The sequence below is a fragment of the Molothrus ater genome, chromosome 1 (assembly GCF_012460135.2).
Source record: "Molothrus ater isolate BHLD 08-10-18 breed brown headed cowbird chromosome 1, BPBGC_Mater_1.1, whole genome shotgun sequence".
NCBI classification, from domain to species: domain Eukaryota; kingdom Metazoa; phylum Chordata; class Aves; order Passeriformes; family Icteridae; genus Molothrus; species Molothrus ater.
Window position 1 is genome coordinate 108,269,213 of NC_050478.2, and position 144,179 is coordinate 108,413,391.

Sequence of the window (144,179 nt, forward strand, 5' to 3'; positions counted from 1 at the left end):
CCACATAACTTCACTGAGGAGATAGGGTCTGGATGTGCAGTAGTAGTTAATGGCAGGAAGTTGAATTGGCAGCAGTCTGAGGTTCCTGGGAATCTGACCTTGGTGTTGATCCTGTTCATCATCTTCATTAAAAGCCTGGGTGATGGGCTGGCATGCATGAGTCCTCTGCAAGTTATGGATGGTACAAGTCTGGGGGATGCAGCTGGCATGCTGCAGGGCAGGGCTTGCCAGGGAGGAACCTCTACAAGCTGGCTGAGTGGGTAGTAAGGAACATTGTGAGGTTCAACAAAGCAAAGGTAAAATCCTGCGCCTGGGATGGAATAAACCCATGAATGGACATCAGCTGGTGTTTACTGGTGTACCAGCAGCTCTCCAGAAATGGACCTGGTAGTCCTGGTAGTGTTAAATGTGCCAACACTGTGTCTTTAAAGGGGAAGAAAGCTAAACATATGCTGGGCTACATTAGCAAGAATATATTCAGCAGGCTAAATAAAGTGATGTTCCCTTCTGTTCAGTACTGACAAACCACACTTGGAGTGCTGGGTCCAGTTTAGGGGCACCTCAAAAGATTTGTTGACAAAATAGAAAGAGTCAGAGGAGGGCTGCTAAGACACTGAGGAGATTGGAGGATGTGACATACTGGGAAAAATCTACATTTTTGTTTGTGTATCTAATTTCAGTCTTTCATTACCTGAGGAAGCATTAGAGGCAGCATGGAGCCCGGTTCTTCTTCATGCACAAAAAAGGGATGAGAGATGACAGCAATGAGTTGCAGAAAGGGAAATTCTGACTAAAATATTCTCAACATGAAGTGCATTAAGACAGGTTCACATGCATGGAGGTGCATTGAGACAGGCTCACTTGCAAGGTCCATCCATAGCTGATGGTGTGCAGAGTAATTTCTAGGGAAAAAGAAGAGGGTGAGAGAAGGAGAAACAGACAGAAAGAAGGTGGTGGGTAAACTGCTCATGGGCGAGCTGGGAAGAGAAGTGATGAGGGTCCCCAGAGGACCACCTTCCTGCCTCCTGTGCAGCAGGATTCCCTTATGGCAATTTTTCCACAGTAACTCTGTAGTTTCCTCCAGCCCTTGCTTGAACTCCTGGCTGGTGGCTCCTGCTGAGGAACATTAGCACTGCCTGGGGAGTGCTTTGATGATTGGCAGGCGCAATGCCCTGCTTGGTAGCTGAGCTTTGTGGATGTACATTGTTGGTTCTCTAATGCAATCCAAATGCTGGAGGGAAAAGGGGAGAAGGGGAGGAAAAAGAGGTGACTGTCACACGAGCAGAAACCTCCTCCCTGCCACAACAACACTCTCACTGTTTGCAGGTGCTTGAGAGAAAGAGCATGAAGCAGCTTGTGAGCAACAAAAGAAAGGCACCATGGCAGAGGCTCTGGAAAGCACTGCCCTAGCAGCTGGTATGAAGAGGATTGAAGCTAGGCATGAAAAATGAGAAAAGGAGATCTACATCATTGCAAGCAGAAGGCCTTTTGCAAGCCAGCAGGCTAAGACATCTATGGCACCATGCAGCAAGGCTTAAAGGGAGAATCCTTCACTGAGAGAGTCGTGTGGCACTGGGACAGGATCCCAGAGTGGCTGTGAAATCTCACTCCCCATGGACACCCAAAGCTTGGCTGGACAAGGTCCTGAGCAACCCCACCCAAAAGTAACCTTGTTCTGAGTGTGGGTTTGGATTAGGTCATGCCCAGAGCCCTCTTCCAAATTCCCTATAATCCTCTGTAATTAGTGTTGTGTACCATAAACAGTGTACATATATTTCAATTAGTGACTAAAGGCTTAAAAATTTGTCTAAAAATTCCTGTAAGGGTAGAAGAGAGAGCTTATGCTCACATTGGATATATTTTGATCTTCATAGAAAGATGATTAAAAAAAGATTACTTTAATTGACATAATTTTTATGGGGACTTAATCTTTTTTTCACTTTCTTCGGATTGAGACTTATGAAAAATGTAAAAGATGATTCAAGCATAAGTACCAAAGACACTGAAGATTTTGCAGCTATATTTGACTCAATAGTGAATTCAAGGAAAGCTACAATAATGAAGCTTTTTTAATATCATGAAATCTCCTTAATAATACTATTCATAAAAATATAAGTGTTTACTGCTTGAACTAAATGCCTCCCAAACATTAAAAAATCATCTACACATATCAATTCTATTTTCTTTCCCAAGATTTCCAATAGATATTCTTGGAAAGATTGTCTTTTCCTAGGTTTATGAAAAAGAACAAGAACAGGCAAGTAAATTTATGTAGAATATGCATCTTCAGGGAATTATGGAAATGAAACCTGAAATTTTCTATTTACTATAAATCAGAGTTCAGATAAATGAGGCCCTGGAATTCAGTCAATTCATGTTAGGTTCAAATTTAAAAACAGCTTCGAGTACAGTGACCAGACACTGTGCAACCTAGCCAGCTGCATTACAAAAGAAATCATTAGAGTTACAAGTCCTAACTAGCACTTGAAAACTGCAGGAATTATTTTTATATGCTCTAGAAGGGAAAGTGAAAGAGTTATGGAACTGGCGTCATTTCTGGCGTACAAGTGCGTGGACTAAAAGATCTTCGTGAGCAGGAATTTGGGATGATGTTCTAGTCTATATCAGGTGAAGGGAAAATTCCTACTCAGTTCTAGATCCACTTGATGAGAAAACGAAATGCATATTTTGCTTATTTAGTGCAATATTTCCATCTTGGCAGCATTTTAGAAAACGTGGGGATTTGGTTGGGGTTTTTCCCCACTTTATCTAATTAACTACATGAATATGACTGATGGATACAGACCACTATAAAAATGATCAGAACTGTATTTTGCAGGAGGGAATTATTCTGTCCAATTATTTATTTACATGATACAGGGAGGCCATGGTGGTCCCTACAAATAAACACAAGAAATCAAGAGCAAACCATGGGATATCAGGGTTATGCTTTCTCCATGTTTAAAGCTAGCCAAGGGTACAGTGTCATTTACTCTGATAGAAATCCAGCTGCATGCCATTGCCTGGGAGGAAGAAGGAAGCCTCTAAAAGTGCTATTGGATATGTGCAGGCTCATCCTTAGCCTATATATACAAGAGTTAACATATCTACTTTTTTCTGAGATAACTGAGAAGAATATTTTTTTTCCCTTTACATTTTGGTTATACTTATTATATTTTGGAACCACTAATGCTTTATGGAGAGATAAACCAGAACAGGACCCTTTGGATGTTTAATCCTATATGTAGAGATGGGAATAAGGTAGTAAGGATATCCAAGGTTGTTTTGCTTTGCCATTTCGTCTCCTGGTCCTTTGTAAATTAAATTAGTATGAATGAGACTGTTTGGCCACCACTTGCTCAGATAATGGAAGAGAAGGTTGGAGGGAATCTGAAAAGACCAGCTGGTTTTAGCCCATCTCCTTGATCTGAATCTTATTCTTATATTGAATATTAGAAATCTGTCCTGACTGACCAATTTTTACTGTCAAATGATGCAAAACTTGAGGTGCTGTACTTACCACTGAGTGATCTCTTGCTTTCTGCTCAGTCTGCTATCAACCATGCATTGCAGCATCTGCTGAAGTAAGTTTGATGGAAGAACTGAAAATGCAGGAACAATCAAACACATATAGTTACCTTTTCCTTGTTTTCTTCTTCATTGCAGAGATCAAGAGAGGACTAACTAATGCATTCTATTGTTAATTTGCCTTTGTAAGATATTACTCCCTGAGCCTTAAGATAGAAGGGTATATCTTCTGCTAATCCAACCCTCTCGAGGCATTTTAGCAGCTAATCTGGTTGAATCAAATCAGTCCCGCTGCATATGATTAATTTTGGGCCAATTTAATTTTTATTAGTCATGGGTTTCCATCACCTACAGTTGCGTGACTATAATTGCCCTTGAGCACACAGAATTCCTTTGTAAATTTGATTTGAAAATACATTGGGGTAGCCCCTCCTCCTCTTCATCTATTTGTGCACTGGTAATCTTATCATGCCTAGATCGTGCCCTCTTAAATATAGGTTGGCAAAATAGGACCTTTACAGGCGAAATTGGTGAGTCAGTTTGCCTTCTAATTGTGGGATTTCTCAAGTGAATTTAGTGCTTTAGAATGTGGTGCCTATGGCACCCATGAAAGGATTAGTTTATGAGGGCCAGCTCTTAGAAACAGCCCAACAATAGTGCCTTATCCTCAGGATCACTTATCAGTCAATGGGAGTTTGTTCTCAGGAGGGCCAGAGCCAATGGGTAAACTCCTGTTTATGCTAGCCGAGGAACTCTGTCTTCAATGTTTGGATAAATTATCACTTTGTATCCTGTCGAGGTAGAGTAGTATGGGGAGCTTAGAGGAGTCTTCAGCTTTTGCTCAGGGAGCTTTGAGTCGCTTCACTCCTGTCTGTGCAACAGAATAAATTTATTTTCACAGGGAGATATGTTGCCTCATCTTATGCTTCCCCTTTCCCACCCATAAATCCCCTCCAGTTGAACCAATGAAGCTGGAGCATTCCCAGAGTTGCATGGGTCTTATGGGATCTGGACAACCTGGGACTTCATAACAAGGAAGGTAACAATGCCTCTAATGAGTGCCAGAAAAAATAATGATTTTTCTGCCATGGTTAGTGAAGAGGAAGTGCCAACTCACTTAGTAACAACAGAGTTGGTTTTGAGAGCTGGTTTGGAACTAATGTTCCTGGTACCATTACACCAGTCCCAGGCACCCATCTGGCTTTGTGTGGACTGGATTTCTGCATCTGACAGTGAAAATTAGGTCCTAGATATTTGTGTTTGATTGGTGTGACTTGAAAAACTGCTTCTGCTTTAACAAATATAGGGTAAGAACAAATGAAGGGAAAGCCACACTATCTCTTCTAATAGCATTCTCTCTTCACTAAAATCCCATACAGATGTAGCAGACATCAGTGGCATTAATATTATGGGACTTAGCTGATGCTAAGAAGCATTTGGGAAAACCTTGACTGACTGGCTCAGGCAGTTGCTAATGAGGATATATCACTTACAGGGATATGGCAGAGCAAAGAGGTTTATTTCTCAGTGTGCTACTGCCCCATCTGAGAGATGAGAAAAATATTCAAGCAAATGGGAAAACGAGGAGTTGTAAACCTATGCCCTTCCCCAGCCCTGATGACATGAAGCAGCTAAGAATGGTTTCCTCCCTACCTTATCACAGCATAGAGACACTATGATGCTGTGAGCTGCAGGAGGAACCTTTTTGCATGGAGATCAACAGCCAGGGGCAACAGCCTGGAGAGAATACAGCCAAGAGCTGCTGTCCTTGGCAGAGCCTGATGAGAAGTGGCTTGAGGCACCCAGGGGGCTTCTCTGTGCAAAACACTCCCCCCGGATGAAAGAACAGGAATGTTGCTGATTTCAGACACACCAAAAGTTTCAGGATGTAGCTCTGCCTGCCTCTGCGGAAGCAACTCATCATCCCTGTTACCCTTGAGACTTCTGGCTGATGTATCCTTCTTCCATTAGCCACCTAATTCTCTGAGGCTTCGCTGGGAAGGAATCATTCTGCTTTTCTCAAAGAACAGGAAAAGAGATTTATTTATTTGTTTAGATGTTTTTCTGGGCTGCACTTTTCCCTTCTGACAGTGGAGGTGGTTGGAATGTGTGAATAATGTGGACAGATTGATCTGCACTGAATGAATCTCAAGACAGTTTCTGTGAGAAACCTATGAAATGTCTTATTATTTTAAAAGAGAAAACTTCAGCCACAAGATTTTACCAAGGATACAGTGACTTATTGTGTTATGGACTCCAATAAACCTTGGATTCCAAAATAGATACAGTCACTATGAAATCATATGCATGAAATTTTCAGATTTATTCCCAACCTTGGAGTGTATTTGCAAGTATACGATTCTTAATAGTATGTTTCACCTAATACAACTGAATTCTCGTGTTGTCATTGTGGGAAGTAATGTGGCACTAGGTTTAGTACCACTGAAGCTAATGAAGTTCTCTGGGGACTACTCAACGTAGCCAAAATTGTTTTAACCCTAGTGTAATGCTGAACAACAATAATTGTTCAGGATATACGCTTTTCACCATACAACTCCCTCAAATGTTTCAAAAACACAGTGTTAAATACAGTCTTTAAGTATCTATATTTTTCCGTCCAGAGGGAGAAAACCCAATAATCAAAACCTCAGCTGTAAACTTCAGGGTTAAAATATTTCTGCATTTCTGCTCATGCCCTTCATGGTATCTTTCAGAAGGAGGATAAGCATAACTGGAAACCCGTAAGCACAATTTATATGCATTTTAAATGGGCTGAGCTAACGTTCAGTTTAATTGGAAAGAGTCCTGAGTGCAAAGCAAAGCCGTCCCACACTGTAGAAATCCATATGTTAAAATGCTTCTTTTTTTTTTTTTTCAGAATTTCACAGCTCTGTAGCCAAGAGTTGCTAGAACAAAGACCCTGTGCCGTCCTGTTTTGAAAATAAACAAATTGACAAATCTGTTCTTTGTGCCACAGCCACCAGTTCCTCAGTACATTTACAAATGCAGAAACATAAAACTGAATAATCTGCTTCTCTCAAGACTGCACATTAGGCAATTAAGGGGGTATGTTTGCAGGCAGGCACACTGGGCATTAGGCACACAACTATTAACAATAATAAGAATTGGGCATTTAATTCCCTTCATAGGGATGAAAATGTATCTCTGGTGTTTAATGCAAGCCAGTGTAGTATTATGTGATAAACATGGATCAATAGCAAAGGATTTTTAAATTTAGAATGCTGTTCCTCTACCACAGAATTGGCAACAGAGAGTGTTTCCCAGTAATAGAACCAGTCTACCTTTGCTGAGACAGGAGCAAAGTTATCTGAGGAAGTAGCAATACTGTCATTTATTTTAATGAGGCTCCAACAAATGCTGTTTCTGCACTCTCGGGAAGGTTCCAGTAATGCTATAAAAAATGAAAAACCCTAACAAATGCTTGAGCGTGTCTGTGTTTATATAACCTCAGATCATGGCATATAACAGGGGCCTATGTTCATGCAGTAGCAGAGTTATTTAACCATGTGTGCCTGCCCTTGTTGAATATTCATCTTTTTAGTCCAGCTGATAAACTGATTGTCACGTATCCTTAGGTGATTCATCTCTTTGTTGAGCACTAAAACCCCAGATTCAAACTTCCCCAGATGGATATTGAAAAACCTGTTGCTTTTAGGACATTACGGATTCATTATCCTCATTTCTTTCTATGGCATTTTTATACAAACTTTTGGTTTGCCAGTCCCATCCCATTCAGGTGGATGAAAAAATCCCCTGACAATTCAATTTTGTTGTGGGGTTTGCCAGTGTGAGAGAGGAGAAAACCATGCCAAAAGTAATGCACAGGCTCCATTTACTCTAAGTTTGTATCTCATCAGTCTAGCAAAGCCAAAGGCAAACCTAATTTCTTATCATGAACATTATTGAATTACAGAAGCTGTATTTAGATCAATCGGTTCATACCAAAATTATTAGACTTCACTAGGAAAAAATAAGTTTTTGACTAAAAATATCAACAGACATATCAGCACTACTTGTGCTAAATGTAATGACTTTAATGCATTTTTACCTGATGCTGAACCACTCTTGCCTGATGCTAGACCCCGTGTCTATTTCTGACATTTTGAAAAATCTGAGATGTTTGTTTACAAATATTTTCTTTATCAGGTAATCACACAGTCTGGGTTGGACAGATATTTCGGTTAGGGGAGTGCACTTGACCATTTTTTTCCCCTGCCCATGCCTCTTCTTTCTTCATGCTAGAGCAAATTTATGGTTAGGAAGAGCTTGTTCAAGAAGCCAGTCTGGGAAAATAAAGATCTAGAAAAGAAGGAGGCATATTTAGAGAATATAAACAGAAGAAGCAGCAAAAGAAAAATTATGCAATGGTATAGAACCAGTATAAGCATGTGGTGAAAATCTAATGTTCTTTTAGCAGGCATGTGTTTTTGAACGTGCTAGTTCAGAGTTTCTTTACAGCAATGAGCTGTCATGCCTTGTCACATACAAAGCTGTGGGTTTATTATAGATTAACTTGTGACATTTTTACTTTCCTGAAGCAATTTTGAAATGGAAGTTAGACTAAAAGCTTAGAAAATGTTTATTCCACGAAGCAGTAATTGATGAAAAAATGTTTGATGAGTAAAAGTTATGGACCTCTCGTTGGCAATTAAACCTTATTCATGGAGAAACGTCATGCTAGGAAACTGGGGTTGTCGTGCTTTATGATTCAGAAAGAGTGGGCAATGCTTGTAGCAGTGTGAAATGGAGCTTGAGCTCAGCAACAAAATAATTTCTTCTCATACACCAGCAACAACTTATTCCTGATGCCCCTAAGGAAAAACCAACTACTGGAAAAGAAAAATCAGAAAAGCACAGACTTTTTCTGCGAAGTATAGTAAATGACACTTGTTAACACTTGCATTTAAGGTAGCAGTCTGTTTACTGTAGTCCACAGTAAGGTTCATAATCTGCATGGTAGTTTTTGATACTTCTCTTTTACAAGAAACCACCAAAGATAAAGCATGATTGAAGAATTCTGTAGTAAAGATGGTTATCAGTTGCCCTTTCACCTTGTCATTTCTCTATTGTGAGCTTCAAGAGAAGGTAATAAAATATCTTGCTGGCAAAAATGCTACATTGTGTGGGATTTTTTCACTGTTAAACTCCATTTCATAAATAAAAGCCAAATTCCACATGTGATGAAGCCTTTTTATTCTGTTGTAGTATAGGCTTGTAAAAGGTTAAGCTAAAGTGGTCTGATTCTATTTTCAATGTATACTCTACAGACAAAAAGCATAAAAAGGATTTAATAACATTTTTATTAAAATCATGTCTTTGTTTGGCAATTTCAGCCTGTAAAATTGTATAAATTGGAATATCATCCAAGGTTAATCCAAGGTTATCCATGAAATAGTGGCAGATTTATGCTGTGCTACCCTTCCCTGTGCTTCTTAGATAAACACAGTGTGTATGCAATGCACGACTTTAAATATGTAGAAAAAAATACCAATCCCTTTGAAGCCAGCAGAAGGTTTACCGGCAAAACACCCAGGCAGTAAAGATGCTACAAGGGATAAGCAAGACCCACTTGATTGTTTAGATGTTTATTAGGGGTCAATGGCTTAATGCAGAAACTACTCCTATTTGCCACAGCAGCAGAAGAGAGTTGTTTTCTGTCAGAGACAATGCCAACCAGGTGAGGTGTCTGGCCAGGTGTATCAGGAGATACAGTGTAAAACATGGATCCATGCTTTACAAATACCTCTGTCTCACTACTGGCCATGCATCTACTGCTGTGACATTATTCAGAGGAATTAAGGAGCCCAGACTGCTGTCCTGAGCAGACACTTATCTTTCACGCTGAGGAACCGATTGGTGTAAGCTAGTTAATGCTACAAAATGAAGGGAATTATCCTTCAGAAATAAAGTAGCGATCAGATTCTTCAAATGCTGCAAGTCTAAAAATGAATGACTTACCCAATCCTAGAAATAGTCCTGCCTAATTTTATAATTCCTCTAAATTAGACTAGCCACATGCTTACTGCTAAGCCCAAATCTGTCTGCAGGATCTAACATATGTTAAATCATGTGTCTGATTCCCTGCAACCTATTCTGTAACTCAAAAATGCACCAAAAAGCTGTCCTGTAATTTGCATGATCTACCAGCGACTGAAAACACATTGTGACTGTGTTACTGAAATTTTCTTGACCAGGAACATCTCGTGATAAATGTGTATGTGCAAAAACCCATCAAACCCAAAAAGGAGGAGAAATCTGTGTTTCCAGGGAATATTTTACTTTCTTGCAAAAAGCAAAAGCTGCAATGGAAATCACTTTTCTCACCACAGAAATACAGTCACCTCCAAATAACTATTTTTGGAAGTTTCTTGTTATAGCGATAATTGACAGACTGTGAAGAGTTACTTCTTTTGAATATGTTGAACATTAGTAATTCCTTTTCTGATTTTGTGAAAATGCAAAATTAAGTGTGATTTTTTAAGTATGTACTCTATTTGGAAGGGAAGTGTTTTATGGCATATTGAAGCTAAGAAATTAAATTCAGGTCACACTTGTGAAGGACTGCCCTGATTTCTTTACAGGCAACTGATTTCAGTATTTAATATTAGCATTTGGATAAATTGCAACCTGAATTTTTACTCATGGCTTCTTGACTTAAGCAGCTTTGTTTCTCCTGGATACAGTTGCACAATGCTTGGTTTCTATACAAGTGAGTGGGGAAAGCTCTTTTACAATGCTGGTGCAAAACCCAGTTGAGATTACTTGTAAACTATATGGCTTGGGCTGGCCAACCAGTTCCTTCTTTCTTTCCTAAGAATTACTGTCTACATCAGGCTAAAGTGACTGGTAGCTCAGGAAAACCTCAGACCCTGATTGATTTCAAGGTTAGTCATCGCACAGCCCTTGGCTTGGTGAGTGTTACTTCCGACACTGCCCTCTAATTGACCTGGACACTGGGCTTGTGGAGGGAGCACTGATAAGGGGTGAATGCCAGTTCAGCTGCATGCAAGCTCAGAGCCAGGTGACTGAGTCCCCCAGACCTTGTGTATCACCTTCTCTACGTGGGTGATGCTGTGGCCTGTGGCCTTTATGCCGAGGGTGCTGAGCTGAAAGGCACCAAACCTGTCCCCTTCAGTGCCTGGTTTGCTTCCAAATGTCACTGGTTTTATAAGGTAGCAGAATCACTCTTTTGACAGATCTGGAAGGAAAAAGAGTAAAAAAAATAACCCAAGCAAATGAACAAAAAAAAAACCCCAAAAAACAAACAACAAAAAAACCCAAACAAAACAAAACAAAAAACCCAAACCAAAAAAACCCAAGCCTGGAAAAAAAAGCTTCTGCTTTTTAAAACAGAGAAAAGTCCCACCTAGAGTACTCCACTGCAGAGTCACGCCGTGTCAATGCTTACCCTCCCATAATCAGTTGTTAGCTATCATCTCCCCACTTTGATAGTTACCTCTCACCTTCTTAATCAAATTGTCATAAATAGGTCAGGAATTCTTGCTACTGGTTTTATTCAATAACACCTCTTTATCTCTTACTTGTCCTAAGTCCCATCCAATTTTCTCCTACTTTTCCATGTGCTCTGTTCTCATGGCAATCACTTCTGTTTGATTGCTGCTACAAGGCCCTGATTGCAATTCTTCACTGATGAAAGAGTGCCGGGAACTGGGGATTAGGGTTGTATTCCGTATTCTGCCAAAAGCATCCTGACTTCAGGCAGCGCATTCTGGATACATGTTTGGTTATACAGAATTTTTTTTTACTACAGAAGAAAAGAATAAACAAGAATCAGAAAAATGAATCCCAAAATGATTTTTTATATTTCCTGGCAGCATTCACGGGCTATAGCTTCCAATTATTTTAAATCCATTTTACCTCTGATAAGGTAGTGCTTCTCTTGTGGGAGGCTGGAGGTGTATCCCTGTTAATGATTGTGAGATTGTCCCTAACAAGCTTTCCCAGAACAGGGCTGCTGTCTGACACCAGCCCGGTAAGTGTGAATAAACCATTAACAACATTAGTTCATTAACAATGGACCAGGTTGGTTTGGCTTCCTTATTTCATTGTGGCTTCATTTTTGCAGATTGCGTGTATTACAATAGGATTTATCTTAGTAAAAGTATTGGCTTTTAATTGTAGGATTCTACTGAGTAATTCCCAGCTCCCCCATGGGAATTCAGCTGGTTTTCCCCACTGACTAAAAGGAGATGAGTTATCTACTCGTTATTGCACAAGCCTGGGAACTGGCAAGTCCAGCTTTTATTCCCAGTTGTGTCTGTGATTTACTCTGGGATTTCCCAGCGCCTCAGTTTTACCCGAATAATGGCGTTACTTACCTTTTGATAGGAGTGCCAGGAAAATCCCTGGGTTGTTTGCTGCTTCACTGAACATGAAGTTGCTCTGCACTTACCGAGGGCAGATCAGTCATTCAACTAATTCAAGCAATAGCTGGAGACACTGTGGAGACACTTCTACAGAAGGTTACAGCCTGTGTCTTGGTGTGTAATGTTGTGCATAAACTGAGAGTCACTGCTGTCCCAGCTCTATTGGGTGCTCCCTCCATGGTTTAAATGGGAGCATTGGAGGATGCTGTGGCAATCTGAGCAACTGAATCTTATGAGGCTCTCTGCAGCATCTGAACTTCTTTGAATCTTTCCTAATTAAATGTTCAATCTGTTTAAAGTATTCCCATTGTTTTTGTCTACCCCTCCACCCCACCTACATGAGCCAATATACAAACATACATTCACACACACTCTTTAGACTGTCAACTTCTCTGCCTTCTTTGTCCAGGCTGACAAAAATACATACCAAAAATACAATTGCCAAAAATCCCAACAATTGAGAAAAAAAGGAAGATTTTAAATAGCTGTTCCTTTCAGATAAATTGTTCTAAGGGATTCAAAATGAAAAGACACCTTTGTTTTTATTCAGGAGTGATATTGTGAAGATAATTAGTTATTAATTTTTTTCCCAACACCCTCCTGTATATTATCATTATGCCAAGAGTAGGTGTACAATGCTTCCTCCTCTATAGTGAAATTGCTTAGTTATATAATCATATTAAGATGACTAAGGAGAGAAGACAATATTTGGAAAATGCTTTTAGATTTCAGGAGCTTTTAGTCCCACATATATATATATGAATATACATGCATAATGTCCATGCATACATATAATCTCTCATACATATATATACACACACACACATGCATATAGCTATAACTCCTTTGCCTCTCCACTGTGCACCAAAAAGACTTTCATAATGTTCCTTTCACAAGCTATTTTATGTCACAAAACTTTCTTCTCTCCAATTGACCAGTTTTAATTACTGTTACCTAAAAAGGTACAATAAGTATCGGAGACCAATTACTTAATCAAGCCAATAACAGGTTATACCAACACTGCTCCACTGTGTGTATTCAGAGCACCAGCAGAAGCTTTTGCTGTTCCATCTTTGTTATTTTATTTTTTGCTTTCTACCCTGCAGCAGAAGCAGCAGCAGCAGCAGCTCTGATTGCGACAACCAATAGACATGGTTGGCAGGATGAAATGTAAAATAACAAAACCTACAGTCTGCCTTGCTTTGTGGATAATATGCTGCAACAACCAGCCATTTCCTGCCTGTGGCTGTGTCAGCTGAGCCATCCACAGTCCATTTTTTCATTGGTATTATTTTTTTCAGTGTCTATGAAATCTGGAATGGGACACAGCATGCTTGGAATGCGGCCAGTATCCTGTAGAGTTAGTAGAATGGAAAGAAAATAAAAAGTACTCTGACCCAATTTCTTTGACTAAATATACTGGGCCATAATAGCAAAAGCTAGGAATGTGTTTATTCTTTCAGATGAAGTGGTTTAGGACAATAGCTTACAAACAGAGATGGAGATCAGGTAGTGAAACCTACTCATCAGCCTATCCATTGGCTTCAAACATCTCTTTACATCCCAGGTCTCAAAGATTTAAAAGTAGGTTTCATTTTTCTTTTTTGTTGTTTTTCTACCTAATTTAATTTACCTGAAAGTTTCTGTCCACCTTTTCTTTTTTTTTCCTTTTCCTTTCCTTACCTGTTTCAATTAAAGCAGTTAAGCAAAAAACAAACAAACAAAAAATAAGTCAGTGTATTTTTCCTTTCTGTGACAAGTACCAACACTTAGGATTTGTGGAGATTGTGTTCCTTACTCTTTGGTGTGAGCAGAAATGCAGCTGGATGCATCTGGAAGTGAGGAGAAACATAATAGCACAATCAGTTAGTTTTTCAAATGCAAAGTGGAGGGTGCACTTAAAAGCTGATGATAATCTAAACTGAACAGCTTGTGCCTACCTTTGGCTCCCCCACACCTGTGCCATTCATGCTGCCATCCCAGGCAACAGTGCTGTTCCAGCAAGGAGCGTGCCAAGGGGTCGGCTGCTCTGTTCCAGGAGCTCTGTCCCAAGAAGGACCTAGCAAACCCCGTGACCTCTTTCTCAGTTTCCTCATTCATAAAATGGGGACAATGATCTGCCTCCACCTTTTCAGAACACCTGGGTATATCTGATTGCAAAGTGGCAGGACACAATGGGAGCCAAACAGAACTGTTCTCCAATGCCATATGGCCAGACAGGTTGCCAGCATTCAGAGATAAAAAAGCCAGATTAAATTATAAAAAGGCCAAACCCAACAAAAACAACAAGAAAGCCAAAAGCCCCAAGAACAAACAGCAATTAAAGGCTTAATTTAGCACTAATAATCAAAATGGATTTCAGAAATGCCTGGCCAAATAGACATTCCCTTGCAGCACCCCACCTGCTGGTACTGGCAGAATAATAATAGTACCTGCAGTACTACTCCAGTACGTCCCTGCTTTTGTTGTCTTCTTCAGATCTACAACATAAGGTGCCTATCTTACTGCTCTCCTGCTTTTCAGCTCTCCCTTCCAGAGATCCCTCCCAGAATGCTTAAAAACTCTTTAAAGAATTATGCACTAGGCACGAATGAGAGAAAAATATCACCAGCCATGTGAATTTGGATTTGACTTGATCCTGAGCTCTTGCCTCATTCAGAGATCATTCAAGGTGAATCCTGAGTGTTTTTGGCAGCCTCTGTCCTCAGCATTGAACTCCTTTGTCATGGGACAGAGAGGCCAAGATCTGAAGAGAGAGAGAAGGGAGGGATCAAACAGCTGAGTGAAGGCAAAAAGGACATTTTGATGAAACTTGTAGATGTTTCTGTCCAGGAGAGTTTTCCTTTCCCTTATGACCACAGAGGAAGATGAGCCAAGGTGCTTTAAGGTATCCTACTTGACTTGGCAGAGGAGTGAAGAGTGGTCTGTCCAAAGTGATGGCTTGGAGAGTTCTGAAGACAAAAGCCCGGCTAAACCATGCACTAGTATTACTCCAAACAGCCCCAAAACACAAAATCAGGAATCCCAGGGTCCCAGCAATTCATGCGTTGGACTCTAGCTGTTTTTCAGGGCAAGGACTTTCCATGCAGGAGTTTCAGAGGCAACAGCTGTTTTATAGAACATTCCTGTTAGCAGGGCTGGGTGAGGAGAGCTAGAAGTGTGGTCATACAAGCTCTGGGCAACAATTTCAGGGAAACACTATTATTTGGTCCGTTTTTATTTCAAACAAGAGGTTTCTTTGCATGTGAATCCCCAACCAAAGTCTATTCATTATAAGAACTGACAGAAGTGAAACTAAGTGAAGGAAAGCAGATGGCTGAAACATGTTGAAAAGAATCAATAGCCCCAGTTCTGATTCATCGATATTTTGGTGTGGACACATTCAAAATTGATGTTTAAATGTCAGCTGGGCCCAATTTGCAGCATTTCAAAGCTGCCTTTGTGTTTTGAGTTCAGCAGGACTGAAGGTCAGAAGTTTTGCTAAGGATTTGAATCCAATGGTACATTTTGCAAACACTCATTTTTATTTGAAAATATATTCTTTAATCTTGTTCCACTGGTAGAGCCAAGGTGGAAGAACATAGAGCAGGCATAAGTTCAAAGCCTGGTCAAAGGATGACAGTTGCTTATGCTATCTTGACTCTAACACTACCATTATTGCTCCTGAAAAACTAGATAGCTTCAAGTCTGATTTTTTCCAGTGTAGAATTATATTGTATTAATAAGTTCCTTTCTGTCCAAATGCATAAAGATACTGTGGCAAATAAAGCTCTTCACTTAGTTGGTTGGTTTTGATGTGTGCATCTTTTGTAGTAGAAAGAAGACTGTGTGGTTATTTAATAGGAAATGTTGATAGTGCAGAAAAGAAGAACATAAAAGATATGTACTTCCTTTTTAATGCTATATATTTAAATTACCAGATTTTCAATTAGTGCAATGTAGCGAAGTCTCTTTAGAACTAACAGAAATGTGAATTTAAACCATCTGAAGAGTTAGTTATGAACCTTAAGATGCAATAGAAACAAGAGCTACATGAAATTATATTAAAAATATTCAGTATATCAACATTCAGTAGAATAGCTTGTTTTCAAAACTGATTTGAAGATGTTTTTTAGCCTTGTCACGATTACAAAACAATATTTTGGACCTGGAGAAATAATAGTTCCGTTGTCCATTTCACAAATCTGAGGAAAGTCCTCCCGTCTTTAAACACAGTAGGGATTTCAGGAAGTAGTAATTGAAATTTAGGCAAAAAATATATGAACAGGGTTTTGCTAAGTAAATTCAAAAGGACAGTTTTAAACCCACTCTAAGTGAAGCACATGTCACTCAGTGTGTGCCACTGTGGTGGCATTGAATATGGGCTTTGCAGGGGAGCAAAGGACTGCATGAACAAAACTAGTCTTCAGAGCTGTTAATAGGCTACAGTTCCCTTGGAATTAGTAGGACTGGAGGGTGTTCATGGTTTTCCAATAGAGCTGCATTTATTTTCATCTCAGCTACCTTACATTCTATAAGTGACAGATGTGTGGCAAAATAGAGTACTGAAATTTTACTTTCAGTTCTGAACTGTGAAGAGAGAACAATGCTGTCACATTTCAAAAAGACTACAAAGGAATATCCTAAATAGTTAACAGAGACACTAGAAGGAAACAAAATAGAAGAGCTTTACCAAAAAAAAAAAAAAAGAGAGAAATCCACCTATATTTATATCTGTAAAACAAGGAATCTTCAGAACTTTCTGAGTAACAGAGGAAAAGAATTATCTCAAAACCCCAGGCAGAAAAATGAATTTGAAACTGTGTTTTATTTTGAAGAAAATCTTGGCTGTACTTCTGTTGAGCAGAAGATTCTGTTTGTGAGGAGGGGGCTAGGAGATGCACAAGAGGAAAACATTCCTAGCTTGCATGAAAAAGTCAGGATGCATTGTCTGAAGGATCAGAATGGGATGCAATTATGAAATCATCCAGCCAAGAAAGTCAGCTTGTCCAAAAGTCATGTTAGCAGGATTATGGTTAGGAATCAAGCAGGCAGGCAGTTAAAAAGACCACCAAAACCAAACCCAACCCCAAAATCAGCTTTTAATCCTCTTGTAACAGAAAAATAAAAGGGAAAAAAAAAGACAAAGGCAGAATTTAAAAGTTAATGTAAGACTTGGTAGCTTGATATCTGGTTATTACAGTAAAATTTGGAGATTCAGCATGCTCTGAATAATATCTAATTGAATCAAAGGTGCAGGAATAGAAACATACCATGAGATACCCTCTCTGGAAGAAAGCTGGGTCCTTCAAAGAGGTCTTTCAGTGCTACTGTGAATCCTTCACTGTGGAATATGTACTTTATTTAGGAGCCTTTAAGAGTTGGAAGAAATTACATGCCATGTTTTCTCTGTCTATCTTACAGTTACTTAGAAAACAAAGAGGTGTTTTTTTGTCCTCATTTATTCTGTGAAAGAGGAAAGAATAATTAAGTAGAGCTCTGAAAATCCACAACAAAAGAAAACAGGATCAACTTCATTGCCATGTGCCCCATTCAGACCTTAGAGGCATGTTATGTCTTTAATATTGTGAAAGAAAACTTCATTCACAAAGACCCTTTCGACTTTCTTGGAATGACATTTTACTTGCGGTGATTTTTAGCAGGCTGGTTTGTTGGCTTGTTTGTTTGTTTTCATTAGAGGAGTCTGCTAAAGCATATTGACTTAACACAAAGTCACCTTGGTATCAGTTGCAATAGCCCCCAAAGCAGTGCTTGGATTTGCAGCCCTAACTGGCATTGTGTTCTGATGCTTTTTGAAGATTTTTGAAAGTTAAAGTTGAATCAGTCCTTAACACCACTAACCATGCCCCTGCTTTTTGACCCTAACTATTTGAAACATAACATTCTCTATCACTGCTCCCCAAGTCTTAAAAAAAAAAAGTCTTACTCCCTATGCTCATATTCCTGTTAGATTTTGTGATTAACAGTTCACAGCTTTGAGTTTATGACTGTAGAGGTCCCCCCATAGCATGGGAGTCTCAAAAATTCCACTTACTCTATGTGTGCTCTCTGCACTGTGAGCAAAGGGGAGATTTCATCCCTCAGGGTTATCTCAGCAGTATCTTCCACAAACACATCCCTTCTCTAAAAGAAGAAAGGATCTACCTTTTCATCCAGCTTAACTTTGTCTAGACAACAAATGTAGCCAGGTTTTGTACAGCTGATTTATCTTCCCCAGCTGACTAAGCTAGAGTGAATGTGATTCACAAAGATTTTCTTTTTATCCCATGTTTGTCTTTCGAACTTCTCTGTCTGCTTATCTATGCTTGTACCTGGGAAACCTGGGAAACTCTAAGCAGCTATCCCACTCCACAGGCTGAATGTCAGTCACCTCAGCAGGGATACACTAGTGGTAAAATGAGACTTTGGAGAGTTTTATGAGTAACATGCAGTGCAGATGATGCAGATTTTTTTATTTTCCATTTCAGAAGTTCTTAGTGTTTCTTCATGCAGTACAATTTTATCTGTAGTTCTCTTATACAACATAAGTGTCTACAGCTCAGGATAGGTGTTTTGCTGCATTCTTATTAATTTAAAGAAATAAATATCTTGATGAGAATGACCTTCATTATACTTCAGACCTGATCATTGCTCCCTGTGGGCTCCATTACCTCAGTGAAAGCCGAAGACAAAGTTCACTCAATAATTAGAGGGACTGGAGTTGCTCTGGTCTGAGAACCTGACACCCCTGCTGCGCTGAATGGCAGTGTACAGATGAGAGACTTGAGAGCTAAGAGACCAAACTAAATTAAGGCTGCCTAAGGTCTGCTGTGTGCATTAACTTGCAAATAAGGTGGGGGCACAACAAAAAGTTAGTGATCCTTCTCCTAAGTAGCTTTAAATCATTCCTGTTTAGGATACTCTGGAACAGGCTGATGTTAGCTTTTGTTTGTGATTCAAACCTACAGCAAGATAAGATGAATGTATAATAAAAAATATTGTTGTGTGTCAACTGATAGGTCTAGTACTTATCCAACAAACTTGTTGCATCTTTCTGTGTAACCATCTGTTTAGAAAAGACATCATACATAAGAAATTGTTATAGTATAAAATGTGTATAAATGTATATTTGCATAGACACGTATGTGTGCACATATCTGAACTAATCAGTGCAGAGCAGGAATACTTATTACAAAGAGCAGATCTATTCCTCTTAAATTCATGGACAAAATTTGTGTGTTAAATGGCATTTCCCTTCTATGTTACCATCTACACCTGCCCTGGAGGACTATCTGGAAGCGTGACCCACAGACAGCCTGTCCTATAACTGTTCCATGCACCAGGCCAGGGCCCAGGACAGCTCTCATGATACAGAGTGGACACAGGGTTTGTCTGAGTACCTCTCAGAAAGGCTGCATCCAGCTTGGATTTTTGGTAAAACCTGAAGTCATATATAGATATAACTGAGATTTGGGGACCAACAATGAATGAAGGTGCTTCTTTGCTGGACTTTGTGCAATGTAGAACTGCTAGTGGGTTGTCTAGCTGTGATGGGGCTGTCCTAGTTCCATTTCAGGTGGGATAGAGTTCATTTTCTTCCTAGGAGATGGTACAATGCTGTGTTTTGGGTTCTGTATGAGAATAAAGTGGATTACATGCTGATGTTTTACTTGCGGCTAAGCAGAGCTTACTCTATGTCCTAGATGTTTTGTTTTCCCCTGTTCTGCCAGAAAGCAGGTGCACAAGAAGCTGTGAGGGAGCATGGCCAGGACTGCTGCCCTGAACTGGCCCAAGGATATGCCACACTGTGAAACTGTGAAATGTCATGCCCAGTATATAAATTTGGGACGTTGGCTGGAATGGACTGATCCCTTTTCAGGGATGGGCTGGACATCTCTCAGCAGGCAGTGAGCATTGTATTGTGCATGGCTTTTTTTGTGTCTTCTTCCTGTCTCTCCTTTTAATGGCTATTTTTATTATAGCCATTAGGTTTTGTTTATTATTATTATTATTATTATTATTATTATTACTGTTGTTGTATTTTATTTTATTTCAATTTTTAAACTGTTCCTATCACAACCCACAAAGTTTACCTTTTCTCCACCAGGGGATGGGGTGGGAGTAAGTGAGTGGCTGTGTGGTACTTAGTTGTCAGCTGGGGTTAAGCCATGATGTGTGCTGGGAAATAGGGGTGAACTTTGTGGCTTCTGTGGTCTTTCTCAATGTGTTATTTCTCTGGAATAAGTTTGCTTGCTTTTAAACTTCCAGCATCCGCTTTTGTAGGCATCCAGTTAAGGAATATTTCCCACCTGCAATTCCAAAACCAGGAATAGCTACTGCATTCTATTTAAAAGTGCTCTTGATGCACAACAATCTGTATCAGCTGTAGAGGGCACTTTCCAAAATGTGAATCAGGCCATTTCATTTTTAATGTGCATTTTTAAGGACCCCAATTTCCCAAAGAGTATATTAACAACCAACCCCTTGGTTAGGTGCCCCTGGGGAGGGAAGCAGGAAAGTGAGGCTGCCTTTCCTCTCTGCTTTTGAAGCTGTGTGTCTGTGCAGAGGGGAATATCAGGCTATTCCATCGACTTTTCCAGCCTGTCCTTTTGAATCAGGTTTCTGACTGAGGGGAAGCAAGAAGCAGAGCTGGTCTCAGATGCCTGAATGGTAGGTGTTTGTCTCTCTGGGCTTCCTGAGGAGCCCAGCCTGCCCTCATTTGAGGGTACAGGGGTGACTCATTTGATTATACCCTTCTATTTCATCTTTTCAAGGGATCAGAGCAGAGCATAGCAGTATTGGGGAAAGAAGTGTAACTGCGAAGGCACACAGGACAGAATGGCAAAGTTCACATTCTAATAGTGCTGTCTTGAGCAATCATCACCTCTTCATTTATTTCTTTCCACAACAGCTTTTCTTTTCACTGTCATTTATGCTAGTTAAGTTTTCAAGTGGGAGCAACTCTATTCAGGGTTCAAGAAGCAACAGTGCCCGGAAAAGTAAGGGTGTGGTGTGGAAAAATAGCAGTAGGAAAGGAAGGTACATGGGAATTCTCAAAATCATTTTAAACCTCACTGTTGCTGAGCAAAAAGCTATTAGCAGAGTAATATTAGCAGAGTGTGCCATTAATTGTTGACATCATGACAGCAAATCTCTTCTTGATTCTCCACCTAGTTTTTTGCCATCTTTCTTGGATGCAGCTCCTTGGCTTTTTTCCCTTCTTTGTCATTTTGCCAGACTTTTTTGGATCCTCTGCTCACAGATGTGTTTCATGCTATGGTCACCAAGACCGTGGGATTATTCCTGCTGTTCTCTGACACCTTGATGTGTTATAGTAGCTGAAGGAGTCTTCTCCTGCATTTGTTTCCCTTCTGTTGTGGGCTCTCTGACACATTCCATGCTGTTGGGTGTGCAAGAGCCACCTGTTGGCCCTGCCTGGGGACCAAGCTGTCACCAGCCTCCACCCACTCCTGTTTGCATGGCCGTGGGTGAGGCAAGAGGAGCAGAATGTACAATGTGTTAATGAGAAATTTATACCATATTTGACAGCATTACTCTATTGATGGCTGCCAAGAATATGACTGGCATGACTTTCTTGGGTCTTTCTCTGATCTCAGATATAAATTTGATATGTGTTCAGGCAAACACATATTTCAGAAGAATTTTAAAGAAAAATTTATTCCATATATAGCTGTATTACAACTATTTACTCTATTGAATTTTAGCCATCTTCACAATTTCTCTCTGTTTAATGTGAGTAATCACCTATAACTGTGCAACTAATTTTTGGAATCAGACATTTTAAAATGCCAACTGTGAACTTCCAAGAAATTTATTCTTGTTCTTGTTTTGTTTCTTTGTTGTTTGTTTGGTGTTTGGGGATTTTTCTTTGCCTTTTTTTTTTTTTTTTTTTTTGCTTAACACTTGGCACTGAGATCCTATTGCAATGGACAATTTGAACCAACATCTGCCCAGCCCTCTTTTATAAAGAACATTGTGCCTTCTTCATGTCAAATTTTAGAAATGTTGCCTTACAGGAGTGTTACATCACCACTGCAGATAATTCCTAAATGTAGTGTGTTTTAATACTCTTGGATAGTGCTTTCACTTTTGAAAGAGGAAATTTTTGAGGGAAACAAAGGCAGCTAAGTAGGTTGACATGAATTGCATATCTCTATTTGCTTTTATAAATACCTTACTCTAACATATTGTGGCATCAAATGCGCACACATTCTCTATTTGCAATTTTTCATATTTGATATATGCTTTGTCTAGGCAAATTTCTATACTCCCTCTTGATGGAGGACAGAGGTAGTGACGTAGTTTAAGCAAATATGTAATTTATTATTGTCCATCATTGCTCTTACGACTGAAGAACATGCAAACTGCCTCACTTCTATGCATTCTACAGGAAACATGAAAACTTAAAAAAAGTTCTTAGATAGCAGAGATGGAAAGTCACAAAAATAATAAGTTTGGATTCTAAAAAAGACATATTAGAAAATTTCTTCTTTGCGCAGGATGAGTGAAAATTAAAAAGAGGAAGCAGTGAAATGGAGAAGCCAAGGTGAAATGGAGTCCTGAGCCCCTTTGCTACCATGTGTCCAGGTAAAAGACTGCTTTATTTTCTGAGATGAGGTCAGCTTCAATATGCGTTTGCTCTGAGTCAGAGATGAGCAGTAGAAATACTGGTGTGCCTGGCAGAAAGGAGTCAAAGGAGCACAAAGCAGCAGGGTGACAAAGTGGCCTACTGGCTCCTGGACTGAGTTAATGTCACACAGGGCTGCATGACAACGTGTGAAAAGGAAAAGCAGGAACTGCAGGGAGCAGGGAACTCTTCAGAGGACTAAGGGTCCAGTGCTTCTGAGCTTTCCTTAAAAAAAATGAAACAATGAAAAAAAGGTACAGTAGCAGATAGCACTGAAAGTTGAAGGATTGCTTAACTCCAAAGCTGTATCATTAGAAAACAGGTTGAGAGAAAGGAAAAACATCAAGGGCTAGAAAAGGAAGGCGGAGGAAGGGGGAGAGGGAAGACAGGCTATTGTGGATGACATCTTGCAGCCTGAGAAGAAATAAAAAAATTATTGTTGCTTTCCAGTCAGTCACCAGGACAACAGCAGATTGAATTTGGAGCTGCCTGTAATAATTTATAACTACTTTGTCTTGGTTGGATTATTGTGTTGCTTTTCCTGCTTTTGTTGGATTCATTAGCTTGGCAGAGCTTCAACCAGAAAGGCAAGGTAAGAGAAGAAAGGGGAAATTTTGGAAAAATTCATTATCTACAAAACTATGCTATAAAAATACTGGTGAACTCAGCACTCTTGTTGCTTTGAACACCTTTTGTGCTCTGATCTGTTCCCAGGGCTATGAGAGGTGCACACAAAGAGAAGTGACAATGAGATCCTTCCCTACTGTACAAGGACCTTCTGCTCCCTGTGTCCACTGCCAATCTTAAGCATCCAAAAATAAAGTTCAAGAATGTGCTGGGATCTGGTAGAACCCCTTGGTCCTGGCAGCTCGCTGGAAGGAAAATCATGGTATTTGCACCACTGGAAAGCAGGGTGGCAGGCCCAGAGCCTGTGGAGGTAGGAGGTGTTAATGGAGCTGAAGCATGGTCCTGCAGAAGTTGTGTCTGGTACGTTTTGAAGGCAGGAATGACAGGGATAATGGGGAAGCTGCAAACAACTGTCTGAAAAGACCAGGTCAAAAAGTAACGTAGCAATGGCACAGAAGAGATGGACAAGCATCAGGCAACATGCTGCACTTAGCCATTCAGCTGTCTGGAGGACAGAGTGATGGAGACTGGTAGCGAGGGAGGGTGCCCTTCGACAGCAGGCAAACAGCTGAGTGACAAAAATCCCATTAGTCCATTCCTGCTGCGATATCCACACCTGTTAGGGGCAAAGTTGGTAAACTCCACACATGGACAAATTGCTCACCATATGGTCTAATTTCTTTTGGAACCAGTGTGTGGTGAAATGCAGAAGAAGCCACCCTACAGCATGCAAATAAAATGCAGTGCTATGGCACTGGACCTTTTAGGCTTGCTTTTTCAAAAGCCAAAGGTTTTACTAGGAATTGGCTGTCCTGCTGGCTTAATTTCTGGGACGTGTCAGAGGCATATTTAAACTTTCAAGCAACAATAGTAAGAGGGTACTAATGATTGCAGGGAAAACTCTTTTACAGCTCTGAATTCTATCCTAACATCCAACTCTTGAATAACCTAAAAGGGTGGAGATCTGTCTGTTCTGCTCCACCTATAAACAGATCCAGCCTCATGACAAAATAGCCACATTCCACCCAAGTATTTTAAAAAAACCCAAACACCACTGATTCCTCCATCCTCACTGCATGCCCAAGTTTTACGGCTTCATTAAAGTGACAAATGTGAGGAAGAAGCAGTTTGGTATGTGTCATGCTTTGCACATTGCACTGATTTTATTACCTCTAACATTTTAAGGTGTCAGGATAGAATACATCCTGTCCCTATGCATACAAAGCACTTGTTCAATATGGCGGTTTTGAACAGCTGGAATTAGGGCACATCCCACACAAATGAATTTGTGTAAATTATTCAGTCTGGTAGCCTGTTTGGGTTGAAGCACCCATTTATTTGCCTGCATTTTTCTTGACTTGTAGCTTTCCCTTCCAAAGATATTATGGCACACCTCCCTTTCCCCCTGAGCCTAGGATCAGCTTATTGTGCTGTTTTAGGATTACAGTAAATAAACTTACAGAAAACATAAACAAGAAAAAGAAATGTCAACTCTGAGCCACACATCATTTTTCCTTCACTTTTTCTTTCACCCTACAGCTATTACTTTAGTCCTTTATGAACCCCAAAGACTCCTTGCTCTACTGTGGCAAGAACTTTGTGAATTGTTTATTAGCTTGGAAAACTGTTTCTGTCTCTCAGGACAGGTGCCAGTAGAAGATATCTGGGACAAATACTCTGTGAAGAAAGTACCTTTTTGCCTTAGGAATCAATGAACTATTCCAAAAGATCCAGTGCTCTGAACCACGCTGAACTGAAGACCAGCAAATGTTACCTTCCATCTTTTCCAGTGACTTTAGTGCTGTCTTCATTATCATCTTCTGTTCTCCCTTGCCAATTCACTCAGCAGTTTGCCTCCTGTGCTACACACCAGCTGACAGATGTATCCTTTTCATTTCACATACTCTTAAAGCCTTGGGCACTGCTTTCTGGAGATATTTATACAGCTCTGGGACCCAGTTGCTGGAAAAGTAGTTTGTACTGAATATTTGTTACATGTTCTACAAGATCCCACACATTATTACTTTGCATAGAGTAAAACAACAACAAAAAAAAATGCTGATGCCTTTGCATTTATTTTGGATGAAACTTAAACAGTGCACCTCATACTCACAGTCTTTCAAAGTTAACCTCCGTAACAACCTGAATTACATGACTAAAAAATTTCCTATATGCTACAGTGCCTTCAGAACCTACCTACCACCAAGTTTCTTCATCTCTCACAAGCAAATAGAGTAGGAGAATATCTTCCTTCTGCTCACCACAAGACATTTCTTGTGTCCTTAATTCAAACAGTGGTAGAGGAAAGACGTGTGCAACAAAATGCACCACTGACTGTGTCCCCCCGTGTTAGTCAGGAAGAGCAATCAGTTTTATGCTGATTCTGCTGTTGTAATTTCTTCCCCTTATTTTAGTCAACAGTGGGCAAAGTGTGGAACTGATACACGAATCAGTTGGTTTTATGTTGAAATTCTCTTTATGTGTGTTTCACTTTCAGCATACCTTATAGATATGTTAGCTGTCTATTGAATAACCATTTCATGGCTCTGCCAGAGGAAGGTGTCAGAATCTGAAGGTTTTTTTGCCAAGTGTTTTACCGCGGTTTTCTCATTTAGATGGTCTGCTAGAAAAAGCGATAAACACAGAATATTTGAAAAATGCCACAGCAGAACCCTTAAGGTAAACCAGCTGGCCTTTGCTTCAGTTTCTAGGGCAGCATTTTAATAAACATTAGTCATGGTGATCATGGAACATTTTTATCGAGGATACATCATTTCCAGCATTATCCCATTTCTGAGTCTATATTAGCATAATAACTTGCATTATTAGTATAATTTGAGACATTTTAAGGACATGGCTGGAGAATAAGAAGCTCAGTCTGGAAAGCCTCTGATTGCCAATTGCTTGTCTTGCTTGCCAGGGCCAATTAACATATTTCTTCCATTTTTGCCTTTGTTTGACTTATCAAAACACGAATGTGCAGCAGACTTTCAGAATCACTTAGGCTCCTTGTTCAGGCTTTAGAAGCACATAGCAACACGAAGCACATTCATGCAGATTAAGTGCTCTTCGGAGTATTAGAAACCACTTAATCTGTATAAATATGCTTCAGGTTGTTCAGCTTTTACAACACCTTGAGAAGGAACTGCAGTGGTTCAGAAAAGTGTGTTATGCATTATTTAAAAGAAGATATATAATCCACAATAAGTTTATCTTCCAAGTGACTGTTGTCAGAATCATAGTTTATATTTTATATTTTGGACTTCATTTCACTGTGTTAATGCAAGTGACAAAGGGAATTTCCTATTATATACTCCATTACTTTCAAAAATCTGGTTTTATCACTCTTGATTTAGAAGATAAGCATGAGAGATGTATAAGTACTGAGCAATTTTACTTTACAAATTTGTGCAGCAGGAAGAATTTACATTTTTAAACAGAAAAAGGTAAACAGTATTTATTTTCTCACTGAGTTGATATGTTATTCCATGCATAAAATACCTTTTTAGCTTCCATTGACTCTAATTTTCATTTGCAGTAGAGCTGAAAAGAATGAGGTATGAGACAGGACTAAGAACATCATATTGTGATGTAAGATATTTTGCTTTTGGGGTTTACAGTGTCATTTAGTCTAATAATTCTTCATGGTACAGTTTAATTATTGCCAAAAATAGAAAGCATGGTTGCATTGTGCAGCTTTCCCAGAGGATGTCTTATGTGTCCTGAGATAAATTTAAACTCTATATTTTAACATATGTGCAACTGTAACTGTGTCACATTCTGAAATCCCTTGTTAGACAATGCTTGCAGCAGCCATTCATAATTGGAAAGTAATACGGACAAGAAAGTGTTCATCTTAAAATACCAACTCCAAAAAAGTAAATAATACTTTTCCAGACTGGATGGCCTCATGAAGAGCTGATTTCAATATATTGAATTCCATTCTTTTTGTGAAAAACGCGGGACTTTTAGCATCAATAGACAACTATTATAGGAAAAAGCCTACACTCTGTGGTTGATCTCAAAGGAGGACTTAGTAACTGCCTCTCTTCCCTACTTGTACCTCTGGGGCTGTTTGTCCCCTGTGTTGCTGGGCAGCATCCTTCCCAGCTGTGGCAAATAAATGCCAGCTGCTGGAGGCGATTGCCAAGTGCTCTACCCTTCACCAGAGAACTTCTTCATTTGCTGTGGAGACCAAGCATGCAAGCCAAGCATGCAGGTTCACCGCTCCTGGAGAGTATCCTAGATGGGCCAGAATATCTACAGTGGTTTATATTCAGGTCCCAGAGGAGCACTTCCCTTGGCAATATGATCTTAACCTCACTGTAGCTGTCAGAGCAGCTGCCAGGGCTGATGTTTCTGGCCCCGATACCTGTGTGGAGATGGGGGGAGCAGGGGAATTCTCGTTTGCATACAAGAGCAGGCTGAAGACTCCTTTGAAAGATGTTTAGTAACACAAATGGGACTTGCAAAGGGCAGAAGGACTGTTTGTGGAGACATTTGGATTTTAACCTTCCTTTTCTCCTTTTACATAAAATAACCAAGGACATGACTTTAGCTGTGAAAGAAACTGTTGTATGTTTGCTCTGGTAATTTCATTCAGAGGTTTGCATTTTTTTCTTTTGGTTAGAATTCCAAATATTCTCTTTCGTAAAAAAAAAATCTAAAGAAATTATAAAGAAGCTTTGGAAATTCTAGTATTTTGCTATGATATTAGCATCCAACTGCAGTAAACTAAACTGGGTGAAAAAGATTTCTCAAATTCAAAATGGATTAAAAAATTCAATTAATTAATTAAATTCATTGGATTCAAAAAGAAGACTGGGTAATTAAGGAAAATTTCCTAAATTTAATCCAATTTAAGGTGCAGGTTGCATTTTTTATGAAGCACACAAAAGTACCAAGATTTTTTCCACTGTAAGCTTGGAATTAATTCCCTGGGTTATATCCAGTGCAAACACTGAAATGTTATATGACCTCTATTGCACAGAGGTCCTTTGCCAAAAGCTCATTGCAGTAATGGGCTTTAATATTTTTTGCATCGGATTTTACTCTACTGTTGGTTTTATCATTCTTGATCTCAGCAAATGTGCTTTATTGTCTGGATCATTTAATTTTGTTAGGCAAACGTGCTTCATTTTTTGATGATAAAATGTTAGCATACTCTTCAATAATAACTGTTTTTCCTTTCAGAGCTACTCTTGCATAAAGTCTAATCTTTTGTAGTTGAAGGAAGATGTTCTTTAAGAACTGATTTAGGGTCTGCCTTTGTTTTACTAATTTTTAATTACATGCAGTCAGACCTGATTAATCTGAATTAGCATGCAAAGCCCCTTTTGAGAACTAAATAAAATCAGATTAACAAGTAAAGGATACATACAAGGATGTGTTCTAAGGTTGGTTAAAAGTTAAATCCTTCTTATTCTTAAACATACAGACATTTCTGTCTGAACAATTTATATATTCTAATTGGGTACACAGTTTTGCTGTGTAACAGATCTTTAATTCCTTTTGACTTTTGAGCAAAGCATCTAGGCATCATAATAATATTATGCAAGGAAATGCCTTTACAGGGTTTTATAACTGGAACTGGACTTAACAAGATCAGTTCATCCAATGCCCTTATGAACACAAATGCATTTAAAGAGGTGGCATTATGTTGCAATTTCAGAAGTCACATTACTTTTTTAAAGACTACCTAATGCAACCTGATATGAACTAAAGTCAGCTGCCATGAGGATGAAGACCCTGCCTTTCCTCCAAGCTCTCCTCTGCTCTTGCCCCTGGTTACCCACGTTGTACTGGTTTGGTGATGGAGCTCAGCACAGCACCTCAAAGAAATAAAATGGCAGAACATAATCTGGGAAAAAAGCGTATATGGAATTTTTTTGTTTGTAAAGCAAACTGAAGGAATTTTCCTTGGGGTCAGCCAATCACTGAATCTGATGAGATGGAGGGCAGAGGGTAAATATTTAGTGAAGCAGCATGAAGGGGAATAGAAGGAAGAAAGAAAAAGAAAAGATAGGGCAAAATCTGTCTTTCAGACATTGTGGACCATTTGTCACTTCAGTGACAATGACCTCCCCTAAGGAGGCCAAAGTCTTCAGCTCAGCTGTGCTTGAGCACCCTGTTTACCTCACAGGAGCAGTGTCAGTAAATTCAGCTGGATTTAAGTATGTGCTTTAAGCAGAGGTAGATTTGGCAATCCATTGTGGGCATCCAATTAAAATGTTTTCTGGCTGTGGTTCACAAACGTGCCCCTGCCTTGGTGTGAGCACACAACTCTCCTGATGTGTTGCTAATAGGAGCAAACCTGCTCTTCTCTGGGCAGAGGCCACAGGTATGCAGAAACCTCCTTGGAGACAATTGCCTTTTTAATTGATTGCAGACTATTATACTACTACTGAACAATTACTTCTAGTTGTAAGAGCTGCACAGTATAGTAACTCTAGGTCTCTACATTTCTAAGCCAAAACGTGGCAAATTGCACTCTTAGGATTTTGATGGGGAAAAAAAATATTAAAAAGCTTTTCAAACATAATGGAAAAGGTTACTGTAGCAGGATGTTGGTTATTTTAATTTGAAATGATAAGTATGCATCTAGTAGAGGACAAAAAAAGCCTTTATACTTGACTAACCCGTGCCCTATTTATACTACATTTTGCCCTGATGTATTTCCGTACTGTGTACAATAAAATACAAATAACTCAAATTCATCAAGAGGGAATTAATTGGCATATAATAGGGGATCTGGCTACTATACTGGCAAGCTGCCAAAAGGAAAGATGAAAGAAGCTTGTGGAGAAGGGGGCATAAAAATGCATGTGAGTGCAAAAAGCCAGCAACTATAGGAATAAGTTTTTGTGCAAGCTAAGTCCAACTATGTGACCTGGCTTATATCAAAGAACAGTAGTGACATTATGAGATTCCCAACATGGAATTATTTCTATGAGTCATTCATATATTTAATTTTATTTAGGCTGAAAGTGAATTGCTTGAGCAGACAAGTGGAGTTTTGATATGGCTGTTTGGAAGCTGTAGGAACCCAGATGAGCAGAAACCACAACCATGCTAGCATGCTGATCACATCTTTTCAAGCTGAGAGGCCAAACACTGCAAATCCTTAGCTCTCTGATTAGACATTTTGCTTAGCTGGGGCCTAAGTCAGGAAAACTCATTACTCTTTTCTTCTTTCTTTACTTTTCTGTTTTCCTTTTTCTTAAGACTAAATTCTCCATTCATTTCTTGTACTGCTGTAGATTTTCAACAATGATCACATTATTGGTCAAATCCAGACCCTCTTTCCCATCCCCCATCTGGAAAGAACGAACAGTTTCTTACAGTTTCTTAAAAATCTGCTGTTGCACTTATGAACTTTAGCTGTCAGGCATTTAGATGCAATGTTTTTCAGGAGGGAATACAAATCTGTCCATTTCAGTGCTATTCCGCTTACCCTTAATTCTCTTCCTTCATTCTGGATAAATAAAAAGATTAATTCCCACACATTCTTGAAGCTCTGCTTGGCTCTAAATTAGATCAAGTTGGGAGTTTTGCTCATTACAGCTCTTCTTCCCTGCTGGCAGAGAGACTCTTGTATTTGTCACTTGTATTCTTCCTGTCCTCCTGTCCTTACAATTCGATTGTAAATCCCGCATGACCATCATTCAAGCAAAGAACAGACTGCCGGGGCTTTCGAACATGTTTCTGTCTGTAAAAAGTGTACAAATAAACACACGTTACTCCCAGACAAACCCTTACACTGCTAATAAAGTTTTAGATGCACAGAAAATAATGCAGTTGAAAATACAGTGGAACACAAATTTTAAATGCTGCTTATCTCATTAGAATGGCATTTCGGCATTTCAGAGTGCCAGTGTGTCACTTCTGTTCTGTGGGTTCTCCCCTTCCAGAAGAATTACTGTCTCTCTTCAGGCAGGCATATTCTGTGACAACAGTTCCCACCATGTTTTTAATGCATATGCATATATATCTCAGGCACAGAAAAAGCTATACATAGGATGAATCATCTGTTTCATAAACTCAACTGTGCTGTTGTCAGAACCTATAAAAATAATGTGACAGGCAGGCCTCAGCAGAGTGTCTATCCACCAGCTATTGTGAAGACAATCAACCACCTTCAATCTTCATCATCTTGGCTGGAAACCTGCCCCTGGAAGCCTGGGGGAATACAGACATGTAGGAAGCCAAAAGTTTGACAGATCTGATTTTTCAATAACCAGGAATATGTGTTTCCTAGCAGAGGGTTTTGAAAACACCTTGTCAGTCCCACCTTCCTGTTTACGCTTAAAGAGCTCCAGGCTGAGCAATTTTGTTGATTACAGCACCAGAGTGACTGGCCAATATGATACCATCTAGAAGCATCTCTGCTTTATAAAGCTTGCAACCTTTTTATGCTGAAAGTTCATGCAGACCCGTGAGGTATGTTATGCTCCTATACATGAGCACACACACAGGAGGCATCTTTCCTGCTTGTCATTCTAGATGGCCACTGAAAAGATTTTTCAATAGCTGAATATGTTTGTATTGTACTTAGCAAGGTCAGGTTGAGATTGCTAATGTTTGCTTTTTTCTCACAAAGCCAAATGACAAAGTGTAGTGGCAAAAGATGGCAGTAGGTTCCGGTCTTCTTTCACCAGAAAAAAAACAACCAATGCTCTTCAATCCTAATGTACAGGATTTTTTCTTAGAAAGGTGCTAAAATACCAGGACTGATGAACACAAAGTGGCCAAATCACACAGCAAATTGGCTTAAAAACTATTAGTTCTGTGGACAAGGAGCCAAGGAAATTATCTTAGCAATTTTATCCCCCTGTAATCTCTAAGACGATTTGAGTGGCTGGTGTGGGCATGGGGATTTTGATTATCACTAGATCAGTGAGACTATATTAATTTTATCATCATCCAAAACTGTAGGAAAAATGGAAAAATAAAAACCCCCAAAACAACTTTGGAAATTCATGCAAACCCCATTTTAAAATTACAAAAAAGCCAAAATAATGTTGAGTTCTGCTATCAGAAAGTAAGACTTGTGTCTACTATGCAATTATGTGAAATTCTATGTGATTTTGTTTGATGAAGTTTATGATTATGTGCTTCTTAATAAATCCTTCTATATTTGCACAGTTGAGCTGAATTCCAAAGAAGAAATTTGGATTTAGAGGAAATTAGTAGGTTTTTATATTGAAAAGCACTTATGAATGAGAACAAGAAATTGTACATATCATTCTATTTTTCTTGAACTCTCATGTTCCTTTAGGACATTTAACAACAGTTTAATACATGCTTGACCTTGAGCCCTTATTTGGGCTTGACTTTAATAATATGCAATTTCTCATTTGCTCTAGAGCATAAGTTGAAGCCTCTTCAAAAGTGAAGATAAATTTCTATAATGCAGATTTGTCTGAAATTCAGATAAGACACAGACAGGTGAAATGTTACATCATGTTGATATGTTGTACATGGCTTTTTCTTCAAAGTTTTCACCTGTCAACCCCTACACCCTGATTACCATATTCAGAGACATGGAAAAGTTCAGAAAGAAATAATTTTCTTTTCCTAAATTTCAATAACCTCAATTCTGCCTAAATATGAGACACAAAGCTGTCTTAAAGAGAATGAATTTTTAATTTAAATTAAGATGGAATTGTAATGAACATTTGGCTAGTACAGAGTCATTTCTGAAAGTGAAAAATCTGAATTTAATAATAAAACTTGTAAAGGTAGAGAGCATATAAAGGGTGACTGTCTGGTGAGAGGAACTCAGCCACATTTCTGTTTCCCTGGTTCAGCACTGAAGTCCCCTTGCTTCTTTGAGAAACAGCTTGAACAAAACACTAATGAATATACATAGATGATGCAACAAATCCTGTGCTGGCAGAGGGACAGATTTTATGACCTAATAGGTCTTTTCTCTCTCCAAAGGCTATAATTCTCTGAAAAATGAATCCCTTTCCATGGAAATGTGGGTATCTACTGCACAAAACAATATTATTTTACAGAGTGATGTGACTTGGTTATACTATGTGGAGATCACCTGCACCTGGAGAAAGGTAGAAAATTAAGAGATAACCAGTCTGTTAACAATAAAGGCCCCAGGAGTGTAAATGACTTCTTTTTTTAACTACTTTAAACAATTACTCATTTCTAGGCAACCCAGCCTGCTGCCTGAATAGTTTTGTGTTTTCCATAATCCCACTAAAGTCTTACAGAGTCTTGCTGAATTTAATTTCTTCAGTTTCCTACTTGTATCCCAGTACTTTCTCAAATCAGCCATTATTCTAGTGATGTTGAATTATGCAGAACCTTTTGATTATAGTGCTACAAAACACAAGGAACCTTCAATATAATTGAGGCTTCTACAGCGGTCAAACCAGCCTCATATACTTCTTTATGCAGAATTACAGAAACCGTGTGATGTGGCACACATTCCTCACCACTTTGGCAATCCAAAACATTGTTTAAACAAGGAGGTACTCTGGCACTGCACATAATTCCCAGAAATACAAAGAAGAAAATTTCAGAAGAGTATGACTCAACAAACAGACTTAAAAGAAAGATCTGCTTTCATTTCCTGCTGGAATCAGTAACAAAATAAATTTCAGGTTCCCTCCCTTCCCCCCCACCACCATCCTTCTTATTTTTTGACCAGCACTAACATCAGCTCTTTCCAATGTGGGCCAAACTCTGCTGCTGTTCATTTGGTACTGCTTTCCTTTGTGCTCTAGGCTAGACTATGCAATTAATTTTTACCAAGGTCTGTTGTGTAATTTTACTGAAGATCACTAATTTTTACCAAAGTCCTCTGGATAATTTTATTCAGGTCTGCTCAGCAGGAAGCTGCTCTGGCTTCTGCTCTGATGGTTTAGCCAAATGCAGGATGCTGGCCTCATATCTGGAACAGGAGCAGCGCACTGCAAGGGCTTCTGAAAAGAGCAGGGCATGTTACAGATACAGTGGCAGGAATGTGCCTGCAATCTGGGCGAGATCTGCTCAAAAGTGCTTTTATTCCTAATCCATCTGGAAGCTCTTGTTTGATCTGATGCAGTGTGCGTTTTATTAATCTGATGTTTTCTTATCCCACATTGGTGTAATTCCATGACTTTCAGAATTATTTTTATTTATAGTATCGTTAGGAGGGAAAAAACAGATCTTTTACTCAGGAGTTTTTCCTCAAACTTAGAGCTCACTGCCTGCTGTTTGTGACAGTTTATCTGACAACCTCTTTTTGATGTGATGATTATATTATTTGTGAATGCATTTTGTCCTCCTTTTCCATAACAGGTTAAACTGTAAATATTTCAGTGCCTTGACTTAATGAGGTCTTTCCTAACCTAGTAAGCATTGCTTCCTACTTTCTATGTATGAAATAAAAGGTGAACAGACAAAAAAAGATTTTTTCCTTTTCATGTGAATAACGTTTTAATAAAATTGTTGGTAAGTTGTGTATGTGTGTGGAGAATAAAGACAATGGAGTCATGTGTCTAAAAGACATTTTGAAATCCACAGGGGCTGGAAGTACTTCAGGGAGAGATCAATTCTTCCTAAAGTGTGAAAACTTCAGAAAACATTTCTATTGTCCATCTACTTCAATTATAACATCTACTTTTGCTTCAAACCATTGCCTGACATATTGATGTGTGTATTTTCCATATGCTTCCTTGAATGAACTGAGGAATCAGACAATGAAGGCTTTGCTTCTGAAAGCACACATCTCGTTTTGAAAATCAGGAGAAATTGTTTCAAAAACCCAACTACATTACCTAGGAGATATAACCCTAGTGCTATGGATACCAGAAATCTCAGCATGGGAAGGTTTTCCTCTTGTCCTCTTGATATTTTACAGATTCTGCAATCAATGTTGTTTTCCACCTGTAATAAGGAGTCTAGAAGAAGTAGAAACTTTTGTAATTTACATACCAGCTGAATCCACAAAGCCATTTAAACTCTTTTACTCATTGATTTTTATTGAGCAATGGCTCCTAAATGCTTTTGTGGATCTAGCAAGTCATATTTTCATCTCTTTATTGAGAAAAAGGTAATTTTATGGCCAAATTCCTTCAAAAACCAAGAATATTCATGTCATTGAAATGCATGATTTTGAAAACTTGTCAGTGTATTTTACTGCCATGCTCAGAAACATAATTGCATATTTTATTAAGTATAATCCATATTAGCAGGCTAAGGTAGAGAACAACCTAAATATCTTATTTTTGCGTGGTTTCCATATCACTACATTTTGCAATATGTTTGGCAACATTAGCAATTAAGTACTACCATGACTTTGAGAGGGAATTAGAAATAGCCTGGGTCCGGTCTTCCAGCTCCTCTGTGCTTCTTTAGAAATATGGAACAATCTCAAATGGTGTTTGTCTGACCTATCAGACTAGTTTTATATCTTCTTTCTATAGCTGGGGCAGTGCAGAACAGCCAGAGCATGCTGATGACTTTGGCTCATTAATTTTAGTGAGGCACTGGGTCTGAGGGTTGTTTAATACTTCTGGACTGAAGCTTTCTCTGCCTCTTTGGAGGCCTGATGAATGCAGTTGGCAGTGCCATGTCTAGAGCACCAGTCTTCTGACTAACACTTCTTGGAGCCACACTGAAACACAGTAATGAATGCAGCTATCCAACAATCAAAAAATACATCCTGTCACCCTTTTATTTCCTTGTTGCACTTTATGGCCAGCTTGTTTCCACAGAAAATCGCTCCATTTTTAGGAGGCAAAAGGGAAATCAGACCCTGTGGGCAATGGTGGAGGAGCAAGTCTGGTCTGCTCTGCCAATTTACAGTGGTCCCATGGAGCAGTTACCACCCATTTCAATCACTGAAGGAAGTTGCTCTATTTACCTCGTTCTTACTATACAAGACCAGTGCATCAAAGAACTCGTGTGGAAATCCTCAGCTGCTGTTACAAGGCTTTTTAAAGTATCTTGCAATGTCAAGAGTCAGTTTGGCCCTAGTATACCTTAACTTCATACTTAAGATCAATGGGGCAACCCTAACATAAAAATGAAGAATGAATAACACTATTAATCTGAAAAGGTACTACATTTAATGACACATTACCTAAAATATATTGTCTACTGGTTTCAAAGTTAGCACAAAAATATAACACGCAGGTGGCTCAGTCTATGAAATAAGGTTTATGTCTAGAGGTTGTCCTGGTTGTTACTGGAACACCATCAAACTCTCTTCTGCCCATAAATATCAGACTTTGGAATGCTCCAGAGCAGAGCTAGCTATAAAAAATGTTGTTTGCTATTAAGGAACTCAGTGCACTATCCAAACAAGATTATGGAATTCTAGGAGTTGGCCATAAATACATAATTACACAAACTAACAATTCTATGATTCTATGATTTCAGCAGAAACACTGTAAGGTCTAATATTGAGAAAGCAGCATGGTATTAACAAACTATTATGAAGGCATCATGGTATTTAAATAACCTCTTAACAACCTCAGAAAGAAAATCAGATTTCAAACATATTAGACTTACTGAAATTAGCTGGTACCACTAATCATTAATCTGTGTTACTGAGATATAAGCCAAACCCATATATTTGTTAGTCCAGGAAAAATCTTGAGTTACTTAAAAAAACCCCAAAAACAAACCCAAACAAGCAAAGAAACCAAACCAAATCATTTTTTGCCAATGTTGAACCCTCATGGGATGCCATAGGGAGTATGATCTCTGACCCTGAACCAAGCCCAGCCATCTCAAAATTGTACAAGTATATGATTACTCAAATCCTTCCTTCTGACTACAACTCCACATTTATTTTTCAAAATGGATATTTTGTGCTCCTTCCCATTATCTGCTCTTACTACCTGAAAATTACCAGAAGTACCAACCAGTCCACAGACGAGATGAGACAAAACTCTAACACTTCAAGGTTCAAGTGCCTCTGAGGCAGCAGCAGCCCCCAGCAGCCTCCCAAAAGAGCCATGGGAGACATCCCCACCAGTCAATAGTCACCTGTAGCCCACTCCTCCCAACCTCACCCCTTCCTACCTGCCAGCTAATGAGGGAGCTCATTGCAGGGAGGCAGGGTTGCTATGCCCAGAGGCAGCTGCTTCGAATAATGTCCATTTACATTGGTATTCTAGTCCTGCTTTCCCTTAAAGCTGAAAATGTAGGGGCTTAAGCAGTTAACTGTCCTTATGCATCCTTATGAGGATGTGAAGTTCAGCCTATAGGGTTTCCCTTTATGGGTGCTCTTCAAGGAAAGAAAAGGGGAAAATAGATGAGTACAGAAACTAGCATAAAATTAAATCTTGTGAAACACACAATCCTACATTTATTTATGCTTATTTAACATGTTAAATGGGCTATTAGGAGGCCATAACTTTTCCAAGTGTCTCTGCATAATCCAGGCCTTACACTGCTACATCTTTAACACTTCTTGAAGAAGTGAGACAGCAAAGAGATTTAAAGTTCATTTGTAACTGGTTTCTGTGAGTAGCAGTGCGCTGGCTGCATGTTTATCAATGTGCCTTCCAGTCTTGAAAGCAGAAAAATGGGTGTTTTCCTCTTAGCACTTGCACCCTGTTAACAGAGTAGTGCACAGTTGTCAGCTCCTCTGAACTGCTTCAGCAGCTAGGGCCGAAAATTGGACAGAAGAGAAAAACACAATCCAAACAAAATTGACAGCTGTGAAGCAACACAAATCTGTCCGTTCACTTTGGAGACCCTGCACATTGTTACCTTTCTGTCGTGATAGGATATGATGAAAAATGAGGGAGACATCTGGAAGAACACTTAGAAATGCAGAGGAAAGAGAAGTAAGGGAGCCAGCAGCAGACAAAGTGGCTTACTAAGCAGTTACATCTTGGAGGGACTCTCCGAGGCTGCTTCACTTGGTGTTTGTACAAACTTGAATTCCCTTCCTGAGCCATAGTGCCATTTCTCTCTCTAGATGTTTGTATCTCTGTTGTCCTTATATACCCCAGCTTATCAGTTTTGTCTAGTTTTCTTACAAAAAAGTGAAATAAAATTTAAAGCAAAAGAAAGGAGACTATCAGTACATAAAATGCTTCAGGCAGATTTTCATCTGGAAAAATATTAAGGAATGAAAAGGAATGTATAAGTGAGCTACTGTGAACAACAATAAAATATAGTGATAAAAAGTACATGTAAAATAGAGCTGAGCCATCGGCAGAAAGCCCACAGGTTGCTCCTGCAGCACACAAATGTCCAGCCTGACATTTGAATGCCCAAAAGGTCTGTATCATTTGCTTCCTTGGTGCACTGTGAACAGTGTTCTTCAACAGTTACTCTAATAAATTGTTTGAGGGAAACACCCTCATATTTTCCATTGATATGCAAAATGTCTCCTTAGAGAAAATAAATAAACCAGTCATGAATAAATTTAGGCTGTTAGATTGTGACATTCTTTACAAGTGAAAATCTGGGCCAAGAGTCAGCTAAATGCAACAAATATATCTCCTGAAAAAAAAGCAGCCCAACCAAAACCTAACAACTCTGAAAGAATAGGTATGATAGAGAAAACAGTTATAGAAATTGTTATTATTATTATTTCGTTGTATAACTGGCTCCAAAAGGGACCCATCAACATCAGAGCTGAACCTTCACTTTATCAATCTATTAGTGGCTGCTCAAACTATCTCTCCAGGTTAGTGTTGCTGATTCTGTTCCACAAATGGTATTTGAGAAGAACATAAGATGTATAAAAGAACATAAGGAGTGCCTTCCTCCTTTGTATTGCTTATCTGCATCAGCAATCCATTTAAAGTATGAGCAAGGAGAGAAAAAAAAGAAAGAAACAGAAAGAGTAGGTTGCTCTAAAACCTCTAACTCCTTTCGAAGTTGAGAAACAGGTCAGGAGGCAATAGGGACCAGGGTAAAAAGGAAGTCTTGCTGTGATTACTTTCTTCATGGAGATAAAAAAGGACCAATGTGGGGCATTTGTGCCTCTTCATTGCTTTGGGCAAAGAATTTGCTCAGCAGTTGTGTTAGGTTGCAGGGCTAAGCCAGGCTCAGTCCTCTTGGCCATGGCTTCCTGCCTGTGGCGAAGCTGCAAGCAAGTTTGTATTTATTTGCTTTGAACTTGGTAGCCTACACATGTGGTTTCACTGCAAATGAAGGCTCTCTCTGTGATTGCTGATGTGGTGTTTCCCTTCCTCCTTCTGTGGCCCTTCTTTTGTGGAGGGATTTGGGCAGAACAGCCCTCACTTGGCAGTAGTTGCTGCAGGACCCCACCCTGTGCATGGGACACACCTTCTGCCCTAAAAAAAGGGTTACATTACAGAGGAGTAATGTGTCCCTCTGTGGGATCACCTGCAGTCTGCTGAGTCCTTGCTCTCTGGTGCTGTGGTGTTGAGAACCCTTCTGTAGGGTATGGGTGGGCTTGTGGAGTTTGGCCTCTGATTTCTTGGGGACCAAGTATCAGCTACAGGGCAGCCAGTGAGGGGCACTGGACTCAGTAATGCCAATGTACTCCTTGATGCTACCCTTGAAGAAATGTGGAAAATCATATCCTTTACATATCAACAATCAATCTTACTTATATCAAGGTTAATGGCAAATTTACAGTTTATTTAAGTGGAAAAAAAGATCAGGTCACTGGTTGCTAGAATTAGAGCTTGGAGCAGGAAAAGACATTGAAAGTTAAGAAGGTGGTTGTGGTTACATGGACATTTTTCCATTGTTGTGCTGACTGAAACAGCCCTGCAGTCACTTGTTCTTGCCCTATTTGTTACACTGACCCTGGAGTTTGTACATGGAGCTAAATTACTTTTCTGGGTAGAAAACAAGGAGTTTTGGCGGGGGTTAATTTGCAAATGCATGTAATCCCTTATGTTGTTCATTCTGTGCTCCCACTTATGCTTTGCAGTCACAACAACTGAGGGTGACAGGGAACAAGGACAAGTGGCCAGAGAAGCTGGGAGTTGCTTAAACTGCTTTTAACACCACCTCACTTCACCTTTTTGCTATTTCCATTTTCAGACATGAAATGCAAAAAGAAAATGATATTTCAACTCATCTCATCATTTCCATTGCTGCCTGTGTGCCCCTCTTGTCTTGTGTCTTTCAGAGATGGTTCTGGGTGGAAGTGCTGAGGGCAAGTCCATGTCGATGAGGTCCAGCTTCTTACCCTAGCTGGAAGACAGAAGGTTGGCCAACAGCCTCACAAGACTGTGTTCACTGGATACTAACAGTGTGTGAGTTAACAGCCCACAGCTTATCAACTGGAGTACAATAGCTGCAAATGTGTGTGTCCTCAAGCAAAAATAAAGTGAGCTGCCTTACTTAAGTCTCTCTTGTAGAACCCTGAACTAGGGCAAATTGCCTCAAATTTCCTGGGGCAGACCACTGTGCTGATGCATGGTGACCTGCATCTGAGTCCTTAGTCCAATAGGAAGTACATGAATATTTTAAAGGACCAACTCCTAAATATTAAGGCATTAGTCTATATATCATCAAGCAACTATAGTATGGCATTCCCTTCTGGGAAATGATACACTGTAACTTACCCTGCCTTACAGTTTATTTGCCTTCCAGTTTTGCACCTTTTGCCCAGGAACATTCTTGTTTCTTAATCTTCTTTTAGAAATGCCACTAATGCCATGGGCCTGTGTCCAGCTGCCGCTGCTGCTGTTGGTCCCTCCTCCAGCTCCTCTGACTCAGCATTTTGTGAAACCACACTTGGCAGGAAACACACTTTTAGAGGGACCAACTGTAATTTAGACAAAAAAGACCATTAGCTGCACTCAGCAGCAATGGCAAGGCTGCTATTTTGCTGCTGTGTTAAAGCAGACCAAGGCCAGGAAGAAATATGTTATTTATGTTCACTAAGTTTTGGATAAACATCTTTTCAAAATTTACCCTGCTTCTTTTGCACTATTTTGTTCAAATAGATGACAGGCTCTGGTGAGAGGTCCTGCTCTGTGGCATAAAGTAGTTAACATTTTACAAGGATCAACCCACAAATCCCCAGATGTTTCTGTGAGTGCTTCAAAGGAATGTGGAATTTTCTAAAATGGGAAGACCATAACATGTGGCAACCAACAACAGCATGGTCTTTGAATTTGATTCCTTCTCCTCGTAGACTGGACTCCCTGCAGAATTACCTGTTATCTCATTAGGACAGAATTACCATTTCTTCCATGGCCAACCAGCCACACACTCTGGATCTCCCTTTGGATGTCAAATACAGGAGAAAAGCATAAGTAGCTTTAGGTGATCTATTTACTTCTTGTCAAGGCTAGAGGATATTTCTTTTAAAAGAGCAGAACTCTTTGCTGATGCAGCCAAGGTCTCTTGGAATTGTTAAGGTAGACATTTTAAAAAACTATATGGCTTCTGACAGGAAAAGCAGAAGTTTTCTGTGGGAACAGGGCAGTCAAAAGGTCTATTCAGCCCTTACTACATCATTAAGGACAGGTCAAGGATTATGAGCTGTGATTGTAAGAGTCATGTGTAAGACAAAGATGGAGCAATGTGTCATTTTAATCACGGGAGAGTGAGTCGGAAGGGTATTTGTCTTGTGCCTTCTCAGGGAGAAATCTGTTTCCTCCTGCAGCACCGTCATCGCCTCGCAGCAGTTATTGGTCTGAACTGGCAGGTTCTGCTCTTGTTCTGGACCTCTGGAGAAGGGTAAGAGCCCACTGTAGCTTTTGATATGTTGCAATGCCTGGCTGCAAGACAGCAGACTGGGTATTGCAATGCAGTGAAAAAAGCCATCAGCAATTAAGCAGAATATTCATGACAGTGATTGAGGATGACTTTATTTCCTGCTGCCTTTGTTTAAAGAATGTCCTTTCCATATACTCATAATGTACACGACAAATGACTCCATAGCTGTGGGGGAAATACATAACGCTCTCTGTCTCTACTCCAAGGTTGACCACCAAATGATTAAAGCAGTGTTGTTTAAGGTTATTCCCAGGAAGGACTTGCTAACTTCTTTGTTATTGATGCTTATTTGGGCAATTTTGCCAATGTATCTTATGTCTGCAATTGAAAAACTTTTTAACCTCATATCTGAACTCACGTGTGTCTGCATATGTAAACATATCTATGTATATGTATAAGTCATTTAAAATATTAATTTTATTTAATGTCTTTCTGACAAAGAAATGACTGTGGAAACAAGCATGAGCAAAGGTAAGTAAATGAACATTTGTTTTAGCATGAAATCCATTCTATTTCATTGGAAAATTTGAACCTTTTGGCTAAATAAATTCTGAGAAAAGTTAGGGTATTTTTTTTTTTTTGTTTGCCTGGGAAGGAAGGAAGGAAGCACCAGCAGGAGTGATTTGTCAGTGCAAATGGAAAACAAACAAACCAAACAAAAACCCAACCAAAACATTCCCGATTGCAACAGGTTGGAAGACATTGATCTCAATGGGAAAGAAATGATCACTGGTTGAAACCTCTCCCAATAATGTTTTGACATGGATTTTGTAATGGAATAATTTGAATAGAAATTTTTAAGAAATTATCTGACAATCTGAGAATTTATCTTTTTCAAGCAGCTCTCCAGGACTGGTAGCCTGTTTGTGGTATATGTTCTCTTTTGAAATAGAATTCCAGTTATTTTAAAACAGAGCAGAACGAAAAGCACTACAGACAATCAACAGATCTGATTACAAATTTAATGGCCTGATTCACCCCTGCTCTCCTTCAATTTTGGAGCAGTGTGAATCCAGTGCTTTTTATCTTCTCACCCCAGACACAATCTGGACTAGCACAGCAAGAAGCAAGTTTCTGGGAGCTTAAGCTTGTTCCGCTTTATTTGGTTTTTTTTCTGTTTTTTTTTTGAGAGCAGCTGTCTTTGAGATTTGTGATCTTTTCTAAAAGCATGACCATAGTGATCATAAGGGCTTGGTGAATATATTAACTCTACTTGACTAAATCCTCCTTTGACTCCATTTTGACAGAATTAGTTCCGGAACACAGATTTAGATCTCCTCTACCGTGTATTTGCCAGATGTAGGATGAACTTTATAAGCACTTCCATTGCTTTGGACCCAAACAAGAAATATCACAATATGTAGTGTAAGCCACTAAACTCAGAAGTTAATGATCATTAAGATTTCTTATTCCAGGCCCTGAACTCTGGATATGGATTATCCAATGGTACCCACCTTCCCTTGCAGTCCAGGAACAAATGTGTGACCCTGGCTTGACAGGTAAGTGGTATTTTGTGGGATCCATAAGTGGTTATGTGCTATCCCTGAACAGTGTTTTTCTGACTAAAAGACCTTTGTTGAAGGAGGTTGTATTTTAATCATAGCATCAGGTATTTCTGAAAAGAGATGAAGCTTATTAGATCTCCAATGCAAAGACATGTAAAGGTTGAACATTTGGCTCAGGAAAAAAACAACCTGAACATCTAAGTTGTGGAAATTATATTTTCATCACATCTACTTAGCTATTAGCAATGATTTCTTTTGTTTAAATATGTTGAGAACTCTCCTTTCCTTCTCTTTCCTTTTATGAAGACTTTTTTACCACAGAAACCATTAAGTTAATCCTTGATAATCCAAGAGAAAAAAAAATAGAGGCAGTAGTTCAAGCTGTTCTGTGTGTGTGTTCAGCAAAATGTGATACAACTCCACCATTAAAACTCTTGGGTTTCTATCCAAATTCTAATAAATACTATATGATGTATAAACTCATAAATGTTCACAGCACATGAATGGGCTGCCCCTAGAAATTACATGGCTTGAGCACAGCATGATTAGATGCAAAGGAAAGGAGATAATTTGTTATGACACTTCAAAGCTTCTTATAGCACAGTACCCTCACCTACATTTGCCAGCCTGTTACCACAGGGCTGTGGATTGTTATTTAAAAGGCTTATAAAGGTTTTTCTTTCCTAAAAATAATGATGAAATTGAACATTGTCATTTAAAAATCTTTTTAAAATGGGGTTCTTATCTTCTCCCATTCAGTAGCAGTGCCTGACTTAGGGAAGGGAGGAGGATGTGCATGATTAGCTAATGTCAGATGATACCCTAAATGACACTGTGTAGTGATTAAGGCACTTGGATTTTTCTTAACTTATATTTTAGTGCTATATAGAGGTGTTAAAATGATAGCTCTGGAGGCTGAAGTCTCCTCTTTGCTCAGCAGTGGACAGAAGACAGGATAATCCTGCCTTTGCTTCATTCAGGTTGGTTTTCCTCTGTCTTCTACAGCTGCCGTTTGTTTTCCAGTGAACCAAAGCTTGCAATAAGGATTTCTCAGGATAATTTGAAAATTAGATTAAAAGTGGAAGACCACTGGTATCTTTTTACCTAGGAATCCATTGTCTGTATCTTTTCTTTCTTGAATTCATGGGCGAGTGATCTAGAGGCAAAGATTATTTTCTAATAATCTTTGACTTCTTTACCTGCTTTCTAGCTAAAAATGTACCTTGTAACATGCAAAGCCTTGCAGACAGGTTTTGGTGTGAAAGTGTATTTGAGAAGAGACTGGAAACTGTTTCCACAAGTGAAAAAGCTGATTTACACTTAAACAGAGAGTTTATTCAGAAAGGAAGTTTACCTAGGGTAAATGCTGGGTGGGAATGTTCTTTGAAAGGATGTTAATTGTACCTTCGTTCAAAGAACTCCTTGAAATTCCTGTAATGCAATTATGCTAAGTTAGAGGAAGTTAAAGGATTGTGTATTGGCAAAAATGCAGTTAAAATCCCAGCTGAAGTCATGTGTCAGAAGTGCTATTGATGATAACATTGACACCTGCCTCAGATAACTTCAAAGCCTGTGCTCTCTGTATGAACCTAAGTTCACTGAGCTCAGCTAGCAAAAGGACAAACCCAGACAGAGAAACGGGTACAGACGTCCAAGAAGTGCAAATGGAGCTGTGCCACTTAACAACAGCACATCAAACCCCAGCTCAGCACCTTTTAACACAGAGAACACAATGGTGAGCTCTACCAAATGAAACCCAACATCTGTGGACCTGCAGCTGTTCATCACAGACAGAAAGGGATCTCTGTGACTATCTGCTTTCTCCATGCTGGTGGGAATAATGAGATTGCTCTGTGTGAGTTTCTGAAGAAAGGCAGAGTGCAAAAGACAAGTTCCACACTGGTTTCTGAAAGCACTGAGGTTCTAAGGTTTCTGATGTCTTCTGGGTGTGAGTTCCACCCTTGTAGGGGGCCTTCTTCAGACAGAATGGTGGCAGGCTTTTTTTCTGTCCCACAAAGTACTTAGGAAATAATGAAGTCTGAACTGATGAATGCACCCAGAACTTCACCTTTGGCAGTAAAACTCATTGCTCTGTGTATGACCCAGGGTTTTGTAAACTGCTGTTTAACAAAAATGTTTGTGCATTTTGAGTCTGCCTTGATTATTTCTTTCCTTTCAAACATAAATCCCATATTTTATTAATTGCTCCTCTGTTTGCCCAGTTCTGTGAAATTACAAGCTAGAGATGAGAAGCCTTAAGATTACACATCCTGTTGGGACTTGGCTATGTACTTGAAATAAGAGTGTCTTAGCAGAAGTCCAAATAATGGAAATATTAGTAAATACATTATTAACCTTTTTAAGTTAATAATCCCTTTTTAGAGGATTTCAGATTTTAAAAATAAGGTGGGAAAGGGCTAGATTTTTCTGCCCAAAGCAATTCTAATTATTTGGTTCAATGTCTGCCCTGTCACAGAGGCTCTACTTTTGGGTTCTCGTCCTTTGATTTCCCCCTCTGCACACAAACTGAAACATTCAGTAGTTCCCACCTCAGTCACAACCATATTTTCCTTTTTTGAGGAAGTCAGGAGTGGGAAAGTTGCAGAGCAGTCTGGGTATTGCCCAGTTTGGAGGTCCCCTGCAGGTGAGGAACATAACAAGATCTAGGACTACAGAGCTCTCCCAGCTTCTTTAGCAGAGATGCATCCAGCCCAGACCCTCAAATGCTAAGGGACCCAGGTCCTCACTCTCTATATTCAGTCTCTTTTTGCTACCCTCCTCAGCACTGAGTTCTGTCCATAGCATAACTTAAAGAGTGATAGCCATGGACTTCATGTGAGGAAATAATGGAGGATTTCAGAATTTAGAATTTTGCAAGGGATAGTACTCCTTCTTGCTCATACTGTCTTGTGTGTGTACACGCGCCAGAGGTGCTTCTGATCTGTTACTGAAATGAATTCTCAGTGAAAAATCATGTATGTGTAGTGAAGAGGAGAAAAAATATCACAAATGCTCCCATAGTGGAACTGAAATACATGGAATCATAGAATCCAGATGACAAAAATAGCTTAATATTTTATGTAGTGCACTGTGGTTAATCCTTGTGCTCACAGTATACTTTATTTAGAATCACTGCAGAATTCCTCCTCTGATTTTTCTCCCTGAAATTAGACTGTAATGATATGCTTCAGCATTCACAGGAGCCTAAAGGTATTTGATTTAATTTATATCTATGAGTTTTGTTCTTTGTTCAATTATTTTAATCACTGTTGGTTTTCCTTCCCTTTGACTATCCTAGATTTTTGGTCTGATACATGATTGGTTATTCTGATCTAAACAGTTCTCTGCTGAATTCAGGCTCCCCAAAATTTCGAAGTACAGGAATCTCATTTGAGAATGAGTATCATTAAAAGGCAATGTGGGATTAAACTATCTCAGAAGCAGAATGTGCAGTTATAATGTTCCTATAATGTTTATAGTGGTAAATCCAATCCCCATGCTAGCACCTGAGTTTTTAATGAGATTTTGAACTTAGTATTTTTAGATACAATTATTGTTTTAAAAATATGTAAATATTTACCAATATTACAATGTGTTAGGATGCTGGCTTGTTTGTTTTTTTTTTTTGCTGTTGTTGTGGTTAAGTATTCAGATGCATTATTTCATAAGGTATTCAAAGTTAAGCCGAAATATTTTACTGTTGTATGAAAAAATGTTTGGATACTGAATCTTAAAAAATTAAAGTGATTGATGCCAATTGCAAGAAAAAATAGAATAGCATATTTCACAATTTGAAGCTGACATCCATTTGTATTTACTTACTCAGTTATCACTTTTCAGCATGCAATTACATTAATATTTTTAGATGTTGGATGGTTTGACATTTTGTTCCAACCCTAGACAGCCAACTATGCCTTCAGATGGGACTCTGCCAGCTATAAATACAGTCCTAGACAAGAACATACAACTTCCACATTAATATTAGTGACACTCAGAAACAGATTGCTGAGCTGAAATAATTAACTCCAAAGGATTCAGTGGCTTGTCCATTACTATGCTAGGTCCTAGCTTGAATATATGCAAGAGTAGAGAGCTGAACAGCATGCATATCTGAGGGGTTAATGGCTGCTTTCATTGGAGAACTGTGGTCTGGTAAATCCCTGCAGCTCCCAGCAATTTAGGAGCATGGGATACAGGGGAAAAAGGAGTGTCTGGGTCATGGAAACAGATTCTCACACCATGGTGCTTTCCACAGACATTGCCATAAATCAATACCTTTATTTACTGTTTGCAACTGTCCATTTGCTTGGAGTTTACACTGTCAGAAGGCTGCTCCAGACTGTGACTTGTACAAAGTGAAAAAACTTTTCATTTAAAAATTAATTTATCATCAGTGAGCCACAGCTTTGTCTTAAACTCTGTGCTGATGTGTCTAGCATGGCAATGCAAGTTGATTCACCAAAGAAACACAGGGAGGCTTCCCTAGCAGATGGACAAAAATCTTAGTCTTGCTAGAATACAGTGAATACAAAAACTTCTGGTCACTGCCAGATAATCTCTGTAATCCAAGTTTTGAATCTCACTCTGCATGAGACGAATCAGTTCTTTGATGACAAACAAAAGCCTTTTCTGCAGTGGTGGATTTATGATTTCCTTTTCAATAAGCAGAGCGATGTTTTATTCTTTTGCATACCAAACTCTGAACATGAGACAGTGTTCTAGATGGTTTACTGCTTGAGAGTTTAAAGACTGTAGGAGACATTGCTGCCTTGCAGAAACGAGATTTAGAAAAAGAAAGGTTAAGATTTTACGTATTTTTCTCTCTGTTTTGCTCCTTATATTACATATGCCATGTCCACATACATAAGTAAAAAAATTTCAGGAGTGTATTTTAGCCACAACAGATAGCTTGCTGTAGGTTTTTCTATCTCCCTCTGTCTGTGCCGAAGCCATTACTCCTGAGATTGGTGAACCTGTATTTGTTGTGCCAATATTGGTGAACCAGTAGTGCCAATATTTTTGTACTCTGCACACAGAGAGTAAAGTCCTGTGAGCAGAAGATGCATTTAGGAATACTTCAGCCCTGGCAGTCAAAGGTTTCACCAACATTGCTTCACTGAGGACAGAAAATTCAACAGTAGCTGAATTGCAGAGTTCCCAGAAGACCATTTTATTCTAAATCTAGAGTGTGAGAACTTTTGCTTTTAAATCACTGTGCCATGCAGTTAGAGCAAAAGATGTCATAAAAGCAGCATTTACTTGTCTGGATTCCTTGAATTTCTCTTCCACTGTTTATAATGGACTTATCTTGTGCTCAGAAAAATGTGAAAAAGCCTTTTACAGAAAGGAGTAGAAAGACATTTTATGTTCCTTTTTACTGATTACTTTTCCTTGATGCTAGGAAACAATTATTTTAAGTGGATTACTTCCAAAGAATAACTTAATTTGATAATAAAACAAATACTACTTTCCCATTTATTGATGAATCAAGCAAGGTAATTGGATTTATTACTTCTGAACCTATGAGTAATCCTGTTTCCAAATCACATATGTGTTTCCTCCTCTGCTTTTATGTTTTTCAGGAGATGACAATTATTTGTTCATTCTCTTTCAGGCAGAATTTTTTTTTTTATGGACAACAACAGACTTATGCACAGTTTCTGAGCTCAAAATAGAGCTAATTTATACTTAACACAATATACTTCCTTGGTGGAGAAAAGCTGAGTTTCAGTCATTCTGAGTAGGTAAAAATACTAGTTAATTAAAACATATCTTGCACTAATATCTACAGTATGCACACAAATTGGGGAATAGATATAGCATTGTTATGATGCTGTTTTATACTATTGAATGTCAGGGTCCTGGAGGCTGAGAGGCCCTTGGGACATATATCCCAGGATGTATTACTTCTATCCAGGCTGTATGTAGGATATGCCTTTTCTAGGCATATGCAGCTAATTTGGGGAGTGGCCATGCTGAGTGTTATTGACATTTCTCCTTCCTCTGCTTTTCAGCTTTGTACTACGAATCCAGCATGCTTTAGAAGATGATGGATTATTTTAGACATAATAAAATAATGGAAGATTTTTCAAATAGCTGAATTAGTCAAATGTTCTTTTATTAGTAGTTAATCTGGCAGCATTTAAGAATTCCTTTCACTTGGAGATCTCACAGCAATTTGCAAACATTAGGTAAACTTCTTAGAATCTGTACTTAAATTCTTAATTTGTTTCATAGGGATTGTTTACATCTAAAATGGTCTACCAGTAGAGCTATACCCATTGACACCAGCATGTTTCTGAAGTGGAAATGCAACTTCCATTAGTAAAACCGTTCCTCTTTCAGTAGAGAATAAAATCTGTTTTTTGAGGAACTAAGTCTCCATATTCTGGTTTTAAGTGTGATTTATTTTCATACTCCTCTTCTGCTCAGTAATACTCGCAAAACTTTTAAGAGTAGATCAAATCATGGGCTGAAAGTGCTAAAGAAGCTCATTCAAGCTCAGATTATTTTCTTCTGTAAAGGACAAATGACCCTTGTGTTTGAAATACATTACTGTATTGATGGGATTCATTGATCAGCATAGGCCTTTGGTCACTTGACAAAGAGGGAAATCTGTTACATTCCCCAGCTCCATCACCTTTTCTCTCTGCATCAGTATTGTACTCTTGCCTGATAAAGTGTTGCTTAAAAAGGGACTTCCAGAGCTGAACGAACCCATCTGTAGAGCTTGCATTGAAGAGCCAGCTTCTGTCATGTGGAACCATAACAAAATTGCATCTGCTGCAAAGCACACTCTTCTGTTAGCTATCATGGTTTCACTATGCATCTGATAATATTTAGACATTTCTCCCGGTCATGTTCTGTAATGGTGGTCAGCAGTGAAGGATAATAATTCACTTGGGAGTTTCCAGGGTTTCCAGGCTACCAAGCCCCATTGTGGTTTTCAGTTAAAACATTTCAATCCAGCTTTTCCATTTGTAGATGTCATTTGAAGCCAGTGCTGCACTTTCATTTTTTTTTTTTTTCAAATGAGAACAGAATGTGGTGTTTGAACTGAAATACATTATTGGGTGGAATAGAAGAAGGGAGAAGGAAAGACATGTTATTTGCTATGAAAAACATGCTATGGCCTTTGTGGTGCCGTGGCAAAGTTTGCTCCTGCTGAGTCTACTAAAAGACCCAAAGCCCTTATCCACATTTCCCTGATTCCTACCACATTTTTCTCTGTGCCTCCTTCTATGAAGTGACAGAAGAAGCCAGGTCTTTTGGACTAATGTAATATACTCTTTCCTCCTCAGTTGCTTCTGTCTCCCCTCATTGCTCCCAGAAAGGGAGGGACTGTTACAGACCATTTCAGGGCATCCTAGGGCTTTCTCACATCACTTCCAAGGCATTCCTTGCCTCCGGTCACCCAGGAAGAATTGGCTGTGTTTGATTTCTGTCTCAGGTCACTTGTCTCACAGCTACGTGCCAGGTCAGTGCCAGTGAATTGTCCTGCATGGCAGAGCTTTGGTATACAGGCTGGGGGGTCAAGTTTCACACGCTCAAAAGGAGTTGGTGTAAAGACAAAGAGGCACAGCGTGTGTTTCAGTGCCAGTAATGAATAAACTACTACATCAACTACACAGCATGAACATCTTTATCCAGCTGCGTTTATAAATTATTTTCATTAATTATGGTTGTTCCTATCACTTGACACAAACAAGGACTTTTTTTTAAGTGGCTGTTTTATTAATCCATTATTCTTCTGAAGAATAATATCTGCCCTCCCCTCCCTGCCTTTAACTGGCCAGAGATACATACTTTCGAAAATAAATCTCAAAATGCAGCCCTGCAAACTACTCCTCTTTGAATCATCACTTATGAAAGAAGATACCTTTTTCTTCTGTCCACCATGAATTAAAATAAAATTGCTTATAATCTATCTTTTAAAAGCCTGTGGTCAAATTTATGCCTGGCATCACAGTGCAGGAAACAGCATAATTTCACAGTGGATGAACTCAGTCTCAAGAGTTTAGTTGTGCTTTGAAAGCTTTTTGATGTATAGTTGTACTTTATTTATATTTTAAAATTTTTTTTATTTTGTTTTACTTTTTTAATACTAAGGGTGTTTAGGAGCTGAGTCAGTAACCTGAACTTTGTAAAACTGACTCTAACAGGAGCAGAGCCCTAATAAAGCTAAAAGAATTTTTGCCTTTGTGTCAAAGATTACAGTGCAAAACCAGCAAAAAATAGTTGTTTTCCAGATATGCATTTTGAGAGAATGGAAATACTTCTGCATTTTTTGACTACAGAGAAGCTTTTTGAATTCAGACAAATGCATTTCACACAATTCATTTCAGGGCTGATTCATTTTATCTGTGTGTCTCCTGTGCCAAGTGGAAACATTAGGCCTCTTTAAAAAATGATGGGGGATAATAAATGCTCCAGGCATTTGTTTTGCTGAAATGAAGTAATGGCAGGGAAGCATATGGTGAAATATATTTTTAATTACTTTTCAACAATGTTAAATGTTTTCTTCTTATTTTCATATTTAATGTTGTTGATCAAGCTTGCTAAATAGGCAGCTCTTATGGAACACACTACTTTGTGCAGTAACACATGGCTAATTTTATGGGCAGTACTGTATATGCAGGGGCATATCAGCACTATATTAGCTGTAGAACTTTGTTTATGATGTTTTGTGCCATCCAAGGAAGCTGGGATTGTGAGGGGGGCTGTTTTGTTCCTGTTTAATTTTTTACCCACTAATCCCACAACTCTCAATACCTTTGTTCAGAGGTTTTGTTTTCTTATATTTTTGTTAGTGCATGCAGAGCAGGAAATATGATTCTCTTCTGTTAGACTAAACAAAAGGAAATCCACCTGAGACTGAGAGGAGACACCAGTCTCCCTTTTAACAGCTTCACTTCTAAATCAACCTTCCATCCCCTTCCTTCATCTCCCTCCCTGCAGCACAGGTTCCACACTAAAGCAAAGTGAACAAAGGACACCTGTTCCCAGCCCTACTAAAGAGAGAAAAGCTGCTAGTGCCTAAAGGCTAAAGCTGAGCTGAAAGTATTATGGCTACAGGTGGTGTCCATGCTGTGGATATACCTGCACAAGGGAAACACGAGCCTATTGCTCAATTCCAGTAAATAACAACTGAAAAGTAAATGACATCACAGGAGGGTGGCAGGGGGAACCCAAGGCACAACAGTCACCACTTGTCTGCACATATATGTCACGTTTTTAGGATGCTCACAAAGGTTCTTTCAATACAACATATAAAGACAAAGTAAGAAAACCTGGCAATTTGCTGTCAACACTTACAGCAGGCGACCGCATTCTCCCCTCACTTGTTACAGACCTGGCACAAATTCTTTTTCTGAAGATGTCATAGTCATCACTAGTATGAGCAGAGGAATGCTTCTTGTAGCACGCTGTGGAGATCCACAGTGCCAGGCTATTTCAGACCACTGAGTCCTTTCCAGAGATAAGAACTCCTCACAGAGACTTCTCTGTAGCCACCACCCTCTTTTTCAGCTTGAGTAGCTTTTCTTCCTGCAGCCATGGCAGTGTGGCAGAAAGGAGTTGGGATGTCTCTCTCACATGTCCAGCACTTCCTGTCTTACTGCTAGTGATTCAGGGGATTAAAGCAGCAGGATATAAAGCAACAGATGGGGATTTCATTCATTCTCTGTGCTTTGAAAACTGACCCTGAGGAATACATCCATTGTTATTATTGTGCCCTTCAGTATGCTGCATGCAGATTTCATTTTGAGGTGGGAAGGGGATGTCTATGGGTCTGAGGCATTGGCCACCACTGAGGAGAGGAACACTGTGCTGATAGCTTATCCACATTATTCAAGCAAAAAAACAGCTTGTAGCAAAGGTCAGAGCACTGAACATGTAACAGATACTCCTTTTTCTCCATGCCTTCCCCTTCTCACTGGGAACCAGGGCAGAGTAGCAGAAGCAGCCAGGGTGGGAGTAGGAGAAGTGAAGCCGATATTTGTCTTGTGATAAGTTGCTGACAACTCAGACCTGCCCCTGGTACTGGGAAAAAAGCCAACGAACAAACAGAAGAGAGAAGCACGAAGTTGCCTGAGGGAGGAGCAAGGCCATGGCAGTCAGTGGCCTGTCTCCCACGCTGCCTGAAGCTGCAGAGGAGGAACCAGGCAGCTCTGGGACTGCTGGTGTGACTTTTGGGACACACTTCTCTGGCAGAAGAGGGAACCACAGCCTTTCAACCTCAGATCAGTGGGGCAACCTTGTGTGGGTGGTCTCCCAGAGGGAGGAGAGAATTTCCCAGAGTTCTTTCTCTTCCAAGGTTGCTTGCTGGAGGGCTCCCCAGGGCAAATCCAGGGCTTCAGCTGCAGAATATGGAATGAAAGAAACAGCCTCCAGAAATGGTCTCATTCTTGTTTTAACAGATACCAAAGGGAAAGATTTGTCCCAGGGAAGCTTTGGCTTCTGGGACTCATAACTTGGGAGTGCTGTGAAGCTTTCAGAACTGGGATGTGGGGGGTGTCATGGTTTGACGCTGGCGCAATGCCAGTGCCCCCATGAAAATACACTGTCCCTGGTGTCTGCTTGAGATGTGACCAGGAATAAGCAAAGCAGGCTCCCACTTAGAAATAAAGAAGAGAAAACTTTATTAACCAACCTACAAATATAAAAAAGCAAACAGAAAGAATTCTAAAAAGCAACAGAAAGAATGAAAACCTTCAAAAAAATTTTCCTCCTCTCCCCCCCCCCACCAAATTTCCAATACATCCATCCCTCAGATCACCAACTCTCAGTCCATCACCACCCTTTAGATAATCAATTCTCAGTTCATCAAGGAGAGAGGAATCCCTCTTGTGCAATAGGCTTCCCCTGGAAACACAGTTGAGACCTCTTGTGTTTCCTGTCACATGTGGCACCACCTGGAGATCCTTTGCCCTTGTGACATCTTCCTTCCATGTCCAGTGCTCTCACCACTGTGCATGGACCAGAGCTGCTTCTAGGGTTTTCCTTTCAAGGGTGCTTTGTCCAGTTCCAAAAAGAGCACAGTCTCTCACTCTCGGGACACCTGTGACCCCCAGATTTCACCCCCTGGGACCGAGGGGGTCTCAAGAACAGAGATCTCCTGCACTGAAGATCAAAGGCACCAACCACCACCCTCATCATCCATTGTCTCTATTCATGCACTCCCATAATATCACTGCACTCTCTTGGCTCTGAGCCATTGCCTCCCCCCTAAATGCAGTCTCTGTGTCACAGGAAAAAATGGTTCTGTCCATGGCTATACAAGAAAAGTCCAGCCAAAGGCCACTCCATCATCCCCTTCCACCTAGCATTCTTCTCAACTCTTCCAACATCTTTCACTTGCACAAACTTTCATCACACTTGCCCATTCAGATCCAGGAGGGTCAGTATTTGTAAGGTTTCCATTAGAAGAGAGGTTACAAGAAAAGGGTTAAAATCTCAGGCTCAGCCTGCCCAGAACTCCCAGGACTTCTCACCGTGCCCCTGCTGCACTCCCTCCTTCTCCGCCGGCCGGCCGGGCTGTGCTGCCAGCACATGATATCAAATTTCAAGGTGGCACAGGTGCTCTCTCTGTCTCCTGGTGCGGGGGGGTGGGGGGGGGGTGTGGGGGTGGCTGTCCGATGCCTCTTGGCGCTTCTCCACCCTTCCATCCCGCCCCACCCTTCCCTCCTCAGGGCCCAGGCCTACCTCACCCGGCCGCATGGCTCCCCTCCCCCGCCCAGCCGGCAGCTGGGCAGGGGAGGCCTGACCTGTTTCCCCGGCAGACCCAAGAGAATGGTTTCCTCAGAGTCCTCTGCTTTTAACCCCGGTGTTCTCAGAGGTGTATCCACGTCCCCAGTGGCCACACCAGGTGCCAATATTCAAATCTGAGCACCCCTTGGTTTGACCACAGCATCCCAAAAAACTCACTTCCTCTCAAACCATGACAGGGGGTCAACATAATCTTTTCCAGAGTTTTCGCTTTTAATCTCCACATGTAAAGAATTGGGTCAGTTGTGCATGGCCAGAGACAGCAGTTCCCCTTGCACTGTAGATTGCATACTGGAGATAACACTTCCTATAAATCAAGACAGCCTGTAAAAAAATGACAAAAACTGTGAAGTTCAGCTTGCCAGGAAACTGTTATCATGCATGTGTATTTTTTTTAGGAAAAAAATAAATTTAATATCCACATCCCGTTTTGTCAATCTTTTAAAACCCCTGACAGGGATGTGAATGTTGTTCAAGAGCTATTACATGTCATGATGATAATTTGTTCCTTTTGAAGAGTGTGATGTCTAAGTCGTTTTTGATGATTACATTTCCTTGGTCTGTATTTATTCGAAAGGCACTTTTCAGACCTGAGAATTGTTTCCAAACAGTATGCATAAATGATTAGTAGTGCTTTCAGTCATGCAGTTTCATACCTTTTCCCTTTAGATGTTAGTCTACTTGTGAAGACTATGCCCTACCTGGTGAATAAAGAACAGATCTTAACTGCTGCAGCAGCTGAAAGATTTGGAATTACTTAACTGTAAAACCAATCACTTCCCATAGAATCATAAAATCATAGAATTGTTTGAGTTGGAAAGGATCTTACAGATCATCTAGTTCCAGCCTCCCTGCTATAGGCAGGACACTTTCCACTAGACCAGGTTGCTCAGAGTTCCATCCAACCTGGCCTTGAGCCCTTCCAGGAACATTCACAATTTCTCTGTAAGGTCTCACGATAATCTCTCCAGGCTGAATAACCTCAGCACTCTCAGCCTGTTTTCACAGGAGAGGTGTTCTAGTCCTCTGATCATATTCATGGCCCTCCTCTGGCCTTGTTCCAACAGGAACTTCTTTTGCTGGGGACCCCAGAGGTGGACACAATACTACAGGTGGGGTCTCACTAGATCAGGGTAAAAGGACAGAATTGTGTCCCTTGACCTGCTGGTCACACTGTGCACTGTCAGGTTCCTTAGATATTCTTGAGCCTGATCTTCTCCTACAGCTGAAAGTTCTTAATTTTCTCAGTTCTTCATTCTCTCAGTCCCTGCCTTTGTCTTCTTAACCTGGGCAGTGTAGGTGGAGCACTTGCCAGTGAAGACTGAGCAAAAAAAAAATCATAGAGTACCTCAGACTTCTGCATATTCCAGGTAACCAGGTCTTCCATTTCCTTCCGGAGACAAGCAGCATTTCCCTAATCTTTCTTTTATCACTGGCATATCTGTAGAAGCTTTTATTGTTGCTCATGACATTCCTGGTCAGATTTAATTCTATCATGGCTTTAGCTTTCCTATCATGATCTCTGGTAGCTCAGACAATTTCATTGTGCTCCTCTTAGGCTACTTGTTCTGGCTTCCATCCTGTCTAAAGTTTCTTTTCGTGTTTGAGTTTGTCCAGGAGCTCCTTGTTCATCCACAGAGGCCTTCTAGTGATTTTGCCTGACTTCCTCTTTGTTTGGATACATTGCTCCTGAATTTGGATGAGGATTCTGGAGAATTAACCAGCTTTCTTGGGCCTCTCTTTCCTCCGGGGATTTATTCCCTGCTATCTTACCAAGCAAATCCCTGAAGAGGCCCAAGTCTGCCTTCCTGAAGTCCAGGGTAGCTTGCTGTGAGCTCTCCTCACTGCTGTAAGGGTCTCAAATGACACCAATTCATGGTCACTGCAACCAAGGCTGTCCTTGATCTTCACCTTCCCCACCAGTCCCTCTCCTTGTTGGTGAGAGCAAGGTCCAGCACAGCACCTCTCCCCTTTGGTTCCTCTGTCACTTGGAGAAGGAAGTTACCATCATTGTGTTCCAAGAACCTCCTGGATTTACTGACCTGCTGTATTGACCTTCCAACAGAAGTTCCCCCTTAGGACCATGGTCTGTAAATGTGAGGCTGCTCTTATCTGTCTATAGAGCACCTCAGGCACTCAGTCTTCCTGGTTGGCAGCCTGTAGACCATGCCCACTATAAAGTCACCTGCCCCTGCCCTCCCTTTGATCCTGACCCACAAATTCTCTGTTGTCTCCCCATCCATCCCAAGGCAGAGGTCTATGCACTCCAGCTGATCTCTGATGTAGAGGGTGACACTCCTTCATCATTTCCTCTGCCTGTCCTTCCTAAAGCATCCTTCCCTCCCAACACTCCAGCCCTAGGAGCCATCCCACTACTTCTCTGTGATCACGGCCCTGCAGGTGTGAAGAATAAAATCAGTCAGAGCTCTGGGCTATCAAATCCTCCAAATATTTTACACAAGCTAAGGATGTGGTGTTGAGCAGCAGAATGCTGTGCAAGCCACTGTTGTGCAATAAATGCCAATGCTTCAAGCACAAGATTTCCTGTTTTGAGCTTCAGTCTATCTCCTACATGTGGCATAGTCCTACTTTGCAGCTACTGTGCTGCAGACTCTAAATTGTCTTCTAATTTTTCAAATTTAACGAAACACAGTCTGTTTAATTGTTTAATGGTTCTCTAAAGAACCTAGGCATTTTACACTAGCCTCACCAGAGTAAATGTTTGTCCCAGTCACCTGCCTTTGAAAAGAAGGTTCTTCATCATATCAGTAAAGAAAATATGAGTACTGTGATTTGTTTTTCTGCTAACTGACAAGCAGCATTTCAGTTTGGATAGAACAGGTATGTGTATTTTTATTGTTCTCAATTACTGTTTTGTTTTAATACTGCATTATTAGTGTCCTTTACCATTTGACAAGAACAAAGGAGCAACTTTTCTTGAGAGTAGACCTTTAGATTCCCTTTAGCTACTTCAAACAATAATTTAACACCCAGTGAATTGTCAAAGCCAAAAAAACATTGTGTTTTAATAGAACATATTATATACTGAAGTCTGTATACCTCCTATATTCTGATGAATTTTAGACTTGCATCTATTTGGGGGAAAAAAAAAGTAGGAAACAGTTGCTGAGCAAATTGTGTTTCAAAAGAGATATGATGGAGTAGAGGGATGGATTTTTAAGTGTGCAACAAACATAAGATGCATGTGAAATTCATCATAAATAACTCATTTTATCTCTGTCACCACTAGAAGCAGTGCATCTGATAGCTTTTATAGTAGTTGTTGGTTTTTTGACCAGCATTTTCATCTCTGCTCATCCTGTTCCTGAATCCATTCTTTGTCCTTCCCTATCAGATTTGACACCTGTTTCCAAATGAAATATGCCCTTCATCCTTTGGTTCTTGAGCAGCTTCTCTTTTCTTTTTTTACCTTTTTTAATTATTTATGTCTGCAAATTATATTTCAACTCATATGACAGGCTTCATGTAATGTGGACGTACATGTTTGGGAACAAGGGGACAGGGTTTCTTCACTTGTTGCTGAGATATTTAGGTAATGGGCAAATGTCATTTAAGCACACGTTCTCTGAAATGCAGAAAAGGTCTTGAATGGTGTCTCCTCTTCCTGTTGCTGACAAAGTGTCTTGAAATTTACTCGATGCCTCAGTTCTTCTATGTGTCAACTTGTGGCTGCAAAGCTGGAGGGAGGAAGCACATCCTGCAATTTTACCACAGAGGACAAAAGAACAAATGTCTCAAATCAGAGAAGAACTGAGTGGCCACCATTATGCATGGAGATGAGGAATGGCACAGCTGGAGTCATGCATACAGTTTCAGATGGCACTAAAGTGTTTATCCGGGGTTGGTGAGAGGGTGGAGGGAGCACTGGTGTGACATTTTTATTACTCTGGTAAATCCATTCCTAGTCCTTTAGCCTTCTCCTTCCTTTTAAGAAACTAAATATGTCCTTCAAAGGGTCCTTCAAAGGACCCTGTTCATCTATTTAAAATGAATTGTAAATCCTTTCCTGAATTTGGGCTTGCATCAGAAATGGGCTAGGAGAAGAAATTACCCAGCTCTGGGAGACAAACCAGACAGAATCTGTATAACATGTACCCCCTTAAAATTAGTTACTGTCTTCTTCTAAAAGCAGTAACAGTATTTGAATTGTCATCTTGATGTTCTTAGACTGTCAGTTTGGCTCTAACTAAGCTACTATTTAAGGCAAATTTGCACAGGGGGTAAGAAACTTAGAAAAATAATCAACTAGCTGCTTCTATCTATCCTTTTCCAGTGAATTATTTTCTATTTAATTCTTGCTGATGTTTATAAGCAAATTTATTGTGGATATTTTTCAATTTTTTAAAAATATTTCTTTGTTCCGTAAAATTTGCTTGCTAAAGGCACTGTTTAATTTCAGGTGAGGGCTCCAAGTCATAGATACTTTTATAATCAGCTAAAAAGGAACAAATGCACACCTCCAGAACTACAAATTTCAATACCTCTTCTGACTGCAAGACAGTATCATTTTTTGAAAGCATAATAGTATTTCTAAAATCAACTTAAAGAACTTACTTGCAAGAGAACTTATTTTCTGTTCCAAATAATCTTTAATCCACAGTGCAACTTTGTCATCCATAAAAAAAGGGAAATTAAGAGAAACATTAGATGATCCTAGCATCTATTATGCATCTTTTTATACGTTGAAGGCTTTCTGTAGAGTCTGCTTGTTTCCAAGGAATGAAAATTGCTTATTATCCTGGATAATGAAAGAGAATGTCATCATCTATAATTTTTAGTTTAGGATACTTGCTGTACCCTTCTCTTATAAAAGCGTTGGCAGAAAAAAGAGTTCAGTAAAAGAAGCAGCTCTTAAATATTTTCTTAAATAAAAGAGGGATTTGCTTGCAAGTGAGATTTATATGTCTTTGACAGCAAAATATATTGGAACAACTTTCTTTAATGACAGATTGTAACTTGACTATGAATGCTATTTACTGAATACAATTCATGAGTATTAAAGTTATTTTTTCAATGATCATAGAAGTGTGCTTCTATATATACACCTAAGTATATAATTGTACCCACCTGTCTATGTATGAGTGTGTGGGTGTATTGTATATGCGCTTATTGCTTTTTTTAACACAGAGCTTTTGCAGTACCTAGACATTTTTTCTAGCCTGCTCCTGTTTTATTTCCCTCATTAAACTCTTGCAAGCTAATCTCTATAGCATAAGAAGGTTTGCTTTAACACCCTCTGCCTAAATATGACAGTTCTGTAAACAGCAGCTGTATGTGGTCAGTCACGAGATCTAGAAATCAAAACTATATGGGCTGTAGTCACAGCTCATGAGACAAACACGATGTGCTGGAAATTGACTGCCAGACAGCCTGGATTTGATAAGTTGCACTAGACTGTATGTCACACTTTCTACAGCAGTAGCATTTCACACACACGCACAAGTGTTTATACGATTAAAAAAAAAGAAGAAAAAGAAAAAACAAAGGCAAAAGGAAAAAAAAGACAAGGAAAAAAAAAGGAACCTACTCCAAACTCTATGATTAAAATTATTCAACTAGAAGGACATTCTTAGGAACAAATTTTTCAAATGTTTGTGCCTAAAGGGCTAGAAAACCAGTTTAGACCTAAACCCCCGTGAACATCAGGTATTCAGAGCAGTTAGCTCTTTGCGCATTTGCAGAGGTGAGCTTTAAAGATGTGACTGCAGTCAGCCAGCAACAATTTATGCTTACATGGAAGAAAAAAGCTCAGCTCTGGAACAGTGAACCCAAAAAACTACGAGATGAAGAAAATAAGAGTTTTTCTAATATGGAAAATAATAGTGAAAAAGAGTATTAGTATTGGTATCAGCAATCAGAATAGGAGTTCATAAAAAAGTCTCCTCGCAGTCTCAGTCATGGATTTTTCATCTAAGCCAAGATAGCTTTAATCCATCTCACTGACATGTCCTGCCAGGCTCAGGCTAACTCAGCCTCTGTTTTGGATCTCATTGCAGGGATGTCAGACTTGAGAAAGAAGGCTTCAAAAATGTTGCAGGTCATTTCTAAACACACACACGTGCAAATCCCCTGTGGTTAGCAGGTATAGCATGTCCCTGCAAGCACACAGGCACAGCTGGAAGCCAGCTTCTGACTTCTGTCTCTGCCTAATTAAAATTATGCTAATTCTAACAACATGATTACAACTTTGTAAAACAAAACAAATAAATGTGTTTTCCACAATGCTTCTTTATTCATCTATCCCTTCTCTTCACCTTCTGACAGAAAATAATGGGAAAGGTCTGATGGATAGTAAAAGAAAAGTGAAACTGTCCCTGGCAATTCTTCAAACATTTTTGTAGGGCTTTCTGTTTGAAAAACATCTAAGTCTTTCTGGAATATTCACATCCCATTTTTTTTCCAAATTCCAGCCTAAGCAAGGTGAAAATCCCAAAACCTTCAGCCACATTGCGGCTCCTGCTGTATTCAATATCTTTGCATGCAATACTGAGCTTTCAAAACCTTTTGGCCATTCTTCCCATACTTACAGAGATCCTAATTAATTGCATTTGTGGTGTGCAGGTGATGCCTGAGAGGCTACCTGGAACGGGGGCTAAACAGTGTTAAAGGAGTAAAGTAGGTATTTATTAAAAGGCCTTCAAAGCATACACCTTGGGCAGTACAAGAGCCTGGCCACAGCTCTACCCAAGATGGACCCAAGATGGACTCCTGGTCATGAGTTTTCACACTTGTATAAGTTTTGGTCCATTTACATATTGGGGTTAATTGTCCAATTACAGCTTCAGGTCATGAAGTCACATCCTCCTGGTTTGCTCTCTTCAATTCAGTGTTTGTACTTTTGTGTCTGAAGCTGCAACGGTGTCCTTGGTTCTCCGGCTAGAAAAGAATTTTTATTTTGTTTTGTCTAACTAAACTGTGAAGAGAACTTACTAACACTTTATATGTAGTTCAGAGTTACATACTAAGGCAGTACAGAATTGGAAAAATAAGAAAACTAAACTTAAGGCATCACAGGAATGCTGTTGCTTTGTGAAGAGCTAGAAAATGTTCCCCTGGTGCAGGAGTTGACAGGAACTTTTGGGTCTCCATCTAATTAGGCTGTACACTGCTAGGAAGCAGGAATCATGCTGTGCTTGCTTGTTTGCATCAAGTCAGACACACTCCAGCACAGCTCAGGTATTTTGTATAATGCAGGCTTAAACCTTTTTTTTTCCCTGAGATGGTGGTTGGTGAGGGTGGGGAATGAGAGAAAAGTTTTGGTCTCATAATTCACCAGTCTTAGAGAAAAGAAGGTAGATTCATGTTTCAGCATTTAAATTATCATAAATTGTAAAGATTAGATACCTTTTATTTGTAATGTCTCAATTGTTTTATCTGCGAATTAGACAGAACAAATCTTCTTTGTAGTGTGGCCATAGCTATGAAATTGATCTACAGGGGGAGGTAATCTTGGCAATTTTTGCAACAAGAGAATGTATATTCCCTTTTCTGAAGCCATTTGATGTTATGAAAACTGGATGCTGTACCTGTGATGATAGAAAAGTCCATAATTTCGAGATAGTCCCAGCTCAGCCATTGTGTTTTCTAGTATGCAGCCTGCAGTCTGTGCTTGGAACTAGAGTCCACAAATGGAAAGTAGACTGTAAAACAACTGGAATTCTGGAATAGAATCATCCTTCTCCATATAGAGAAGGATGAAGAATAACTTCATCCTTCTCCATATATTTGACTGTTTGGTAGTTCTACCAGCTTACAGCTGCTGTTAGCACTTTTGCTGGATATCTGCATTCAAGAGCACTCTTCTTGTGGTTTTTTTTTTTTTTTTTTCACAAAATGATAACACAGTGCTGGGACTGAGGAAGGTCAAGAAATACAACCCTTTGTAGTTTGTGCACACATACACAAAATTAGCCCTCACCCACACAGACTGCAAACGCAATATGCCTTTTTTGGAATCTGAATTTGAATTCTTAGATGCAAAAGCCATCTCTGTGCCATCAGCCTATGGCCTCCCTGTGGTCAGTGTTTCTCACAGGTGGCAGAGGTTTGGCAGGACCCCTTCAGGAGCACTGCTGTGGCTCCATGGCTGCAGGGAGCACCTGCAAGTCCTTAGTTTGGCTGAGAGCTGCAAAGCAGGTGATCCTCTGGCTTTGTTCCTCATGGGGTTTGACAGTTTTACCTGCTGTCTGGGTGCTGACACCTTGGAAATACTCACAGAGCTGGTCTTTAGGCCTCACAGATGTTGTGAATCCCACCTCACATCACTCCCATATCCAGGGAATTTTCACCAGGCTCCAGGAGAGATGAAGATTTATTATCATTAGGAATGCTCTGCTACAGTTTATGCCATTTAGTTGCCTTCAACCAAAGGACAGCAGGGAGGGTGATGAATCCTAATGCTGTGACCTAGAGGAATTATTTCAGAAGGAGAGGGTGGAAATTTGATTAAATTATGATTTTTTAGAGTGGCAAGGAAATGGTCCTAATACCATCAACTGTCCCAACCTGCTTGATCCGAGCTGTTGGGGTCCAGGTCAGTAGGTCATCTTTGACTACAAAAGAGGATCATTTCTACCTTAATGAGGCAAAGATGGCTTATTTCCGTCTAACAGATGGCAGTGGATATGAGTCATGCATCTGTCTGGGATGTATTTTTCTAAACAAAGTAATTTGACCAGCAGTTTCCAGTAGCCCCATGCTCTTCCCTATGTCTCTAAAGTTTGCACGTGCTTTATAGACTCTGACCATTACTATTATATCACATTTGAGAGGAAGGAAATAAAACATAGCGCTAAAAATATCTTTATTTACATTTGGGAACACCACATTGTTTCAAATCACAAAAGCACAAATGTGGAACCTGCTTGAAGTCCTTATATTGGTTTTTTGGTCTTTTTGGTCTTCATCTTTCTTTCTTTTTTTTTTTTTTCTGGCAGTACTCCAACCTGCAGTGGGAAAGGAAGCAGAGGATGCTCAAACTGTTTGTATATTTATGGAGATATTTGACTTTTAACAAGTTATTCTGAGAGTGCTGGAGTTCTTACTAATGATTTTGTATCTTCTAATTATTCAGGAGCTCTGATTGGGATCTTTGCTGCGGTGGTCCTGCAGTGTGGATTCTGGAAGTCTGATAAAGTGAGCTTTTGTGTTGCAAGTGGTCTCTCAGATCTGCCAGAGCATGCAGAGAGTTTCTCTCTGCTGCCAGTTTATGAGAAACTTGTAGAAAATTATCTTTGTGCTTTCTACCTTTCTTCACAGTTGAGGTGAGCCACAGGATTCAAATGTGTACACACTTGTACACAGTGGAACTGTTCGAGCCTTACTTCCGGAGGGAATCAAGCTAGAATGATATGATTACTCTGGGGCTGCAAGGATTTTCAGTTCTGAGATATTGCAAGCTGACAGGTTCAGAAGTAGGGTCTGTCTCCAATTTGATTTTAGAAGCTGATTTCCCTTTTGATTTTAAGAGCTGCTTTCTGAAGGAAGTAATGGAATTTTAAGTGAAAAACCAATTTGCTCAAAGTATTTTTTTAAAGTATTAAGTATTTTTTTCCTTTCAGCATCTCTGAAAATCACCAAACAGATAGTTTTTCTGAGAAGGATTAGTCTAGGATATGACACAAACTATTTCTTCCTTAAGCAAGTTTGAGCAAAGATAGTGAAACAGCTGGTGTTTTTCAACTTCTGCTATAAGTGGACTGAGCTTTCCTTGAGCTTAGAAGACTAAGAGAAATAGAAACTAGAGCAAGGAACAAACCAGCAATCTTTACCATATAACAGATTATTTTGATACAGGTCTAACTGAAAAAAGAATATGAGTTAGGATTCTATGTATGTCCTTGAGAAGGTAATTTCAAGATATTTGTATCCAGATTTCTAAGGCAGTACAGGTTACATGACTGTAATGTGTACTAGTGTTCTGTGAAACTTTCAAATCTGCTGGCAATTTCAACCAGATTTGACTGTAAAGTAAAAAATCTGAAGCAGTAATTAGTCCATTTCACAAAGGTAAGTATATCCATCCTTGAGGGGAAAAAAAATTCCTCCACATCCCTTTCCAGTTTTAGACTGGCATGGTAGATGAGTGAGGTGCTTTTAAATAGCACCTTCCCTTCCATTTTTGAAGTCTCCCTTGCTGGAGACATTCCAAACCCACTGGGATGCATTCCTGTGTAACCTCCTCTAGGTGACCCTGCCTGGTGATTGGACTAGATGAACTCCAGAGGTCCCTTCCAACTCCACCTATTCTGTAATCCACTGTTGTTCCTGAGCTGTGAACTTTCCAGGACCTCTTCTCACAGACACTTGAGTCTAAGCACCTGAGTTTGCCTCCAGTCAGAATAATGCTGCAGAGGTAACAAAACAAAGCAAAAAGTGTTTGAAATGCATTTGATACTTTTTGCATTTAAAAGATGACCAACAGGTTTATCACCAAAAGCCAGAGTACTTGAGGAGAAAATGCTGTGAAGAAGAGAAATGGATTGTTGTCTACAGAGATTCACCTGTTTTCTGGACAGGCTTTGTTACAGAAAGAAGCATGGTCTGGGGACAGTTCTGTTACAGTGGGTGCTTGCTAAGGCAAGGTGCAAGCTCAGTTGTTTAAGGCATATATCTATATAAATATCCCCTGTGTCTTAGATCTGGCTAAGCTGCCTGGCTAGACATTGACCAGACACTAAAATATGTGTGCCTTAAGCCTTGAAATCTGAGCAAAATCTGTATAGTTTTAGGATTACCTTTAGTCCTTGAGATTTGTCCTTACTTCAGATTACCCTTTCACAATTTTTTATCTAGCATGAACATGCTGAGCTGCAACCCATTTCTCAGGTGCATGTGGTGCTGTAAACAAATTATCTTTATTCTCTGCTAAATAGAGCAAGAAAATCTTCAAACCTGCCTAAAATAACAACTCCTCTTTATATTCCCAGTGTGAGTTTCTTTTCATTCTGTGACAACCTAAGCTGCTTCTGTAGTTCCTCTGTTAACTCCTGTTTGGCTTGTCCACAGGGATCTTCTTTCTTTACTGTCTTTATTTCCTTCACTATCTCCCTGCTTTTCTTTTTTTTTTTTCTCCTTTTTTTTTTTTTTCTGTGTTCCATATCTTTATTTTGCCTGTGGTAACCCTTCCTGGCTCCAAACTCTCTTTCTATGGAATGATGAGCCTCTTAAACTTCAGTTTCTTCTGTCCCTGGTGTTTTCATCTCAGCAGATAACCATTAAGATTTAATTACTAACTGCTGCCTAAGTTCTGGATAGGTTGTAATGCAGACCTTGGTCAGCAGTACATGTGCATAGGGATATCCCAAAATACACTTCACTTCTTAGTAACAGCTTCATAATATCAGCCAGAGATAATAGATTGTGCACAGACTTTCCTCTGCCTAGAATGTAAACCAGCACTTCCTTGATGCCCTGCGATGCAGCTATACAAACACACTGATTTTCTTCTTCCTTCAGCTCATTTGCTCAGCACTCAAGCACCAATTTAGAATGATGGATCTGGTTTTAATCCAGATGGCTTGATGTAGTGGTTTCTCTTTCTCTCAGTAACTCCCTCCTTCCTCTCCTTATCTGCAATTTCTCTGCATTATTTGGTTCTGTTTTATAACCTTTGGTAGGACAGGTATTCTGCTTTCTCCTTTACAGGATATCTGACATTTGTGCTGCCATTGTCTGCTGAGTCTTACAAGTCACTCCCAGAGATGTGGTCTTTAAGGGCAGCTCTGCATTAGACCTTGTCTCATGATGTGGCATCACTCCTACAGGTAGCAGGTATTTTCCTGGCAGCTTGTCTTAAGCTTAAAGTGGAGTAGCATAACTGATAAGGGCTAAAGATGTCTGCGATATGTTATTAGAGCTCTGTGAAGAAACTTATGCAGCATTTGTTTGTCTCCAGCTCTGCCCAGTATTGTAATCATGATATTGGTAATCTACTGGGCACTTCTGAGAATTAAGGAAAAAAAATACAGCAAAACTGCTCATACTCTCAAGAAGAATGTGTGAAGATAATGAATATTATTATCCTCTCTTTAAAAACTGAGAGGCTGTGCATAAATGATTTACTTAGGGCCCCAAAGGAGCCTGTGTTTGACTAGGGAGCTGAACTCTAATTGTACCTGACTTTAATCCTGTGTTCTGACTGTACCTCCCTCATTACCTACCTGTCCATTTTCATTAATGCTCATATCCATCAGCCTCATTAATAAATATGTGAGGGTGTTTTATCATGGCTACTAAACGAGAAACTTAATCGAGACCTGGTCTGGAAATGTTTATTTGCCTCGAACACACATTGCCTAAAATTGCTGTCATGTACACTGAATGCCAGCTCTGTTATGACATTAACCATGACTGAGTTAATGTCAGCCATTAACCTCAGGTTATGGTCACAGAATCACAAGTGACTGAAGTACTGTTTTGTAAGAGACTAGTGCCTGCAGCTGGAAATTACTGTCCCCAGAGGGGACAATCCTGTGACAATTTCAGTCAGTCCAAGTCAGCGTGTCCATGGTTCTGCCTTTATTGGCAGCTCCTGAAAGATGTTTCCATTCCTTTTCTTTCACTGGCACCTGCACCTGTATGCACTTCAGGATGAAACATTCAGAGAGAAAAATCACTCTAAACGTTTTTTTCTTTTTTTAAAATTATTATTATTATTTTTAAAGGGCTACTTTGACTCTCTTTACTGGCTTATTCTCCAGTCATTCAAGGAGCAGTGCTGGCACAGCAGAGTACAAGGTCATGGCCTGCTCTGGTTTATGCTGTTCAGCAACCTCAGCTGAAAGTCTGGTGGTTGCCCACAAGGGCTGGGAGGTTCCCAAGTTCCTCCCATGCAAAATAAGAACAGCTAACTTGAACACCACTGAAAACTAGCTAGGAGTAGACAAATGATCAGAGTCTGTCTCACATGAAGAGCATTAACTTCTCTTAGCCAGCTTACTTGATGATGTGAAGTTATCCTACCCTACCTACAGAACTTGTGTTGGACATGCGAACAGTGACTGGAAAGATTATAAACCCAGTTCCCAGCTCCAGCTGAAGTTACTGCCTGAGTTCATCAAGGGATATGCTTGCTTGGTGATTGGAGTTTAAAACAGAAATATGTGATAAGTTAAATTGCTTCCCTTGGTTATGAGTATACTTGCTTTCTGGAGTAGGCCTACTACTTGCTCTGCTGCCCCTGTAACAATCTTTTGCAGGGAAGGCAGGGGAAACAGGCAAGGGAAATAAGTTCCTCAGCTTACCTGGAAAGGAATCATGTACCAGAGTCCTTTCCAATGGTTTAACACAGCTGCCACCTGCAGCTACTGCTGGAGAGAAAGTCTCACTTATGGGGGGCGTATCTAAGAAGGATTATTTCAGCAGCATTGAAACCTTGAAAATACAGAGGAGAAAATGAATGATTTTTTAATTTGCTGCACAATATAATTTCAAATTTGACTGGAATAGTTTATGAGTTTAGAACAAGTTTTAGAGTCTTGGCAGAAAAAAAAAGAGAAAATAATGTTTACTTTTAATTTAAAAGATTTTGCTCTCTCTCTTCAGAAGCATTTATTAATCCAGCTGTCTTTGCTTATGTATTACTGCCCTAACCTTCTACCTAGGTGAATTACAGAGTTAGTTTATGAGCTCTTGTTGCAGCTGATCTATTTTGAATAACTAATAAAATACTAATTTGAACCTTAAGTATTGATGATTAAGTACCTTAATCATCAGTTGATAAATTCAGTCAGTCTTCCTTCAGTTCATTTCTGTGATTAAGAACTAAGCTGGGTGAGGGACTAAAGAACTTTCATACCTGCATAGGAGCTTTCATTCAGCCTTAAATGAATGTTCTCACTGCAGCTAAGGGGATCTAAGAAGTGACTTGCTGGCCTCAATAACTTCTTTTTATCTTGTCCCTCACACCAAAAGCAAGGTTAAACCAAACCAAACAAAGCCAAAATAAAACAAAACAAGACAATAAAAGAAGTGATTTATTGGAGCTGCCTTAATGGCAGCTTGGATGAGGGACTTTATAACAGTTAGAAAAGTACCATAGCTTGTAGGTAAAGGAGAGGACTGCACAGACAAGAGCAGGCCTTCAGCAGATGTAACTTAGAAGCAGTTGGGAAGCTGTCATTTTCACTGAAAAATATCAGTATTCTGGGGATATCAGGGAACAACAGAGCCAGATGAAGCAGCAGCAGTGGAGAGCTGTGTGTGTGGGTGACAGCGTGGCAGTGCCCTCACACACACAGGATGCAGCCCTGTGGGACTCCAGCAAGAAGAGCAGATCAGGTCCAGTGACAGTACCAGGGTCAGCCCCAGTCCAGATCACTCTCTGGGTCCATAGGGATGGGACGGGTCCAGGGACAACCTGGAAATAAATCAAAGTCAGGATCAGCAAGACACACAGCCAGTGCAGACACACTGACAAGTAGCTCAGGCAAGGACCTGAGTGTAAATGCAGCTCTGGAGCAAAAAGGGAGGAGGGGAGACCAGCAGCTCATCCTGTATAGCCCTCTCACAGTATCCTGGTCCCTGGTCCCAGGGTGGCTGTGCCATGTTAGCACTGACTTTGAGGACAGGTGGGGAGTCACTGGGTGAGAGGAGCTTTCAGAGACTGATGGCATCCTCAGGGCCAAGCACTGGCTGCCAAAAATGAGCCAGTAGACTTCTGGTGTAACTACATATTTATGTTACTCAGCTGAGCTCTCTTCTTCCCTTGACCTTTTCTGTCCTCTCCCACCTCTCTCTTCAACATTTGCCTCAGCTGTGCTACTGCAGGCTAGGGTGCCAGGTTCTTTAGCAGGTTCCTGAAGCCCTGCTGGTTAAAAAAATACATCCCAAAACAACAGCAAAGAGTTTTCCCAAACCTTTCAAATCTCCTCAAACAAATATATCTAATTGCTGGGAGGACTGTTGGGAACATGGGCGCTTAAGTTGCCCTCACTGCCAAAGAAAACATAGGATCAAGACAAAGCAGCAGTCAGAAGACAGGTTCTTTGTGGATTTTAGCCTCCTAATACAGATATTCCTCTTCCTGCTATACTCACTTCATGTGTTTAATTTGAGAGTATATAACCTGTTTATGTTTTTCATCAAAGTGCCTTCATCTCCTTAGGAGAAAACTATGTTAAAAAACCCCCCAAACAAAACCAATAAAGCAAAGCAAAACAAAATAATAATGAAAAAAGGATAGGTGGGCATTTGTTTCCTTCCTCTCCCTCCAGTGGTGTTTTCAAGTCCATGAAATGCATTGCAGTGCTTCAGGTCATTTTGCTTAAGCCACCTTCCATAATGTTACAGAGTAAATGCAGAAGACTAATAATAACATGGACTGATGATTTACAGAGGCAGGTACTTTAGAGAGTGCATAGAAACAAAGGTGCTTTCCTAGGATTGTGCTGAGGAAAAGATTAATTTGACATAGAAATCTATTACATAACTTAAATGTGCAGCATTATCACTAACAGTAAAGACAACAACTTTGCTGTCTGAAGTTTTCTCTGTCACTGTACTGTAATTATCTGTCCTATCTCTAAGGTCACTATATACTGTGGTTGTGCTTCTAGTTATTTAAGACTACTGTAATTATTAAATGTGTTGCAGCTGCATAGACTTTTCTAGTAGGAACTCCAGAAAAAACTGAATCCAAATACTTTTATGGCCTCAATATCTATAAAACTAAAAAAATTACTATTTTAATCCCAAAAGTCTGCCAGAGAGAAAGCTCTAGTTTTAGCTGTGTCTTGTGGTCATGAAAAGTTTTCTTCTTCCTCTTATCAAGGCTGCAGAATGCACACAGCAGTAGATATGCTTGACGTTATCTGTAGGAGGATAAAAGCCCACACAGCAGCTACTCTGTGCTGGACAATTTTGAAGCTGTTGGGAACAGTTTCTGTCCTTTCAAAGTATTAACTGCATGCACATCAGGGTCTATGGTACTGTCTGGTCTAATTTAATCACTGTAATGTGGAAGATAATCTTTCAGACTACCACACAGCGTGGGATTTGGGTCTGGCACCCTTCAGTTTTGAACACCAGTGCTCCAAGACAGCATCCCTTACAAAAATAGAATGCAAATATAAAGAAAGAAACAGAGCTGATTATCATAAATTCAAGAACTAAAAATAAGCAGAAGAGAAATGGAGAAAAAAAAAGAATATATGGCTCAATATTCAACTGAATGTTGTTCAAGATTTTACCAGTGAAACTGAGAATTTTCTTTTTCTAAGGCCCTTATAACAGAGAAAGTATTGTTAAAAAGTTTCATGAGGTGGAATTAAGATATCTTATGATCTGTCATTATTTTCTCTTCTTCCCCCAAACCCGAAAAAACTGTAGTCACAGAGAATAAGACATTCACAGAAGAAACAAGTAAAGCTTTATTAGGTAACAAGTGCTGAATAATATATGTTGAAATCCAGTGTAGAAATATGTGCTGTATTTTAACTTGTGGAGTGGCATTTAAAACCCCATATTAATAAACAAGTTTCCTGTCATGGAATGAGTATAATCATAGTCTAATATTTTTTATGTAGCTCGCTTAACTGTGGCTAGCATTCAGGTGCCTGTTTGATAGATGGCTTAGAAATTATGCAGATGTTTCTGTTAGGCAGTAAGATGCACTAAGGGTCTTCTAAAGTTTCTTTGTTAAAGGAAACACGGTTTTGTCAACTCACTGCCACAGTAGTTAATTAACTGACATCCATTCAAAATGTTCAAGCTGTCAGTACAATGCTTAATTTGGATTAAAAACTAAAACCTAAAGAAAGTTTACATTCTTCAAAGCTTTCCTGCAACATCAAGTAGTCAAATAAAAGCTACATATCTTTTCTGTTTCTTGCCAGTTGCCCATCACAGCTGCAGTAAAACCATCTCAGTGGATGGGGACAGTAAACTGTATGAGCTCCCCAAATCACAGAAAATTACAATGATAGAAGCATGAAATGATTGAGGTTGGAAGGGACCTTAAAGTTCCATCTAATTCCAATCCCACTGCCAGGGGCAGAGAAACTTTCCACTAGAAAGTTTCCAAATATCTGATCTAAACCTACTCCTATTTCAGTTTAAAGCTGTTTCCCCTTGTCCTGTCACTACATGCCCTTGTAAAAAGTCCATCTCCAGCTGTCTTCTAGACCCTTTAGGTATTGAAAGGTGTTTTAAGGCCTCCTCAGAGCCTTTTCTTCTCCAGGCTGAACAAGCCCAGGTCTCTCAGCCTGGAGAAGAAGTGCCCTGTGCTCTGATCATCAATGATTAGGAAAGGTTCTTATTATAAACATTGGCACATAGGAGACATTTGGCATGTGTAGACATAAAGCAGAGAACTAGACATAGCTTTTTGCATTTCAGACATTTGGAACAGTGATATCTGACTTTAATGTTAACATTTATTTATGTCGCCACTCACGTGTTTCAGGCTAGGAAAACTCCCACGTGTTGCAGGAAAAGGTGACTGTGAGTTTTAAAAGCAGAGACATCCCTTCAAATTAGGAGTACTCAGGTGCATGCATTGCTGTGAACAGACTAACTTCTCTTGAAAAAATGATGAAAAATACAGCCATTATGCATGTATAGGGGGTGGTATAGAATAACATTGAAGGTCAAGGCTGTGGATTTCTTCACTGAAAAATGCATTTTATCAAGGTGTTTCAATGGCTGAATTTGTCACGAAAAGACCACATCTCCTCCAACGTCATCTTTTCATGTACCATTTTTTATCAGGCTAATTCCTGCTGATTTTGCCAGGAAGTGCATTTTCCTTTAGGCAACCTCTCCCAACAGTGGTCAGCACATATCATATCAGAGCTGAAAAAGCCAGACAGTTTATCATAAAATCAGACCTGTAATATAGTAAGCATTATGTATGTATTATACCAAGGTTGGGATTGTAACAGACTATATTAAAATATATAACTATGTTATTGCTAAATCCTCATTCTAAGTAGGAAAAGGCAAGAAAAAAAATCATTTATTCTGAATATTCAGTATTTTTTCTACTTTATAAACTGTGCCCATCAAATTAATGAATAATCAATTCGCTCTTAAAATTCTCCTTTTAAATTTGGAATTATATTTTCTATCACAAATTTTAATCCAAAACCTTAAGAACCTGACGATGTCTTGATTAAAAAAAAGCCAAACAAAAAAATCAATTAATCAGAGCTATCAAAGCTTAAGCAATAAAATGATAAATAGAATATTTAAAAATATTACAGAATTATACAATATTATTCTTATTACATCTAAGCATAATTACTCCCACTGTACACTGTACACTGTACTTGTTGTGTTTCTAAATAATGTGAAAAAATTAAGAAATTACATAGATTAAACATTTTGAAAATGTTTAAAGCCCAAACTAATATTTCCCCAAAAGAGCTTAGATTTGCTTATTCAGCCAGTTATTCTGAGTGTTTTTTTTATCAGCATTATCTTTTTGGTGCATTTTCAATGCACTAAGTACCTTTCCCAGGATATAACTAGTGATGCCACACATATGTTAGGGAAAGGCAGCAAAGAAATTCAATTCACCATTCATCTTGTCCCCAGAATTTCAGCTGATGATCAGAAGACCTAGCTAGCAGGCACACACTGGAGGAGATTTAACCTGTGACACCACTGCTATTTCAGACCCCAGCCTTTCCTAAAGTCGAACAAGTAAATTTATGACAATTTTACTGTCAAAAAGAAGACTTGGAATTTTTAACATATGCTAACAGGGGCATAATATTAAATATACATATAGCTATTAATAGCTGAGTTTTCAAAATAGCATGGATATCTTGAATACAGCTCATGGAATTATAGCTGGCACAATTTTTTCCCCTGTGTTCCAACTGGGCTGGCTTGCTCATGTGATCTATCTATCTATCTATCTATCTATCGATCTATCTATCTATCTATCTATCTATCTATCTATCTATCTATCTATCTATCTATCTATCTATCTATTATCTATCTATCATCTGTCTCCAAATTATAGCAATGTATTTGCATTCAGCAGTATTACTTGAACAATAAAGTATTATTCAAGGTGAAGAAAAATATCCTATGACCCATAGTGGAACATATAGCTAATTTTGGGATATATCTTCCCCTCTTCATCCTTTGGAACTTCACATTTACAGTGGAACAAAAACATGCACATGGCCACTTACTGCAGACACGCTGTAAATCAGGACCATAACTTACTGTATCTGTGGGGAAGGAACTGGTTTTAGTTTTATCTTTGAATAAATGAAGGGGTCCTGGCACAACCCCTGAATGCTACTTTTATATTAATAAATGCCCTTTTGTTCTTGCTCTGCCTCATGAGAGTTTTTTTAGTCAATCAAAGTTTGGACCCAAGCCCTGCCACCTCACAGTGCCGAACACTAAACAGATATTTATGGCCAAGGCAGAGTACCTATCACTGGTGTCTGGTGTGGCTGGCACACAGCACTAAGTCATTTGTATTGGCACTTACTACTTACCCAGAAATTTGGTTGCTGTGTGTTGATACTGAAATGCACACATTTCCTACTGTCTGCATTGTGTAAATACCCCTTTTTTTTGGACTTCCTTTGGTAGATGTCCATCTCCTGCCCAGGGAATTATATCTGCCTCTGGTAGAGAAGACATGTCAGAGGCATGGCCAGGAGAATGATAAAAGGAAGTTTTTTGTGTTGATTTCAGCTCTTTGGGTCAGTGATGGATGAAAAGGCAGCTAACACAAATTATCACAGCAGCTGAGGGAGTTGTAAATATTTTCACACAAATCCTTCTTTCATCTGCAGAGAAAGAGATGGTTTGGCTTAAAAAAGAATGAAAATAGGAGTATGCTTAAGGAGTTTCAGCAAATCTTAGTTGAAGGAAAAGTGCAAAAGTAGGACAGAAAGCTGTAGTGGTATTATCAAAAAGTGATGCTGTCATGGCTGTGCACCAACTTCTTTCTGCTGAAGTGAAAAATTGCTTGATTCTTATAGAAGTAAAATATTCAAATTGTTGGATTTGTTTTAAAAACAAGTGGAAACAAGGAAATCCTGCTTGCAATAGAAGCAAATACAAAAGTTGTGGTTTGTAGCTAAAGACATGGGTGTTTTCATAGAGTGTATGTGCTGGCTGCTGCTAGCAGTTGTGGTGATGTACTGGGCCCCTTGGGAAGGCCATTGCATGGTTTTGTTAGAGGAGAAAACACAAGCCATATCTATGTTTGTGACTATTCCCAGCTGGCTTTCCTTCTAGTGACAGAAATAATTAGCATAAATAGATTTTTAGCTCTTTAATGCCTCTGACAGTATATTGCACTGAGAATACATTTCCAGAAAATTGTACAACTTGTTATAACTTTTTTAATGTTTCATATGTTATTTATTACTACTTGTTATTTATTATGATTTTTTTCTATTGTGAATATATTTGCACTGAAATACTCTTTAGGGAAGTGTCGCCTCAAAGTGGAAAATGAAGTAACTGTGAAGTGACTGCTCCCAGTACAGAATATACCAATTATGTAGTCAGAATATATCTATTGCAATTCAATGTATAGCTCTGTGATTTGGCTTACTGCCTAACTAGTTTCTAACTATGGAGTTGACATGTTCAATGGCAGGGCTGTCTGCCAGCTGTGATGTACAATAAGGCAAAGGTCTGATCAGATTAAAAGTTTTCACCTGCAATTTTGTGTGTGCCATGAATACACTCATAAAATCAGGCCCCCATGTGTGTCCCAAATAAATAGGAATAGTTAAATGGTTGCAAACAACTGATGGAGAGATGCTCAAGCTAGTGCAAAATGACAGATTATTTCTCAGAGTGTGACTCCATATGTAAAGCACATATAAGTGTGCATTAACACCCTTTATCATAGGAAGGACATTAACTATGGCTGACTAAACCTTCAGCTGTGTGACAGACCTGGTTTTTCATCTCCATCACAGAATGCTTTGTGATACCTTCACACAGGCACCTTTTCTGGTGCTGACAAAGTACAGAGTGTTACTATGTGCTCTTTGACTGGTGACGATGAAAGTGTCTATTGTGGAATCTATTCTAACACGCACTTAAAGGTGAAATCACTTATATACTGGCATCATTTTGCAACCAGAAGTTCTAGACAGGTAGCTCTCAGGAAAGCAAATTCTTGCTAGAAAAGCCAAGATTTCAGTAGCAGAAAGGCAAAGAAAGCAGGAATTTCTTCTTTAACTGTCCTTGTCCATTATACAGCCAACATTAAAGTTACAAATTTATTTATCTGAAAAGTCTGACTGTTAAAAATGACAATGTTGAGGTATTTGATATATATGGACAGGTTCACTAGTGTTCTTTGGCTGCTTTCTGCTGTTCCAGTAATACAACAGAGCCATAAACCCAGCTGGATTTACAGCTGCTTTGTTTGCTAGAGCAATGAAAAAGGGGCCAGGGTGTCCCTGTGAAAATGGCTCATATTCTGCAGCCTAGATTCTCAACAATAGGGACTTAAATCTACATTTAGGTGATTAAATAAATGGCCTTCTTTTCTGAAGAGCTGAGCCTACTTGTGTCCCACAGAGCCACTAAAGAAACTTGAGTTTAATGGTTTCTGGTGTGTGAGACTCTACCTGCAGTGGCTTCAGCTGTGAAATGAAGGACTGATTTGGAGATGGGGCTTATACAGGGTATGGAACAAGTTTTCAAAATTCCTGGATGAGATGTAGTCCTAGGACTGCATGGAGAAGGGATGATTAGGTGACAAACGCTTGGCACTTGAGATGTAATAGTCCTGATTCAATGCTCAGCAGCCTGAAAATCAGAATGTGCTTGAGTGAGCCTAAAAACAATTTGACATGAGTAATTAATCCTAATAGAAAATACATATATTGTTAACAGCAAATTGTCACTTTAAAGTTGGACAAGAAAATGCAACACAACATCAACATGTCTTGGCATCTTCTGTCCATGTTTCCTAGTATGATCGTTATTGTGTTTATTTCTGTGAGGCTGGCAAGGATTTCTCTTGATTCTAGAGAAAGCATTAAAGCTGCACCTTACTTTAACCAAGAAGGAAATGGACATTGCAAAAGCAGAGAAAAAAAAAGGTAGTTTAGATTTTGTATCTCTTCCAAATCTGAAAGAAAATCCTTTGGTAGGAAATGTAGATGGGAAAAACCCTGCAAAAATATGGCAACAGTGCTCCTTCAAAATGATTAATTTTTTAAACCCTCTACTTTGGGAGTGCAATGCACTCTTATTAACTTTTGGGGTCAAACTTTGATAGTTGGAAGCAGACTGGTTCTGAAACAGATTTCTTACAGCCAAATCAGAAAGGTTTGTTGCAATATAAACTTCTTGAACTATTGAACTTTTCCTCCTACTCATTAAAAGACCAGATTTTAAATTTGTTCAGATCAGTACAGAACAACAAACTTCAGCTCAGTGCAATTTATTTATGTCAGCTGAAGATATGATTTTCTCTGCTAATTTTTGTGGTTCCTATCAGTGAAAATGGACCCACAATCCAAATGTTTTAGAATTTAAGCAATGCAGCCTACATAGGAAGGTTAATTGTGCAGCAAGACTTCTGCTATTAGCAGAAGACAGAGGATATTAATTTACCTTGATTTTCTATGGACTTGTGAGGCAAGGCAGAATTTTCTTTGCTCCTTTCAATTTAAAAATAATTTCTAGTTTTCAATATAATGGAATAATTTTAATCGGAAAGGAAATATGACATCCCGATTTACCAAAATGAACAATAAATAAAAAGGAAAGTGTAAGCACAAAACACAATAAATGTAGTCTAGATTTCAAGTGTTTCCTTTAGCTATGATTCAGTAAGCCAAATGGCTATTTTTATTTTCACTTCTATAATCCAATAGACTGTAACTTAAAAACTGAGTTTATCACACTAGCCTGTCACTGAAGCAAAATCTAGTATGGTCATTCTAGTTCAGGAGGTTAAGATAAAGTTGTTGAAATAAGTGCATTACAAAATGGAAATGATTCTCCACTGAAAAATTCCTGGAGCAATTTTTATCCTTATCTGAGAAACTTCAAAATGGAATAGAACATAGTCAATCTTAAAATGAATAGAACTCAATCTCCCCCAACCTAAACTCCCACCTAAACTGGCCTCTCCACCCCAAACCAACCCTCCCACCCAGTGTCTTCTTTCCTCAGCCTTGAAATGTCGTGTTTATGAGCAGAGAAGTCTCAGATGCTTCTCTGGTCTGGGAAGCATGGATCTAAAACATTTTGTCATCTCCTGTTAGAGCCAAGAATTCCTTTAGTACCTTTGCTTCAAAGAAAAAGTGATACACAGAGCAAGGTTCAGGGGAGGCAAACTTGCTGCTGTTCCACACGAGCTTGGTGCCCTAACAGAGCATCCTTGGGGGCATTCCTTCATACAACTCCTAACCTTAAGCCAGCCTTTCCAAAGGCTTTCATCTGGAGCAGAGCAGAATGGGGTATCACAATATGTGTGTTTGCCCTCAGGAGGCATGGCAAAGGTTATGAGGCATTATTGACCTGCAGTGTAATAATGTCCCTCAAGACTAACCTTAAAACTTTCAGTTCTGAGTAAGTAAGACTGGCTGGATCTTTTCTATGTCTCTGGGAATATTATAGCTTTTCATAAAACTATGTATGGAGAGTACTGAAAAAGGGCAAGAGGAAATTTCTATCTTCTCTGAGACAGGCCTGCAAGGCACACACATCCTTGGTTTAAACAAATCTCTCTTTGTTAAGATGGTTGGTCAGACTTTTATTGCAACATCAATACAATCTTGACTATGCTAGGAAGGAGCAGTCTGGCTACATCATATCTTCATTCTTTCCTTTCCCAAGTAGAATGAAGCTTAACGTACAGCTTTACTGGATTCAGAGTTGGTACACTGGCTTGCAACTTTGAATTTGATGGAACTAAAAATCTTTTACATTAGTTGAGATTCTGGCCCCTACTTTAGATTACAGGAGCAATTTCCAGCACTGCTAAAATCTTTCTAAAAGAAGAATGCCAATTATTTTTCAAAATTAGGCAAATATTTAATTTTCATATGGTGTAGCAGATTACAAGACCTATCTTTTTCTAGGAAGTTTTATTTTGAAGGCCAGAAATGCCTAATAAGTGGTGCAATGTTCTTCATCTCAGGTGAAAAGACTGACAAGCATGGATTTTAATTTAAAATTAGATGAGGCTTGCAGAAGAGCTTTTTAAGAACTTCTAAGCCATTTAGAATCACATCTAATGGAAATTTTCCATTTTAATACCTGGTCTTGTGGTTTCATGTAGTAGATCAAGGTATATATCACAGAGGGGGGTTCCTGGGGAGGGCAAATTTGTTCCAATACTTTTTTCTTACAATGTCAGTGAAATTTATATATTTATAAAGTAGAAACTGCATGCCCTTTCATATTCATGTTTTTCAATGACATTAAAATTTATATGTGCTGGAGCTGCTTTCACATCAGCCACCATCTGCTTTACCAGTTTGTTCACCATCTCACAATGTTGACCATTACACCAAAATCTTTTAGCTACTTTGTACCAAGAATTTTTTACAAAGTATCCTTTAGGTGTCTTTGATATAGCTGGAAATCATATAAACAGCAACTTCAAATAGATCTGTGTAACTTTTTGATTTTCCATGTAATTTTTCATGTGGAAAAATGGTCTCCAAATCCAAAACCATATAAAAACAAGAGAATGCTATTACTAAAAAGTCCAGTACTGCCTGTCAATCTATTTTTCAAATTTGATCAGAAATATTTGACCTTGATGAAATTTTAAAGCTAACCCTAATTAACTACAAAGAAGAGCAAGGTATTTCATTGACAACACTTGAATAGAGTTCTGTGTCATTAAAACTTCACCTTATAATTTAGCACAATGTAACTATCAAAAATACCAGGAAATAAATATTTGCCTTAAACTATGTGATATGTGTGAAAGATCTTGCTCATTTCTACCAGGTTCCTAATAGACAAATATCACAAAACTGCTACTTGTCAGAGACTCCAAGGAAGGAAAAATGAATGGGTGCCAATTCACTCAAAATTCTCCATCAGAAGACTGGCTGTAGTGAAACTCTCCTGTAAGAATATCTGCCTTGAGACGTGGTGAAGACCTGCACTCTGTGCATGCTAATGGCTCAGTGGCACATGCTACTTGAAAATTATAGTTTAGGAATCTCAGTTTTACATTCAGTGATAACTTTAGCAAACTGCATTTTTTTCCTTTTCTGTTTCTTTCTAATATTCATTAGGGTTTTTTTTTTAGCCCAAACATTATTATGAAAATGGTGTAAAGGAATTTTATGTGGTCATTAAACTGTTTAAATCCATATTGGTATGGTCTTCTTCCACTGGTCTGATTCTATAAATTAAAATCATAGAGAACACTAATTCAGTCAAATCCCTTTCCTACTAAATGATTTAGAAGAATTGATCTCTTTGGAGGGTTGGGAGGATGAAACCCCAGCCTTTTTATCTGCAAATCTGGAGTCCTAATAATCCAACTAATCTCTTTCAGACCATCACTTTCTAGGTCTGTAAATCTGGCAACATGAGAAAGGTAGAGGTATTATAATGTGATGAGATCTGATCATAAATTGTGTTAACCTGAGAGACTCAAGTTTGTTTTAACCTGGTAAGACTCAAGTTTTGGAATAAAGGATAATGAAAAAACTCAACAAACAAAATCATCACCACTAGCAAAAGCAAATAGGAAAGATATTGAAACTAATGACTGCAATAAACGTTTGCATTAGAAATCAGTTACCACTGAGTATCGCTAAACAGGTAATTTTCACCAGGCTAGCAGCTAGATTACCTGCTTTAGTGGATACAGGTTATAAAGCCAGAAAACCTTGTTATGTCAATTTTCTTGCTGGCAATGTAATCATGTTGAATACCTTTTGCCCTAACACTGCTAGGGAGAGAGTCATTTTCTTATTACCAAAACCCAGCATTCAAGGCTAATGCTTCAATAACACTAAAAAAATCTCCTTACTTTCTCTACATATTGATGTTTCTGTCATTGCAAGGGGAGTGCTTTTATCAGCTGAGTTAGAGATGGCCCAACATTCTATTTTGAATGAACTTTCCTATTATGGTTAAGCAAACCCCAGGTCAGTTCAGAAATCAGTCCATTAACTGAAAAGTTGTGGAAGGGAAGAACTGGCAATTGGAACTGACAGCTGACTTTTAAGATAGAAATTGGGGACCACTCCTGAATGTAATTGCTAAGGAAGCAGCAATCTGCAGCCTGAGTTACTTGAGAATTGTTCAGCTCAGAGCAGGACTTGTAGAGTGGCTTTTCTTGCCTTCTGGTGACAGGAAACATGACCTGGCCACTATACATGGTCACTAAAAAGATTGCAGTTAGCTTGCCATTGATGGACAAGGGTATCCTGCTCATTATTGCTGCTGCTTAGCTTTTACTTTGAGAGTGAAGCTAGGCTGCCCTTCAACTCAGCTCCCAAACCTGTACAGTGGCACTCTCCTCAAAGTTAAAAAAAAGCACAGCCTCTGCCACTGCTCAGGTTAAGACCATTGGTCAGGAGGTGACTATTAAGGTACTCACATTGCTCCCTGCAGGTGAGTACGTTACTTCCAAGAGTTTTCCAGATCTTACACAGCAAAATATGTCGACTTTCAGGCCCAGTGTAATCCCCAACCATTTTTGTGCGGAAACCACCTCATATCTGGTTCCATGTTTGGCTAAGGCAATTAAATAATTGCATGTCATGGTGATGTCCACATGAAAACCATCCACATGAAAACTGGCTGGCCTAAAATGACTTCTCACATCCCACCCCACAAACCCATGCTCAGACAAAGTGTTAGGAGGGAAGCAATGCTCTGTGACTACCCTTATGTCATGGGCAGTCCTGGCTGACAGGCATCAATGTGATGAGAAAACCCCAGAATGTACACCTTTGGATTTCTATTTTGACTGTCCAATTGCTTCCCAAGGTAAGGGTGTGAGCTTTTGGATCATACATATAAGGCACTTAAATCTATCATATTATATAGGAAGCACAGCTCAAAGCTCTGGATTTTGGATGATACGTTGGGGGAAAAATTCTTTAAAAACATTGTTGTGCCTAATGCAGATATATCAAAGTTTTTTGGTCGATCCCGTGAGGAACAAAAGTCTTAGGCATCTTTGACTTCCTTTGTCAATCAAAGTCAGTGGGAAGCGCATTTAAGTCTGGAACAAATACCACTGTGGCTGTTCAGTGGTAAACCTGCATGGAGGTGTTTCGTCTACTATCACTGAAGCAAAACACAGTGCCCTATTTCTTAAAGACTTTTTTAAAAAAGCTCAAAAGTTAGAGGAGTTTTTTTTTTGCCTTTTTCTCGCAGCTGCTTCTAGTTCAGCATAAAATTCTTAAGTGTGATGCACACTTATGAGGGAGGAATTCTGCAAGATGACACCCTTTTTTCAGTTTACCACTCTGTGAATATAAACAGCAAACACATTCCCTTTCTATAGAACACCATTTTAGAGTCTCATTTATTGCCTGTTCCATCATATCCCTACTATGAACTGATGAAAAAAATATGTACACTCCAAAGAAGGGTGTGGTGATGTTTTTAACCTGTGATTTCCACAGATGCCAGTTTCAGAAATCCTGGAGTGTTGATACATATGTGGTGTCCCCAGATAAAGATTTTCTTTAATGTTTCATAATACAATTTCCAAATAGTCTTTTAGTGGAAAACAGTTGGTGCTTGGATGTAATTTCACATAAAGAATAAGGGGTCAGAGGACTTGTACTGGAGTTCTGTGTCCACCCAAAGAATGTTAACCCTCTTTTTTTCATGCTAAGATTCTCTGGGGAGTCTCTCACAAGTATGTATTGTAGATGATCTTGTCTCTACCTAGGTGAATAGTAGCTTATAAATTCAGTACTTTTATTACAAACATAGTATATATTTTTAAAAAGCACAGTACTAAGATGCATTGGTGCAAAATAGTTACTACAGCAGAAACATATATTTTTAATGAGCCCTAAAGCCAATAAAACAGCAATTATGAATGTAATTCACTACCATAACAAAGTAATTTATTTATCATAATAAATTATCTCAGAATTAAAAAATAAAATATTACTTTGGCTACAGTCTGTCAGAAGGGGCAGATTTAACCATTCTGCTTTAAATGAGACATTAGAAAAGACAAATCAGGCAATTATATGTTAGATAATTAAAGGCCTTATGAAAACCAGACACATTTTGAAGAGAGAAAAGAAAATGTAATTCTCACTGGAGGTAAGAATCCAACTTTCTCTTCAGAAAAGTCTATAACTGAGAGAAAAGTTTTGCATTTTATTTTTTTTTCTTTTACTTGAAGAAAAAACAAGTGTAGAATTAGATTCTAAGCATTAAGTTATAAAAAACCCCTCACACTGACCTCCAGAATTTTGGAAGAAATCCCAGTGAGTAATGAGGGAGTAAGAGAATGAGAAAGGAAAAAACTTTTTTTCTTTTTTTTTTCTTTTCTTTTTTTTAATACTTACAGTGCCTTTAGGGACTTTATCTCAGTATGTTGAGTAAACAACACAATGGAATTATACAGGTAGTCTCTCCCTCACCACATGTTTAAATCATGCAACAAATGTTTGACTGGTGGCTTTGTACTGAAAAGTGTCCGATCACTTCAACCTTCTGGTAAAAGAGAACATGACTTAAAGGGAAGTGAGTTAGAAAATAATACAGCAACACACAAAAATTTGGCAGCAGAATCACTGTGAGAGATTGAAGCATCATCTCTAATATAAGCAAGCAACCCTGAGAACTGGAAGCAGAGGATTTCAGATAGCTTGGGAATTTGGCTGCCTCTGTGGCAGATACAGTAAACAGCCTCAGAAATGATTGTGTATTTCTGCTAATCACTTAGGCCATAAGATAACAGCTAAGTTGACATTTTGTGTGCAAGAAGTGAAACTGCTTACTCTGGTTCCCTATTTTCTGTCATTTTTGCAGAACAGTGACTGTCAGCAATGCACCCTGAGTGTAATAACAGTACAGCACATTGGCAAAAAGACAACCTTGAGACTTATGTGCCCCCAAACACAAGGCCTCTCTGAAATTTTCTCAAGTTTTAAAATGATAAATGTTTCTATCTTTGCACATCATCTAGTAAGAACGCAAAGAGTGCAAAAAGAAAGGAAGTTGAAGGCTACTTGGGCCTTCTCTTTTTTTAGAAATATGCCCAGCACTTGGTCTTTAGCTTGCTTTCTTTTCACACTTAAGTATTCAGTTCCATCACTGCTGTTTAGGGATAATTTCATGACTTGGTGTTGCAATTGGTTTTGTTATTAGAACTAATTTAAAACATTTCTCTCTCTTTATCCACAGCCATACATTTTTATTTGCACTCAGGTACTGTTGCTGAAAAAATTGTTCATGAAACCACAGTGTAATTTTCATTGATGATATATCCTTGGTAAAGACAGTTCTCTTTAGGGAAGGTAGAAGTAGTGTTATAAACAAAAAACTTGAAGAACCATTTATCTTGAAGTCAGATAAAATTTGCTTTTCATCAGGGAATGTAAAAACTCACATGTAAATACAGAATAACACTGTTTCAGGCTTAGGCATTCAGAAAAGAGTTTCTGTCTTCCTGTGCTCCCTTCATTTAAACTTAATAGGAAATACATCAGTACTGAAATGATCTATTAATGATTTGTATGTAATATCACTCACAGTCTGTAATGTTTTCTTCTGATACTGTGTTTTTCCTAAAGGTACAATTAAAGTACTGAACCTATCACAAGTATCACTTTGCTCTAGAAAAAGAAGCAATATATTGTCTTTCCAACCTGTATTTCACATTTCTGTATGCACATAATTACATGCTTACAGTTATTGCCTTTGTTAATATCACAGGCAAGATGTGATTTTGATGCTGAAGAGAGGTGCATATGGCCTTCAGCAGTTCATCCTACTGTGGTAGATGTGGCCTTCAGCAGTTCACCTTAGTGGTGAACACCCATGGTCTTTTTGGAAGAAGCACATCTAAAATAGGAACAGTTTTGTGTAGAAATTCTGACAGTCCATCCTTTCCTCTAGTGAAATCATGGGGATTTTGCCAATGGGTGGGTGAAAGATTATCTCGAAATCTTGCTGAGTGCTTCCATCGATGATAAGGGAAGTGTCAAATCACATAAGGAGTAAATATGAAGAGTATATTTAATTCAAGCATTTTGGGAAGCAGAAAGAAAATACCTAGAGACATGAGAAATAATGTATATGGTGATAAAGGAGAGTAGAGGTGGATGTTTCCATAGGAACCAAGAGAAAAGAGATTTGTCTGTCTTCAGAATCACTCGGGGTCAGCAAGTTTCTTGGTACAATTCTTCCTTTTCCTTCTGTTCTTGAAAACTCTTTAGATACTTGGAACAGAAAAAAGAGTTTGAAAGGTGGACAGAAGTCAAGACTAGGTTAACTGCAAAGCCAGTGTTGCCTAATTTGCATGTGGTCTTCTATGGTATCAAGTATCTTTCAGTGATAATTAATGCATGTGTTTATAAGGAGCTGATGAGTACTAATTAGGCCACACATGTCTTCTTTGGGTTGTTAGGTCTGGGAAATATGGAACATAACACTTTTCTCCTTCTGCAGAATGGTGAGAAAAGCAAGTAAATCTCACCAGAAGAGTACTGGCCAGAGAAAATATTACTATTTTCATGTCCCTAGTTGTAGTGACTAAAAGTTTTGGGTTTTTGTTTTTTTTTTTTTTTTTTTTTTCTTATAAGTGGATACTCTGACACATGTTCAGGCAGAAAAATGTGATTTGTTTATATAACAGAACCAAAATGCTTCCAAAGCCCAGATATTCAAGGAGATATGTGAAATGCCTTGTGCTAGAAAAGATCTGGAGCTGACAGCTAGCAAATAGCTAGGAAGGAGCTAGTAATGCATTGCAGTGGCAATAAAAAGCAATGTGATCTCGTGTGCAAGTAATGGAACAATTACTTGCACAGCATCATTGTGGTTAAACCTCTATGGCCAGATCACACCTGCACTATTGCCTCCAGTTCCACCACCTACAGAAAGGTACCAGTAAATACAGAGTTGCAATGGTTGAAAGAGTGAAAGAGGAGGAACATTGAAAAAGGTCCCTACTATTTTACTCAGCCCAATAGCAAATATGGAAATGGTTGAACTCATACATGACAAATATAATTATGAAACAGGATAAGAAAAATATCGAAGCTTAACTATGGTTAAATAAATATAGGTTGCATATGAAAACAGTGTATTTTTTTCATGGTAATATTTTCCCCATGGGAATGCCAACATTTTTACAGTAAGTTTGAGGAAATCCCTGGAGAGCATATGTCAGGAAGCAATCATGAATTTGTAGTTATAAGAATGCATTTAGCATATCTTTCTCATTCTCATTAGTATTATTATTATATAAATAATATTCAATTAAATATAAGAGTTAGGGGAATTGTGAGCTGCAGGAAAGAAGAAAAGTTGTAGCTATATGCTCCTCATCAGATTCGCAACTTACTGCAAGAAATAATTTCTTTTTAGTCAGATGTAAAAGGAAAAATATGGAATGCAAAGCATGACTTAAAGGTCAGTGGGAAGAAGACTTGAGTGCTCAGAGTTCTGCCATGAAATCATAGGAACTTTATCAGGTGACATTGAATGGGACATCTCTTCAAGGAAATTAATTTTCCAGAAGTCTGGTCTTATTTTCCCTACAGCTTGAATTTCTGTAGACCCCAGAGACAAGGTTTCTGGTAATGCTGCTTCCTTAAGGCGACACATCAAAGAGAAGCTTTGCCTTGAGTTAACATTAGGAGTAAGTGAGAAGAAATACACCAGACAGCCAGACTGTCTGTTTTAGAGTCCCTTCAGACCAGTGGTGGCATGAACATGGCCAGGCAGAAGCCAGCTGAGAGCCGGGGTTGTTTGGGGAAGTTTTTCACCCTTTTCACTTCTGTTTAAAACAGCAGCTGCTGGCCTTGCTAAAATGGGTCTAAAATTGGTTCTTGACAAAATCATGTATAGTCTCAAGGCTGTTATTCTTTCACGATCATGGAGATTATTGTTGTTCTGCATGCCTGGATCTTGAAAATGACGTACTACAGCATGTTCCAAAGTCAGTCATGTAAAAAGTCAAGAAATGAGCTAGTAAACAAAAATTCACATTATCCTGACCAGCTTTGCTAGTTGCTTTAAAAGAGAATGATAAAGTTATGTTTCCTGCACTGACCCTGTAGTTCTTTCTGTAGTTTTCTATAAGCCTGTTGTGGAAGACAGAATTTAAATGTCATGGATCATTGCCAGCAGAAAAATGAAACTTCTCTTGGGTGGGAGCAGAGAATGTCAATGGCTTGTTTGAGCTTCGGATTCATTTTGCAGACACACAACTCAATTCAAGGAGATTTGGTAGGATGAGATAAACAAGTGTTGACAAAACGTAGAAAAGAAACAGACTTTCACATACTTATGGAAGGTAGGTAAGCTGCTTCTCTGAAAGGGAGCACTTTAGAGGCTGATCTCTTGCCAGGCTTAAGCTGCAGATTGCTGTGTAGCATGTCTGTGTTTCATTCCTTTCCCTGAGTTAGACATGGTTTCTCATCCCCTAGAAACGAAAGGTGGATGAGCAGAAAAAAAAAGAGGGGAGGGAATGATGTCTTTTTCTCCAGTTCTGAGGTATCAGAACAGGCATGATCCAAATGTGGCACCATCACTTATTAATGTCAGAGCTATCCATACACAAATCAAGACAGTCTGAAAATACACCTAAAGAAAAGACCTTGATTGTTTTCCTGCACATTAGGTGGAAAATTAAACTCAGAAATACTTTTTAGAATACAGTTCTCTTTTGGTTTTTTGCCAAGACATTGATACAAAGATCTGTGCTTCTAGGCTAAAAGGAGTGCTTTTCTAAAAGAGACTGTAGGATGAAGCTCTCTGAGGTATCTTACTCACTGATTTTGTAAATAGATTTTAGTGGGATAATTTCCATTATTAAAATAATCATGCCAATAAAATATTTGTCTGAAACAGGGTTCTATGCATTACTGAGGTCATCTTTTCCTGAACAGGAAACAAGATTAGGGCTTTGCAGACAAAATTATCAGTTCTTATTGGGTGGACTTGATGTAACATTTCTTTCTCACTTTAAATCTGTTTAGTTTGAAGTTATATCTTTTTGAATTCTTCATCTTTCACAAATGTTTCTGTGCACTTACTACCTAGGGCATCTGTACACTAGTGCAGACTACTAATTAGCCTATTTTTTGAAATAAATTTTCCCATGTAGATTAAATTAGGTTTTAACCAGTGTGACTGCAGAATTCAGTTCAACTCAGAGAAGGCAATAATCTAGAGAGTTTACATTAATGTAAAAGAGAGTGAGATATTTTTTCTCAAGTGGGATAACAACTGGGTATGGTTGCTCCATCTATGCAGGTTTTTTGTGTTTTTATCAATACCCCTGTGACACTAGTAATGCATAGTTTGAATGAAATGTAACCTGTCAGGGAATAGAAAGATGGATAGAAAATTAAAGTATAAATCTTGTGCATAGTTTCTCATTGTATCGATGTTTGTATCCTTAGTTAAGCCCAAATATTTATGAAAACAAGGACAAGTTCCATAGGTAGAATAATATGAAAATCTCTATCTACATTGTGAAGTATCTGTGGAAAGTAAACAAGAAAATTAAATTACTGTATAAAGAGATAGTTTCTTATATGCATTCAAAGTCCTTTGTGTATACAGATGTGCATTTGCAAGTACTGCTTGGTATAGAAAGTATGTTGTGTCCATGAGAATCCATATACAACTCAACTTCAAAATTAACCTCTCCCTGTATAGATACCATATTTCTCAAAGGATCAACTATTAGATTTTCTTAAATCCTCTTCAAATTAGCAACATAATTCAATCCAAACTCTGATTCTCACAAGTGGTGCTCATTATATATTTTGGTGTATTACAACTGTTTTAGCTTTTGTCCGGGAAATGATAATATACCAAGTCCTCTTTGTATATCATTTTTTTCTATCTCTTTTTGGCCTAAGGAAAATAAAATAGAGGAGAAAAAGTGGTGAAAGGATCAGGTGTCTGCTTGTTATTAGCAAACCCTGGGTACTTTATTTTACCTGATGTAAACAGAACTGATGGTGGAGGTATGACTGACACCAAAGAAGTCTTCAAACATCAGCATTTTCTTGCTCTTCAGTACAACATTTTATACCCTTCCTCTTTCATGCTTTACACCTGTGTGCCCTTTCTCCCCTTTTGTGATTGCTCAGTACACCTCAGCATTCCATGCCTCCTTGCCCTCAACACTCTTCACCTGTCCTACACAGTTACAGCCCATTGGGGATGTGGCTCAGCCCCAGCCCCACTCCCAGTTATCACAAACTGTGCCTACAATGAACAAAAATGCTGACTGTACTCTGTATACAACAAACAACTCCTCACTGGCGCAGGGCTGAAGAAGAAAGGTGAAACAATTTCAATCATCATGTTAATAAACCCCCTATATTTAGCATAAGTTCTCATTTAAATGTTTCCTAGGAAATTGAATGGAGCAAACAAACATCAGGATTCTTCTTGCAGCAGGCTGGACCAAAGATAATTCAACACTGCATGTGGTCCAAAGCTGAAACTGAGGTGAAGGAAGGTGAAGTACTGCTCAGTCAACCCTATGATACCCAGTGACTACCCTCTGTTTTGATCTCAGAGCCATATATGCCCTTCAACAAGTCCTAAACCTGACTGCTGTGGCATAAGCAAAAAAACCCCACAGAACAGTGTGACATCCATAAACCAACTCTAGGGCAAAATAAATGTCATCAGGAAAAAGAATCAGGACCATCATATTCATAAGCAAAGAGTCTGCACATCATTTTCCTTATTCATTGCTCGGTAATGACAACTTCAAAAGCTTATATTTCCACTTACTTTGACAACAAACACATTCAATCTATAGTTATTGAAGCTGGTTATTTCAATATCAATTTATTAGCAGCATTAACATGAATGCTGATTGTTTTTAAATGCAAAAACAATGTCTTTGTCACTAATTTTAGAACTAATTTTAATTTGAACTTGACATTAATATAAACATGACAATGCCACTTTGCCACTGTGTATTGCCATCATGTATTTTTATTTTCTCATGGGAACTGAGAGAATATGATTCATAATGACAATATTAATATAAGCCTATGAATAACAATAAGGATTTATAATAATATTAACATACATTACATCATCTGTATTGAATCTGTCAACAATAATATCTTAGATTTTTTTTCCTGACATGGCATACATTTTCATGTGTCTATAAATGTCTTCATTAATATACATTTATGATTACTCTTAGGTTTATGCATAGTCTCTTCTATTATGCAAATAAGGGTTATAACACACTCAAAGAGAGCAACTCTCCATACATCACTTTTATCTTTAGTAAGTCCTGTAAAAGGGAAGTAGGTTAAAAACTCATCCCCATTAATTAAAATTGGTTTACATTCTTGAACGAAAAATGTTCATAGCAAAGGATATCTATGAAACCGTTACATAGCTTTTGTATATAAAATCTCTCAGAAAAAAACCTATAAAAAAAAGTATTTTTCAGTACTGACAAAAAGAATAATGAAAAGGAAGCTATTTACAGCTTGTAGTGAAAGTTTTATCTCTACATACATCCAGGTGCAATTGGGGACAATAAGACAGTCACAAAGGCAGTTCTAAATGATGCATAGTTGTTCGAGGGCATATGGTACATTTCACTTTTAACTGAGATTTTTTCTACCCTTTTAGTGCTTTATGTTAGAATCTTAACAAGATTTGTTAGTCCAGCTTGTTTTCTTTAAAGTACAGTTGCTAAAAAAAGCCAAGAAGGAAAACTAGTGTCACAGCCATCTGTGAAAAGAGACAGAGCAATAAATGTGTTGAATTGTGGTGAGATCTACACCAGTAACGATGAAGGTCTCTGGGGAAATCTTCACATGCTGTTGATCTTCTAGTGAACTGGACCATCAAACACATCACTAACATTACAAGGAAATAAAAACTTTTTCCTGCATCTTCCTTCACTGCATATAAGAAGAAAAACCCGTCTGTAGAGATTAGTAATTAAACTATCTCAAGATGAAAGTGCGAGTGACATCTTTTAGCCCCAAAGAGTTTAGGAATTATCCTTCTGTTCTTGTGAGAGTGCAATTAGATTAAGTAGTCTCTATTGTCCATATTGAGAAAAAAGCTACCTGGAAGTGAAGACTTTGATTCAAAGAGATTTTTTTTAGAATGTCTGTAGGCAACTCATATGTTTGTATTGAAGCTTCAGCTCAGGAGCTTTTCTGAATGGGGAAGTAAGGTGATTGTTAAAATCCACACAGCCATGCCTAATGCAAAATTTCTGAAGCCCAATACGTACTTCTTTCTCTAGCCAGTGTCATCACTCATTAGGAGATACAACTTGTCATGTATGATTAAAAATGTATTAATTAAAATTGCCGTGTCAAAAGGTTAACTATATGATTTATGCTATTTGATTATAAGTGTCTTTAGAGAGATGTTAGTCTGGATTCCAATTTACACCATAAGATATATTCTCTTTTAACTCAGAAAGATGAGTTTCACCAAAGGAAAGGAGGAAGGATATGTTGAGAGAATACAGCTTTTGCTCTGAGATGGCTTCAAGAACCCTTTTACAGGTAAGTTTGTGTTGGGGTAGGCAGAAGGAACCTTGCCCTGACAGCCACTGTTGCACACAGAGTACAGGAGGAGATCTTGCTGCTTCTGGAGGGGGCTCCCAGACCTGCACTGCAGCACTCTCAGTCACAGGGCAGCATGACTTGTCTCTCTCCGCTTTGGTGGAAGCTGTCACAGCCAAATCCGACAGCCAAGCGGCACATCCAGGTTCTGGCAGGAGTAAAGCTGGGAACTTCCCCCTCCTCCTGATCTGTCTGCTGCTTAAACGAGGGTTTGTGTGTTTATGAGTGGCTTCCATGCCAGGGTCAGACATGGACAACTGTGATTCTGTTGTAGGGAATGTTATATGCAATTACTGCTATGGATGGCTGCTGTCAGTTTGAATACTGCAGGACAAGGTACTGTTTCAGCAGCTGCACAAAAAAACCCAATGGCTAGGAGTAAAGTTAATCAACATGTTTAAGGATCTTCCTAAGAAATGACAGTTATTTGTGGCTTTGATTTTGGTCCTTTGGGAGTCACACAGCATATGATGGGATCATCAATGTTTCATTTGGGTCACTCCACCATGTACCTTAAGTCAAAATTGGGCTAGATTTCATGTCATCTGTTGTATTTAAATTCCTTGCTCTCTTGGTTCTGTACACAAAATCTTTACACATCAGAATCAACATGAGATTGACTAGAGAGATGATTTTGGCCCTGGTCAGTTCTTGCTATATGAGTGGTGTTGAGTGGTATGTTTGCTGTCACTCAGGGTCTTGAGATCTGACTCACACCAAGTCAGTCCTGGAAGCAATGGAATCCAATGTAGAGATTTGTCTTTGTTGTTATATTAAAATTGTGTGAGATAAAAAGAAAAAGAATTTGTGGAAGGAAAGTATTTTCAAATGGCAAAACTGGGTTAAAATTATTTTTTAGGTGTGTAGGTGCAAAGGAGAGCTTTTTCATCTTTATTTTTCTGAACTACAACTTTTGTCATTGGTATATTTGTTGTACTTCCACTTGGGTCCTGTGTTGTCTTCAGGATATGTTGGATCTGCTACTGGAGTGGGAGTTGGGAGTGACAACCAAGGAAAACAATCTATTCTTATGCTTTAGGAAAGATATTTTGAGCAAATCTGTCTGCAAATTTACTACTCGAAGCTGTTTATTTTCAAATATTCAATGACAAAACCCAAGACTCATACCCCCTCAAACCTTCCTCAGAGCAGCATGCAAGAGGGCTGCTTAAAGTCCAAAAAAAAAAAAAAAGACAAAAATGTCAACAGAAACCCTAAATTAATGAATTTTCTGTCATATATAATAAGAATAATGAAAATAAAATTAAGTATGAAATAGTATGCAAAATATTACATTAAACCCTTAATTTGTAGGCTTTCACAGGTATTGAAAAAGGTCTCGTTTCTGAAATATTTATTGTGTGGTCGAATTTCTGTGTTTTATTTTCATTTAAGATGCAAATTCTTATATAGTGACACTCATCAATTAAAAAAAAATTGATGTATTTTATAAATCCTACTTATAGATTTCTTTATAGACTAATGGAAATTTGCTAGATCTCTATTATAAAATGCTACAAATCTTTGATTAGATGTGTTTAATGTCTAAGATTTTTCATACCATTTTGACATAACCTATAATACCATTGTAATCATTATGCATGTAGGCATTTTCATAATATTTGAAAATAAATTACCTATCAATTCTGTTGATTCTTGCTTTTAATAAACAACTTAATCTCAGAACTTTTGCATTGTCCTTATAGCCTACTCTAAAGCATAGTGATAAGTAGTTTAATTGATTTCAATAGTCTGTAACACTTAGACTTTACTAGAAGGGCATAAAGTCATGCACGAGCTGTAAATCATAGTTGATTTACATGAGAAGTCTCTGGGGGGTGGATTGAAAGGGTGGTTTTATCAAATAGAGATCAACATTTATACCTGATGAAATAAATTTTAATAATTTGGAAATATTTTCCCCTATCTTTGAATGCTTTTTAGTGAGTTCTTGACTGAATTAAATTTATTCTTTGGATCTTCTTCATTTTACAGAAATTTATAGTGACCATGACCAAGCTAACCACTGCTCTTTTCCCAGGAAAACTGGATGATACCGTTAATATATCAGCTGCAAAATAATAATGTTAACCTTTGCATTGTCCCCTACTAACTTCAGCATCATCATTAACTGAAGTGTGACTCACTTCCCGGAGGATAAATTTTTCCATTTAAGAGGCCACATGAAGAGCATTACCTGCACAAGCAGGGAAGAGTGCTGTGCAGTTGGGCAGATGCCTCTGAAGAAGCAGAGTTGGAGAAGGTGACGCAAATAAGGGGAACATAACGAGGGCCACAACTCCATTAGGCTGCACTGCCCAGTTAATTGCTCTCACTCCCATTTACCCCTTGGAATACTCATGTGGATAAATGATACACAGAGGTACTGAAAAGGTGAGAGAAAGCTGTAGATAGCTGAGCTGTCTGTCTATTTGCTGTAGGAAAGAGTCTGTGGGTGTGCATATAAATTAAGTTACTGGCTGGTCTTTTTTTTTTGCTACCCTTAACTTTCCCTGTGAAATGTCTTTTCATGGCCTGACTTTTTAAAGGAAGAATCATGCAATTTGATGCAATTATGAACTGTCCTGACTATACTGGATTCATAGTGGCCTGATATATTTCAGCCTCAGCAGTTTATCAGCTACATTGAAAATAATAAATATAAGACCGAGAAAATATATATTTTTAAATTAATGTACAGAAACAGATTCAATTGTCCGCTAGTTCTCTGAAAACTGTTAAGTGTATATAATACCACAAACCATGCAATTGATATAATTTAGGAACACTTTCAAAAAGGTTGCCACCCTTACCAGAGCTTCTGTGAACTTCTGGATGCAGGTTTTACTGAATCTTGACTTTCATAGTTACTTTAAATTATAGACTTAAACTAAAAGAGCAACCTATTAATAAATACCATTCTATTTCAGCACAAAAAATTGGGCCAAAGTAATGGTAGGGCTCTGATTTAAACAAAGAGGAGATTTAAGGAAATAAATACCCACAGTGACATTACAGCATAAATTTCAGCTATCTGAATTGCAACCCATTGAAGGTAGAGTTTGCCTTAATGGTTATAATTATTTTGGAGTCTTTTTCTCTGTAGGCAGTTCAGCTTCTCAGAAAAACACCGTTTCTTTTGTCCTTCTCTTTGCCCTTACCCGAATCTATACAATCTAAACCACTGTAACATTCAAATAATGAAAATCATTAACAGAATGTGTGGGGGAAGTATTATTATCCTCAGTTTTGCATGTGAAGAATTGAAATCAAGACAGAAGTAAAAGGATTTGACCAGTTTCACCTAGGAAGTCTGTGGCACAGTAGGGAATAGAATGTGAGTCTTCTAAATCTAAGGTTAATTTCCTAACTTCTGACCCATCTAACCTCTGTAATTAGTCTCCTTTCCCATGTCCCAGCTGAGTGTGACTAAATATAACTCTAAGATATTGTGTTGTTCCTTGATTTGGTTTATGTTGGCTTCCTCCCATTACCATATTCTTATTCTGTATTCCTTTTATATAAGGTTTTCTTTTTATATTAGGCGATAGTATCTGGAAAATGAAGAATAGATAAGTTCATTGCTAGGGTAGTCAATTATAGTGTCCTCGACCCTTAGTGTTGATTCAAGATTTGACAAAAAATATACACAACGTAATGTTCAGATATGACAAAAATTATAAGTGAAATAACATGACAGACATGATTTTTGCCTTTGTATTTCAAATACATAATTATTAAATCTTAATCTTCTGTTAGGAAGAGAAGAGAAGAGAAGAGAAGAGAAGAGAAGAGAAGAGAAGAGAAGAGAAGAGAAGAGAAGAGAAGAGAAGAGAAGAGAAGAGAAGAGAAGAGAAGAGAAGAGAGGAAAAGGGGTTGGTCCATTCTTTCCTTCATCAGAAGATCTTGTAATGCATTATTCTCAAAAGACATTTGTTTTCCATGGTGTTCTGCCATCTTTAGTTGACCCCATTCTTCCTTTCATTGCCTAATAGACTGGTCTGGGAGGACCTCATTTGGATGGAAGGAGGAAATATTCTTCCTCAGATAGAATGAGGGCAAATCTAGTAATCTTCAGCAGCTCGATACACAAGCCCCAGTTACGTCAAAGCAAACCCTGGGTGAGATCATTAGGAAAAGAATTTCTGAATAAATCTATTTAAAAGTTAATGAAGGTTAATGTTCTTACTGGCTAAGATTTCCAAAATTAATTCTTCTGCAAGCAGATTTGTATACTAGTCTCCTTTGAACACAAATACATGCAAGAAGTACCTTACCACAAACACATTCAAGAAGTACCTCACCCCACTTTCTGCCAATCTTAGTCCTGTCTTTAAATATTCAAAATTTTAACAATCATAAAGTATCCAAATGTGTAGAAGTTTCTGCAGTTAACTGAGACTGACTTTCAAAGCTATGAGCTTTTTGATCTCCTAAAGATCTGAGAGCATTTTGTAGTTTACACTTGCAGAGAGGTGTTTCAAAAGAGATATGATTATCTCATAGTCATAAAAAAGCATAATGAGTTATTTTTATTTTTTAAAATATACAAAGCATTTATTTGTGTGAATATTTTCTCCAGAAAACCCCACAGGTTTATGAGACAAAAGATCCAAAGATCATTGACTTTGAAACAACATAAGAGCATGTGTGAATTTTTTATTCATATTCTTTTTTTTTCATATGAAAAGAAGAAGTGTTCTTTTAAACTGAAGAAATCCAGCACAATTACTTTTCTGAATCAGTTTTCTGTCATCATTAGTGGAAGAAAATACATATAAAATTTAATGGTCATGAACTGACTGGAAAGAAAAAGGTTGCAAGCTAAAAAGAAATACTGAAAAATATTCAGATCTCTATTTTCTGGGTCATGTATGATTTTGGAACAATCTGTGTATGTTTTAAGCAAGTAGAGATCATAAGAGAAAAAAAATATTTTAAATAATTCTGTAAATAAAAATGTCTATTTACCTGAGTAATTTTGAGTTTGCTTTGATAATCTAGATTACTTAAACTCATCCACAGAGTTTAGTATATCCACTTTTGGAAAAAATTGAACTTTTGCTGAACTGTCAAACATACAATTTCAACTCAACTAATTGTTTTTATTGATTTATTTTTTTCCAAGAGAATAAGCAGGTTAGTCAGTTATGGAATGTCTGATAAAGAAAAAAGATATATTCTTAAACATTCTCCACACAATTGTTTTCTCCTCTAGAAATGAAGGAAAAGAAACATTGTCTTAAAATGTCTGTCCAGAATTGACAATAATTTCTTATTGTTTTGGCAAAAGAATGTGGATAATATTGGTTACACTTGAACTGAGTACTGTGATTTATTTTAGAGTCACTGTTATTCAATTTGGTGTTTAGCTGCCTTTTCATCATCTCTGTACTTACATCCACTGAGAGCAGAAGTTGCTGGGCACTGCTTATGATTGTTTGGTATTTCCTACTGGTATGCTATGTGTGTTCCTTTGAGATAGGAAATATGAATCTTTCCTGGAGCATATGTGGCCCCAAAATGAAAAACCCAAACCTCCAAACTCCCTCCTCCTAGCCTCTCCAACAACTATTTTCAAAGGATCTCTCCAGCTCCCTTATCTCATTAGTGCACCTGATGGCTCTGCCCAACAGCTTTCCCATCTCTCTTCAGGGCCCTAGAAATGTCCAAATTGACTGCTATAAGCAATGTGTTTGGCTGTTGTTTCAAGTGAAAAATGGACAGAATGTAATTTTCTTTGTTTCAGTATCATATTTTTTAACTACACACTGTTGTCTGCCCAGAACATGTCTGATGAAACTGGAGAGCCTTATGCCTTCCTGAATTTCTAAGCACCACCATACTTATGTAAAGCTATTAAACACTATGTGATGATAAATGTATATAATGAGTGATCAGCTCAACTAAATTTCCATGAAAACCAGTTTATAAAGAAAAAATGGAAAAAAAAAATGAAGTAGAGATGGTATAGGTCTGAAACTTGTTCTCTCATATCACTACTGTGTGAAGGAGTCATATGAGTACAGAATTCACGTGCAGCCTCTGGGAAATGTGATGTGTAAAAAAATACTACCAGCCTTCCATCTGACTTTCTTAGGTAGCCAAGTATTGCAGAAATTTTGCCTGACATGTAATGAATTTATTATCTAAATGCTCATTAGGTAACGTAAGAAGATAATCTCCATTTGCATATGAGCAAGATGTGTACCAAAATAGCTGCAGCTTAAACTTGCAAACATTGTATCACAAAATATTGATTTTTTCAAAGACTTCAGCATACTTAAAGAATTTTCTATGTGTCTTTCCCTTGGCTTTAATTATTCAGGACCTTTGAAAAACAAACTCAATGTTTTTAAGATGCTTACTCAGAAAATTAGAAATTAGGAGAGTCATTTATGAAAAGTTTAATTTGACTGACTTCACTTATCTGACACTGGAGTTTGTTGACAAATTCAGTTCTTTTTTCTTTTTTTTTTTTTTTTTTTTTTTTTTTTTTTTTTTTGGTAAAAATAGACCAGCTTTTAGTACAAATGTTGCTGGGGACCTAGGATTATGACCTGTACCACCCTTCTTCATGTGCAGAATACTGGTCTCTGCACCTCATTGGAGTTCCAACCTTCAAATCATGTTTTGCCTTTTCCTGCTAGGTTAAAAATCATGGTACTATCAGAAAATTTCTAATTTGTGTCAATGGTATTTAGAACTTAAAAAGAAGTAATAAATATATATCAAATTCAAGTGGAAGGAATTATTTGACTCCACTTTACCTGTAAACATGTGATGTATTGTGATGTATTGATCTGTCTCCATCTGTAATAACCTGCACATTACCGTTCTGTGTTTTAAGAGACCTAAAAATCTAATCCAAAGCTATATTCACAGAGAAGATGCATAGTGGGCATGCACTTCCCAGGAGCACAATTAGAGGGTTTATACTAGAGAAGGCTGTGTTGGATTTGGGACTGCAAGATTACATTTCCATTTTTTGTAAAATTAGTGTCTGTTTTAACATGTTCTACTTACAGTCAGGGCTCTGCATTAGCAGGACAGCATTTGCTTTCAATACCTAGTTTGCACCTTTGTATCATGCTGTATCTACACCCAAAATACATAGGTGTAGAAATCTGGCCACTATTAACTTGATGAGTTTGTGCCTGGCCCTTGCACAGTCCAGATGAATTCCAAGGAGCCTAAATGTTCTTTTGTGTTTGTCCAGCATTTACATCTCCATTCACTCCTTAAATATCTAGGTGCACCTTAAATTCTGCTTGCAATTTTGCCTTGTGTGAATTTTTTTGGGTATGCTCATAATGAGCCAAGTCCAAATACAGTCAAGCAGCTCAGTTCCAACTTCCCAGCTATCTCCTGGAACAAAGGAGATAATGCTCTGTGCTCTCTCTGACGCAGTAAGAGCTCTCTGAGGAGAATGAGGACAGCCAGCAAGGGGAGGGAAAGCAAACTGAAGAGAGACATCTGAGCCAGAGCTCCCACCTCCCCAAGGACTCCTCCAGCCAACAGTGAAGCCTTGTCTCCAAGGCACTCTGACATTCACAAGTGCAGCAGAAGCATGGGAGTTGTTAGAATTGCCTGGGGTTTGTTCAGTTTCCTACTTAAATGCAGTGTGCTGTGCTCTCTATCATTATATCTGGGAAGAAGGTTACCTGATCAAATTTTTCTGAATATTTTTAGCTTATGCTCCTTCTTGTCCCTCATAGTTTAGTGAAAGAACTAGAAAGAACAGCATGTATTTTGTGAAATATTTCTCTTTGTTGGTTTTTGATATCAAATTTTGTCATTATTTCATCCACAGGTTTTCCACTAGAGAAAAGGTTGTTCAGTCTGGTCCTCAGTTTTTTATCCTATCCACACTGAAAATAATCTTACTGGCAACAAAAATAATCTTATTTGAATAAAAGAGATTGAAAAGTGATATGAAATTTGTTTCTACATTTAAAAAAATTTAAACGACTCTGCTTTTTAGTTGAACAATGACTGTATTCAGTTTATCATTCCAGATATTTCTTCCTGTATACTTCCTCACCAGGTTTTGAAAATACTTATTGTTTTAAGGGAGAACTATTTCACAGACCCTCCCACTTTGTCTGAGAAACACAATCACGTGAGAACTGATTGCTATCCCCTGAAAGGATGTTTTCACTTAGAATTAATACAGCTTTATTTAATTTATGACATCACATGACATGATAAATTATGAATTAAAAATATCATTATTTTCTGTGTGAATGCTTGTCATCCATTTTGATAGCAAATTAATCCTGAAGCTTTTGAAAAAGAGCTTCCAGCAGCACACAGTAACATCATTAGTAGCACAACCTCAGAAAAGTCCTTTTGCATATAGGGAGTCCTAGAATCTGCACTGCTCTGATTTGTCTGGCTTCTATTATTTACTAGATTTTCCTTTATAATATGTTGTATTCAAAGCTAAATAGAATGGATTGCTTACACTCAAACAATAGTTTATAGATAGCAGGATTTAAATATGACACATGTGCTGCCCATCAGTTCTAGCAAGGACAGAGGTATGGATCCAGCTGACAGTACTCTATCAAAAGCTTGTTTGCAAATTACTAATTTGCATATCTGCTCTAGCATACACTTTCAAACATTTTTTTCAATTTTTTTTTATAATTTCCTATTGTGCATTCATTTGCTTTCAAACTCAGCCAGACATGAAAAAATATTCTGCATACCATGAGGCATATGTCTAAAACAATCCTCTAGGTTTTTTGAAAAAACACAAGGACATTTTTTCTGTTATTTTAGTATTTTGATTTCACTAGAAAAGATGAAGTGATGGACTAGAAATAATAGCACAAAGCTAACTAAACCCCTTTTTATCCTAGAACATTTGAAATTGTTTGGCTGAATTTTCAGTCAAAGATTTGTGCTGTTTCTTCTTTAATCTGAACTGATTCACCCATTCCAGTGAAGTTAAGAATAGATTTTCTGTCTTTGTATGATTCCTGACTGTCTGTAATCTGAGGAAATGAAAAAGGAATGAAATTACTTTTTCATTTGCTATGGGACAGTACTTGGCAGAAATACTTTCTTTGGTACTCAGTTTTTAAACAAAGAATCTTGAGAACAGCTTCCAGCTTATTCAGCATCACACATAAACTGAATCAACAGCACCTCTGGGTTGAGTTTCTAACTGCGCTGCTTGACTGAAACATCTCACACTGCATCTGATTTTCTCTTTTTACTGATCATAGCTTTTATGGCTTTTGTTTAACCTAGGCTACATTTTCAGTTAAGGGGAAAAGAAATGAAAGTAGAGGGCAAAGATCCTGCACTACACAGACATCATAAATCCCATTAATATGAACCAGAGAAATATGGCTCAGAAAAACATGATTAAACTTTATTGGTGAGCTTGCCTTTAATATGCTTTGCAGAACTTTAATAGCAGCCAGTTTTGGTCATTGTTAATTTCAGACAAGAAAGGTGAAATGTGGTGGAAGCTACAGACAATTTGGGTGGTCTATACGTGGCTATGAGTCAGTGTCTGTCTGTCTGCCTTATTTACAAATACAACAGTTATTTGTGATGGGTGAATGGTATGTTAGGAAGAGAGGCAGCTGCAAAGAAAGAAAAAGCAATAGCAAGGGGGAAAGATTATTCAGAAGTTTCCGCCAGGGGAAAAACATTAATCAAGGAAAGGTCAAGCTAGAGAAGGTTCTGAGGGTAACCTGACAGTGCCCAAGGCTGAACATCTAAAATAAAATGCATTCACTGTAAACACACTTAGGTTGTTGCTTATTCTACTGCAAATCATGTCAATTGCACCAATGTCTGGTGGGCAACTTGATGGCAATGTGTTTCCTTCATTGAAATTTAAAGAAGAAGCTGGTTTAGAGCTTAGTACATACAATGGGATGGGAGAAAATAAATAAGAGAGAAGTAAAGTCCTGGGAAGTTTGCTGGGGTGATATATGTGTAAACAAACACCTAGAAGAAGATCTTTGGTGATAATTAGAGTTTGACACTGCAAAAGTCTTCAGCATCTCTAAGTCAGGCATTCAATGAAGTATTGGAGCACAGACAATTTCACAGTTGCAGGTAGAGCTGTGAAAGACACTGTGACAATTTCCATAGTTAAATAAGTGCATATGTTTAGGTAACTCACACTGAACCATTGTGTGCCAGTCAAAATGCTGTTTATAAATTCTAAACTCTAAAGAGCAGCAGCACATCAAATGTGCTAAAAGCTCAGAAAAAATAGAAGTTATTGAAGGAAAGATTATTCTTTTAATAGATATGTGAGCTGCATAAATGTAACCCTTTGGAGCAGAAGAAAAGAGAGGATGATCAATACAGCAGTTGCTCTGATGACAGTTCATTGAAACTTTGAAAACATTTATTAGATTTGTATTGCTGCTTTTTTAACTGGATTATCAGAAGCAGCACAAACTATGCCATTAATTTTGTCTGTTTAAAGTTTTTTTCTAAAAAAAAGGTTTGTAAATTGATCTTGGCCGCTTAACAAACAATAGGTTACATTGTCAATAGTGAGCAGAAAGATCGTTTTTTTAAAGATTCCAAGTAAATCAAAGAAAGCAAGTTAGAGCAAATAATTTTTTTTAATGATATGTGCCAGCCACTTGGAAATATTTTAAATTTTACATTTTCTGAACCTGCAGCAAAATTAGTCTTTTGATTGTTAAATTTATGAGGGAGGAAAAAACAAAAACATCATTCCCAAAACAAAAGGTCCTAATTTTTTCCACATCTCCCCTTCAATGTTGTAATGTAAGACTTTAGGTTCATACAAGAAGTTGCTTCTGGTCCTGTCAATGTGAAACAGGAAGACATAATTTATTATTAAGAAACACACAACACCAAAGATATACTTTTTAAACAAGAAGCCCTAAAATCTGCAAAACACTAACACTAAAAAAGGCAGAGCAAGGTTTTAATGCCAGCCTTAATTCTGTCTCTGTCCCAGCAGTTATTCTCTGTGCTTTGTATCTGCTATAGAGAAAAGGTTTATTTTCAGGTGTAACAATGGAATATTCATTCCTTTATCTTTGATCATCAGTAAAGAATCAGAAAAGACATAGGCTTGTTATGAAGAAGGTAGAAGGAAATCAAAGGTGGAAAACTATTCCTTACATTGATTGTGGATTCCCTTGTTTCTTCTATACATAGGCCAAAAGTCCACCAGAAAATTTGTAAACCGACACAACACTGAGTTTTAACAGTCTTGACTATTTTTACATTCTGAGTTTTTTCTGTTTCTACACCATTCAGGGCTAAATAAGGTGCTAAGGGTCTGACAGTTTGTTAGAAACTGTGCCATAAAAGTCCTGTGACTCGGGTCCAGACTTGAGCTCTCAATCAGCTCACTGGAGATGCTGCCTAAGACAACAGTTCAGTATAATTTCAGTTATTTTAAACTTTGCTGTGCTTACTCAAAACCACTGCTGCATTAATTTCTATGCTTGCCATACCTCAAGGCCTGCTGTTGGAGTCAAAGCTTTGGCATCAGAAGGACAATCACAAATTGGCAGCTCAAGTATCTGCCTCAGGTTTTTAGCATTTTCATACATTTAACTATAAATATGTTTTCCACTATCTGAACTGCAAAGCAGAATTGCAAAGCCTTATGTTTACCTCCTGCATCATCATCCAGATGGGTGGGTATGGTTTTTATTCAAAAATTTGTATCGTTGAAAAAGAGAGTAGAAGAATATTGTCTCCTTTTCAAGTAACATGTAGAACTGCAGTATTGGCAGTCAGAAGGATCTTGTTTTGACTTGCAAAATGAGCACAATTGATAAAGAAGTCACTGAGGGAGAATAAATGTAAGATATTAGATACCATTTTTATGGCATCCTTTTTCTGATTATAACAGCCACTTTTAGGAAAAGTAACCTTGGCAATAATTTTATTTATTGTTTACATCCACTTTGAATAAAGTTGAGAAAAGCGAATGCAAAAAAAAATATTACCAACAACACTTCTGAACAAGCTACAAAAACCTGTACTTATATTCTGCTGCATAGGATAAATGCAAGGAATAACACAGGTTATTCTCCTCAAGTGTACATGTGGTCTTTATTTTTTTTCATTAAATCAGACCATTTGACATTTTCACATATAATTGGCTTCATATATTAAACATGGTACAGATGGAAAATGTAAAAAAAAAAAAAAAAGATTGAAACCACTTTGAATTATTGTGAAAATAGATTTGGAAAGCTGACTTTGATATCTATTGTAACTTAGGGACCTGAGGGGATACAGTAATAAAACACAGTTCTGGGACAGTGCAAAAATCAGAGTAACTTTGCCCCTGGCCTGTTCCTGGTGTGGAAGTTTTAGTGGTTGAAATACAACAGTGCAGTAAGTTCCCTTACAAAGAGAAAAGCAAAAACAGACTCCAGAATACTTTGGAATAGCTGTGAGCTTTCATTAAGAAGCAAGTATTTTAGGAGAAGCAAAAACTTTTAACAACTTTTTGAAAACACAGTCTTTCTGTTGTTCGCTTTCACTACTCTATTTAGTTTCTTCTTCCCCCAAACTCAAGTACATTAGATCAGATCAACTTATATTTCCAATTATATTAAATTGATAATAGTTGCAATATTACAATTATATGTTATATTGTGATTGATAAAAACAGGTTCCTGTTTTTGGCTGGAATAGAGCTAATTTTCTTCCTGGTAGTTGGTATGGTGCTGTATTTTAGATTTAGGACCAGAATATTGACCAGAAAAAAAAGGATATTTTAGTTATTGTTAAGCAGTGTTTACTCTAAGTCAAGGGCTTTTCCTTTTTTCATGTCACCTGACCAGTGAGGAAGCTGGGGGAGCACAAGAAGCCAGGAGGGGACACAGCTAGGACAGCTGACACAACCTGGCTAGAGGTATATTCCACACCATATGACATCATCCTCAGTATATAAACCAGGAGGAAAGGTAGTTTTGGTGTGATATTTTGGAACTGACTGGGCATTGGTCAACAGGTCATCACTTGTTTTGTATATAGGATTATTATTATTATTATTATTGCTTCCTTTCTCTCCTGTCATACTGTTTTTATCTCAATCCATGAATTTTGCTCTTTCTTCTCATTTGTCTCCTCTACCACCACAGGGCTCTGAGAAAGTGACTGACTGTGTGGTATTTAAGCACCTGCTTGGTTAAACCACAATGGTCCTTTTCTGGTGTCCAACAGGGAACTTTTTCAGGGCTTGTCACCTCTTCCTCTAGTGATGCTATGAAATCTTTGCCTTCTTGATAGTCCTGTGACCACTTCCAAAATTCCTGAATGACTGGGGTTTTCTATTCAAGCTGGTTGTGTGATCAGTGTGACCCACTTACTCTGTGTAGAATCAGCTGCATGATGTGTAGAGGGGGCCTTTCCTTTGAAACATCCAGCCCAGAACTGGCAGACAGTGTGCTAGCAGGAGCTTCTTGTGTCTTCAGCACAAAAAATTCTGAAGCAGCTCAAACCAATATTTTCTTTTTTAGTATAGCACACCTCAGATTCTCTGTATCCCAGACACAAAAACCTAAGGAGTTGACCTAGAGTCTCACCTGGTGCTTTCTGTCAGAGGATCCAGGTAGAGACATTTCTCTTGGCTGTGTTTTAGAGCACATTTTTTATGTCTTGTTCTGTCCAAAGTGGCCCAAGGTCTTTGGCATGAGCTATGTCCTGTTTGATTTTTTTCAAAGGCTCATCATTGCTCAGGCCCCCATTTGAAATCACTCTTCTGGATCACTTGATAGAGAGGACTGACAATCAGACTGTAATTTGGAATATTCACTCTACAAAACTCATAATGCTAAGAAAAAATAGTTGTTATTATATTGGTCACCTCCATTGACCCACTGGCATCTGATGATGTCCATCTTGCCATTCTTTTTCTAAAAACTGATTCTCTCATGCAGGTTCCACACTTTAGTTTGTTCTATGGCAACACACTTTTCAGAAGGGTTCAGACTGTTTAATTCCCCTTCTCAAAAACCTCTTCTGCTATATAGCATGACACAATAATTTCATCAGTGTATCTCAGATTTCTGGAGCTCCACTCACTTCCAGTGCAGGCTGGATCAGTCTGTGGCAGATGGTAATGCTGTGTTTCCATCCCTGGGGCAGCTGATTCCAGGTGTACTGGACACCTTTCCAAGTGAAAGCAAATTTTCAACTTCACTCTTCTACCAAAGGGATGGAGAAAAATGAGATATCAGTTGTGGCATAACAATCACTGCTGGGGAACAGGCTGGGCATCAGTCAGTGAGTGGTGAGCAATTGCATTGTGCATTACTTGGATTTATTTTTAGTTTATTCCTCTCTCTCTTTTTTATATTACTATTATTATTATTAGTAGTAGTATATTTTATTTCAATTATTAATTATTATCTGAACCCACAGGTTTTTACTTTTATCTGATCCTCCTTTCCATCACACTAGGGCTGTGGAGATGAGAGCAGTGAATGAGCAGCTGCATAGTACTTAGTGTGTCTAGGGTTAAACAACAACAGAACTATGAATAATTCACTCTTATGTTGCCAGCCCAGATCCACATGAGCCACTTCAGCCTTAGCAGCCTGATCCACCTTCTGGATGTTTTGTTCTTCAGTATGCTGGGTTAACCCACAACAATGGTGAGTGTTTAATCACTTTTGTGGGCTTCAATTCTAAAAGTTAATCCTTGCAACCCAGTGGGATGGTGGAAGGGGTTCACATGCCTCACACCTTGCCAGCTGGCTGTTACCGTGCTCCTGCTGGAGAGTAGCACCCCTCTTAAACAGCTGCAGAAGGGAACATTCATCCACACCTCCCTTGCTCCAGTTTAGCTAACAAATGTACATTGAAGGCTTCTATTGTTTTAGCTCTACTGAGATTTGCAATGTTTTTTCCCTCTCTGTCCCCTGGAGGAGTCACAGGCTGACAGCTCCAGATGCAGTTAGTAAGGATGAAGAATCTGGCCTATTAATGGTCTATATTGGAGCCATGAGACTGTTTCTAAGACTGTGACTGGGAGGCAATCAAATGCTTAAAGAGATCCTCAGTTCTTCCACTTGCTAAAAACCAGTCCTGACAATCTTGTTCTTTAATTCTGAGCTTTCATATAGCATGTATTTTCCTTCTTCTGCACACACATTTTTATTCCATATTTTTTCCTGTGATAATCCAAGCATTTTATCAGAAGGCTTGTCCAGATGTTCTTTTAAAATATTTTCATTGCTATAGCTAAATCCAAGGTATTTTTCCCTTTCTTGGCTGGGATTTTAACTTGTGCTATGACATAAACCTTCCTAGTGCTTGCTGTTTGTTTACTTTCCAAGGACCTTCTATTACTGCATAAAGAAAGAAAATTCTGTCATTTGTTTATGTCCCACACAGCTTCCTATCTTACAAAAATGAGCCATTTAATTTCTATCACACTGATTTAGGCCTAGTTATATTCACCTTGACTGGTAATTGCTCTTTTTTTTTTTTTTTTAATTTTGTTTCATGCCTTAATCTGTGCTCTCAAGCCATAAGCGGTTTTCCAGAAAGCAAAATATGGGCTGATGAGGTGTCATTTTTTCCTAGAGGACTAATTTCTCCACAGCCCATATTCACTCAGAGATAATCTCACAAAAGTCAATGAAATTGCAGTAGTGCCACATCTGGCCCCACAAGTCAATGAAACTATTTGTTACATGGGTCTGCTTCTGCTTCCTCTTATACCCCTTAAGTTTGGTGAGTGAGCAGTAATGACCTGGTTCCAGACATGCCTATACTCATTGCTTGATGCAGTCCCCTTAGTTTCACAACTAAATGGCAGAAGAGAGGCAGAGAAAGGAATAATCTTTCTTGTTCTGTGATCCTGCTGGCTGTGCTTTGTGGGATGAGTGTGGGATGAGTGTGAGCCTGTCCTCTTCTTACATCCTGCTTGATGAGGACAGCAGGAGAAGAAAGTGGCAAAGTGAGTGGAGATCTGTGGGAAAGGATGAGTTTGTGGATGATGAGATCATGCAACTGCACAGCAGAGCCCAGATCCCCAGAACTATACACACTTCCTTTCTAAATCTCAATTTATCCTTGTGACCTTGGTTAAGTTAGGCAATCACAAAGCTAAACTGTTAATTTCTGTAAAGAAAACCCCACACCAAATGAAAACAAACCCTGAGTAATCTTTGCTTCTATGTATTACAACTATAAAATAGATATCTGAGCTCATAAAAACAAACTTCCCACATTATTGAGGAAAAGATTGATGGATGGGAAGAAATTTCAGCAAAAATTCTTGTGTTGCAAATATTACCCTAACTTCTTTTCCCAGAGAGAGGCAATTAAATTTGGAAACAAGTAACTGCTATACTCACATATTTACTCAAGTGAATCTGTGCTATTTCATCCTGCCTCAGTTGACCCACTAAAACCCCTTATGAAATTTTTAATTTTCAGTTCCCTTTGTTATTTAAATTCAGCTGGAGCCACTCAGAAGTCATTCTGGTATGATTAAAAGGTTAATTCTTTAGCATAAGCACTATATGAGAGTGTAACTGGGATAACCACCCTGGAGGCAAGTAGCATTAGGCTCATTTTCAGGGCTCTTCAAACACTTGTTTAGAATTGCCTGCAGACCTTGGGCAAAGCTGATCTTCGAAGTATGGGGCTTGTCTGAGGATGAAAGTGGGCATTGTTATTCATAATTAAAGAGAAGGTGGAAATTATTTAAATATTTGTTTCAATGGGAAAAATATTGCTTGAATATATTATTTATTCGCTACAAAGAAACCTTCAGACTGTGTGCTAAAAGTGATGCTTTCATCAACATTCACATAAAACTAGGAATAGATCCAATCCACAGCTAAAAATACTAGGTATAATTGATTTAGCTGCAAATAATAAAAATAATGCTTCAAATTGAGCCATGTGAGGTGCTGCTGGTGTTTTCTCTCCTGAGTATTGGTTTTATCTGTCTGCTGTCACCTCAGCAACATGAGCTTCTTTCTTTGTAGTTGAGAGAATTCCTACGGACTTCAAACTACACAGATTTCCTTTTATTCGCTTAAAAATGAAACTGAGAAACAACAGGAGATAGGACTGTTAGCTCTTCAACTGCACATTTATTTTTTGTCTGGAAATTCATTTTCTTCAAAGGAAAAATTCAGACTCATTTTATTGGAAAAGTTCCAGAAGCTGCATGTAGAAAGACCACTGAAATGTGTGGAGCACCCCAGTAATAAGTCTGGGGTGGAAGAATACTGATGGTGACTAATGCTGAACAAAGAAATTGGAAGGGAATTTTCTTGTGGGAGTTGCAGTCCTGCTGGTTTTGTTAACCTAAACTCTGTATATGCACTTGCCTGGATATGGCAGTGTAATTGACATGCACCATTAAGCTTGTTATGGAACTGGGAAAAAAACAAACACAGTTTTTCTGTTATTCTTTAAAATGGAAGGTCTAGATAAACCATTCAGGCACCCGTGTGGTCATGAAGGACTGAGAGGGAAGCGTAGGTACAGAATGCGTCATCATAAGGTTGTGACTTTAGCTCTGCTCTGTGTTATTTTACACTCAAATGTGTGATAATAACCCAGCAGAGCAAACAAAAAAAGTAAAAGCAACCTGTGCTGGGACTGAGTGGCTGCTGCCAAAATGGAGAAGTGGAACCTGACTCTCAAGTACCTGATGGACTGTGCCACATCACATCAGGCAGTAACACAACTAGATGTGTCAGTCTGATAAACTGCTGGGTACAATGTAGTTCTTCAAAAGTAAAAAGGAAAAAGAAAAGAAGCAAATGTTGTTGCATCAGGCTTCTTGAATCAAGCTCCCTCATTGTATGTGGGAAGTTTGTTTTTCTTCAAGCGTGTTGAATTAACACTAGTACAGAGTAGCCAGAATAGAAAGGATAAATGAATCTAATGGCTTCCAGTAGATTTTTTCATGGTGTAGGTGACTAGCAGTTCATAGAATGTCAGAATATGCTGAGTTGGAAGAGACTCACAAGCATCACTGGGTCCAACTCCTGATCCTGCACATCACCATCTGAGGAGTCACTCCAAGTGACACTATAAAAACTATTTACTCCCTGGGTGAACTGGCAAGTTATATTTGTGCCTGTGGGATAGTCAAACAACCCTTTTGAATGCATGAAGGGTGACATGCCATCCCTCAGAATCAAGGTTGTGTCTAGGGCTTCTGATTTATTCTGTGGTGTATGTAAAGAAAATATTTCATGTATGCCATTTTCCCCTTCCATTCCTTCAAAGTGCAACATTTACTAGTTTATTTGCATCCTTTGAATAAACCCAGTATGCTGAGCATGTAAACCATACCAGAAATTAAATGAAATTATTTGGGTCAGTAAATGGCAATAAAGCAACATGGACATCTACAACCCCTTCTGAACTGCTATAGGTATGGAGCTGCAGATTTTGGAAAAATCACAACCTGTTTCTAAATATCTATCACAAGAAATGTTCCTGGAACACTGCCTTTTACCTTCAAAGTTCTCTCAGAATGCTCAATCTTTAAACAGAGCCTTCCATTACCTTTATACAAAGAACAGGTCTTTGTTTGTTTTAAATAATGAACAGTTGCCAGGAGCAATGGCACAGGCTTATTTGTGGTTGTGTATTTGTCTGTCTGATCATTATTTCTGCTCTTTGGCCGTCTCTAACCCAGCAGGTACAAATAAATCCTCAGGGCTTAAAACCTTCCTACGAGTTATTTTCTCTTGTCACCTGTCAACAGCATATTTTTTGCTTTCTTTCATTTTTTAAAATTTTTTTTCATTTTTTTTTTCTGAAGTACACTGATTTTGTTGTTTTTTTTTTTTTTTTAGAAAACAGATCAAGATGTTGACATCCAGTGACTTTATTTCTGTCTTTTACTATAATTTCTGTGAATATAACTTGATGCTTTACAGTTAGTGGAGTTGAAACATCCATAGGAAAAAAAAAAGCATATTGCTCACTACTCATAAGAACAGAGAAAAAGGAATAGCACAGAAGTTATTAGATGGCTACTTCCTTCTACATGTCATGGCAGTAGAAGAGGAAAGGGTATAAGAATTAGTGATGAACAATAATAAAAGCATGTCCTATGTAAACACTGTGTCCAATAATGACACTTTACATGTCCCAAACCTGATTTGCAGTTGGTGCAAGTAAGAATAGTTCAATTGAAATCAGCACATCATTTGCATTCCTTGCAAATTCCTTGCACATTCCATGAATCAGTGGTAGATTTTTTATACTTCAATAAAGACTTCTCATTATACAACTTTTACTGTTACCATATTTATACTCTGAGTGGATATTAAAATATTGAAACCCAGGGAACAAATTTTGCAGATCCAGTCTAAGAGTGTGCCTCCACCACTCTCCAAGGAATTGATCCCATGTGTCCAAGATTCTCAGTGGATGGGACAGCACAGTCATTAACAGGCTTAACACATATTTAGTAAGTATTAGAAGGAGCGATTCTGTCTCAAATAACTTCTGTAAGCTTCTTCTGTACCTGGGAAGTTACAGTTGTTTGGTGTGATGGTTTATTAAATTGGAAACTTCTCAGGAAAATGCTTTTTCTTTGGCTTTCATCAGTAAAGTTAATGAGAGCAGAAGGGAAAAACTCACTAAAAACAGTCCATAGCATTTTGAGAATGGCAGATGTTACTGCTGCTCTGAAGGGACTTTCATGTCCCTGGTTCTGAGCTCTAAAAGACACCTATCAATATGGGTTTCTTCTTTCTCTACACTTCTTTTTTTAAGAATTAATTTTTTTAGAGGAAATTATGAAATTGCAAAATATTAACCAGATTATTTGCTTCCATTTCAGAGAAGAAAAACTGTAAAGGATCTTTCCACTGGCAATTGCTGCCCTGCTGCAGAACACACAAATCAGTTGCTCCTTAAAACAGTAAATTTACTTTTCATTTGGATGCAGGAGACTTTCTGTAAGATTATGGCATTTCATTTTATCCTATAATCTGGGAGGCTTGCTAGTGTGTTTTCTTTAAAGTTAACCTTTCAACGTTGTTTCAAAAACCTGCAGCATTCAAGATCCAGAGAGTTTGTCACACAAAGCATGATATAATATGAATTGAATTCTGGAAGTTATGGATCATTTTTTCAACAATTCATCTCTGTGTGCCTAGTGATTTTCTTTGTAATTAGATCCCATAAACAAACTTTTCCCTGAAAATTTGGTGGTGACACAGGAAATTCATTGATTTAAATATCCTAAATTTATTCTAAGTCCATCAAGTGATTGTATATCTTGATGGGAGTATTTAAAAGCCTTGGAATGGATCAAGTATTAATATCAATTCATGACTAGTATGTTTTATACTTGACAGACTATGATACTTTTTTATATGATCAGATTTGATTTAATAAGAAAAAAACACTGACTTCTTGGAAGTAAGCTAGGATGGTTAGAAATACATTAAATTAAAGGTCAATTTTCACCAGAAATAAGGAAAGATTAAATCAGTCCCATTATACAACTAGTTCAATATTATTGATAGTTATTCAGACAACTCTCTGGCAGTTTTTAAAACTGTGTAAAGGCAAAAACTTTGAGGAGTATATTCAAAAATCAATATTACTCTTGAAAATTCCCCTAGAAGTATCATATGCTGTATATCACAACCCTCTGGTCTTTATTCTCTGGCTTTATTGTTTTAGCTATCCAGGTACAAGAAGAAGGTGTCATTATGCAGCCAAGCCACTGACTGTAACAACTACTAAATAATGAAAAAGAGAAAGAGATACTCTGTCAAGAATTGTTTACCTGAGAAGTGTACTTATTGAGATCAGGGTTAACTATGACAATTTGTCACTAATCAGCATGTAAAATCACATAGATTAATCTGAAATTTCATAATCTGGATTGTTGTAACAGTTCCTTAGTAAAGTAGAAAATAAATAAGAGGAGACTTATATTTTGGAGAAAAAAAGGAAGTGGGACAAACCCCCACTTTATTCTTTTAATATTAAGGCAGCTGAGCAAGGTTTATGGAAGAGCATGTGTCTCAATAATCAAGTTCTGGCTCACAAGGTTTGTGGTAACTTAACTGAGTACGTCAGGAAAAACCTGATGTTTCCTTTTCTGCTGGGTCACCTGAAAGCTCTGCACATTAAAGTGTCATTTCAGGCAAAACCATTCCCCATCTAACCTACTCTAGAATTCTTAAAGTGTCACCTTCCTTGCTGTCTGTATTGAAGCTTCAGATTTTGCTCTGGAGGAATAAAATGCTCAGAGCTTGAAAATAGAAGACAAAATGAATGAACAAAAGAAAGAAACAGGAGTGTTCTGTCCCTGATGATGCTTCAGGACATATGGGAGATTTTGAAAGTTTCAGACAAGAATTTTATTTATAAGAATGTTATCTCATGCTTTCTCATATTTTCTGCAATGGAAAAGAAAAAACAAAACCAAAACAAACAAACAAAAAAAAAGCATTGTCATTTGACCTGAAAAAATCGAGTAGAAATACATGGTGACGTTACTGAGTTAACAGTCAGAAAAGAAGTGCCATTTACCTGCAACTAGGAAATCTAGTTCTTACAGCTGCTGAGAATACAGTATTGGAATAAGCATATCAAGAATGCCCTTGCTGTGTTGGAAACCACAGACAGTAACTGATATGGGCTGTAGAAAAGTGGGAACAGTTTCCAAAGGGTAGAACATTTAATGTTCTTCCTCTTGGTCACATAATTCTTTTTTGAATGCAACCCATCTCAGCATATACATGTATCAGGAAGGGATCAAGTGTGTTTTTCTCTACATCCAGTCAAACACCATTGCTTGTGTTAGATCTGGATAACAGATCAGCAAAGGCCTGTGAATGATTATTGGCAAAAGAATATTAGTAAATGATAGCCAGGATTAAAAACTACCTGGATGACTAGTCAAAACCTAACAAGTTAAAAGTTCAATCTATAATTTATTTTCCTATCTTATATAGAATTAAGGCAATATCCAAGAGCAATTTCATAGTTCTCTGTGCTCTCTTCTCCTTACATGATTATGCAAGCTCTGTATCTGATGCATTAAAATCAGAAGCTGCAAAATAACCTGTTCTAGGTTAGACATGAATGAATGAATGAATGAATGAATGAATGAATGAATAAATCAAATGATTAACCAACATCAGGAAATACAAAAAAATTGAAAAGAAATCAAGAAGCATTGAAAAAAATCTGTAAACTTACTGCCTTACATTGGTGAAAAATGAAGGAATATCTCAAGAAAAAACTGTCCAGCTCTTGCCTTCTAACCCTAGTGACCATTCCATTTCCTGCAAATACTGTTCAAAATGTTGAGTGTTAGGAACTTTATTTCAAGTTGAAGATGTATCATAGTATAAATAGATAAAATAGTGTAGATCCTGCTAAAGAAACTAAATGTCTCTATTATTTGAATTAGATTTGCAACTGATTTTACCAGGCATAGATCTTTCCTCACTTATTTTATTCTTCTTTCAGGTTAATGTTACTGTTGACCACCATCTGACATAATTTTTGACTATGTCAGGCAAAGCCAGACATTTCAGCACATGTAGAGGGGCAGAGTATTTTTTTCATTTTTTCATTTGTTAAAGGTGCTAAACGTTCTCACTCCAACAGTAACTGAGAGTAGTTAGTTATTTGGTGAGCAATCATGTGTAATGGCCTTTTTTTTAAAATTGCAGATCCTATGAAAATATTCAGCTCCTTGGTGAGTCAACCATCTTGTCAAATTATGTTAACCAGGTTTCCTGCAAGACAGTGTTTGGTTCTCTGGATGGGGAGTCACTCACAGGCACAGATTTCTGGATCTACATAATTCTGATGTCCTTATCACAAAAGCTGATAGAAAGGCATTGGGATCACAAGACCCAGGCTTGGAAACCGCTTCAAGCCTGCCCTCTTGCATGACAGTTTCTGAAAGCTGTAACCCTTGGATTTTCATGCCATTCGAAGTGGGAGGGTGACAGTGACTGGATGTGGACTGATGTCAGCCCCCATTAAATGGTTATCGGGGAAGACGAGTGTCCCTGCGAAAATGAGATGACAGTTGAGTTTCCTCCAGAGCACGAGAATTATTGCTCCATTCAGAGCCACAGAGTGCGTGGTGTGTAGGTACTGAAAGAATTCACTGTAGCGTGGTACACGGTACACCGAGCTGCAAATAGGGTCATTCTTCTCTTCAGAGCCCCAATGCCCAGAGTAATTAACTTCACATGCCATGGCTCAACGCTGAGGCTGAGTTCAAGTGAAGTGGTGAGGAGCCCAGCCCTGAAGGGCATGGTTGCTTGAGTTCTTTATTACGAACACAATGAAAAAAGTAATAGTTTTTGCTGCACAATGTTTCAGTGCTTGTGCTCAGGAAATGAATTTTGATGTGTTTTGTATCTCATGAATTCTGCATATTTTATTCCCTGGAGTTTAGTGTAAAAAGCACTTTTTGTACTGCTAAGTAACATGACTAATTGCACAAACAAAATAAAATCGGCCTGCTACATTACAAGGTTGAAATGCCAGGAGCCATCAGGAGGTCGCCAGGAAAGAATGCCTATGTCATTTTAAATATTCTTTACACAGCATCATCTTAAGGCAAACACAGACTCCTTTAGCCAATTTATGTTTTAAGATTTCAGTTTACCTTTATTTTTAACCATCCCAGGCAAAAAGATTTTCAGCACTGCAGGTATAAGGTTTTCATGTAATAATTTGTGCATATAATATAAATAAAGTACAAGGTAAATAATAAATGCTGAGAACTAAAAAAACAGAAATCCTAGCCTTAGTTCCAAACCATCTGGAATGCATTGACACTTTCCTTCCCCTCTCTTTCAAATTTTGGGGCTGATTTTCATCCTCGGATTTAAACTACTTTTTAAATTGGTTTGAGAAGGCACAGGGAAGGCGGCTGCCACTAGTGGGCATTTATTGAGCCTGAGGTGTGTTTTTTTTTCCTCCCTGCCACTCATTCTGCTGCCTACCTAAAGCAGGTCATCTCTGTGTTTCCTTTGAGTTTGTGCACTGATAATCACATCTGTGGGTGGATGAAGTGTTTAAGCTGGCTGCTCCATGCATTGAAGCTTCAGAAACAAACAATTTAGAAATCCAGAGACCTAACACCCTGGGTTTTGTGAAACTTTCCCTGGCCTCCTTCCCTATAATCTAGGGGTTCCACTTACATACCAGAGGGAAGTGTGTGGGAAAGTGGGTGAGGAATAAAAGGGAAGTTTTCTAGACTTCTTTAACAAGCTGTTTGTTGTAAGCAGTTTTGTTGTGCTGCATCTCTCCCACAGGTTTCAGTGAATTGATGTAGACAATCAGCATGCACGTAGGCAAACCTGTTATTTCATCTCCTAGGAAAGTTTCTGATCAAAAGAAATAGAAGTGACTCACAGCAGAAGCCATCTGCAGTGAGTGGTGAATGAATGAGGGTTTGTCTTGTACATTATCTGTAGTGTAGGCTTCAAACCTCTGGTTAACAAGTCCGATGAGTGTGATAGTTGGATAACATGCTCCAGTTTGATAGAAAGCTGCCTGAAGAATGCTTATACTGTTGGGGAATTGTTGTCTTTGAAGTCATGTATTTGGAAAATATACAGGATAAAAAAGGAGTAAATATTTTAAAGAAATCCTAAAAAAGACCTTCAAGAGTCTATCGTCCAACCTTTGCTCAATGATAGAATAAACTGTATCTGTATTTTTTTCTGACAATCCTTCATTCCTGCAGAGAACTACTTCACATACTGTGAGTTATGATTAAAAAGCTGTGGTGAATTACTGAATAGTCTGTGTGTGTTGGGGAATTTAATTTGTAACCTACTGACAAGAAACCTGTATCTATAAAACAGGATGAAGGACAAAACTCATTGTCACTACTCAACTAGTAGCCTCTTAAAAACTCTGAAAATCAGAAATTTCAAGACAAATGGCTTTGAGGTTTTAAGGGAAGGAGATACAGTCACTTTGCCCTGCAGCAGTAGTGAAGTGACCTGTGGAGTTCTGGGTCTTTGCCTAGGGATTAATAAACTGTTTAAAGTGGATGATGACTGTGAGTCTAAGCAAAATTCACTCTGACCTAGGACTGATCACCACATGGAGGCGGCTGCGAACATTTCACAGAAAAAAAAAAAAATCATTGCCTCTTCCTCAAAACTTCTTATAAAACCCCAGTCATGAGATGTCTTTTAAACCATTGGCTCAAACCCTCCAATCTTCTGTTGTACATGTGGATTTGCAGAACTGCAATATGGGCTCAGCTGCTAACCAGTTCCTTTCAACTTCCTTTCATTAAAAACATGCTGCTCTGCCCTGCAAATAGGATCAAGACTTGAAAAAGGGTTTCTGTAAGCACTGGAAACAACAGGCAGCATTAGTCTGCTGGGCAATGCACATCCAACAACAGAGCTCCATGTGTATATAAAGTAAATTATGAGGTAAAGTGTTCAGACTAGTCAGAATACCACTACAGATACTATTATGCAAACTGAAAAATGGTGCAGTGATGGTTATATAAAATAGGAAAAGATCAAGGAAAAAACCTGCAGCTTGACAGGTGTAAGGGGCAAGGAGAGGAGAAAGAAAAGAAATAAGCTGGTACTGCAGACAGAGCTATGAGGTGCCTTATAGGTGAATACATAAAATTTGAGCTTGATTATGTTGATCAAGCAGAGGGAATTTAAAAGGGTCTATATTTTCACCATTATTTAAAGATAATCATGCCTTTTGAATGCATCAGAGGGAAGCAATTAAAATATCAGAGGACAAATCTTCAGTAGCAGATTCATTCAAATACTGCTGACCTTCGTTTCCATTTACCTATTTACTGCTTGATAGGTACTTTGTATAATTTATAAGGCACAAATTAGTACTCCCTAGAACATCAGAGAAATATGTACTTCCAAAATCAGTTGCCAAGCCCAAGCTGTTTCTCCTGAATGAATGAGCTCACTAAAGATATGAAGAGTGATTTGAAATTCTCCGACAGGCGAGTATGTGAAGTTAAGCCAAACTGCTGCTTCCCTGCCAGTCTGGTTTTTGTCTTTGGAACAAGTGGCAGCCTCATTGAGCAGAAATACATATAGCACAGTACTACCTAAAATGTTAGGTACTTATTAGATTAGTTACAATGAGAGAAAGGTTCTATCAAATCATCATTCTCCTCATTAAATGACCTCTGAAATTATGGAGAACTGAAAGAAATGATTTTCCACATACAAAAAGATGTCTCCCTATATATTAATTTAAAGAAGGGAGAGCAGACATTACATGTGGTGTCAGATTTGTAAACCTCAAAGGGTAATGTACGATTTCATTAGCTCAGATATATTCTCACTAGAGGATAAAAAAGGCACCAACAGTACAATTTTAGACAGCTGAACTATGCCTAATGGAAGAGATACAGTACAGTATATCTTTTTATAATTTACAATGTAGTGCTAAGAAAGCTCTGGCCCAGTTGGGAGATTCTCACTTATTCAAGTGGTTCTATTTAAGTCAATGGAAAGAGTAGTGCCAGGGTTTCTTTGCCTTTTCATGGGAAAGGACTTCTTGAATTCAGCTGATTAGCACATTTGGATTTCAGGGATAATGGTCTGATTATTTTTTTTTTTCCCCAGAAGGGGAATAGTCTTATGAATATCAACATACTTTTTTTTTCTGTGTGTGTGTGTCATTCTATACCAGAAGTGGGACACTATTTTATTTTAGAAGTGAAAGATTGAAGAGACTAATTTATTATTTGCTTTATGCAGTTTATATCAAGGCTTAACAAAATCTCACTGGACTAAACTCTGTAAATTCCCCAATCCAAAGTTTATTTGAGCCTGTTACCAACGTTAATTGCCTTTACGAATTGCTGCATTTTTTTCCCCCAGATTCACATATTTTTTAAAAGTTCATTTCATATTTTCTCAGGGCTTTGCTACCTACTGGGAATCATAGCATGTGTGATAGAGGTGCCAAGATTTAGATATTAAAAAACCAGGAGAATTCATAAATTTAACAACTGAAACAACTACATTTGGAAAGCATGATAATAGCTCCTGAGAGACAACACATTTGTACATTTATGCTAATCAGCCAATTTGCTATTGCTTTCCTTAATGGTGAAAGGTGCTTTTAATGCACAGAGTTCTGCTCCATGAATGATAGATTGAGCATTAGGATATTACCCCATGTCAGCTTTTTTTGCTGAAATTTGGACTGTGTCCCTCTATCCATGTTATACATAGCAAGTAACTGAGCACGCTACTAAGTTAATACAGGACACAATTTTAATTTGCATTTACTTTCTTTTATTATTTCTAGTGCTTCCTCTGGTGGAATTTCTGTTAGTCAATTTACACCATAAAGAGGACTCTGAAATTTAGTGACTAACCTATTTTGGATATATGGTTGCATAGCACAGAAACAGGTGGCAGCACTGTGGCAGAATAGCCCACAGATGTCTCACACCTGTGTGGTGCTTGGTAAGGCTGGTATAATGCAGAAGCAAGCACTTTGAAATGAGGGGATTGGATAGATGAGTTGTGGATTGTTTGAAAAAGCCCCAGTTCAGCACTGAACTCAAATGAAGTGAGAGTATTCTCAGCTTTCTGAACCTCTGCTGGTTTGCCTTGATAAGACTTGGCTTTCTACACCTTGTTCCTTACTCAACCATGATTGCAGTTTCAGACTGAATAGCTGTAATAATAAGAAAGGACATAGCCAGGACCTCTGGGTTATCTTGGATGTTTTACTGGCCTTAGGGTGCTGATGTGATGGTTGCTTCAAAAGTGCAGGGAGAATATAAGGTGAACATCTCTCAAAACCTACTGTGTGTGCTGGAGGTAATTACATGTCATGGGTGCTGCTCCTCTCGTTCAGATCCTCTGAAGTCACCCAATCCCTTTTACTAGGGATTTATCTTTCCTAGTTATGACTGCTCCTTGCTCCTGATAGCATCATAATACAACTTTAATTGTGAGGGGATACCACTTAAAATGACTATTTCCAGAGATTAGTAATCAGGTATGATGGAACTAGAGAAGTCGATTTACTAAGCAAACGCAGCTTAGTAAGACAAATAGCCATGAAAAATATTGGCTCCCTCTTGAACAAATTTTAAGACAAACTAACATAATTTAACTAATCTCACATTTAGAAATATCATTACGCTTTCAAAGAGCAATGCATCGTATATACATAAGAAAATAACACTAGTAGATTATTTGCAGTAGAAAGAAGTGATAAAAGTTTTACAATATGTCTACTGTCTTCTAGACCAGGAATATATCTTCTGAGTTTCCTCCTTAGCCTTAAGCAGAGCAAGCATGCTCATTATTTTAATATGACTTGCTTTCAGCCATGCCTGATATGTGCCTTTCTGTGTGGGGAAAAGGAAACCAAAACCCAGCATCCCTTTCTCCATTTTCCATACTCCCTACACTAGAGTTGCAGATGCTCAGGGAGTAAAGACTTGCTCCTGACTCCAGATGTTTGTCATTTCTCTCACCAATAGATGGGGCTGGGACTTGTGAGAAGCTGAGTATTTCAGCTTTTAGGAAAAGTGGTTATTATGTCACACCAGTCGATAGACTGACAGCATCATAAGTGCTATACTTTTAAAAGACATTTTACCAACCCTACAGCATTATACTGTGTTGCACTTACTTTACTAATCTTTATTCCTTTAATAGACCACTGCATACAGTGCACCTGCTGTGACAGTTGCAAACCGATGCTTTGCTCAGGTTCCTGCCCTAAAATTTTAATGCAACCTGAAAAAATGATGGTTACAGTCTGGTCTTTCACTGGCATGAGGAAATTGTTGCCATCTAGTATACAATGCAGTTTTACTGAAATAAGAATGTTGGACAGAAAAGAAAAGCAAGTATTTCAGGGTGTTTTATATTTTCCTTGCTGTATAGATTGCAAGCTTTTAGGAGAAGGTGAACATAGTTGTATAAGTGCTGCTTCCATTAAAGAAAAGCTGATAAGGCTAATATTTTTGAAACTGTGTAATAGGAGTTTGTAACATCTAAAAATAGCAGCACCTTTTAAAGACTTGATTTTTAACTCTTAGAATACTTAGTGGTTTGAGAGAAATCCCTTCTGCACAAATAGTTTGACTTCTGAAGAAGAGATAGACACCTGACCTTTTTTTTGCACCAGGTGATGTTTTGCATGATACTGTATGGGATATTCTGGAATCTGCCAAAGAAGGAATCAGAATGTCTAAAGAAAAAAGATGTAAGGAAGGAGTTAGCATTTACATGAATATTCAGGAAAAAAAAAAATTATCTGCTTGCTGTTACAGCTGTAATGATATAAAGGATTTTATATTGTTAGAGTGGTGTTGGATGGATTTGTTAAACATTGAGCTGTCTGGGGAAAAACTACCCCCTTTCTATTTGGAAGCATCTGATATTTCTTCCACCTGACCAACATAAATTTATTGTAGACTTCAATACAACAATTTTTATCCCAACCCCTGGTCAAAATTCCTGCTACAGTAAAGTAGACAGGATTTTTCTCAAAGTCCAGTTTCAAACGCTTTGCCTTTTAGGCAGGAAGTTTGGACTTTGAATACGAATATTTTGTATAATGCAGCCTTCCATTCAGATATTCATTCATCTGTCTCAAGAATGTGTTTGTTCCAATAATGTGCAGCTAACCTGTGGCATTAAGTCTAGTGCTTTACATCAAACTATAAATCAGCATACATCTGGTCAACTCCTTTTCTCTAGGTGTGGAGGAGACCTGCTCCATTCCCATTACCTAAGTTCTGCAATCACTCCAACCTCTTCAAATGTTTGAATACTATCAAGCAGTTTGTTTAGCTGGGTGACAACTTTGCGCTAAAGGTAAAATTGTTTTTCTTATTCTCTTCCCAAGAACAGATTGCAAGCAACTGCTAGTTTGTTTTTAATTTTTTAATTAGAGAATGTTCCTTTCTCATGCACATTCACATGCACTTCCTTCATTACTGCAGGTGTAGGTAGTTTTTTTTATTTTTTCATGTAAGAATATTAAAAAGGGCTGAATAATGTACCTTGCACAAGGAGAGACAGGTATGGATAAAACAACCATGAATGACAATATATTTAGATAGGGCATCAAAACTGCAGCTAAATGAAGATGCAAGTTAGCCACAAGTTGTGGGATAGTGATGTCCTTTACAATTACTGACACAGGCTTTACCCTGTATTAGACTTATCTAAGGCACCTATGGTTTTTTCAAGTTCTATTTGTTTCATTTTGAGGCAGAGGGTAAATACTCATATGCTGTTTATTTAGGAATTAACATTCTTCTTATTATGTGTTAACCAGCTATACACAACACTTCTGGTTTGAAAATATGCTGTTTACAAAAAATATGTAAGCTAGTTTCTGCAATTAAATATGGACTGATATAATCCTTTGAAAAGAGGCATGTGGCATCAATGTGGCAGGGTTGGCACATGATAGGACATTATCAAAAAGACATTTTTCTTTATCTGGCAAGTTATTTATGCAAATCCACTACATTTTATGTTGGGGATCGGATCTAGAAGCCCCTGAGCACGCACCTTGCTACTAGTTCAAATGAACTGGAAGGAAGGAAACTCTGCATGTCTATCAACTATTTCTGCAAATATCATAGCTGTTTTTCAGGGTCATTAAACTGGACTATCAATTGTAGATATGTCTAAAAGCCAAAGATATTTAAGGAGAGATGACAATAAATATTTATGGGACCTTGATTCACCGTGTTTCTTTGTATAGATTTGAAAGGTTTATGCAATTAATTGCACTGTGCACTTTGTCCAGCTAGTTAGGTAATGTTTGGAAAACTTGTAAGTTAAGAACAATGAGCTGGGCATGTAAGTAATGCTAGTAATGTCAGTTGTCAAAGAACATTATATTGGTATTACAGGGAAAGCCAGAAGGCTCATAAAAAAGAAATGTATTCTTGCTGCGAATCTGAGGGACTTGAAAAAAAACCAGCTGTTTGACAAGGAATGTAATTTTTCTTTATGAATGATGTGGTCCAAAGAAATTAATTAGCTTAGGTAACGCACTTGCAACCCTAAAATGCTGAGAGCGTCCCAAAAGCCCCAAGTGTCTGTTAGCATAGGTGATCTTTAAAGCAAACTGTGTGAGTGGTTTTTGCCTTTAGACAGTGTCATGCTGCTATGACAAGATTCTAAGAAAAGCACTGGCTCATAGCATACTACATGTCCAAGTTAATATTTCAGCACCTGGTAGGTGAGTTTTCTATCATATGCATTCCCCAGCAATGTTTTCCACAGTGTGCATCCAGAACAGATTATTTTCATCCAGTATTTCATTCTTTTCTCGCTTTCGCTGTAGAGTTGCCAAAGAAATGCTATTTCATTTAAAACCATCTCACAGTGGATTGCAGGGCCATTAGCGCAATCCCTGAAGAATCTCTTGGAACTCACATTGTCTGGGGGAAAACAGAGCCAGGAATAGTTTCCACTGTGGGGACTGGCTCCAAAGCATGGAGGAGTCTGTGAGGAAGCTGTCAACTTTCAGGAAAACAATAGCCAGTAGGGAATAAATCCCCATCTTTCCTCCACAGTATAGGCTTCCAGAGGAATGAAACTTTTCTGTGACTAAGAGTGAAATGCGGTCAGTAAATAAAAGGGAGAGAATGAAAGGGAGGGGCTAAAGCATTGGTCAGAAGATGACAATGCCATTCTCCAGTAATGGCTATCACAATCTCACACTTTCCAAGAAATATAGCTGCATTTATAATAAAGTTGGTCTCAGGAAGTGACATGAGCTCTTAAAGGCCACAGAGAATGTTAGGACGAGGCTCAGAATGTACTAAATCATGGGAAATGCAAAATACGCTGAGCTTGTTTGCATGACTGTGACTTGCTTTTCACAATAACTATAATCTACTACTTTCTTATCTCTTACAGTATTCTTTAATTCAGCTGGCAAGAGATGGGTTTTGTGGTTTTGGAGGTAAGGGTTCAATCATGGCTTGGGCCAGAGGCTGTCAGTAACCACAGCCACTGATAGCTTGCAACTATTTAGTGGCCAGTGTCTGTTCAGCTTATACTGGTTAAGCTGAAAAAAAATAAGGGAAGTGGTGCAGCACAAGTTTGTGTAAAAGGAGAAGGAAATTTCCATCAGGCACAAAGTTAATCTAGGAGAAGTTAAATGTTATTCAGCCCAAGTTCCGTTACTACGATTGTTAAATGGGGAATTTGCATAGTAGTTGTTACAGAAATCAGTACTTTCTCATTAAGGTTTTTGGAAAATCATCCTAAAAACATGTTTTGATTTTTATTTATTTGTCCCTTGAAAATACTAATAGAAAGTGTCCTGACCCGAAGGGAATGGTAAGAAATAATAAATATGTAATAAATAAGTTGCTTACATTTACTTCTCCCATATATTTTGTACACATGTATACATTACATTAGTTCACATAGACAAATATAAAAGGAAATTTCAGCAGAAAATATAATAATACTAGGAGAGAAGAAAGTCACATCATACAAAATCTTTCTGTTAAAAAGCCTGATATTGTAAATCCTGTAAATAAAATGACCTAGAATTTTGAAATGGATTTTGAAAGTGCAACACGCAAGTTTATTCCAGAATTTAATAATCAAAGTAGTAATTTGAAATTAAATATATATCCTACTTTCAAATATAATGATGTTGTTGGACATGCCATAATTGTTCAAATTTCTGCATACTACAAATTGAACCTTACCAAGTGTTTTAAAGACAACTCCAAGAACTTTCAATGGTCAGTAACCTTCTTATAGGGAAGCTTTATTTTTTTATCCTAACCAGTCACGTCACAACTAGTGCTTACAAGCCTGAGGATTAATAAGAAACACGAAGGTGGTTACGGTAGTCTCCATTAACTGGAAATGCAGCTGTTCATTGTTTTCTTGGTAATGCTCAGTCCTGTGCTGAACTGTCACCCCTGCAGCAAAGATTTTGCAGGTGAAATTTGTGTACATGGAGGATTTCCTTTCAACATTTTGAAAAATGCTCTCTTTCCAGTTTCACTGGATGCTTCATTGCTGGTTTAGCAGACCCCATCATGAAAAAGGAATACTAGAAGTGTTTCTCCTATACTACAGCCTGTATTAGTATATTTATCATGATCTTTCTTTCATTTTCTTTTTAAATAAGGCTTTTCAGTGAGCATCTCTGGGAATATTTTCATGGCTGCTAGCATTCTTGTTTTCTGTTTTCAGAAACTGCCTAGTTACAATGCCATGTACAGAAAAGCAATAAATTCTGTAAACTAGAGGAAGAAGAGAAAATGTTATAAATCTGATGTTAAAATAATTCATACATTATGTACATGTAAATGTGGAATCTATATGTTTTACATGTATAAAAATATATTAAATATTTCCCCATCTTTTTGTGCAACTTTAATCTTTTGACTTTTAGTAGTTACAATTTCAACAATTATGGGTCCTCTCATGCTTCTTATGATGTGAGAAGAATATCATTGAGCTATCCCAGCAATTCCTCTTCTGTTCCGTAACACATTGCAATTAATTTGATGTGTATTAAATTTTATGAGCTGTAGAGACAAGTCAATTCAATCCAGATCCACTAAAACATTTGGATGTCAGGTATAACAGGAAATCTGCTGCAGAGCATGGATTTGCATCCAGGTTAGCACTAGCTCAGTCTCTCTGATTTGAAAGGAATGTGCCAATGATCTCTAGTTGAAAGCTTATGACACAAATCTATAAAGGACATGAAACCAACGGAAAATTAATCAGTTTTGACTAAGCATAGAAATATTGGATTGGTTCTTTTAGGTTGCTGTTCCTTAAAAAAAAAAGAAGAAAAATTCCCACCCCATCCTCAACACTCCAACAAAGGAATCAATAAAGTAATTAGAAAAAAGTGAACTGTATTAAGGTTAAATAGAAGTTCAGCTCACTTATTTGAGGAATTGTCAATACTTTCTTATCAGAAAAATATAAATACATGGGATTTATAGATTATATTGATTAAATTAAGATACACCATCTGCTACACAATCCTTATCAAGTCCATACCCTGAGTTCCCCTCGGTATTATATTTAACTTCCCACTTAGAAAAATTTCTGGGACGTTGAATGAAAAACCAGAATTAAAAAGCCAAATGATTTAAGGAACTCAGATACTTGTCCATGACTGAGACCACAGACAATGCAAGTATATCAGTGGTGTTGTACATAATGAAGTCTATTTCCCTCATGTCAGTATTTTTGGTTTGATTTTTCCTGCGAAGCTATTGATGCTTCCATTTTGTTGACTTGACTAACTTCAGTGAGTTAGAAAATATTCTTATGCTCATCTCAGCTATGATTATAGTGTTAATGCTTGACTATTGCACAACGAATATACTAAGTATTTTTGACATGTATTTGCATTTTTATTATTCTCTTTTTGGTTTTTATTTGGGAAATAGTTTGCTCTGAGACTTTGTGTTCTTTCCTCTTCTCCACTCATTGTCAAACTTTCTGTGTAAGAGTTAGGATGTCTGAAGAAACACTTTTCTCTTTCTTTTCCTGGCAAGACCCTAAATAGGTTCGCTGTTATGGTGATGCAAATACTATGGGATAACAAACCCCAAATATTCTGAATATGCTAACAAAAAGCATAAAGAAATTTCCACTGTAAATAGACCAACCTTGATGCATTTCTATCAGCTTAGTCTTGCACTGGAACCTATAAACTGCAATATAACACTGAGAAAAAATTCAGGAAAAATCAGTGTGTGGGGCAAGAAAAAGGAACTGCTAGAGCTTGACCTTCCTGATTATAACATAACTTGAAGGCAAAGAAAATAAGATACACTGCTCATCTAGATTTTCACTGGCATCCTCAGCTCATTAATACCTTTGCAGTGCAGAGATTGTTATGAGCCAGTTACTATATTTTGTCAGTTAAGCAAAGCAGCAGAAGTAAACAAATTAGAAAAATTCAATGTTGCTTATCTGAATTCAAAACAAGAAATTAAATTGAATGTGGGCAATCTTAAATTTGGTCATAATGTAGATAAACAAGGATAAGTAAATTGGTACAACATTTGCAAATAAATGCAATATTTTAAAACATTTTCTTTTTAAAAACCAAATATTTGCTCTATTTAATAGCTATCTGTTTATTTTTGCAGATGAAATAATTGCTCTACTCTCTGTCTTAATTAAACACTGGGTTTGGAAAAGAAGAGTTCATACAAACAAGAACTCAGCTTTGCCTATGCCACACTGAATTTTTTAAAAAGTAACAATGTCATTATCATAATCTCATGGCTTGTGTTCTGGTTTTCAGTACATAGCCAAGCATATTGATATGGCTTAGAAATAGTTGATGCTGTTGAAGTGTATTTCATAAATTTAAAAAACATTTTGGCACGAGAGTTTATTCTTATTTTTATTTGATGTTTTCCAATAATTTTATTTCCCTCCTGCCCCCAAAGAAGAACCATTGAGAATAGGTGGATTATTGAAGAGAACTTACACAAAAGAGAAGTCACATTTTGAAGCTACCTGAAGAAATAAGTGGTATCTTAAAATGTCACTTTCAACTGAAAATAAAAATACATTCCATCTTCCTGTTTTCAGCTCTTAAAACACTATGTCCTGAGCTACCACATCAGTCAGAATTAAAACTTCCTTTTCCTTTACAGGCATCTCTAAGGTAAGTACTGATTCATTAATGTGGGAAATGTGCCTGACTTCCAAAGGACAGTGAGACAGCTGAAGGTACTTCTTAAGAGAGGTGTATTCACTTGAGTAATACAGCAAAATACTGAAATAGAAACTTCATCTCTTGGGACACATACTTCTTATGAAAAACAAATACATTAGGCTGTGCAGTCAGATTCATACACTTTCAGTTTCCTGGAATTGCCAAGGCATGTCAAGCTGTTAATCGTGTTCTGAAGATCATCTGCTGACTCCAACACTTCATTTTAGTAGGAAGTGTCATTGCTGAGGGCTGAGTTTTGCATTCCTTTCTCCAGCAAAACTTCCAACAGAGGTGTTTGCTAAGCAAAGCTAACAGGATATTATACAATAGTGCATATTCATATGGTTAATTCTTTTTACTCTCTTCACTCTTGACACAAAAGAATATTGGATGTAGAGAGAAAAAAAGCATACTGCAAAAGAGAATAGCGTGGCAGCGATGGTACAACATACTGCGTTAACGGGCAAGAGTTGATTTCTGTTTTGATAGCTTGGTGTCATAACTTAGTGAGGTGTACCTTTTTTTCCATTCTACACAGACACAGAAAGGTGGAAAATACAGTAGGTTTTACCTGTGGTAAAGAGGGAGCATTCTTTTATTTTTTATGAAAAGCTAATTCCTTTCCCTGAGATTTCGTGGACACTGAAATGTTATAAGCACATTATGTTTGCCAAGCCTGAGAATGCATTACAAAAAAAAAAAAAGGCACTTTGACAAAGAGCTTTTATTATTGATTGAATCTATGTTGATTTCTAGAAGATACTAGATATAGATCTACACGTTTCCTGTCTGATTACCAATATAAAATTTACTAAGACTCCATGTTTAGCGTAACATTTGTGTTCAAAGTTCAAGTGGAAATTTCATCACCTGTTAAATCTGAGAAACTTCAAAGACATTGGAAGGTGTGAAAGAAACCCCCAAACAAAGTAAAAGGAGCATTGTCCCCTTTTGTAGCTTTTTAACCCCTTTAATAATGACCTAGCTGGGGAATATCCCTCAAACAAGATGAATTGAGTAACATGGACATTGTCAGCCTCTGAGTAATCATGGCAATCTGGTGTAGTCAGTGCTAATTACAGCTGAGAGCAATCAACAGTCATCTGATTTTTACAGCTGGTAGCAAATGTTCTCGTGCATCTATGAGGAATATGAAGACTAGAAATTCAAAGCTGTGCATTCAGGGTGTCTCTACTTTGTCCTAAAAGTGGGAGCCATGAGGTAGCCCCCCAAAAATACAGGATGGTTTCTATATCCATTTAAACTGTCAAGGGAGCACAGAAGGTTGCCTTTGTTTACCACTATCTATAGCAAAGATAGATTTGGACAAAAGTGCAATTTTAAAATATTGAGATAGGATTAGTAGGCAGAATTTAGATACATGTAACAGAAAAGGCATGCCTGTTTTATGCTTTTTGTCTCTAGAGAATACAAGCATGTGGAATGATATGTATGTTTATTGTGGAACCATTTTCTTCTTTGATGTTATAGTATGTTAGAGAAAAACAAAGTATTGCTTTGTATGCAGAAATCACTTTGTGGCATAGCTTTGGGAATCTCTGTGCATTTAATAAGGCTTGCTGTGAGAAAGAATCCCTTTGGCTCTCTAAGGGAGGGGGAAATAAATAATTAAAATAGGCTGATTATATAGCTAATACTACATTATGCAAATATGCAATCCAGAGAGGTTTGACACACAATGCATTGATTTATATGCCATTTAAGGGCACCTTATCTTTCCGTTTCTTTATTTATAAGCTGGACTCTGTGTGTGCATATCCAGAGAGAGCTGAAGAGCTGCTACTCGCCTTGGTGTCTCAGCCCACAATTTGGAACTGGTTGAAATGGGGATCCAATTAGAGAAAAGGGCTCAGAATGCACCCATAAATACCATGAACTTCGGCCTAAGCTATAAGCCCTTGGGCAACTTCAAGAAGTTGGATATTTTGCTCTTGGAAGTTTTGTTTTGTTCTTTGGGTGATGGGTCAAGTGAAAGAATGTTTGACAAGGGTGATTTTACAATAGATTCCTGTCAAATTATGGTGGTGAGTCACCGTATCTATTTACAGAAAAAAAAAAATATAAATAGAGGTACTCTTCAGTGCAGAATCTCTCTTAACAAAGAGGGCTGGATTTAGAAGAGAAGTTCCTATTTAGAAGGATGTCAGAAAAGATGAATTAATATGAATTCTTAAGCCATGACTCTGCATCAGTGGTTTGTTGAATACAAGATTGAAGCATATAAGTTCCACCATTGATTTGGGTTACACACCTCCTTTTTTCCTAGGTATAAGCAGGGAGTCCCACAGAAGCCTAATTCTGGAAACACACAGAATTAATGAGTACTTCTGGTGGTAGCCCTGGAGGCTAGCAATGCCTTTTTGATCTTGCCTTTGATTTGCTAAATTTTTAAAATGTAGTTTTCATCCTAGTTCACGCTAGTGTCAGTGAGTGTGAGAACTAAATTAACGTTTGTTCATCCAGTGCTGCTTCCACCAGATGGAAACAGTGACGTTCAGCCTGTCCTGGGGATATAGCTGTCAGAGAAACAGTAAAGAGCCATCAGCTGGTGATGGCTTTTGTGTATTACTGATGTGGATTAGAGTTGATCTATGAATTGGAGTCTTGTATTTTGTCTCATTAATTTGTGAGAAGTTAATGTTGTTTTGGCTTTTGTTTATATTCATCTAAGTTGTTAATTGTGCAAACTTCTTTATACTTATATTACCCTTCTGTATATATTCAGGGAAACATAAAACTGCAATACTAAAGTAAATTAATCATAAATCTAGCTCTGTAGCTTTAGGAGAGACAGCCTACCATCATATCATCCCATTAGGAAAAGAGAATAGTTGAGATTTATCACACTGTCTTTCACAAGTGTAGATGTCATAGTACAGTGGACTGAGATGCCAGCAAAATGTAACTAGAAACTCTACTAGTATTTTAGCATATGTTTCTGAAATGCTGAAATCAAACATGGCCCACAAGCTGTTGTGAAGCCACTGATGGATTATCTATCAACCCCTCTACCATGATGAGAAAAGCTCTGTGAAACAGTGACAAGTTACAAGACAGTTTCCTTAAAATTCAGCACCAGCAGATTATCTTTGAAGTGAACTTGCCTGCATATTTTTTCTGATATTATTTGGCTGGGGAGAATTCTCTCTTTATCAAAGGTCTCTGTTACCCCAGAGCCAAGATGTTGATAGCTGATGAAAGTGCTACAGCGCCTTGTTACTTTCAGCAGCTTAAAAGCCAATAAAAACTAGTTTTTGTCTTGTTTTTTCCTTTGTCTTTTCTTCCTTTCCTCTGGAGGTGTTTGCTATAGGCAAGGTAAGCTACTAAGTGCTTCTTTAATCTGAATCAGAAGACTTTTCACACAAAGTTTAATATTTTCTTTTAAGTAGCCTGTTATCCATTGAAGGAAGGCTGAAGACTAGAGAGGCTTCATTTATCTTACCAATGACAACAACTGAGAAAAAAAAAGCTGTTGATGAATGTTGTCCCTGTGATTAAAAGCCTGTGAATAGCAGTTGTGGACACTATTCTTTGAGAACAATGGTCATATACAGTACTTTAATTGAACTGTAAAGGCACGGGTGATCAATACAGGGTAAGAGTTAAAATTAAGATTTCGAGTGAAAGCCAGGCTGGAAGAAATGTAACCCTTACATCTTATTTGGGAAGAAACCAACAGTCCTTGGACTTGGGTCACTTCATCTCTGTCCTAGGAGATATAGGGTCGTCAAGTTTTAGCAATGGGATTGGAAAGTTTTGTAAGTGGTTTGTTGAGCCACAATTTTGGAAAATACCTCATTGTACTTCTCTCTTTCCCTCTTTCATTAAAACAAATAAATGGTGTGGCAGAACATTGTAATATCAGGACTACTTCCTCTATTTTTCAGGCCTTACATTACATTGGACCACTGCATGACAAGAGCAAAAAAATCTTAGGAATCCCTATGGTGACCACATCAATGTCATCTTTCTAACTACCCAATTTGAGCTCATTTCCCACACTTCCTTACTTCAACTCCTACCTTAAAGAGGACAGATGCATCTCTGTGACCTGCTTTGACAGATATTTAACTGTTCCTCTTTGTTGTTTTTTCTGTGTGTCTTGCCATTCTTACCAAAGCTGAAATTTCAATATCCCAGTAGAGCAGCTGGAGGCTGACAAGCTATTACAGCAAAAGAATGCGGTCATGAAATTAAACTATAATGCTGAGGTTTATGTGGAGGAATGTGTTTCTATTACTTGATAAGATGCAGATTCATCCTATGCAAGTTGTATTAACACTGTTTTCTCCTTGAAAAATACCTGTTCACTTTCTCCTTCCTTCTATCCTGACAGATAAAACCACAAATCTCATTGTTTTCCCAAAGCAATCAGCTTTCAGATGTTTCAGTTACAGCCCAAAAGCTTTTATTCTACCAAGTGTCTAAAAAAAAGATAAAAGGAAAACTACTTTTTGAAAACTTATATGGTGAAGATATCATTAAATGAATTAACAGCCTCTTAATTTTCCCTAATATTTAGACATTATCTGTCACAGCACAAGTTTCTTCTTTCTAAATTTCACTAACACCCTACCTCTCTTAGGTAAGGCTTAAATTAGTCCTTCTTGCCTAATCTTGTGTGTGTTCATGTAAATACACTGCTTTATTTTGTAGTCTATTGATAAAATGTGTCATTTGTGCTCTGCCACTGTTCCATTCAAACTTAAACCATGTGTCTTTTAGCCTTTAGTGATTTCAAGCTTAGCTGTAAGTGACCATAGTAATTGGTAATATCAGAGTCTGATTCACTGGCTACCTCTCACTGTATTATTACCCAGAGGAAAAAACCCACATGAAATCTACTCATCAATTTGGAGTCATATTTAAATAATGACAGGGATCTCACTCTCTTGTGCAGGGGCCTTTCAAGTCATTCTGTGCAAAAATGTGGTTTTTGCATTCTAATTTTAGGCATCAACCACATGGTTGAGAGGAGAGGATTTTCTTTTTCAGCTCGAACAGCAGTGTATGGGGTTTTTTCCCAAGTACTTCCTGCTGTAGTTATTACCAGTGGAGCTGAACCAGTTGGAGTGGGGGGTTGGGAGTGCTGGTGTAGAGCTGGTGGTGGCCTGGGTGTTGTCTCTGTGCTGCAGATGAGCGTTGCCTGCTCCTGCTAGCATCATCTGGGCACTGTGTGCTGGTGACAGTGACAGAGGTCACCAGCGCCAGGTCGAGCCTGAGCACTGTGTTTCCCTAATTGCAGCAGAGGCCATTTTGGCTCTGTAGCAGATAGGGCATGACAGGACTGTGTCACCTCCTGATTGCAGGTTTTCCAGCTCTCTGAAAGCTTGGGTCTTGAGGATAGCATGATTTTCCTTTTTAGCAAATCTGCTCATAATGTTTGAATTTGCAGGCTTATTCTTTTTTTTTTTTTTTTTATTTCAGGGAATTTCAAACTGTCTAAGTTATTCAAATAATATATATTGGTTTATGCAGAAGTGCCTGTATCACTGAATAAACATTATAAAGTAAATTAATGCCTACTGTTCCTACTTTTGTTGATTTAAAAGTTTCCAGAACTGAAGCATTGATATAATTTAACCTGAAATGAAATGGGACAGTGACAGGAAGGGAGTGACATTTCTGAATGTCACTTATTCAGGTGCTCTAGCTGTAAATGAAATCTATCATCTTTCACCAGTTATAAACCTTCAAAACAAAAGCATGCTATATGTAAGTGCACAAGCAAAAGAAAAAATACCCATGAGTTGTCTTGTCTCACTTATTTCAAGTACTTACATATATAAATGTAAACTCCAGCAAACAAGGGCCCAACATGAGTTTGTGAAAATCCAAATGTCTGTGAAGCAAAGATTTCATTAAAATTAATTTGGTTTGTTTTGTAGTATAATAACATTCTCTAGTTTAAAAGTCACTTAAGTTTGATGAATTTGATTAATATTAGAAATTGAATTTTATTTAAAAATATTTCCAAATATAGGCAAGAAAGGCTTAAATAATCCTGAAAATTGTTTGGAAAAATATTGAAGGATGCTTGAATTTTCTTTGCATATTGGTAAATTTAAAAACTTGACGTGAGACCACCCCTCTGAAGAGGTAAACTGTTCCTAAAGCCAGTTCAATCTTAAAAGCGAGCTAAAAAGGAAGAAAAACAAACCAAACCAAATCTAAACACTCTTCCCTTCTATTATGATGCAATGGGATATGGAATTGTTGTGTTATGTGAGATTTATGATTGCACCAGTTTTGTTAAAATGTAGGGACAAGGGCGAATATTATTGTCTGTGCAGTGGGCTTAGATGTGACCCTGTAGCTCTCTTTGAGCAGTTGGAAGGCATCAAATTGCTGTTCCACAGAAGCAGCTGGGAAGTATCAGCTGAAAAAGAGCTCTAAATACCTCTCACTTCATCTAAGTGTGGATGTTATATTGGGAAATATCTTGAAGATATTGAATTTGGACATAAAAAGCAATAAAAGTTTGCTAAATTTGTCATATTACAGTGTCCTAAAAACCCAGGTGTCCAGCAGCCCAGGGGATGTCATGAGCACAATAGTGACCCAATTTCATCCATTTTTTTCAAGGGAGATAATGGAAAGGAAAAGAAATTGAGTCTGAATAGGCTAGAAATAATGAAATGACACATACAGATTTGAAAAAGTGTAGTGAACCATATGTGGATACATTTCAGACAAAGATACGGTCACAAGCTTCTCATTTGTGATTAAACTTATACACAAACATTCAGCAAAATACACAGCTGAGTAATGTAACGTGTGATATAACTTAGCTTTCCTTTAGGAAGTTGAGGGACACAGGTGTTTTCTCTGTGCTCCAGCAATACTAATGTGGTACTGATAACAGACAATTCCTGACTAGTATGTTGGAAGAATGGAGAAAAAAAGTGTGAATGAGAATGTTAACTTTTTTTTTTAACTCAAAAAAGATTCAGTGGGAATTCAGGTCTGCTCTTATTTTACCAGATCTGATTAACCTATTTATTTTAATAATAAATATGATAATGTTTACAACAACAACACCACATCATCATCATCATCATCATCATCATCATCATCATCATCATTATTAATTTTATTCATTTGAAGTTCAACGATGGATGTCCGATTCTAAAAACAATGGGCTTTTGTTCTTATTATAGCCATTTCCCTGGAGCTATTCAATGCTCTGGAGCCCCCACACACCATCTCCCTCCAAACTTCCTCCAGTCTGTGAGGACTTCTTTGTGGTATAGCTTCCTGCCTGAGGAACAGCACTCTTGGGAAGAACAAGGTTTGACTTCCAGAACTGATGGAAGCTTTAGAAGAAAAACATCATCTTTGAGAAGACACAGGGTGAATTGGTGACTGGGCTTCTTGATCCCGGAGTCATAAGATTACAGGTGCTTAAGGAGAAGATTGAGTTAGGCTTAATGAGTCTTGCATTAAATTTTGGGCTGATTGAGGAATGGAAAAGGAGCTGTGTTTTCGTTGTTGTTTTTCCCTTCTCCACCCACAGAGACATTTTCAGACAATGTGAATAACTGCTTGTTTCTACCAGAGCAGCTGAGAACTCTGAAATGGCCATTTTTCTTTTTCATTTTTTCTGCCAGTGACAAAATCTAGTATTTGGACACAAAGTGAGTTCCCTGCAGGAAAGCCACAGAGCAGAACATATACAACTCAAGTGGAAGATTTCTGTGCTCCAGTTTTCTATCACCTCTAAACTATGGATGCAGGATTCCCTCTGTGTGTACTGTGGGCACCTTCCAAACCCACTTTACACCCTCTTCATCACCTTCTGGCTGCCACAGGAATGCAAGGAACCTGTCTCCAAAAATTATGCCATAGGGATGATTTCTGGATTCCAAGATGAGTACATGCAATTTTCCTGAACTTGGTACCTTTTCGTTCTTTTCATGGTAAAGATTATACAGATATCTCCTGCAGGAATAATTTTCCAAGCACAATCACAATTTGGGCCACCTCTGAAATTTCTGCTGTTCCTTTTGCTAACACAGCAGGGTGCAGTGTGTAGCCAAAAAAGTGCTGATTTTTTTTTGTTTCATGTAGGAGAAATACCAAACACCCATATGGTAGATGTCCATGTTTTTTAGGAGTTTTTAAACTCTTAAAACATTAAAATAATGTTAAAATAAAATAATAATAATAAGAAGAAGAACTCTTCTATACCTATTATTTTATATATCTATTAAAAGATACAAACTATTTTAAGATTAAATAATGCCATTTAAGGTTTTGTAGAAGATCTTGTCACTTAAAATAGAAAAAATAAGGTCTCTTATCTAAAAAGAATGGAAAAAATACCCTCAAAAGATTCAGAAACTCTTTATTCATTACATGTCTAGACTGAAATTCTCACAATTGTATATATATTTAAACATATCTATAAATGTTTTGAGAGTAAACAATAAGAAGACTTTACATCTGTATTGAAAGTTATATCAGCAACAAACAGTTGTGCCACATGCCTTGTGAGATGTCCTGGCAAGCATAAGATGTGCTATGAATTCAAGATGAGGCCCCAGATTTCATCAGGACACCAATTACTGTGTATGATTTATGAAGCACTTCCATTGTTTTCCTCTGAAATATTTTTTTTGAGTGAGTTTAAGACACATGAAAGATATGAGAATGACAGCTCCAGAGAATGAAGGTTTCTGTTTATCTCTGTAACAGGCAAAAAAGCAGACAACTGAGGAGTGAATTTCCTCAGCACAGCTCTGGGAGGAAACTTGTAGGACTGGGAGCACAGTAATGTATTTTGACCTTTATTCAACAGCCTAAAGAAACTATAAAGACACTGTCAGTCCAAATAATCACAAATGCTAAACATACGCTGCATGCAAACCTAGTTATGTGTATTCACGGCTGTTTTGACTAATTAAAAAAAAAAAGAATTAACGCCCATAGAATAGTCATGTAAAACTGAAAAGAATATTATCCTCTTTTGGTTTTTGTACTACCATGTTTTCATGTTCACAGGCTTTGACGTCTCCATTTACACTGCTACAACGATATCCATTACTGGCAAAAGGGGTTTTGTTTTTTGTAGATGTTTGCAGAAACAGAAACCTCCACACCAACTGCAGAAGCACTGCAGCTAACTACAACTACTGGACTGTAACAATGATACAACAAAGCAACAGGAACTGGGCAATAGCTGTATTGTCACTAAAAGCCCACACCATGGCTTAATAGTCTTTCTAACTGTTTTGGTAACAAAAAAGCAGGAAGTCAGTTCAATAAGCAAGCAAGGCTGGCTTTTCTTTGTCTGTTTTGGGGTTTTTTTGGGGTTTTTTGTTTATTTTTTCTTTATTTTTTATTTCTTCCTTTTTCTTTCCTGTTATTTTGATTTACATCAGCAGCAGACACAGAGTGCTTGTGAAGAGATGACTCTGTGGCCTCAGTTCCATTGCATTTAGGCACATGTGTAACTGAACAAATGAATAGTCATCTGTTTATGTGTAGCCACTGTCCTGGTGGAATCCAGTCTTTCAGGCAAAACACTCACCCTTCTTTGTACCTATTTCAAGGTTTAAATAGAGTGCCAGCATCTAGAATGCAAGCTATTGTTCCCTAGAAACCTTTGGATAAATTAGAAGACATGAATGCCTCTCAGTGAGATTTTGCAAACAAGAAGAAGAAAAAATGAATGGCCATCATTGGATGTTTTCAGTAAAATATGCTCCAGGGTATATTGACATTTGTCAATTAACAATTAATCACCCTGAAACATCCAGTGTGGACAAAGAGGGATTACAGCATTCCCACAGTATAGCTGTTGGAGAAAACTTTAATTATCTACATCATTCTAAATTATCAGGGATGTAAAAGGAAAGGCTTATCCTGCTTCTCTTCAAAATAAGTGCCCTAAGACAACTCACATTTTCCTCCACAACTTTCTAGAAAGACACTTCAGCCTCCCTTTCATCATCCTATTTTGTAATCAACAGCTTTGTGTTTTGTTATATAGGATTCAGGCATCTTGGGACAGTATTGCTATAAATCTTGATGGATGACGGAACATCAAATGAATTGCTGTAAATATTAAGTGGCTGTATTCTGGCACCGCTGAAGAAATTCAGCAAGCATATAAAATGAGATGGCAAAGTCTAAGTAATGTGATAGTAATAAATGAAATCTGAGGGCTAAGTAAATAATAGCCATACTTAGTTTTGATGCTGAACCTTAGTTTCCCAGACCAAGAAAGGGGAGTGGAGCATAGCTAGAGAGAAATCTTTCTAGCATAGCAGTGTGTTGTCTCGTATCACACTGGATTAGATGCAATAAATTTCTTTCTTCTCTAGGGTTTAGAATTTGTGGTTCAGAAGTGTTTTACAGTCCTGTGTTTTTCTATTCTTTTCATGATTTCTTTAAGGAAAACAAAGACTATTTTCATTTTAGATAAATTACTTATAAATAAACCTCAAACAAAGGTCTTTGTTGTAGGCTGTTTTATAAAATTGGACTGACATTCAAACATTCTGACCACTTAGGGCTCATACCTGTTTCTAGTTGCCAAGACTTTTTAAGATTAAGCTCTGCATGTGCTTTAGTGTAATATTTGACAGGAATCTTTTGGTGTTCAGGGTGTGATTTAGATGCACAGGTTTAAAGACTGAGATGATGTGTGTGCTAGTGTAGATAAATGTATCTTTAGCTTTGAACACCTAATAGTCAATCTATTTTCACATCTTGTGCCTAAGACTAAGGCTGTATTTATGTGGAATAAACAAGGACTTTGTTAGAATGGAGGTCTATGTCACAAGAATGAATGTAGCCCACACCAGTCAAAAAATGACACATCATTTGCTTCAAAATAATGTATTTAGTGTTTTCTATGAAATGTTTATGACATATCTTGCCTTGGGGTTTTTCCTTCTGCTTTCCCTCTCACTTGGTAAGTTCCTCTGCTCAGGGCCCACCTTCTATCAAACCCATTATTTATAAATGTCACTACAATATTGACATAAAGAAGAAAGTGAGAAGATAACATATGAGGCTCCATGTACACAAGACTCTGTCACTCATCTGTGATAGGAGCCCCTTGATAGAAACAACAGAAACTCCTTCTTCTGAATAGGATAGAATCAGTTCACGTGAAAGGGATAAGCTACTAATTCCAGACTTGTGACAGTATATTTTATTTTACCCATAATTCTACACAAAGATTTGGGGTTGATTTGCAGGACATTTATAACTCTCTCAAGCTCTGTGGATTACACTGGCTTGGTTTTATTTTGGTTTTCATCACTGTTTTGTAATGTGTCACACCAGTTTTACATTAATGAATGAAACCCTAATTCTGAAATTATATCTGCCATCTTTTCATTCTACTGTACATCACCTGGCAGCTGCATATGTAGTTGCCATGTAATTTATACTTTGCAGGTGTTGGTAACTCCATGACAGAAAACAGAAAGATGCATGGATGTATTGGTAATTACTGTGTTACTAACAGGGTAATTGCACACTTATTTCTCTCTACAAATTACATGGTAGTCACACTCAGAATTACCATTAAAGACGTCTTTAATAGTTGCCAGTAAATAATTGCTTTTTAATTACAATATAATTACATGCTTATTACTGTCTCGTAGAATAAAGCACTACTTGATTTTGTATACTTCGTGCCATTGTCACAGCAGCCAAAGGTCCATGGATGTCATTCACATGAGCACTATCAGTGGCAACACACCAAACTTTTTGAAAGTGTGGTTATCTGAGAATAGAAAATTGCTATCTCTAAGGAGGAAGCCATACTCTTGGCTATACTCTTAGAGGAATCAGTTTATCCAAAGTACCTCTCAGGTAAGGTTAAATCTGCCATGGTTTTCAAATGTCATTTTGACTCTGATTTAAATTGACAGGAATGATGTCCATGGGTGCCCAAAGCTCCAAACAATTGTATGTCACTTTCCTACTGACAGTGATGAACTCTCACCCAATAACTGACTCTAAGCTACCCTACAACAGAATGGCTAAAAATTCAAGAACCAATGTAGTATAAAGTTCCTAAGCAGTGGGGAACGACAGAATATTCAAAAGTTTGATCTGTTTTCGGGGAGGTCCACTCAAATGAATCCCAGGAAATCTAACAGAATCTGTCTACATGTCATACCAGTAGCAAAGTGGACACCAGATCTCATGAAGAAATCAGACTTTCAAATTCTGAAAAATTTTCTAAACTTTCTGAGCCAGGGATGCTTTCCTCTCTGAGCCTGGCCTAGATGAGCTACAAGCTTTCAGCTAGAACCTCACCTTACAGAGAACCACAGACTTACTGAGATATGGGTAAGAATGATTAAGTACTTTACAGTTAGATTTTAGAGTCTGGTTTATTGCAAATACAATAAGAAAATTACTTGAGGTTCAATTAATCATCAGGATTTGGATAGCCTGAGTTCTGCAGAGTGTTAATCACAGTTTAAACAAATAGGTAGCATTTTCAACCATTTAGAGCATGCTGTGCTGTTCAACATCCTTTACAAATGAATGAAATTCTTCCTGTGATTCTGCACAGAAAAACAAAACAAACAAACAAAACCAGGCACTGAAAAATCTCAATCTTTGTTTTGACTTCTAAAGTGTAAAAAGCCTTTCTGTTTGCTAGTTTATCATCCTCCCTAGTGGCAATTTAAGGCAATGCTTATTCTTATACATTGCCACTTTCAATAATGTTTTGATTTGCAGATAATGGGGAAAATATTTTCTATTTCAACTTTCAACCTGAATTTGATCTTTCATACAGGCAGAAAGAGAACTGATTAAATGTAATGGAGATGTAAAAGATTCAGCTAATCATGGATATTGAAATAAGATAAATTCTTTCAGTTAATCTTCAGCCATATTTTCATAAAGTCCTGCCAGTATTCCCCTCTACCAACATTTTCACCCTCAAGGACAGTTTTTATATTGCTCACAAATTATCTTATCAATGGATGAAGTTGAAATGCAAAGAGCAGTCAACAGCTGCTGTGAACAGAGTCACTAAAACAATTATCTTCTTCACATATTCCTTTGATTTCAGTTCACCTAAATCTATTTTTGAGGGTTAGCAAAATAACAGTAGGCTAAAATAATAAATTTCTTTGTGCTTAACTAATTACACTTTTTTTTTAGGTCAGAATTTACAAAAGGATTTAGCATGCCTGACATTGGCAGTCTTAATTTTCAGGGACTTCCTTTTTAATCTAAAATATTGCACTTTTGTTTTCAAACTGATTTGCTGGGGTGGAGAACATGCTGCAGACCACTCAGTGGTATTGCAAATAATTCAAAGGAAATGCATTGTTTGAAAGCAGTGTCATTTGCTAAAGGGCATTTGCTGGCAGACAGAAACATGGACAGAACTACTGCCTCGGATGAACTCTGCAGCACAATAAAATCTTGTCTCTACTGGGGTTTAGAAATTAAAGATCTTCTACTGAAATAGTATATTAAGATTTGAATGTTTAAGAAATCAAGGATCTGCTGGGCTCCCGGTATTCTCAGAAGCCAATATCAAGTGGGCAAAACAATGCTTTCTCCATGGATTTTGGGAGGTCTAGCATAATTTCCCTGGAATGTATGCTATCCATATACTGAAAGTTTTCACTAAATTTTTGCTTTACTAGTGTTGAAAATCTGTTTTGATTATTTTCTTCTGATCCATCCCCTTCATAAGCCAAAATAAATCTGCATCATGGTTTCTATAAGCTTAGACGGGTTAACAGGAGATTATGACTCTACTGGTAGGGAGAGAAGAGCAGTCACAGGAGCTCCCCATTTCAGCATTACATCTCCTCTTAGAGGCTACATAATCATACACACTACATTCTTGGAATAAACTTTTTCACCTTGAAAGCTTTTTGCTGAAGCAGCAATATTCTATCAAGAGCATCGAAGCAGAGGAGTGTTATACAGAGTGGAGAGAAGCAGTAGCTGACCTGGAAAAAGGACCATTTCAACTTGATGCATTCATCCCCCCCAAAAAAATTAAGGAAGACTTTCTTCACCATAATCTTGATACATGCATGCTCCATTATTGGAATAATTGAACCTGGAGTAGTTCCACTTATAGAAAAAAAAAAGAAAAACAGCAACAAAAAACCATAAAATCAAAATACAAGAGGAAATCAAAGAAGGTGATGGAAAAATCTGGTGAGTTGGAGCAAAAGGATATGGAGCAGATGTGGGTTTGCAGCTTGTTTCTGTCTCACATTTCAGTGATTTGAATAAATTATATAAGATTTCAGTATTTTAGTAGTCCAGGTACAACACAGGAATAGCAATCCTTCCTCTGTTTCCCTCTTCCATCCTGTCTATTTAGCCTGTCAGTTGTCTGACACATAGGCTCACCTCAGTGTCTGTTTACAGCATTCCAGTTTTGATGGGGGTGTCTGGCTGACACTCCTAATTAATGGCACTAGCACAAATCAGAAGTCTTTTGCATGGACCTTTCCTCTGTGGCCAGGATTTACAAGTGATTATACATGGCAAACACAGGGTTTTACCCCCTCACTCCCTCTCCACACAACCTTTGTTTCCTGTTTCTGTTCATTTGCTGAACCATCTTACCATGCACTTTTAAGCCTTCTTTTTTAACTGTATTTTGATTTAATCCCTTTGTGCTTCTGAACATAACTATAGGCTCAGGGTTTCCTGGACTTTTTATGCATCTAGAAATGATGTTTTACAGATATGTCTCCTTAACTAAGCATAATATTTTAAGCTTTCCTGTAGCCTCATTAAATGAAATTTTTAAAAAAGGAACAACATACAATTAGGCTAGTGTCATGTATACAGTGTGTTTGAGATTTGCTATTAAGAATAATAGAGAATATTATTTACTTAACAGTGACTGTGTGCTGTATCTGTGCATGGTTTGGACAAAGGCTCAGAAGAAAAGGATGTTCTGTAGAAAGCTGTGGTGAATGGAGCTATCTCAAAATACTGAAGTAAAGCAGCTTGTACCTGTTTTATTTGTCATTTTATGGGAGGAAGTTGAAAATGCAGCTGGAGATGAAAAGCAGCAGGAAAAAGAGAGGGGTATGAGTACAGCTAAAAAGGTGAAAAAGTCTGAAAAAATATATGAGGAGCAGCTAGTTTGGTAGGTTGTGTTGCCTGAGTAATGGGAGGCAAGAGAATAGGTGGGAAAAACTGGAGCTGAGGATGAGTGGTTTTATTTTTAATTGGATGAGGAATCCAGGAGTAAGGTGTCAGCAAGGGACACTCAGGCAGTCATTTACTTCCAGGATTTTCTTCTATCTTTTTTCGAAAAGGTACCCATCTTGACCAAATATTCACAATTTCTTTTACAGGCATTGTCACAAAGACAGACATCATCAGTTGTCTATAAACTGAAGCTTGTCTATCATATTTTACTCTAACTGTGGATTTGTATGCTATAGAGGAAAAAGACATATTGCATGCACACGTGGTAAAGAAAACTCTGGTAGCAAACAACTATAGGCTGACTAACAAAGAGTTTTACATCATATCCAGAAAGACAGAATGATTTCAGGCTGACAGCATTATTTTATTTTTATTCTAACATGCCCCTGAAATGTGTTGTGACTAACCATTTGAAAAGTTAACATTTGTTTTTGAATGAGTAGACTTGGGTAGGCATGAGAAAGCATACATTCTCTACCAGCAAATCATTTTTATATTAGTCAAAGCAAAAGCTTCACAGCAAATGTATGTAAATCACTAACTTTCAGGGCACCGAAGGGAATGTACTTCATGCTATAACTTAAATACTAATGAAATCAAGTGAAAATGATAGTCATTAGTCAGCTGTGCCTTGATAGGGTTCCCTGTGGACTGATACAAATTCACCATTAGAAATGGATTCTCTCACAGTCCACAGTGAGCATTTAATCCCTCTGCAAAGCAGATTTAAATTTGATGTTTAATATGTCGGTTTTTCATTTCAGGTCTCTTATGTTTCTGTATTTGCAGCTTGTGTTTAATCTTTTTTAAGTCACTCTAAGTTTTTTATCTGCATTCTCTTGGTGTTATGTGCATATTATTGGCCTATGTGAATCATACAGTCACAGGTATTAATGATAATCAGCGAAAGTGAACTAATTAGCACACAGCTCAATATAATGATGTCTCTTACAAGCCAAATGACCCACTTTGGTTTCAGTTCATAAAAGGAAAGTGTTTTAGGGGTAGCATCTTGAAAGGTGTCCAAGAAAAGGACAGCCATGAACACTTTTCATCTCTTTCCATATATAAAAATAATTTAAAATAATTTTTGCAGCATCTGATTCTGACAGATTATTTGAAAATAAATAAGTAGAGGCTCACGTGTCCATGTCCACAAACACACACATGTTCACACACACAACTTTGGAAATCTTAGTTGAGATCTTTTGAGATGAGTAAGAAGTGAGATTCTTTCCAGCATTCCTGCGGGTCAAATCCTGGTATTGGGAGTAGATTCTGCCCACTCGAGTTTTTACTAATGATATCTCCTCATTCCTTTACATTTTGTTAGATTTGCATGGGGAACATCAGTGGACCAGCATCAAGCCTTGATTTGAACAGAATCTTCAGTCAGAGAAACTTT

General features: G+C 38.1%; 1 long non-coding RNA gene across 1 annotated transcript; it reads left to right on the forward strand.

Moving 5' to 3' along the window:
* Nucleotides 1–43,113: 43,113 nt before the first annotated feature.
* Nucleotides 43,114–96,839, forward strand: LOC118683979 (uncharacterized). Its single transcript, XR_004979751.2, has 4 exons — nt 43,114–43,367; nt 91,725–91,813; nt 93,993–94,267; nt 95,633–96,839. It is a non-coding gene; the product is annotated as an uncharacterized LOC118683979 (long non-coding RNA).
* The last annotated feature ends 47,340 nt before the right edge of the window (nt 96,840–144,179 follow it).